Source organism: Crotalus tigris, unplaced genomic scaffold (assembly GCF_016545835.1).
Source record: "Crotalus tigris isolate CLP2741 ecotype Arizona unplaced genomic scaffold, ASM1654583v1 scf7180000024362.2655971311:6658466, whole genome shotgun sequence".
NCBI classification, from domain to species: domain Eukaryota; kingdom Metazoa; phylum Chordata; class Lepidosauria; order Squamata; family Viperidae; genus Crotalus; species Crotalus tigris.
In genome coordinates this window covers 5,413,727-5,557,905 of record NW_024100530.1, presented here as the reverse complement: position 1 = coordinate 5,557,905, position 144,179 = coordinate 5,413,727, and the positions used below count along the sequence as shown (strand labels likewise).

Sequence of the window (144,179 nt, the reverse complement as noted above, 5' to 3'; positions counted from 1 at the left end):
ATAGAGCAAAATGGACATCGCCATCAAATTCGTAGTGCTTGGGTATGGTTAGGAGGGCACTGATGTTTCTAGCCTGACCTATCTATGTTTCCTGGTAAAATACATGGGAAAATCCTTTTGGAGGGAAATTCCACTTAGGGTTAGGGTTAGGTCACCATGAACACATAGAGCAAAATGGACATCACCAGCAAATTCAGAGTGCTTGGGTAGGTTAGGAGGGCACTGACATTTCTAGCCTGACCTATCTGTGTTTCCTGGTAAAACACATGGGAAAATCCCTTTGGAGGGAAATTCCACTTAGGGTTAGGGTTAGGTCACCATGAACACATAGAGCAAAATGGACATCACCATCAAATTCATAGTGCTTGGGTATGGTTAGGAGGGCACTGACATTTCTAGCCTGCGCTATCTATGTTTCCTGGTAATATACTTTGGAAAATCCCATTGGAGGAAAATTCCACTTAGGGTTAGGGTTAGGTCACCATGAACTCATAGAGCAAAATGGACATCGCCATCAAATTAGTAGTGCTTGGGTACGGTTAGGAGGGCACTTAAGTTTCTAGCCTGAGCTATATATGTTTCCTCATAAAATACATGGGAAAATCCCATTGGAGGAAAATTCCACTTAGGGTTAGGTTACCATGAACTCGTAGAGCAAAATGAACATCGCCAACAAACTCGGAGTGCTTTGGTATGGTTATTAGGGCACTGAGCTTTCTAGCCTGCGCTATCTATGTTTCCTGGTAAAATACATGGGAAAATCCCATTGGAGGAAAATTCCACTTAGGGTTAGGGTAGGCTCACCATGAACTCATAGAGCCAAAATGGACATCACCAACGAACTCAGAGTGCTTGGGCATGGATAGGAGGGCACTGACTTTTCTAGGCTGCCCTATCTATGTTTCCTGGTAAAATACATGGGAAAATCCAATTGGAGTAAAATTCCACTTAGGGTTAGGGTTACGTCACCATGAACTAATATAGCAAAATGGAAATCACCAACGAACTCAGAGTGCTTGGGCATGGTTAGGAGGGCACTGATTTTTCTAGGCTTCCCTATCTATGTTTCCTGTGAAAATACATGGGAAAATCCCATAGTAGGAAAATTCAATTTAGGATTAGGGTTAGGTCACCATGAACTCATAGAGCAAAATGGACACGCCATCAAATTCATAGTGCTGGGTTATGGTTAGGAGGGCAATGACATTTCTAGCCTGCGCCATCTATGTTTCTTGGTAAAAGACATGGGAAACCCATTGGAGGAAAATTCACTTAGGGTTAGGGTTAGTCACCATGAACTCATAGAGCAAAATGGACATCGCCATCAAATTCGTAGTGCTTGGGTATGGTTAGGAGGGTACTGACATTTCTAGTGTGTGCGCCATCTATGTTTCTTGGTAAAATACATGGGAAATCCCACTAAGAGGAAAATTCCACTTAGGGTTAGGGTTAGGTCACCATGAACTCATAGAGCAAAATGGACATCGCCATCAAATTCGTAGTGCTTGGGTATGGTTAGGAGGGCACTGACATTTCTAGCCTGCGCTATCTATATTTCCTCGTAAAATACATGGGAAAATCCCATTGGAGGAAAATTCCACTTAGGGTTAGGGTTAGGTCACCATGAACTCATAGAGCAAAATGGACATCGCCATCAAATTCGTAGTGCTTGGATATGGTTAGGAGGGCACTGACATTTCTAGTCTGCGCCATCTATGTTTCTTGGTAAAATACATGGGAAAATCCCACTAAGAGGAAAATTCCACTTAGGGTTAGGGTTAGGTCACCATGAACTCATAGAGCAAAATGGACATCGCCATCAAATTCGTAGTGCTTGGGTATGGTTAGGAGGGCACTGACGTTTCTATCCTGTGCTATCTATGTTTCCTCGTAAAATACATGGGAAAATCCCACTGGAGGAAAATTCCACTTAGGGTTAGGGTTAGGTCACCATGAACTCATAGAACAAAATGGACATCACCAACAAATTTGTAATGCTTGGGTATGGTTAGGAGGGCACTGACATTTCTAGCCTGCGCCATCTATGTTTCTTGGTAAAATACATGGGAAAATCCCATTGGAGGAAAATTCCACTTAGGGTTAGGGTTAGGTCACCATGAACTCATAGAGCAAAATGGACATCGCCATCAAATTCGTAGTGCTTGGGTATGGTTAGGAGGGCACTGACATTTCTAGTCTGCGCCATCTATGTTTCTTGGTAAAATACATGGGAAAATCCCACTAAGAGGAAAATTCCACTTAGGGTTAGGGTTAGGTCACCATGAACTCATAGAACAAAATGGACATCGCCATCAAATTCGAAGTGCTTGGGTCTGGTTAGGAGGGCACTGATGTTTCTAGCCTGCGCTATCTATATTTCCTCGTAAAATACATGGGAAAATTGCATTGGAGGAAAATTCCACTTAGGGTTAGGGTTAGGTCACCATGAACTCATAGAGCAAAATGGACATCGCCATCAAATTAGTAGTGCTTGGGTATGGTTAGGAAGGCACTTAAGTTTCTACCCTGCGCTATCTATGTTTCCTCGTAAAATACATGGGAAAATCCCATTGGAGTAAAATTCCACTTAGGGTTAGGGTTAGGTCACCATGAACGCATAGCGCAAAATGCACATCACTATCAAATTCGTAGTGCTTGGGTATAGTTAGGAGGGCACTGACCTTTCCAGCCTGACCTATCTATGTTTCCTAGTAAAATACAAGGGAAAATCCCTTTGGAGTAAAATTCCACTTAGGGTTAGGGTTAGGTCACCATGAACTCATAGAGCAAAATGGACATCGCCATCAAATTCGTAGTGCTTGGGTATGGTTAGGAGGGCACTGACGTTTCTAGCCTGCGCTATCTATGTTTCCTGGTAAAATACATGGGAAAATCCCATTGGAGGAAAATTCCACTTAGGGTTAGGGTTAGGTCACTATGAACTCATAGAGCAAAATGGACATCGCCATCAAATTCGTAGTGCTTGGGTATGGTTAGGAGGACACTGAGGTTTTCTATCCTGCGCTATCTATGTTTCCTGGTAAAATACATGGGCAAATCCCATTGGAGGAAAATTCCACTTAGGGTTAGGTTAGGTCACCATGAACTCATAGAGCAAAATGGACATCGCCATCAAATTCATAGTGCTTGGGTATGGTTAGGAGGGCACTGACCTTTCTAGCCTGCGCCATCTATGTTTCTTGGTAAAATACATGGGAAAATCCCATTGGAGGAAAATTCCACTTAGGGTTAGGGTTAGGTCACCATGAACTCATAGAGCAAAATGGACATCGCCATCAAATTCGTAGTGCTTGGTTATGGTTAGGAGGGCACTGACATTTCTAGTGTGCGCCATCTATGTTTCTTGGTAAAATACATGGGAAAATCCCACTAAGAGGAAAATTCCACTTAGGGTTAGGGTTAGGTCACCATGAACTCATAGAGCAAAATGGACATCGCCATCAAATTCGTAGTGCTTGGGTATGGTTAGGAGGGCACTGACCTTTCTAGCCTGCGCTATCTATGTTTCCTGGTAAAATACATGGGAAAATCCCATTGGAGGAAAATTCTCTCAGGGTTAGGTCACCATGAATGCATAGAGCAAAATTGACATCGCCATCAAATTCGTAGTGCTTGGGTATGGTTAGGAGGGCACTGACCTTTCTAGCCTGCCCTATCTATGTTTCCTGGTAAAAAACATGGGAATATCCCATTGGAGGAAAATTCCACTTAGGGTTAGGGTTAGGTCACCATGAACTCATAGAACAAAATGGACATCACCAACAAATTTGTAATGCTTGGGCATGGTTAGGAGGGCACTGACATTTCTAGCCTGCGCCATCTATGTTTCTTGGTAAAATACATGGGAAAATCCCATTGGAGGAAAATTCCACTTAGGGTTAGGGTTAGGTCACCATGAACTCATAGAGCAAAATGCACATCGCCATCAAATTCGTAGTGCTTGGGTATGGTTAGGAGGGCACTGACCTTTCTAGCCTGCCCTATCTATGTTTCCTGGTAAAATACATGGGAATATCCCATTGGAGGAAAATTCCACTTAGGGTTAGGGCTAGGTCACCATGAACTCATAGAGCAAAATGGACATCGCCATGTAATTCGTAGTGCTTGGGTATGGTTAGGAGGACACTGAGGTTTCTATCCTGCGCTATCTATGTTTCCTGGTAAAATACATGGGCAAATCCCATTGGAGGAAAATTCCACTTAGGGTTAGGGTTAGGTCACCATGAACTCATAGAGCAAAATGGACATCGCCATCAAATTCATAGTGCTTGGGTATGGTTAGGAGGGCACTGACATTTCTAGCCTGCGCCATCTATGTTTCTTGGTAAAATACATGGGAAAATCCCATTGGAGGAAAATTCCACTTAGGGTTAGGGTTAGGTCACCATGAACTCATAGAGCAAAATGGACATCGCCATCAAATTCGTAGTGCTTGGGTATGGTTAGGAGGGCACTGACATTTCTAGTCTGCGCCATCTATGTTTCTTGGTAAAATACATGGGAAAATCCCACTAAGAGGAAAATTCCACTTAGGGTTAGGGTTAGGTCACCATGAACTCATAGAGCAAAATGGACATCGCCATCAAATTCGTAGTGCTTGGGTATGGTTAGGAGGGCACTGACATTTCTAGCCTGCGTTATCTATATTTCCTCGTAAAATACATGGGAAAATCCCATTGGAGGAAAATTCCACTTAGAGTTAGGGTTAGGTCATCATGAACTCATAGAGCAAAATGGACATCGCCATCAAATTAGTAGTGCTTGGGTATGGTTAGGAAGGCACTTAAGTTTCTAGCCTGCGCTATCTATGTTTCCTCGTAAAATACATGGGAAAATCCCATTGGAGGAAAATTCCACTTAGGGTTAGGGTTAGGTCACCATGAACTCACAGAGCAAAATGGACATCGCCATCAAATTCGTAGTGCTTGGGTCTGGTTAGTAGGGCACTGACCTTTCTAGCCTGCCCTATCTATGTTTCCTGGTAAAATACATGGGAAAATCCCATTGGAGGAAAATTCTCTCAGGGTTAGGTCACCATGAATGCATAGAGCAAAATTGACATCGCCATCAAATTCGTAGTGCTTAGGTATGGTTAGGATGGCACTGACGTTTCTATCCTGTGCTATCTATGTTTCCTCGTAAAATACATGGGAAAATCCCATTGGAGGAAAATTCCACTTAGGGTTAGGGTTAGGTCACCATGAACTCATAGAGCAAAATGGACATCGCCATCAAATTCGTAGTGCTTGGGTATGGTTAGGAGGGCACTGACCTTTCTAGCCTGCCCTATCTTTCTTTCCCTTCCCTATCTATGTTTCCTGGTAAAATACATGGGAATATCCCATTGGAGGAAAATTCCACTTAGGGTTAGGGTTAGGTCACCATGAACTCATAGAACAAAATGGACATCACCAACAAATTTGTAATGCTTGGGTATGGTTAGGAGGGCACTGACATTTCTAGCCTGCGCCATCTATGTTTCTTGGTAAAATACATGGGAAAATCCCATTGGAGGAAAATTCCACTTAGGGTTAGGGTTAGGTCACCATGAACTCATAGAGCAAAATGGACATCGCCATCAAATTCGTAGTGCTTGGGTATGGTTAGGAGGGCACTGACCTTTCTAGCCTGCGCTATCTATGTTTCCTGGTAAAATACATGGGAAAATCCCATTGGAGGAAAATTCTCTCAGGGTTAGGTCACCATGAATGCATAGAGCAAAATTGACATCGCCATCAAATTCGTAGTGCTTGGGTATGGTTAGGAGGGCACTGACGTTTCTATCCTGTGCTATCTATGTTTCCTTGTAAAATACATGGGAAAATCACATTGGAGGAAAATTCCACTTAGGGTTAGGGTTAGGTCACCATGAACTCATAGAGCAAAATGGACATCACCAACAAATTTGTAATGCTTGGGTATGGTTAGGAGGGCACTGACCTTTCTAGTCTGACCTATCTATGTTTCCTGGTAAAATGCTCTATGAGTTGATGGTGACCTAATCCTAACCCTAAGTGGAATTTTCCTCCAATGGGACTTTCCCATGTATTTTACCAGGAAACAATAATAGCGCAGGCTAGAAACTTAAGTGCCCTCTTAACCATACCCAAGCATTACGAATTTGTTGGTGATGTCCATTTTGCTCTATGAGTTCATGGTGACCTAACCCTAACCGTAAGTGGAATTTTCCTCCAATGGGATATTCCCATGTATTTTACCAGGAAACATAGATAGCGCAGGCTAGAAACGTCAGTGCCCTCCTAACCATACCCAAGCACTACTAATTTGATGGCGATGTCCATTTTGCTCTATGAGTTCATGGTGACCTAATCCTAACCCTAAGTGGAATTTTCCACAAATGGGATTTTCCCATGTGTTTTACAAGGAAACATAGATAGCGCACGCTAGAAACCTCAGTGCCCTCCTAACCATACCCAAGCACTACGAATTTGATGGCGATGTCCATTTTGCTCTATGAGTTCATGGTGACCTAACCCTAACCCTAAGTGGAATTTTCCTCCAATGGGATTTTCCCATGTATTTTACAAGGAAACATAGATAGGGCAGGCTAGAAAGGTCAGTGCCCTCCTAACCATACCCAAACACTACGAATTTTTGGTGATGTCCATTTTGCTCTGAGAGTTCATGGTGACCTAACCCTAACCCTAAGTGGAATTTTCCTCCAATGGGATTTGCCCATGTATTTTACCAGGAAACATAGATAGCGCAGGATAGAAACCTCAGTGTCCTCCTAACCATACCCAAGCACTACGAATTTGATGGCGATGTCCATTTTGCTCTATGAGTTCATGGTGACCTAACCCTAACCCTAAGTGGAATTTTCCTCCAATGGGATTTTCCCATGTATTTTACCAGGAAACATAGATAGCGCAGGCTAGAAACGTCAGTGGCCTCCTAACCATACCCAAGCACTACGAATTTGATGGTGATGTCCATTTTGCTCTATGAGTTCATGGTGACCTAACCCTAACCCTAAGTGGAATTTTCCTCCGATGGGATTTTCCCATGTATTTTACCAGGAAACATAGATAGCGCAGGCTAGAAACGTCAGTGCCCTCCTAACCATACCCAAGCACTACGAATTTGATGGCGATTTCCATTTTGCTCTATGAGTTGATGGTGACCTAATCCTAACCCTAAGTGGAATTTTCCTCCAATGGGATTTTTCCATGTATTTTACCAGGAAACATAGATAGCGCAGGATAGAAACCTCAGTGTCCTGCTAACCATACCCAAGCACTACGAATTTGATGGCGATGTCAATTTTGCTCTATGCTTTCATGGTGACTAACCATAACCCTAAGTGGAATTTTCCTCCAATGGGATTTTCCCATGTATTTTACAAGGAAACATAGATAGGGCAGGCTAGAAAGGTCAGTGCCCTCCTAACCATACCCAAACACTACAAATTTTTGGAGATGTCCATTTTGCTCTGAGAGTTCATGGTGACCTAACCCTAACCCTAAGTGGAATTTTCCTCCAATGGGATTTTCCCATGTATTTTACGAGGAAATATAGATAGCGCAGGCTAGAAACATCAGTGCCCTCCTAACCATACCCAAGCACTACGAATTTGATGGTGATGTCCATTTTGCTCTATGAGTTCATGGTGACCTAACCCTAACCCTAAGTGGAATTTTCCTCCAATGGGATTTTCCCATGTATTTTACCAGGAAGCATAGATAGCGCAGGCTAGAAACGTCAGTGCCCTCCTAACCATACCCAAGCACTACGAATTTGATGGCGATGTCCATTTTGCTCTATGAGTTCATGGTGACCTAACCCTAACCCTAAGTGGAATTTTACTCCAAAGGGATTTTCCCTTGTATTTTACCAGGAAACATAGATAGGGCAGGCTAGAATCATGAGTGCCCTCCTAACCATACCCAAGACTACGAATTTGATGGCGATGTCCATTTTGCTCTATGAGTTCATGGTGACCTAATCCTGACCCTAAGTGGAATTTTCCTCCAATGGGATTTTCCCATGTATTTTACCAGGAAACATAGATAGGGCAGGCTAGAAAGGTCAGTGCCCTCCTAACCATACCCAAGCACTACGAATTTGATGGCGATGTCCATTTTGCGCTATGCGTTCATGGTGACCTAACCCTAACCCTAAGTGGAATTTTCCTCCGATGGGATTTTCCCATGTATTTTACCAGGAAACATAGATAGCGCAGGCTAGAAACGTCAGTGCCCTCCTAACCATACCCAAGCACTACGAATTTGATGGCGATGTCCATTTTGCTCTATGAGTTGATGGTGACCTAATCCTAGCCCTAAGTGGAATTTTCCTCCAATGGGATTTTTCCATGTATTTTACCAGGAAACATAGATAGCGCAGGATAGAAACCTCAGTGTCCTGCTAACCATACCCAAGCACTACGAATTTGATGGCGATGTCAATTTTGCTCTATGCTTTCATGGTGACTAACCATAACCCTAAGTGGAATTTTCCTCCAATGGGATTTTCCCATGTATTTTACAAGGAAACATAGATAGGGCAGGCTAGAAAGGTCAGTGCCCTCCTAACCATACCCAAGCACTACGAATTTGATGGCGATGTCCATTTTGCTCTATGAGTTCATGGTGACTTAACCCTAACCCTAAGTGGAATTTTCCTCCAATGGGATTTTCCCATGTATTTTACGAGGAAATATAGATAGCGCAGGCTAGAAACATCAGTGCCCTCCTAACCATACCCAAGCACTACAAATTTGATGGCGATGTCCATTTTGCTCTATGAGTTCATGGTGACCTAACCCTAACCCCAAGTGGAATTTTCCTCCAATGGGATTTGCCCATGTATTTTACCAGGAAACATAGATAGCGCAGGATAGAAACCTCAGTGTCCTGCTAACCATACCCAAGCACTACGAATTTGATGGCGATGTCCATTTTGCTCTATGAGTTCATAGTGACCTAACCCTAACCCTAAGTGGAATTTTCCTCCAATGGGATTTTCCCATGTATTTTACCAGGAAACATAGATAGCGCAGGCTAGAAACGTCAGTGCCCTCCTAACCATACCCAAGCACTACGAATTTGATGGCGATGTCCATTTTGCTCTATGAGTTCATGGTGACCTAACCCTAACCCTAAGTGGAATTTTCCTCCAAAGGGATTTTCCCTTGTATTTTACTAGGAAACATAGATAGGTCAGGCTGGAAAGGTCAGTGCCCTCCTAACCATACCCAAGCACTACGAATTTGATGGCGATGTCCATTTTGCTCTATGAGTTCATGGTGACCTAACCCTAACCCTAAGTGGAATTTTCCTCCAATGGGATTTTCCCATGTATTTTACCAGGAAACATAGATAGCGCAGGCTAGAAACGTCAGTGCCCTCCTAACCATACCCAAGCACTACGAATTTGATGGCGATGTCCATTTTGCTCTATGAGTTCATGGTGACCTAACCCTAACCCTAAGTGGAATTTTACTCCAAAGGGATTTTCCCTTGTATTTTACTAGGAAACATAGATAGGTCAGGCTGGAAAGGTCAGTGCCCTCCTAACTATACCCAAGCACTACGAATTTGATAGTGATGTGCATTTTGCGCTATGCGTTCATGGTGACCTAACCCTAACCCTAAGTGGAATTTTCCTCCAATGGGATTTTCCCATGTATTTTACCAGGAAACATAGATAGCGCAGGCGAGAAATGTCAGTGCACTCCTAACCATACCCAAGCACTACGAATTTGATGGCGATGTCCATTTTGCTCTATGAGTTCATGGTGACCTAACCCTAACCCTAAGTGGAATTTTCCTCCAATGGGATTTTTCCATGTATTTTACCAGGAAACATAGATAGTGCAGGCTAGAATCATCAGTGCCCTCCTAACCATACCCAAGTACTACGAATTTGATGGCGATGTCCATTTTGCTCTATGAGTTCATGGTGACCTAATCCTGACCCTAAGTGGAATTTTCCTCCAATGGGATTTTCCCATGTATTTTACCAGGAAACATAGATAGGGCAGGCTAGAAAGGTCAGTGCCCTCCTAACCATACCCAAGCACTACGAATTTGATGGCGATGTCCATTTTGCGCTATGCGTTCATGGTGACCTAACCCTAACCCTAAGTGGAATTTTCCTCCAATGGGATATTCCCATGTATTTTACCAGGAAACATAGATAGGGCAGGGTAGAAAGGTCAGTGCCCTCCTAACCATACCCAAGCACTACGAATTTGATGGCAATGTCCATTTTGCTCTATGAGTTCATGGTGACCTAACCCTAACCCTAAGTGGAATTTTCCTCCAATGGGATTTTCCCATGTATTTTACGACGAAACATAGATAGCGCAGGCTAGAAACGTCAGTGCCCTCCTAACCATACCCATGCACTACGAATTTGATGGCGATGACCATTTTGCTCTATGAGTTCATTGTGATATAATCCTAACCCTAAGTGGAATTTTCCTCCAATGGGATTTTCCCATGTATCTTACCAGAAAACATAGATAGGGCCGGCTTCAAATCTTAATGCCCTCCTAACCATACCCAAGCAGTCCGAATTTGTTGGCCATGTCCATTTTGCTCTATGAATTCATGGTGATGTAACTCTAATCCTACGTGGAATATATTACCAGGAAGCATAGAGAGAGCAGGCTAACCCTAACCCTATACTATTTCAGACAAATGTCTCTCCAGTCTCTTCTTAAGGACTTCCAGTGTTGGAGCATTCACAGCTTCATTTCCAATCTTTATAGGATAAAAACCTTTATTACATGGCTGACCTTTATCCTGCTTTTTTGTTAAATTCCATCATTCTCATTACTTTGGATGATAGAATTTGTCACAGATGAAGGGAAATACACATGTCCCAGGATAATGTTGCATGATCTAATCTTGGTCGGTCCTGGAGACCAAAGGTTTAGTCTTCGAGCTTTTGGACATGTGTTGAAGCCCATCTTCTGGGAATTTCTCTCTCTCTCAGAACTGCCTCACCAGAGAACATTTTTCTCCCACATTCTGTTGAGAGACATTTTTCACAAGGATGGGCTGTAGTATGAGTCCAAAAGCTCAGAATACTAAGCTTTTGGTCCCAATGACCCACCCAGGTTGGATCTTTAAAGAATTTGTCTTTCAAGGAGAAGACGGGGTTCAGTGAAAGTCTCCATCACAGTGAAGTGGTATTAGTCCTTTTTGGGTTTTTTGTATCTAGCGCATAAACAGAGCTTCCCCTTGATTGAAGAGGACCCACAGAATTGTTTGGAAGACATCTATAAATTAGCAAGCCTTTCTTTTTATGCGCCTCAGCACATATCATGCTGGCTATTTTATAGTCATTTCTGGTGGTCTTCAATGTCCTTGGTTGGCTATGCTTCTATTAAATCTGATGGGGAGAAATTTTCCTTTACTTATAACTTATAAATATTTATGCCACCCACTTCAGTAGCTTTAGGTGGCTTGCAAAAACATATAAATGACATATAAAATCCTAAAACCAGATGAAGAACATTATAAACTGAATACCGAAACCTTTAAAATGCTAAAACTCCCAAGGTAGCTTTTCTTCTGGGCTTCCCAAAATAGCAACCAGGGGGCTTCAGAATGATGGAAAGAGGTCTAAGAGGGGAAAAGAAAATGCTAGCAGGACTCTCCTTTGCCAACTTCAGTCCTAAAGTCAGCTCAGGAGCATCAGAAAGGATCACAAAAGAAATTCTTAGGTAGATGTCACTTCCACTGAGGAGGAAAACCATTTGGAATTGTAAGCAGAGAAATTTCAATACTGGTTTTATTTTGTATACATTACTTTAGTGTTAGCTGATCGTGGATCTGTTCAGGATTTCCAAATATAGGTATAGTCTGGAGAGGAGGAGGAGGAGGAGGAGGAGGAGGAGGAGGAGGAGGAGGAGGAGGAGGAGGAGGAGGAGGAGGAGGAGGAGGAGGAGAAACTCAGAAGAACATTTCATTTTATTCTCACCATCATCCAGTTATGGAACACAACTCTCAGTGCTCTACTGGATAAGGTCCTGTCTGTACAATGTTACATTTTAAAATTTCCACATAAGAATGGTTCCCATCCTCAGATCTTTTTCTTAAGGTAGGATGGGAAGAAATGTGTTTACTTTGCATTTCACTACAAACTTATTTAATTCGTATTTTAACAACTGTGTGTACTTTACTCCACAAATTTTTCACATTGAAATTTGCAATGTAAATACACTGATAAAAGCACATGTATGTGAATATTAAGACAGGTTTGTACATGTATTCTTGAAAATGGGAAAAAATAATGTATTTTTCGGGAAAGGTTTTGTAAAATTTTCTATGCGGCCCTTCAAAATCAGGATTCCCATGGCATTTTACAGACAGACAGATGATTATACAATACTATAAACAATTAAAATAAACCATACGGTGCATTAATTAAGATACATGATGTTTTAATAATTACATATAAGCAGAACCCTGTGTACGTTAGACAAAATTTTAGGGAAGCATGTGCCAAAACTCAAACAAACTTTATTATGCACTATTTTTTTAAAAAACCCTCAGTTTTGCTGAATCAAATTTGATAGATTTGCAAAACTGAGGAACCGAGTAAAATAAAATTGGATAGGTTTACAAAGTTTAATTGAGGAATGGACAATTGGAACATTCCAAGTGGAACGGCATTTTGTAATAGTTTGGAATGTGTATGCATTGTTTGTGCATTGTTAATAGTGTAAATAAATTGTGTACATTTTAGCTCACATGCTGTATGACACTAACAAATTCACAATTCCTTGCCAGAAAAAAACATAGGATTGAAAGATGACTATTCTAAAATATATCCTGATTCTAATCTGTATTTCCAATGAAAGACACCCCTTTTTAGTGCTGATTCCTAGCCATGTGTATATAAATCTTATATATATTCCATTGGAGTATTTATTGTTCTTTGTGTTTCATTATTTGAAAACAGGGTGTCTGTTTACCATCATTCCTGAATGGAGTCAGACCATTTCTTCGTGTGCTAAATATACATTGAGTTTTGTCCTCTCTTTGCCTCTAGTAACAACCCTGAAGTTTAGGCTATCAAAGATAAGTTTAAACCATTTCTTCTTTCTTTGAGAAATGTGTCTTTGGGGTGTGTAAGCAAAAGATTTCCATTATCTGCCCCTTGGTGAGGCATGAAATATAATCTGACTCTTTTCATTCAATTAACAGGGTTTTTCTTTGGAACAATAAAGCCTCTTGTCTTGAGACGTATCACTGTGTGTATATCTGCATTCAGGGTAATATTTTCACTTAAACCCACCAACGAGTATGAGCAAGAGAAAAAAAAAAGTAGGTATATAGGCTTTGGACAAGGATATCCCACCCTCCTGCATATTATTTTTAGGTAAAGCTGCAATAACATCTTTAAAAGAGCAGGAAATGTAGTTTCTGTAGATTACAAGTTAGTAAGTGAAGAGTTGAAATAAGTATACCATAACTCAGAGATAGGCGAGCCTTTAAAAGCTTTGGACTTCCAGATAATCGTCAGAAATGTTCTGCCTGAATGTTTATATTTTCCTGTTGGATCCAGAAGAATTATTTTATTGTAGGTGTAAATATGATTGTCACAGGGGGGCAGAGGAAAAATGAGACATATCTATCTAGCAATTATAAAAAACTCTGATGTTCTCTATGATGTTTGCATTAGACAGTCAGACACACTGAGGCTTGCTACAACAGCTGCTGGTACAATTTAAGAATACAAGTTAATAAATCCCTTCTATCTATCCTTTTAGGTAAAGCTACAGTAAGTCTACCAACAATTCTGATAGCTACTCCTGAATATTAAAACCTCTTAATGAAATAATGAAGAGGTTATTGCGCTTGAAAATTCTCTTGAAAGGCTAACCTTTTTCTTCCTTCCTCTGATACATGGGGCATTATGAAAATAAAATGATAGAGAATCTTTGGAGTTTTAAAGAATAAATGTCTTCACCTAATGAAAATACCGCCTTGCTTTGTATACTGAGTTATGGATAGCTCTTGCGTAATATCATCCCTATCTATCTATCTATCTATCTATCTATCTATCTATCTATCATCTATCTATCATCTGATTTAAAACAGAATTGTTTGGAAGACATCTATAAATTAACAAGCCTTTCTTTCTATGCACCTCAGCATATAGTCATGCTGGCCACATGATCATGGAAGTGTCTTTGGACTATTGAGAAGAACCCCTAGAGTGAGACACAACTGGACAGGGGAAATATCTACCATACAGTACCTTTTTCCCTCCAATGCTTGGCACTTATTCTAACCACAATCACTGAAAAGCTGTGGCATAGTTCCTTGTATTTGAAGTGGAAACTGTGCCAAAATTATAATGGAAGCCTCCAGGTAATTTAGCATAGAAAAAGAATAACCCCCAAATATTTGTAAAAGTAAGGAAGAAAATTCTGATCTTGTTACTTTGCCATCTTATTCTGCAATTGAATAAATAAAGACTTAGATAAAGACTGCATTATATAGAAATTTCATAAAATTTGGACCATTACCCGATTGCATTATACATTTAAGAGTCTGCCTGACACCAATTTGGTACAGAAATATGGTGAAATCCAAAGAGATTAAAACTTCGAATTTGATAATTGAACATTCAAAGTCATCCATAATTAAAACTGTAATCAGTTTTACCTCCTTGTGCATTTTTATGTTTTAATTAATTTTATTTGTGATATTATTTCATCCTGACTATTCTTTTTATTTTTTTCAAGTGGACGATTCACTGACAGTGACACTGCATCCTAGAGCTTTCTTCTTCTTCTTTTTTGTCTCTTGTCATGTTGGGGTTCCATAAATATTTATATTATGATTACTATTGTAGAAGGAATATAAATTATTCGATATAACAAGATTGAAGTGTGGTAAGAATTTGGTGTGCCCACTCGCATCAAAGTACAAATTTATCAAAAGTACAGTGGACTTTGGAACAGCTCCCAGAAAAAGGAGGACTCAGATATGGAACTGAGAGAATAGCAATATTTTAACCCAAATTCTTGTAAGGCTAGAGATGTTGTATTTTGCTAAATTTCCAAAAAAATGTTGACACAGAAGTTACAAGGCATTTCAACAGAGTCCTACTCCAACATAAATCACACTGAGTAAAATGTGGCTTTTTTCAAGGATGGTCTTACAAAAGCCAACATTGCTAACCAAGAAACCTAATATTTTAGGTGGTATCTCTCCTAAAATAAGGTAAATAGAAACGCTCGGCTAGTAAGTGATTTGAAACGCAGGCTTACATTTTAAGCTGGAAGATACAGCGATTAAAGACTCCTGTAGAAGAGAAATAATTTCAGCTGGTTCGATGACTTGTTCAGTAATTGACCATGGAATTTGAAGACTTTGTGGTCTCAGAGCTGCGGATTTTCCATGTCATTGGTCCCATTGCTTTGATTCAGCATTAAGCTGGGATCAGAGGGGGAAAATATGTAATCATCTATAAGAACTAATTGCAGCTTTAGTGGATAAGCCAACTTTCAAAGATGCAGAAGAGCCAGCCTTTGCTGAATAATGCATGTGGCGGGGATGATTGACTTTTGGGGAGGAGGGAGGGCTGGGGTTCTTGACGGTGGGAAAGTATGGTAGACATTTCAGGAATGATAACCTAGTAAGTGGCAGAAAAGATGTGATTTTCATATTGATGGGAACTGTGACTTCAGAGGTTTCGTGGAGATGGTCTTGATGGATCAGCTGATATGCAATGGGTTAGAGTTGGTCTTGCAATTGATATACCTGGGCAGCATTTTGAAATTTTTGTTTTCAGCATTTTTCATATGAAAAGGGATTGGGGGGGAATGAGAGGACAGAGAGAGATCACAGAAAAAAGTAATTAGTTGCACATGAGTAAACAACCCAGAATTTAAATCTTATGTATGGAGGATAAATCTAAATAAACTTTTACAGTGATAAATAAAAAAAAATGCCTTCCAGTTGTAAAGAAGTTCCACCAGCCTTACGAAAAAAATTTCTTACATTTCCAGGTAAACTTTGAGCCAACCAACTACAAGGTAATCGGATACCATTAGGCAGTTACTGCTGTGATCTACTCAACTGCAGGATTCCTGATTTGACTGGGATTACTCTTGAATGATTAATAGTAGAAGAAGAAAGAAATAGCAGTTATGGGATAAAATGCAGCTGAACATAAGGAAAATATTTGCATAGTTAAGTGGTTAACAGGGGAAAGAAATCTGTTGTACAGACTTTTTACAGTTCTAAGTACTACACAAATCCTGAGATTAGATATACAGACTTTAGACCACAATGCTTTATATGAAATAAAATATGATAATATAATCTTCCGGGTACTTCTCATCCATACCACAATAGCTATGTTAGATGGATGCCATTGTTGCCATTATGCAACTTAAGGCAGAATCATTAAACTATACCATTTGGGTGTTTTGTGTTTATTATATCCTTTCTTTGTATTTGACATGTAGCCTACACTTATTTATTTATATAGTTGAAATAAATCCTGCAATAAGACCCTTTAAAATTCAGACAGCTTCAGAAGTCTAGGAAACAGAATGCCTTTTCAAGGTAGAGTTAGAGGTGGTAGCTGAATTTGGAAATAATTAGAAAATTCTGTTCTTCTGCACAGTCACAAAGTTTCAGAGGGATTTCAAGGCAGAATCACAAGGCCCATAAATTAAAGGCATCCATATGAGAGAACGAGGTCCAGGTAGAAGAAGAACATCATGGCTTCAAAATATTATTATTATTATTATTATTATTATTATTATTATTATTATTATTGTTGTTGTTGTTGTTATTGTTGTTGTTATTATTATTATTATTATTATCTAAGGGACTGGTTTGGACAAAACTCAGCAGCACTTTTTTGTGCGGCTGCTGATAAAAACAGGATCGCCAACATGATCGCCAATGTCCGATAACGGATATGGCACAAGAAGAAGAATATGAGAGAAAAATGAAATTGTAACACTTCAGATGGGGGAACACAAAGATATCTAGAGGTCTTACCATTCTGTTTTTTCCCCCTTTTACTCAAAACAAGGGGGCACATTTTTTAAAAAAATAATTTTTAAGGAGGCATTTCCAAAATGTCAGGGTGCAAGAGCACTTTTATTCTCTTAATTTGCGCACCAACACCCTGTAAATATATTTTTCTGCAGATCTGAAGTATTATTCAGAAAGTCCACTACAAATACAGTGTGGTTTTCGGCAGGCACATGTTGTTCAGTAAACACTTACCATACATTTCAAGTCCTTGTTAGAACAAGTTCAACAGTCTGAAAAGAAGAATGCTTTTAACATTGCAACACCCAAAGTTACTTTATAGTCCATGTGGGAGCAAAGCTTGTTTCTTGATGGGGTTATGCTTTTTATTTCTTTTGTGGGAGTATTTACAAGTTTGTGGTGTCAGCAATGCAGACTCTATTTAAAATAACCACATGGGGTGGGGGAGACAGGGGAGAAGCAACATTAAGCTTTTGAAACATGTCCTTGGCATGTGGGGAACAATGGTGGTGGTGGTGATGGAATTAAACACAAACCCAGTAAATTTTGTGTTGAAACTCATGAGCTAAATTTTATCAGGAAAATATTTATATTGAGGTAGTTAAAGCAAAGGAAAGACTGGCTGATGTTGTTCTTTGTTGTTCACCTGTTCTCTCCAAAAAACAAAGAGCAAGATGACGCCACCAGTAATAAAAGCAAAGAATCATTAGGCTAGGAGGGAAGGTAACCCTTGTGGAAGTGCCCTATCGTCAACAATTCAAAACATAGAATAGAATAATAGAGTTGAAAGGGACCTTGGAGGTCTTTTAGTCCAGCCCTTGCTCAAGAAGGAGATCTTATACCATTCCAGACAAGTGGCTGTCCAGTTTCTTCTTGAAAAGCTCCAGCGATGGAACACCCAGAACCTCTGAAGGCAACCCGTTCCATTGATAAATTGTTCTCACAGTCAGGAAATTTCTCCTTAATTCTAGATTGGATTTCTCTTTAATGATCATCTACCTGTTACTTGTTATCATGCCCTTAAGTGCTTTGGGGAACAGGTTGACCCCTTCTTCTCTGGGACAGCCTCTCAAATATGGGAAGATTGGTATCATGTCACACTTAATCGTCTTCGATAGGCTAGACATACCTAGTTCTGACAATCGTTCATCATACAGGTTAACCTCCAGACCCTTTATCAACTTTGTTGCTTGTCTCTAGGGGTCTCAACATCTTTTTTACATCATGGCGACCAGAAAGCAACCCTCTTCCAAGGAACTGGTACTGCTTCTTGAGTTTAAATTAATGAATTTAAATATTTTGTCCATTTAACACAGTGGTTCTCAACCTGTGGGTCGGGACCCCATTTGGGGTTGAACGACCATTTCACAGGGGTCACCAAACAACCCAGTCTGCCATTTTTTCCCTCTTTTCCTTAGCTGTGCTACTTCCTTTTATTCTATTGGCTTTTGAAAGCCAATAGAATAGACTCTCTTGAATAAAGTCTAATTCTATTGGCTTTCCAAAGCCAGTAGGAATTGTCCAGGCTGTCTCTGCCCTGCTGAGCCCGCCAAAAGTCCCATTCTGCAAACGGTGCTGCACCAGTTGAGTAGTCCTCGACTTACGACCGGTTGGGGGTCGCGGCATTAAAAAGGTTGAGAACCACTGATTTAACAGGAGGCAATTATCAAAGGAAATCCAACCTATTGCAAGTACAGTGGGGGAAAAAATGGGACCAGGATATAAAGGAGACCAAACTCACAAGAAGAACTGAGCAAGCGGTATTAGTATTGACAAATGAGGTTACTGAAGTGCAGAAGGATAGCTTCTGCCTTTTAGGGTCAGCTCTCAAAGTAAAGGAAGAAAAGCCAAGGAATACAAGGCAGGGGAACAATGGGTAGAACAGCCATGATGACTTTGGAGCAGATATTCAAATGCCAAGAGGTGTCTATGTCTACAAACATCAGAACCATCCAGGCAATGGTATTCTTTCTGACATTCTATGAACATGAATGTTAGTCTTTGAAAGAGTAGGATAGAAAGAATATTGATGTTTTAGAACATTGATGCTGGAGAAGACTTCTGGGGATAACAAACATGTGGATCAGTTTTCAGGGCAGGCTTGTTGGACAAACAAATAGACTAAAGAGTGCATCATTTTTCATAGTCCCTGATACTGCCATTGCAGACATTTAGCTATGAAGTGATAGGAAAGATCTTTGCCTGTAATTCTGGGAACTGTAGCTATTAGGAACAGAAAATACTAATTAGCTTTATCTGTAACTTCCTGTCCTCCTAGCCTTGACCCAGAACGTGCCTTTTAGCTATGAATATTCAGTGCTGTTTGACATATGTGTTCTCACAGCTTTGGTTCTCACCCTTTTCCCTAACTCTTTGATGCCTTGTGGTTGTGGTTGTGTGTGCGTGTGTGTGTGTGCGCGCGCGCGTGCGCGTGTGTGTGCGTGTGTGTGTGTGCAATACTGCTAAAAGAGAAATGAAAGCAATTCATTATGGGTTCCATCAGGAAAGTTTTGGATGCTTCGTCCTACCAAATTTTCCAGCAGCACAAATTCTAGCATCCAACACTCATTATTCCCAGATCAAAATACTCCCCCTCCCCAAAAAGATCTGAAAAGAAGCTATGCTATTGATATAAATAATTGCACTTAATTTTTTTTTAAAGTTTATATTTATGAATTTTGAATATAGGAAATTGTCAAAATATAAAAGCAAGATCTTTATGTTAGATAGAAACCTTCAGAACAAGGCAATTTTGGTGGCTTTGCTCCAGGATCAAATGATATAGGAAAAAAATAATGAAAGTTCATGTTGTGTTTTTTTCCCCCAGCAATGTTTTTACAAAATTCTACGTGGTATTTTTTCTTTCAAGTAAGAAGAGGATGAGTTTCAGCACATTCTCATAGAGTTCTTGAACTTTAGTCATCAGGTGGTCAAGGAACTTAAGGCACAATTTTTGAGGAACCTTAGAATATGATGGTTTGGAGCAGGAACACAGAGCACAAATCTCAGGCAGCCCTCTGTATGCACTTACCAAGAGGAGGAGGGGGGGAGGAGGAGGAGGAGGAGGAGGAGGAGGAGGAGGAGGAGGAGAAGAAGAAGAAGAAGAAGAAGAAGAAGAAGAAGAAGAAGAAGAAGAAGAAGAAGAAGAAGAAGAAGAAGAAGAAGAAGAAGAAGAAGAAGAAGAAGAAAGTAGTTTCATAACTGAAAAAGATGCAATAGGGAGCTTATTAAACTCTTTCTATGGATTTGATACTACTCTATTTTGCCTTCACATGTGACTTGTTCTCAGTACTGGATGGTTTAAAAATGGTTAGTATTTTTGGTGGGGGAGAGACAAGAGAATCTGTTATGCTAAAATGCATTCTTGTGTTTTCAACCTATTTTTCTTCAACTGGATAGAAATGATTTTTTTTTCCCTGAACATTTTGATGAACTTCTCCTGGATGGTTTGCCTGACTCATGTTTACTTTTGTTAAAAGATGGTTGAGAAATGTTTCTGGGTCCCTCCTCAGTGGTGAGCAGGCTCATTGGTTTCCCACAGTTTAATAAAATCCACAAGGAAAAACATTCCAAAATGATGCCTTTTCCACCAGAAGCTGAAAGCATTTTTCGATCCATCAAACTGAATGAAAATAATGTACATAAAACAGAAATTTTTTTTCTGAGCTGACACTAATTAGATATTGTTTCTAGGGCATGTTCAAAACCAGAAGGAGAGCATCTTCTCAGGCTAGTGGTGAATGTGATAGCCTGTGATGAACCCTTCCAAAATGGCTCCCACACTATCTCTGCAGATCTCTGCAGATCACCCAGGTAGCCCTGCAGCGCCATGATGGCCACGTCCTCCACCCGCACTCTGCAGCATCATCTGCTGCCCAGCTGCCATGTGCTTGGCTGTGCAGTTCCATGGGCCGCACCTGGGGGTGACTCTTCTCCGGGTGGGGCTGTGGTGAGGAGGGGGCTACGGGGAGAGGTGGGGCTGGAGTGACAGCATGCATGCCCACAAAGAGGGCTCCGAGTGCCACCTCTGCCACTAGTGCCATAGGTTAGCCACCACTGGTAGAGCCACTCCTGAGGTCACTGAAAACACAGCCAGTGAGTATAACATATATCAACAGTATGGGTGGTCTTCTCAACTGGATAATCCTCTCCTATGGTCTCTGTGTGTGTGTGTGTGTGTGTGGTGGGGGTAGTTGAGTGAATCTCCTTTCAGAGAAGGAAAGATTTAAAGGATTGTTGCTAGGGTTAAGGCTTTCCCCCACTTTATCTTTCAACAATATTCCCTTTGAAAGTTTCCACTTGCTTTTTTTTCTGGCATTTGTCCCTTGACTTTCAGATGCACTTAAAATCCCCCCCCCTTTTTTTTTAGCCTCTAAGAGGGAGCTACTAGTGGCAACATTCCAGACAAAGATCTCTCTTAACTTGACAATCATGTCAGCTTTCTTTGACAACATCTTTCCTTGGATGATACCCCAGATATTTTGATGCTCACCTCTTCTTCATAGGCTGTGGAAATTGAAGTATCTGAATTATTTTCTTTCTAGAGTCTATTGTTGTTGGACTCCACAGCTGTGAAGGAAGAGAAACCTTCATGCAAAGAGACATGCCAACACATACCACATACTCACTTCTGTGAATGGTCCAGAAATAACACTAGCATCACCCAATATTGGGATAGAACTTTCACACACACACATACACACAATTCTTAGAAGGAAGGATATAGCCATATTACACTGAACTCTTGTTGGGAGATCTATTTCTTCACATCCATGCCCTCAAATAGAATTAATGAGAGTGATCAACAAATGTAACTTTTTGGATGCCTACTCATCCGCCATGCAAAGATCAGGCTGGGAGATCGGCTATTGCCAACCTTGAGTTTCCAAATGAAAAAGAGAGTGTTAAAAGTTCCTTTTAGGTATGAACATTAGGGATGAAGATCTTTTGTGAGTTATCTGGGTTTCTTTGGTTTCAGCAGAACAATAGTGGGAGTGATGCTGTTCAGGATGAAGCTATTGCTAATCAGACGGTGAAGGCCTTCTGAACTGTAATATGGGCTGTTTGATGTTTGGCTGCATGCGTTAACTAAGCATAGCCAATTGTGACTTATTTAGGAAACAGTGTTTTTTAAAAAATTGTGGCTTACCATATTGGGTGAATCCTGCCTATATTTTTAAAAATAGTAAAGTCATAAAGAAAAGCCACAGTCATTTATAAATAGTATTTCTATGTTCATGTTCATAGACAACATACCGTAGTTATAAGAATCAGATTTCAGAGGCAAACAACTCGTAAGCTTCTTCTGATATCTTCTGCTCGGGGCCAAAAATTCAGCTGCATTGAATCTTATCTGAAAGAAGAGTAAAAAAAAAAAAATTATACAGCAAGATTTAGATTTATTGAATAAAGAATATTATTCTTTCAGTCTGAGTTGTAAAGATGTACCTTCTGACAGCAGATTTAACTGTTGCGTAGTGCTTTATATATTAAACCCAAACATATATTTCTGCCCCCAAACAATCAATTACTGATAACGAATCTGCTTCTGCCTGAAAGGGATAAAATTTTAATTCTTTCAAATGATCCTTTACAAAGATGTCCTTTGGAAAACATAGAATAGATAATATAGGTTGCAGTGAGGAAAACACACAGAGACTCACAGAGACCATTACTTTAGTTAATTAAAAGCAGTTGTTCAAGCAAAGATGAGCCCATGAGGGAAATGTGATATTCAGATTAACTAGAATAAATGTATTCCGCAACAGAATTACCTTCTAAAAGCAAAGATGTAATGTTTCTAACATATTCCTATCATTTCTTGTTTTCTAGAATGTAGAAGTGTATGTTTCACTGTGGTGCAGATGACATTTTCTTGACTCAATCATTCGGTTAAATGGACTCAAATGTGGAGGTTGCCCATTCCATCCCATCCCGTCCCTCCCCAATCTGCCATGACCACCACAGCCACGCCCACCAATGGGCCATGCTCACCTGGCACCCAGCAATAAATAAGTGGGTTCAACTGGCCTTGTAGTTTGGCCATACCTGATAGCCACAGATCAGCTGATTGCTATAACTGATTTATATGCTATTGTAGGTTGGGGACCAACACTATTGAGTTGCTTTCTTTTGAGCACTCATACATGATACATTTTCATTCAACTAAGAAATATACTGTGAAACAACATGTAACATAAGACTCAGGCCTCAACCACTGTCCTGGTTTTCTTATGGAGACAAAGTTTATTTGTGCATAAATAATTTCAATACTAGACTGCAGCTTACATTCATTAACTGATAAAGCATACTGCTCAACTTTGCAGATAAGCTTTATGTGCAGAACTTTAAAAAATAATAACAAAAAAGCTGTTTTATAACATTAGGAATGGGTGGGAGGGGAGAAACAACCTCATAATGGGAACTTTTGACACGATGCAAATCATTATATAATACCATTTCCTTTTTTTAACAAATGAATTGATGGCTTCCCCTTGTTAAAACACCAAATTAACTACCTCAAAGCAAGCAAAGTAATTGCTTAGACTTCAGTCAGACTTGTTAGTTATCTTTTCATATCAGCAGGGAGAGGTAAATATTTGATTAGATGTCTGAATGAAGAAACTCATGTAGTCACACCAGCTCTTATTTAGCAAGAAGAATGCCTGTTCCACAGTTGTGGTTACTGTTGTTTCCAGAGAGAAATCTTATAGGACCAAAGCTATAATTTAACTTTTTCTTGTCTCAGAAGCATAATGGTTGAACTGAGTAGGATGAAGTAGGACTTGATCAAAAGCTGGTAAGCTTTCACCATCCTAATGCTGAAGTTGATCAATCTTCTTTTGGAATTGTCTTCATGGTCAAGAAAGAAAACAGTGTTCAGGGTGAGATGGAAACACTTCAGAGAAGGAAAAAGACTTGGGAACCTCCATAAGGAATATATTCACATTATAGGTAGTCTTTGATTTTGTGACTGACCCAGATTTGAGGTTCTGATGGCCAGCCCTCCATCCCACGTGGAGTTAGGCAACTGGCCCACATTTATACCATCCACTGGCCACGTGACTGTGATTTACTCATGGAATTGCCACTGCTTCTTCTCTAGGGTTGAGAGAGACAGAATGACTGGTATAAGATCATCCAGCTGGCTTCCTGGACTCTATATTTCTAGCCCAGTGCCTTTAACCACTGCACCAAAGTGGCTCATATAAAACTGATGCAATAAATTTGTTGTATTCTTTGCACCATCTGATGACAGGTTTTATATAAGAGAAGTTCCGTAGCATGACTGCTATACTGTGGGTGCCATATTGCTTTGCCAAACAATTTGGGAAGGATGCCTCTACACTCAGTTTAGGTTTTATTGTATTTATTATTGTATTATTATTAATTATATTAATTGTCATCAGATTGCTTCCATCATAAACTTGATTGTTTTTAGAAAATAATGTTTTCTCACCACCAAAAATAAGCAAGATTTCTAACTGGAACAAGAACAGGCGGCAGCAGAAAGCAAACAAGGAATGCTATAAGCTTTCTGTGGTCAAAGCTTTGACTCAGTACACTACAAGTTAAACAGATTCCACTGTCCATTGATGTTGGAGGACGAGACCCCTTGGGCTTCTACTCCTCTATTTTCTTTAATAAAAATCTTTATTTGTATCACACTACAAAAACAAATGGTCTCCTGAAGCAGCTAACAGGCCACGCGAGGGTGCCCACAACAGGAGGCCTTTTTGAAGAGCCACCCCAAAATTCAGGAGACCTGCCCAGCTTTGAAACCAAAGATTCTTGAGAACACTATACATTTCCCCTCTGGAACTCTGTCCTGCTTCTCCTAAATCAACCAAAACAACACCATGTGGATCTGTGCGAGTTGAAAAATGGTTGGAAAACCTGGTCTACGTTAAGAAGCAAATTCCAGCCTTGCGTGTGTCAGGGAGATCCCCAGGGCTATTGTGAATGTGGAATAATCATATCACAAGGCAACCCACCTTTATTTTTGAAAGGACGTGTAAACAATGAGGCAGAGCTTCAGAGAAAGTTCCTGGTTCCTTCTCTTGGGCTCTCATTTCAGTAAGACCACATACAAGAAAACAATATGAATTCTTTCTTGTTCTTTATCTCTCCCTCTTTCTTTTCCTATCTACTGCTCACCCCTCCCATTTCCCTTTCTCACTATCTCCTGAATTCTCCATTTTTCTTTCCTGTCTCTTCTCTTTCCCCTTTCTCATTCTTTCCCTGGCTTTCTCTGCTATATATTTCTCTCCTTCCTCTTCTTTCATTTCTACCTATTTTCTCTGCTCCCTCCCTTCCTTCCTTCCTTCCTTCCTTCCTTCCTTCCTTCCTTCCTTCCTTCCTTCCTTCCTTCCTTCCTTCCTTCCCTCCAATTCGGACTGTATTTTTTTTTTAAAGAGCGAACCATCTTGGTTGTTTTTCTTTGATGTTTAACTTCAGGACTCAATTAATAACGAACACTGGGAATTATGTGAACTTGGACCTTGAAGGCACCATGTTGTTTTCTGCTCAGAACTGAAATACAAATAGGGTAGAGGTCTTTACTTAGATCATGGTTAGTTCTTGTTCCGGATTACTTGGGGCTTGATAGGTTAATGTCAGAGTTTTTACACAGGGAGGGCTACAAGTGCAACTGCATAATTGCTTCATGAAAATATTTAATGTTCTTTTTTGGCAAAATTAGAAAACCATCATGATGCGGATGTCAAGCTATAATTCGAATGAACAAGGAGCAGAATGACATATATAAATAGCGCTATCCTTTGCTTTTATATGTAAAATAGTGTACAAACAAATGAGTTCCCTCAGTATTATCCCAATGAATAATCCAATGATTCTAGTGTTGTTAACGAAGTTGGCTATTTAATTCCAACAGTGTGAGAATAAACCTTCTGAACTGAATTGTGCAGATTGTCAGTCTTTATCAAAGAGTTCTCAGACATTTCCAAAACTGATCAAGGACTGCTGCAATTTCTGTGTGAATATAGATGTCTCTACAGGGACGTGTGCACCCACTGAAACCAATGGGACTGAAACACAATTAGCTCAAAATGGGATGAGAACTGTTGTCAAAAGGATCTCACCAGTCTCTTAGATTGAAGCGTTGCTGATGAAGTACTCGATACATTTATATTTAGTCTCTGGAAGAAAATGATGGGTGGGAAAAAAATTGCAAAAAGCTCTGAATCAGCAAAAGCTCTCCCCTCCCTCTACCTTCCCCAAACAAACCTTGCTTTAAATGCATTGTTTATTTAACTGTCAACAGTAGACATCTCTTTTATGTATTTGGCAAAAGGTTACTGTTTTCTAAAATTCACTTTGACTTGATTAATTAGACCACAATGAAGACATTGGAAGGAGTAGAGCTGCACCGGTGGCTTGTCTCTCTTTTGTTTGAAAAATAAACATGCTCTTTGAGACCACCACATTCTTCTATGTGAGCACAAAAGATTACATTTTCATGGGCTTTGATTTTTTTTAAAAAATAAATGCTATAGGGAGGTAATATCCAATATGGTTCTGATTAACGTTCCTGGTTAGGATTTTCTTTTCATTAACCTATATTTTTAAATCATCACTTCTTTTTCAAAGGGATCCAGGATACGAGGGATGGTGCAGAGGTGAAGAAGATGGAGGAGGGGGTTCTCCTCGCTCTCTGTAGCTATAGGTGCCAATTGAGGAGGCAATTGAATTTGACTTCAACCGGCTCCTCCACCAGGCCAGAGGGGGAACCAGTGATTCAAAACCTTTTGGGATTAAAGACTGGGTTTGAACTTTTGAGTAATGGACCAGAGGCCACACTCCCCAAAGTGGGCAAAGCTAAGTCAAAGAAGGGGGGAGAAAAGATCAAAACTGCATTTCATTGAAGATAAATAAATTAAATCCAGTTGCAATAATAATACGGGTTGACAGATGCTATGCAAGCGCCCTTATCCTGTCTAGAACACATTTTCCCCTTCAAAACTTAAGTGCTGTACACAAGCACTTATATTTATTTTCCGTGTATTTAATTGTTTTATTTCTGAAAGAACAATTATTTTTAATAGCAAGTTTTAGAGGTTCACATCCCTGGCTTTAGTGGGCTACATGAGACCCTAGTCTTCATTTTATATAGGGGGAGCATAAAGTTAAGTCATTTTCTACCTCACCACTGTTATTCACCTCCATGATCTTCTTCACTTTTCTCACGGGCTGACTTTTTCTGAGCTCAGAAGCTAAGGAGGATCTGACTTTGTATAGGTGTGGAAGGCTGCCATGAAACAGTAGGATTGTGCAGGATTATGAAAAATAGCCTGGAAACCATGAAGAAGTGGGACAGAAACAGCCTGGGATAGCCATGATGCTATGAAGAACTGGGCTTTGCTTATAGAAAGCAAAGATCATCAGAAAACACTATGGATGTTGCTAGATTGGAAAAAAAAAACTTCTATAATATGCTTCTTGTGATGAAAGTCACAGACCCAACCTTGATTTACATGTCACATCTGACAAAATCATTTTTGCAATCTGCATTAACCTTAGCTTTATAGTACCATAGCTAACCACGTCACCCAAACCTCAAATTGTGTTCTTCCAACCACAATAATCTTCTATTTCTCAGCATTTCTCTTTCATCCAAACTAAACAACAAACTGCAAATTATAAACTTCAAATCAGATAAACGCAAGTATCCTTTTTGTCTGGCATCTTGTGACACCTTGTACATGTAACATATTTGACTTGTGATTTTCCCCGCCCCTCCACATAAATTTAGATAAGTCCTCCTCCCATCGTTTAATTGGTATTAAACTATCCAATATCAAAACTGATATTCTCAGAAGCAAAATGAACATTCGAGGCAAAATATTCAACTTAATCACAAACATTCTCCTCAACAATAACATCAGAAAACTTCTGAATAAAATGTTAACTGCTGTGAAAATTTGCAAGCATCTAGAGAAGGGGTCACCATCGCCAAAATGATGAATCCAAGCAGTGAGATTATGCTCCTTTTGTTGGCATGCAATGCATATAATGCATGTTATAAAGTGATGGAGTGCTTCCATAACTCATTTGCACTTGCCAATTTGAAACTGTTCAAACCCGTCCCCTCAGCCTTATGTAGAAGGAGCCTCCAAGTTCTGAAGGCCCATTACTGGGAGGTTTTCTCAAATTTTACCTTGTTGTTTGATTATATGGAACATAAGATTAAAAAAAAAGCTTTCTGTCTAAAGGTTAAAGCATACACAGTTCAGACATTTCTCAATACTGTAAACTACTGTAAATCCAGGTTAGTTGATTTTGAAAAAGATCAGCAGGGTTGAATTTGATCAGTAGCTGAATGGAGGGATCACTGGGAAAATCCACCAACTTGAGAAGGAAGGAAGGAAGGAAGGAAGGAAGGAAGGAAGGAAGGAAGGAAGGAAGGAAGGAAGGAAGGAAGGAAGGAAGGAAAGAAAGAAGGAAGGAAAAACCAACTCTAGAAGAAAGCAGTAACAAATCACTTCCATGAAATCATTAGCAGTCAAGCTCAGTTTGAGAATGTATTTACAATTTTAACTTTTAAATTTATTAGCACGTGATTTTTTTAAAACAAACAATTAAGAGCTCTTAAAGCATCTTTTTAGAAACAAAAACATATTAAGGTCCCTGATAATCCAGTAGTTAATTACATGAATTGTATGTTTGGGAAAATAAATCTGAGCAGGGAGGTTTTCCCAAAGAAGTGCTAAACTGTCTTTTTTCTTGTTGTTTTTCTTTCTTAATTCTTAATTTGTCATGCTGATGCTCAGAGTTTCTTCATTATTCTGGCAATGGAAGCCACAAACAATAATAAGAATCTTTCTTTGTCTTGGAGATTTGCCAGATTCCTAAAGTACATCTCTCATTTGCCCAGACAGTTTGAGACTCTCTTAATCTTAACTTGCAAGCTTAGCATCTCAAACTGTAGCAACTTATTGCAAATCACTATTGCAAAAGGGAAAACATTAAATAAATAAAAATAAAAAGAGAGTTTCTGAGATTTATGGTAAATTGCTGAACAAATATGATATGAAAGGATGTCATTGGTAATTCTTTTCAGATTGAAGACCTTTGGACAATTACGGATTGTCCAGCTTTGGAAAACTGCAGATTTTTCTCAACATTTACCTAGTTGTCATTGTTTTCTTATTTTATTTTCATCTTTCTCATAATTTTTCCTGTTCATTTGGTTGTTCTATATGAAATTAAGAAAAATTATTTCTGGAATATTGTGTCCCCCCCCCCCAGAGGGTTTCTCTTTTAATGTATAGAGTTGAACATTCATTGGTTGCTAGATAAGCTACATTAGAGATTATGATAAGACCAGACTGTCCATATAACTACAAATATCGTGTTTCCCCCAAAATAAGACCCAGTCTTATATATATATATTGGCTCCAAAAGGCACATTAGGGCTTAATTTTGGGGAAACACAGTATCTGGGTGATCAGATTGGCCAAGCGCCCCATCCCCTGGGCTTATTTTTTGGGTAGGGCTATATTAGGCGCACCCTAAAAAATCAGGCTAGGGCTTGTTTTCTGGGTGGGTCTTATATTCGAGGAAACACAGTACTGTCAAAAGATTATGTTATGGCAAAATGGCAGACTTCCTCAATTCTCTAGAAAATAAATTTCCAAATGATATCAGTTGTAGTATCTCCTTAAAAACTGAACATTTTCTATGTTCAAAGAGGCTTACTGTATAATTTAATAAGACCTAATAAGTACTTTCATGTTGTATCAGCCATCTGAAATCAGCTTTAACATTATATTGGTTTAGTCTTTTCATCTTTGACTCATGTGGCTCCAAGAGCTGCTAAAATAGGTTTGTACACAAGGATACAATTAAGTTAAGAATACTTAGGTGAGTATAATACAACTTTTGCAACTGTGCTGACATCTCTTAACTGAAATCTAAACAAACAAGCTTTTGCTGGATGCCATCTTCTTAAATGCTAGACTGTTTAGAAGCCCATTTTTCTGGAGGAGTCAAGTTTTCACACCAAAGTCTATACTGTACTATTGAGTGAAGTTCAGGATTTCATGGCCATCATAGCAATAACAATAACTTTATAGAAGTTGTAGAATAGAATGGAAATGCTGTCCTTAGATATTATAATTAGCTATCTGATCCCATGGGGATACAGAAGCACAGCGGATTTTTGTTGCGAGACAGTGAAAAAATGTATAATTAAGTTATTCTCTAATTCCTCTCAGAAAGCAAATGATAAATGCAAAATGTACCCGTGGGAGCTAAACATTGTTTTATAAAGGTTGAATTGGCCTTAGTTGTTCTCGTGGCAATCTCAGACATACATTTGATACGGTGCTCTATTCTTCTGAAAAAAGGAATCTGGGGATAACTTCCATGAAAGTTACACCTGCATCAATAGATTCTTGTGGAATGACTAGCAAGGAGTTAATTTTTTAAGTTGTCTTTATTTACTCATTTATCTTTCAAGCCCGTGCTGTGAAATCTTCAGGTAAATTATTTCCTGGATCTAACGTGGCCATGTCAGGGCAACGAATGCGGTAGGAAGCTGGATCAAGAGGATGGAGTCGTGTAGGTAGATAAGCCTTCAGATTCCAAACATCTTTCAGTGAAGCGTTCGCTTGAAAAAGATGTACAACAATAAGCCATGGAAGAGGTCTCCAGACACCATAACTCAAGTAATAGAATCTGATATAAAACTGGCAGGCATCCAAAGTCGAGGCAGGTGTTTCATTTGGCAACAGTTCAAGTGGCCTGCAGCCACCAACAAAGCTTTCAGGTAAAACCAGGAAGCTATTCACCTCAACATGCCCTCCTCCCGATCTATTTCAGGTACGTGCAAAGGGTTCCCAGATGGCTGGCTGCTGTCCAAACTAGGATGCTTTCACATCGCATCATCATTCTTCGAGAAGAATGTATCTAGGAAAAGAATACTTTTGCTACCACTCAATTACCTTTTCTGAGTCCACAGCAGGGCTTTTCAACCTTTTCACCCATTGTACCACTTTTAGGATATGGAAACATCCACGTACCACCAATCGCCTAGCAAGGTGTCAAAAACTTGATGACTCCCCCCCAAAAAAGGAAGAAAGTGATAAAGTACAGGTATCCACAACTTACAACAGTTTGCTTAGTGACTGTTCGAAATTACAATGGCACTGAAAAAAGTGCCCCCCAAGCCACAGCTGAGCAAGACACCTGCCTGTCCGCCCAGCGGCGCTCTTCCTCCTGTCCAAGGTTTTCATTGTTGTGAGCATTTCTGTTGAGGATTGGCAGTGGGGGTGGGGTGGGGGTGTGTTTGGTTTTTATTCCCCCATCTGCTGGGTGGCTGCAGAAGGTTTTGGTCACTTCACATGACCTTGGGACACTGTGACCGTCATAAATAGGAATCAGTTGCCAAGCATCTGAATGTAAATCACAAGACCCTGGAGATGCTGCAACATTCCAGCTGATTGGCGCTTCTTCAGGGCTCAGCAGAAGCACCAGGATCAGCGCCAGGCTCCAGCTGGAGCCTGGCGCTGATCCTGGCGCTTTCGCTGAGCCCTGACAGCCCTGCAGCTCCAGCCAAGCTCAGACTTGGCGGTGCTGCCACCGGTTCAGCTCATTCCCGTCCCCTGCTACTACTTTTCTAGGATGGTCGTATACCACCTGCCAGGTGCTAATGTACCACAGGTGGTACCCGTACCACTGGTTGAAAAGCCCTGGTCTACAGAATGGTAGAATTCACACAATTAGTATGCTGATGTCTCCTAGTGATGGATGCTGAGATCTGGGGGTAAGAAAGGAAAATACGGAATTATTGTGGGTTATAGATGACATATAACAGGAAGAGATAGGGTGGGTGGGTTTTTGATTTTGCTTCACATAATTCAGTCACAGTATCAACCCAGGCGAGGGGTCTAAAGTAAATATAACATCTCTTCCTCCCCATTTTAATTTGGTTAACACAGCAACCACAACAGATATTTTTTAAGTTCATAGGCAAATTCTGTTACATTTTCTCTTCTGCATTTTCCTAATATTTTTGTATGCCTCTGCAAGCAATGTGCATTGTTTTCGCAAACTGCCTCTCTTGATACAATTTATTTTTGTATGTACTTTTCACGTTGAAAAGACTTTAGTTAGTAGTATAAGAAACTGGATGCAAGTAATTAGTTGTCAGATTTCCATCTTGCTCATTACTCTGCATTATTTCTATTTTTTCACAATATTAACACTATTTGTTTATTTATTAAATTTGTTTGCTCCCCATCTCGCTGCTTGTTATGCCACTGTTTTGAATTTAGCTCCGCCCACATCACATTGATAGTGGCATGATGTTTTGTTTTAAACCAGCTGTTTAAAGGAAGTGAAGGAGCAGTTAATTCTATAACTTGCACAATACAACTAGCTGCATCTTCAGTAGTGTTATCCTTTAGTTATCCAAACCAAACTGCAGTGAAATGTACAGTACGATCTTCCTTTGTAATGCATAGTGTCTGTTTCTAATTTTCAGTTCTTGATTTCTCAATTAACCACATTGTTTTCCCTGTTTGGAAATAAAATTCTTTGTATGCCACAAAGCTGACAACTGACTCTTTTGTATGCAGTCCCAGAGTAAAACATTTTGCCATGCTGAAGAAGTTATTTTACAAACCATTGTTTTTAGAGGCTGCTGTAACAGCACTTACTTAATTTCTTATTGTGTCTGCATTCGGTGGTATGTGTTTGGATTTGCATACCTCAGCAATTGGGAGATCTGAAATTTCACAAGCGCCAAATTTCAATCAGGAAATGAAATTATGTTCCTGTTCTGAAAAACGACTGATTATTCCAATGCAGGGATCAAGCTCAGTTTTCCAGCTGCATTCAATGGTATTACAACCAAGATTTGCAAATAGGATTTAAAATGCATTTGTAAATAGTTATGTTCCTCTATGGAATAATATATGCACAGTATTGTAAAACAGAGGAAGGTTCCACCTGGTTCCTCCTCTCCCTCAACTGTCATTTACTGTCAGCATTTCCATCTTGTTGCAATCATGGGAGGAATGACCAGCAGAGTTCATTCTCTAATAAAAGAGAACATCTGTAGTTCAGGTTGAATGGTGGAATCTTTGGTGCTCTCTGAGTTTGATTGTTTGCTTGCAGGAGTAACAAACATCATCAGTACATTGTGATGCACTGACTCTCCGTTGACTCTCCACTCCCTTGATTCTCATCAGTGGAGAAAGTCTACAGTAATTATTTTGTGTGGAATGAAGGAGACTAAGGGGAGACACGATCCAGCTATTACATCATACATGGTACAGAGAGCACGTTGCAGAAAGATGTTCTCTCTATCTCACAAGTCCGGGTCTCAAAATTGAGAGTCAGTCATTGAATCTCAACGCAGAAAGATTCGGGACCAATTCAAGGAAGGAAATACTGGTTCCCTGTAGGAAGTGCACAATTTGATCCCAACAACTATAATAATGAAAGTCAGCTAGAATGGTTTTTAGAGGTTTTAAAATTACCTGGATTTAAATGCTTTTCAAGCTCTGCTGTCATAGCTGGGAGTTGTGCTTGAAATCATTCAGAAGGCATCAAGAGGATATAACTGCATGCATCAAATAGCACCGTACATGTGTGCTGTTCAGTCCCATTAGGATAAAAAAAAGCCTTTTGAATTTCAGAAATGGTTGCCTACAGTATATCTTAGCTACTCTGAATACCCTTTCAGCTGAAAAAGAGGATTTAAAAATAAAAAAGGATTCAACAATAACACCTTGTATTTATTTATTTGTTTGTTGATTCCAGAAGTCTTAATTGGAAAACCATGGACATTTCTATATAAAAATAAAGTTCTGGTCTCTGATCATAATTCAAGGTGTGTCATTCTAACATTCTTTTTAAAGAGAGAGTGAAATAGAGATGGGTTTTACAAATTCAAAGTTATCTCTTTTTTTAAAAAAAAAACCAAAATCCTGGCAAGCTTCCAGAAACACTTCTAAAATATAACCCTTTAAAAATATAAATTTGACCACCCACTGTCAAACTCCCTTCCTCACATTTATCTGCTAGATAATAAGAATTTTATCATGCTATTCATCGTTATTAATGTTTCTGTTGTGGACAAAAGGCAAAAATCTGTCACAGCTTCTTTCTTGCTCATTTTTCTGGTGCATGACAACAGAAGATCCTGACGTCTGGAAACTGTCCAGATGAATTGTATGTATTTGTGCATTTTAAAGGTATTCTGCTTTGGTTTCCATACTTGGAATTCCCCTTTCTAGTCATTTTTTTTTCTTCAATTTCTTTGATGCCTTATTGGTGATGCTAGGGGAGAAAAAAGTCTGTTAAGCTCTTTTCAAATTCATGCACTGCTTTTAGCAAAGACAGATTGAAAATGTTTCCAAGGAACAGAATACGGGTTCTAAAGCACTCAGCATGGAAATGCAGCATTTGTTTCTGTCTTGAAATCTAGAGGAGGCAGCCAAAGATAATAAAATAAAAGTACAATCAGATACAATGCAATACAATGCAGTGCAGTACAGTGCAATACAAGAAAAATAGTGATGTGTTGGAATATCCAGTTAGATTGCAGGAAGGAGTGAAAAGGGGGTTGAGCTTAGAGTATTGCAGAAAGCAGTCCAAGCCTGTCCACTTCCAGAATCCTTATCGGTCCATTCCCAAGTGAATGCAACAGTCTGGTGAGATTCTTGTAATATAGGTGACTAGCAATAAAACGTCTGTTTGAGGCTATTCCAAAGTGGTTCTGGCTGCTTGTGGCTGACAGGAACTTCATTTGTGGTACCCTAGAGAGAGAATATTAAACAATAGCTAGAGCAGGCATGTCAAACTTGCGATGTCATCTGACGTTGCGCAATGTATCGGGCCAGTTTTGCCATTGCCGGCAATGGGGTGGGCGCAGCTTCCACGTGACGCATCCAGCCCGTGGGCTGGCAGTTTGACACCCCTGATCTAGAGAGTAAACATTATCAAATTAGAATGGCATTGGAAAATCATGGAAGCAGAAAATTGCTATTTAAATATCACTAATCAAAGGCATCTCTTGCTCAGACAAGTTGGATTTTGCTGTAGGTTTTTTGTTTTGTTTTGTTTTTTTGCTCTGAAATGAATTTTCAGTTTGGGATCCTTTGTTCCATCATGATTAGAAAGTTTTGCAAACATTTTTCAATACTGTCATAAAACTATGGCAAACATGTGGGGAAAAAATAGTTGTACTGAGATACTTCTTTATTGCTTGGCACTTGCCAGCAATTTATGAGTCTTGGTAATGTGTAAATATTAATATTCTTCAGAGAAAACATCTCCGTTCCAATTACAAATGTTTTAATGCTTCTCAGAATGTAGAATTTAATCCAGAGACTGGGGAGAAGTTTGGGGTTTCATTTTAGCAGTTTTCCCGACTTAGAAAAAAAACAAAAAAGCAAGAACGAACATTCAGGTTTTTAATCCCTCTTTCTATCAGGTGGCATAGTGGTTAGAATGCAGTATTGCAGGCTTATTTGGCTGACTGCCAGGAGTTCGATCCTGACCGGCTCAAGGTTCACTCAACCTTCCATCCTTCCGAGATTGGTAAAATAAGGACCCAGATTGCTGGGGACGATATGTTGACTCTGTAAACTGCTTAGAGGGGGCTGTAAAGCTCTGTGAAGCAGTATATAAGTCTAAGTGCTATCGCTATTCACCTTCCTCATTCTCTGCACCAATTTACCATTTAGATCAGGGGGGTCAAACTCAATTTAATTGAGGGCCACATCAGCATTGTGGTTGCCCTCAGGGGGCTGGGTGTGTGTGGCCAGAGTGGGTGCAGCCTACTGGGTAGGCGTGGATGGAGTGGGTGTGGCCTACTGGGTGGCTGTGGCCAGTTCTACATCATTCGCATCAAGGGTGCCTATGGGCGCCTGGGCAGGAGTGGGACAGATCTGAGGGTCTCTGGCAGCAGGGGGTGGGACCGGGGCAAGTGCCAAGGCATGGTCCACTGGAGGAGCCTCACTGTTCCTCTCAGGTCATGTGGAGGAGGGGGGGCTTACGGAGTTAAGACTGAATGTGTTTCAGCATAGATGGCCACTACAAAATTGTACATTGGCTCCTGGCCGGCCTGGGCCAGGGCCAAGGCAGCGGGGGCCATTCCCTCACTGTTTCCAGGATGGCTTTGCAGGCCACATGAAACCACTTCACGGGCCGCATCCGGCCCCCAGTCCTTGTGTTTGACATGTCTGATTTAGATGTTCCATGATTAGGAAGAATCACCTAAGTATCTTATTATGATTATCATTACTCTGTTGCTTTCCATGTATGTTGCGAGTTTCTGCACCACAGACAAATTCCTTGTGTGTCTAGTCACACTTGACCAAATAAAGTATTCTTCTATATAGGTCTGAAGGCACGAATCCAGCCTTTGTGAACTTCTGCTCTAAGTGCCAGTCCATTTCTTTCAAAGAAGAGAAATTCTCACCAGTAGAGCATGGTCTTCTTACATTTCTGTAGTTCCTAAGTGGTCCAAGGAATTTTTTTTAAAGAATGTCCTTATCTTTCAAAACACAATATTCTTTCCAGGGGTCTGTAACACATTTCCATTAAATCTCAAAGTAAGATATGAAGAGGAAACTCCTCCCAAGGGCCTTTTTTCAGTACAGGCAACATGGGAGTCTTCAGAATTATTGGAAAGTATATAAAGGGAAAAATATAACCTGGATTATACAGCCGTCTGGATTCAAGGGGAAAAAGCTGATTTGGAACATGTGTGGGTGTGCACATTTTACCTGTCAGCAGCTCCTTAAATCAAAGTTGTCTTTTCCTGGGATTGTGCTGCTGTTGCTGTGCTCTGCATCACATTTTCCCCTTTTAATATAGCCCTAGAAATAGACCAGGAACTGACACCTCCACCATCTCCAATAAGGAAGTGAGAGAAAAACAGATCCATGAGTGATTTCCTAGCACTCTAATTTTAATAAGCACCCTCTCTTCTAAGCCAAATTTCTACTCATGCAGCTAAAATCCAGTGGTAAAATGGGAATATTTTGATGATCATTTTAACATCTTTCCTTTCCTTTCCTTTCCCCATTCCTCCCATTCTCCCTTCCTTGTCCTGAGTCCTAGCAACTGCCTAGACTAGTCCATGCAGTTTTCTTCATTGAGAGAAAAGCACTGGCCCAAGGTCACCCATCAGGTTTGTATGCAAGATGAAAGTAGAAATCAAAGTTTCCCAGTGCCTTAACCACTACAACAAACTGACTCCCCTAATTACTCTTAAATTAGATACTTCTCAATGAAACTTTGATGCATGGAACTCAATGAACAGGCAATATTGTTGTTAGTTGCGAAGTCGTGCCTGACCCATCGTGACCCCATGGACAACGTTCCTTCAGGCCTTCCTGTCCTCTACCTTCTTCTGGAGTCCATTTAAGCTCATGCCTACTGCTTTAGTGACTCTGTCCAGCCACCTCATTCTCTGTCGTCCCCTTCTTCTCTTGCCCTCCATCTTTCCCAGCATTAGGCCCTTCTCCAGGGAGTCCTTCCTTCTCATTAGGTGGCCAAAGTACTTGAGTTTCAACTTCAGGATCTGGCCTTCTAAAGAGCAGTCAGGGTTGATCTCCTCTAGGACTGACCGGTTTGATCACCTTGCAGTCCAGGGGACTCGCAGGAGTCTTCTCCAGCACAATAGTTCAAAGGCCTCCATTCTTTGGCGCTCAGCCTTTCTTATGGTTCAGATTTCACAGCCATACATTGCAACTGGGAAAACCATGGCCTTGACCATACGTACTTTTGTTGGCAGGGTGATATCTCTGCTTTTTAGTATGCTGACTAGATTTGCCATAGCTTTCTTCCCCAGGAGCAAACGTCTTTTAATTTCTTGGCTGCAATCCCCATCTGTGGTGATCTTGGAGCCCAGGAAGATAAAATCTGTCACTATCTTCATTTCTTCCCCATCTATTTGCCAGGAATTGAGAGGGCCGGATGCCATGATCTTGGTTTACTTAATAATTTTCTTAATAATCCATCCCACTCATTGCTGATGATATCACTACTGTATCATCCCCTTGTGGTGCTCCGTGGGTTAAAATTATAACAGAAGACAAGAAAAGGACCAAAATTACCCATCACTTTTCTCCTCCATCCTGGTTTGTTTTGGCAGTTGCTTTTGTATTTGATCTTAGCCTGCTATTTCTCAAGGACATGCTATCAGATGAAATTGTAGCACTTGAACAATAAACATACATGTGTAAACTCAGCCTTTATTCACTTTATATAGGCTAACAAAAACAGTATCTGTCAAAGTTGTATATTAGGCACAAACAGAGAATAGGTATAATTTTATGGCAGATCTCTCAGCAGCCTGTGATAGATAGGGAAGAATTTCTGTCTCCTGATTTTTTGTAATGACAGTAGTAACTTCCTAATACCATGAATTATATTGCTAAAATGAAGCAGGCTATGATCTCCATTCATTTAAAGTAGTCCATTAAATGAATGGAGATACCAAGTACTTTCCTGATTTGAGAATTCTCAGCTCTAAATATACATCTTTGGAACAAGGCCCTGATTGATGGATATTGGAATTGTCTTAAAAGGCAATTTCAATCCTACAAGGCTGGTATCTGCCCAGTTTGGTTTACACCCATTAATCTAAATAAAAGCTAATAATATAAGCAAATCTACTGTAGATGCTAGTTCCTTAACTTTAAGCATCTTACCATCTTACCAAATAACAAGTAAAGATTAATGAAGATGCCTAGTAGATATTGGCGTTAATTCTGGTTAACATATAAAGCAACAAGACTCACAAGTTTGACCCATAAAAATTTGGTTTCAGGAAATCTTTGTATGCGCTCATTGGAAAATCAAGTAATCATATGAGCAGATATTTAGACAGAAGATGTGCTTATTTTGATGTTTGTCAGTCCAGCCAATTTTCATATGAAAATGGCTTATGGAAAAAAAAAATCAGGAAGGCAGAAAAAATGATTATGTAGCACACTTCTAAAGCCTAACTTAAGAGTCTGGAAGGAAAATGAAGTGAATTTCTTCTTTGCCTAAATATCTTGTTTATTTGAGTTGCTAAATGATATCACAAATAGAACAAGAGAGACCAAACACGTTGGGAATTTGCAAGAACTATGTAAATTTGTATCCTGTTTTGCTGATATATTTGCTTCTCTCTCTCTCTCTCCATCTCCCTCCCTCCCTCAGTCTCTCTCTCTCTCACTCACACATAAGCACATATACACACAAACATCCCCTACCTGGCCATCTTATCTCAAACAGATCTCTGAAGGATCTACAAAGTGAAATGACCTTTCCCCAACAAGAATTTACTAAATGTTTATGGTCAGGAAACAGGGTGGACTGACTAAATTTGCTTGATTTGTGTCTGTAACTTCCCACTGTAAACCAATTTCAGATAAACTGCAAATGGGCATTGTTTCCCCCCCCCCCACATCTAGTTAGAGTTGCTGGCAATTTGCTTACCTCTGCCTTAACCTTCTAGTGAGTAGAAGAGTCTGTCTTCATGGCTGCCAAATTTCCCAAACTTTCTCTCTGCCAAAATAATTAGATAAAGGAGATTACCCTTGAAAATTCCAAATGCAAGCTATACACCACAAAGAATATCAGAACTTTCCTAAAGTCAGCCAAAAAAGAGACTTAACAAAGGTTTGAACTACTTTCAGTCAAATGTTATCAGATTCATTTCACAGATCGATCTGTCCATCTATCCGTCCGTCCATCCATCCATCCATCCATCTATCCATCCATCCATCCATCCAAGAAAGATTTTGGCAATATTCATTCATTTCTACAAGAAGCAGATGATGTGTGCTCTGCTAGGAGGAAGTAGGAACAATTTAGGATAGGAAGTAGGAACAATTTAAAAACAGGATCTGGGACGATGGAGGGACTCTTGGTGTTTCAGCAGAACAGGAGAGATACTGGTTTGGGACAGTCTTTCCCCATTATGGGAAGATGTTGCTGAGTACACACATCATCCTAAACCATCCTGTGATTTGTTATGCTGTGTGAATCTACTCATTGTGGTTTCTAATCCATATTTTATGGCTCAGCACAGTGGGCTACTGTAACTGTATAAACTCATTCATGTTCGGACTTCATTTTAAATCGAAGTAATCATTTATAGACTTGTACCTGCACAAATACCTGCAAATTTAAGGAAATATTATAGGATGACTTGTTTCCTTATTTCTGATGACTACTGATTGTCATGAAACAAAAGTTTTTGTAGCTGCCTGTGTGAGCCTGCTCATTTTTGGGGGTAGGAAAGATTTAAGTTTAAAAAAAATATTAATTGTTTACCTGTATCTGTTTTTTTTTTAAATGTTTACCATAAAAAAAATCAGGGTGGTTTTTTTTTTTTATGGCAAATAAACCTGGATTGAAAATGTTCTTTCTTTGTTGACTCTAGCAGTACAGCAAGTTCTCCAGGCGTGATGGCTGAGATGCATTGCTTAGCACCTTGGTGAGAATTAGGCTCACCTCAGTGGTAATGTTGACAAGGACTTCTCAGATTTATGAGAAGCACATAACACTTTTTGACAATGTGATCAAAGAGACATTTTCTAGCAAGGAGAACTAAGCTTAAAAGGTTATAGAAGGCATTGTTCCAAATCGACAACTCTGTTGGGAAGTAACAGGCATGCCGGTCAAGAATTGCATTTCAGACAAACTGGATCTGTGGTTCACGGGTGAATGCAAAGATGCCCACAGGGTAAAGCTAATTTGTACCTCCACTTCTTTGTGTGAGCATCACTCCATTTAGAAGCCTGCACGTTTTCTTTTTATTCTTTGAACAAGCACAGCACTATACGAAATTCAGCAGAGATACAAACTAGTGGGAAAGGACAGGGGACTGTTTGCATGGGGTGGGGGCGGATAAAATAATTGGAGAATATGCTTGGTTCACCTATGATTAAACCAGGAATTTTTTTTGAAGAATCATGACTTGTTAAAGAAGGACTGGTCTAGCTTCTACACCATACAAAATCCAGGGTGGTTAATGATTTTGTCTTAGATTTACAATTTTGGGTCTTCTGTGACCCCATCCATTGTGTTTTTACAATAAACCAATGACAGATTATGATTTACCCAAGAGGGACTTTTCTAATGCACAGAAAGATTGTAATCTGGGGATTCCAGCCATAAGTGTGAAAAAACAGTCCTTAAGTGGCTTTTTTTCAGTGCCATCTTAACTTCCATCAGTCACTGAAAGAATTGAGGATTACCTGGATCATTCTGCATTTCGTTTTAGTCTACAAAAATCTATCACCTGTCCGCCTCTCCATCTATTTTACATATAAGCCCAATGTGTAAGCAGGCTGTACAATTAGCGCTTGGATTTCTCACTGGTTTTTAGCAGCGGCCCCACCATCCTTCCAGTTACATGAAACGATAGAATAGAATAGAATAGAATAGAATAGAAAGGGACCTTGGAGGTCATCTAGTCCCACCCCCTGCTCAGGCAGGAAACCCTACACCATTTCAGACAAACGGTTGTCCAGTCTCTTCTTACAAACCTCCACACTGTTGGAGCATTCACAACTTCTGGAGGCAAGTGGATTAATTTTTTTAACTTTCTCTGCTGGTTATCACTTTATTCTCGGCCTGCCTTGAACGAACCTCGGGGGGGGGGAAACGGCGGGGAGGGGGCTCTCGGCGTTTCTGACCTCGCCTCCTTCCTGGAGACCCCCCACTTGGGAGCTGGCGCTCCTTTCCAGCCGCCACCTCCCGGTAGCCTCGCACCTGCCGCCCCCGTGATTGGCGGGCGGGGGGGGGCTTAATCTCGGCTTGCTGAGGGAGAACCAAGGAAAGGAGCTCCGCCGCCAGCCCCAGACGGGCTAGAGCGGGACAAAGCGGGCGGCTTCGCTGCCCGGCGAGGCTGGCCGAGCGGAAGCGCTCGAATTGCGCCTTCTCGCCCGACCTGAGGGGAAGGCGCCCTTCTCGTCCGCGCGCGGGCGCGCGCGCGCTTCCTAATTGGCGGCTCCCCCTCCCCTCTTCTCTCCGCCCTCCCCCACCCGTGTCGCCCCCCGTGTGTGCGTGTGTGTTTGTGTGTGTGTGTGCGGGGGGGGGGGGCGCGAAGGCTCGGCGCGCCTCATCGCCAGCCAGTCAGCCGGGCAGCCGCGCCGCGCGCCTCGCCTCGCCTGTTCCCCGCGCCTTTCCGCGGGAGGCGCGCGCTGGCCAGGGCGGAGGCGGGGAAGGGGGCTGCCCCGCGCCGCGTCTCTCTCTCTCCCTCTCTCTGTCGGGATGGGCTGCCCCGCGCCGGTGCCCGCCGCTGGGGGCGGTGCAGCGGGGGGATGCCAAGGCGGGCTGCCCCCGGCGCTGTAAGCATGTGGTGGGGAGTGGAGCTCCCGCCGCACGGCTCGGCTGCTCCTGCTGCTCCTGCTGCTGCCGGTGGTGGTGGCGGCGGCGGTGACGGAGGCGGCGGCGGCGGCGGCGGCGGCAGGTAGAGCCGTCCTCCCCCGCCCTCCGCACCCCACCCCGATGTCCCGCGGAGACCGCCAGGCGTTGCTTCCAGCTCTCCCCGTCGGCTTTGCCCGTGGCGGTTGGCAAGAGCCCCTCCATGCACGCGCTCACCCTCCTCTGGCTGGGCAGCGTTGCGAAGGTAAGCCGGGCATCTCCGCTGCCGGGGTGGAGGGTGGGGGGACCCGGCCGGATCTCCCCGTTGTCCCTGGGCCAGCAGAGCAAAGCCCTTCTCAAGAGTTTTCTCTCTCTCTCTTTTCTCTTTTGCCTGGACTCTCTCTCTCTCTCTCTCTGTGTGTGTTTTCCTCCTTCCTTTCTTTTTTCCCCTTTCTCTCTCCCTCTCTCTTTCTCTCTGTGTTTTCCTCCTTCCTTTCTTTTTCCCCTTTCTCTCTCCCTCTCTCTCTTTCTCTCTCTGTGTTTTCCTCCTTCCTTTCTTTTTCCCCCTTTCTCTCTCTCCCCCTCTCTCTTTCTCTCTGCAGATTCTCCCGTTGTGCTGCCTCTCTTGCAGCGTTGTGGTGGAGGCAGCGTTGCCCGGTGACAGCGGTGGTGGCCCCGGCGCCTTCAACCAGGGTTGGTATATTTTCCTTGAACTCCCCAATTTCAAAAACCAGGGCATCCCGAGGCATCTTCCCCTCTGACCTTGCTGGGGGTGGCAGAGGCGGAGGCAAATTCGGCTTGGAAGTTTTCCGTTTTTAGATGCCAGGTTAATTTGTGGGAATTCGATATGTAGGGGGCAGAATGCAGAATGGTAAGAGTTGGAAGGGAGCTGGGGGATCTCCTGGTCTGACAGGTGTGCCCTGGCCAGGTTTTCCCATTTCAACCTGGCACGATTGAGCCAGGTGGGTCCTGGACAGATGAGACCCTCAGTTATAGCTCATCTAAAAACATTTACCAAAATAAATAAATAAATAAAAAAAAATGGGGCTTTTCCAGTGAAGCTTTGTCTTGAAGTGCTGAAATGGAGAAGACCCACTTCTAAAAGTGCAGACCAGGCTAAACTTGGCAGACCAGGTGTGTTGCAAGTGTTGCAGTCCTGGGTAGATCTTTGGGGTCTTATTGGATTATGGACTGTTCCTATCTCAGGTTATCAGATGCAGAGATTTAGCCAGGGATGGGCGGCTGCTCTGGTTTGCGGGCACAACCCCTTAATCCCCCTATCTGTCCTTCCTGAAATAAAATCTAAAGACGTGTAAATGAAAGGAGGATATATTCAGGTCTTTACCCTTGCTTGTATTTCCTTTCTCTCCCTCTGTTGTAATCTCCCTGGGATGTAAACTCTCCTCTTTACTTTGTCAATGGGAAGAGCATTGATGCTGCACTTTGAGTAATGCCCCAGAGGTGCTTTTTGCTTTGGAAAATCCAGTTGCCTTTTGGGAAAAAAAAAAAAATAGCACCTGGATGACTGAGAATCTTCTTAGACGTTTTGAGTAATGAGCATTATTCTACTTGTGTGCTTCCTGGGAACAAGTGTCCTTAATTCTTGATTAAACTTTCTTCCTGGAGCTTAAGGGGATGTACATAACACTCCCCTTTCCGGTGTTTCCAACAAATCTGCACGGTGGATTGGCTACTTCTCTAAGACCAGATTTGAACCCATTTGAATCCAGGATTGCAACTGCTCTCATTACAAGGGTTATTCAGAAAAAAAAAAATACTTTCATAGGAACAAGAGGCAGGGGGAAATAATTATAGATCAATACGAAGACGAGATCTGTCTCAGTCCCGCCTCCTAATACGAACATGAAGAAAGGAAGACAGAGGAAGACCTTAAAAAAAAATGGGGGGAGAAAGGAAAAAAAAAGTTCATCTCACTTATAAAAAAACAAAGTTAAAGCATAGCACCAGAAAGAATGACTTGAAAATCCAGCATTTCTAACCCTTCGCGCAGGTCGAGAATGAGAACTGGGCGGGGGAGGGGAAGCCAGTAAGAAGTCGCACTCTAGGAAAAACGTGTGTGAACAGGCAAAGAAGGATTCCTAGATTTCAAAGAGAGCTGGAGACGGATTTGAAAGTTCATCTCCCTTTAAAAATAAATAAATAAAAATAGGAAAAAAACAGGCAGAGGCTTCCAAGCGCTTCCACAGAGCGCTTGCTGCATTCCAATGCGGGCTGCAACGAAGACTTTTTAAACCGGCAGCATTATGTGTTGCTTAAAGATATCCGTGCAGGGCTGCCGATACCCCAGTCAGCTCGGGAAGAAGTATTATCCTTTTCGCTAGGCATGCTAATGAGCCCCTTTTCGTGGAGAAAAGGCATGCTGGTGTGCTGAGTGTTTGCTCTGGAGCGTTGGAGCCTTTGCTCACCGGGGGGAATTCCCTTCTCATGCAGCTGCTTGTGTTTTTGGCTACCGGCCTTGCTTAGCATCCTGAAAATTTCTGATTAGCGCTGCTGGTGAAAAGTGAGATGCTCTCAGCAGAACATTTCCCCTCTCTCCGCGGGGAAAAACAAGCAACGATGCCTCCCTTTGCAAGCTTGTGGAGATGAGGAGATAATAAAAACTCCATTCAAAAATATCTTTGTTTCTCCATGCCGGGGGTGGGGGGGGGAGGGGAGGTGGAAGGAAAGCGTAGTTTTTCTTCCCAGGCTTATGAAATGAAGAAAAAGCAACACAACTTTCTTGGTTGCGTTGGTTTCTTGGATTTCTTTTCCAGAGTTCGCAAAAAAAAAAAAAAAAAAAAGTCCCACGCGAGGAGGAATTTAAAATCCATTATTAATAAATGCAAACGAAGGATGGATGAATAGTTTATTAGTCTTGTAACCCAATGAAAACTCAAAAGAATCTGATAAGGGCCCTCTAAAAATAGCTGACTTAAACCGGTAAGAAGCTTACAAACTTAAAATACAAGCTGTTATCAGAGATCAGAAAACTAGGAGTTCAGCTGAGTGCTTCCTAGAGGTGCTGTACCTTGAAGCTGGGATCTGGAATTTAAAAGATGTGATGCCATGCCGATCTCCTGCATGAGCAGGGGGCTAGACTAGAAGATTTTCAAGGTCCCTTCCAACTCTATTATTTTTTTTTTGCTTCGGATACTGCTTCTCAAATGCTAACTTGTTGATAACACACAACCAGTGTATCTATGGCACTATGAACAAACCAGAATGATGGGACTTTCTAAGTCTTCATGGCCAGAGTTTTATGAAATAGCAGAGGGATGTAGAAATGGAAGCGGGTGCAGTCAGAATAGAATAGAGCTGGAAGGGACCTTGGAGGTCTTCTAGTCCAGCCCCCCCCCCACTTAAGCAAGAGAACCTATACCATCTCAGACAAGTGACTGTTTAGCCTCTTCTTAAAACTCTCCAGCTATGGAATGCCCATGATTTCTGGAGGCAAGTTGGTCCACTGGTTAATTGTCCTCACTGTCAGGAATTTTCTCCTTAATTCTAGGTTGCTTCTCTCTTTGTTCAGTTTCCAACCATTGTTTTTTTGTCCTGCCCTCTGACGCTTTGGAGAATAACATGACCCCCTTATCTTTGTGGCAGCCCTTCAAATACTGGAATACTGCTATCATGTTGCTCCTGTTTTTTCTTTTCTTTAGACTAGCGAAACCCAAGTCCTGCAGCCTTTCTTCATATATTTTAGTCTCCAGGCCTTTGATCATCTTAGTTGCTCTTCTCTGAATTTTTCCCAAACTCTCAACATCATTTTTGTGATATGGTGACCAAAATTGGTTGTAGTATTCCAGGTGTGGTCTTACTAGGGTTTTATAAAGTGGTACTAATACTTTGCATGATCTTGATTCAATGCCTCTGTTTATACAACCCAGGATTGTATTAACTTTTTTGGTTGCTGCTGCACACTGCTGGCTCATGGTCAAGTGATCGTCCACTAGGATGGATGAAGTTTTATAGCTTGATGGCAGAATAGTAGAGTCAGTAAAAGACTCTGCAGCCAGAAATCTTGAAGCCCAAAGTGAGAGCGGTAATCTTATTATGACTTTCATTATTTATTATATTTCCTGCAGGAGCTCAACAGGGCATATAAAGTACTCAAGCATTTCCCACTAGAACCCATGGGGAGGGGGGGAACGAAGCTAAGAAGACCGTCTAGCAGAGTTATATAGTTGGTTTCCAATAAGGGTGATTCTTTGTCATCAAGTAAATGACAAATGGATGAGTTAAGAATGACCAGGAAAGTTTGCAGCTGCAGTATTCTGTCTTTCCTGGAAGGACTGTTCCAAGAGTAGGAAAGGAATAAACCAGATTTTATAATTTTTGCAATTGCCCTGGGAAGGGGTGGGGAAGGGGAGCTTGGACCCAAACTGTTTATTTTACTGGCTTTAATTTATAAGCTGCTCTAATTCAAACATGAACGTAAGTGACTTATAAGGTAATACACATGTAATACCACATTAAAACCAATAGCAACCTGCTCCTAGGAGCAGCCAGCAGCCCCCAAGCCTGTATTTTAAAAGAATCTGTGCATTTGTGGCTGAATTGATAAGTGAAAGACTCCCAACAACAGCCCAATGAATGGTAGCGACAGCCTTGTCCCTCTAAAAGTTTGCTTCCATCGATGTATCTCATTGGAAGTTAATTTTCAAAGGACGCAGGCTAAACCCACAGACCAAGAAAGACCCCCAAATGCCGGTGGGGAGATGAAGCCTTGTGGCTAACCCCCATTCTCAACCTTCTTCCAGATTACACCTTTGTTATCCCCGTTGAGGTGGACTCCAGCGGATCCTATCTCTCGCATGACATTTTGCACAGCGCGAGGAAGAAGCGGTCCGCCCTAAATGCGAAGGCTTCCTTGCACTATAGGTTCGCAGCATTTGGACAGGAACTGCACCTTGAGCTGAAGCCCTCAAACTTCTTGAGCCAGGATGTGACTGTCCAGGTGCTCGGGAAAGATGGCATTGAAGATTCTCAGGTTGGCGGTGTTGAACAGTGTTTCTATCAGGGATTTATAAGGAACCACAGTTCTTCCTCCATTGCCATATCCACGTGCGCAGGTTTGGTAAGTGTTATGCCTCGTTGCTTGGTTTTCAGACTCTTCTCCTTCTACTATATTTGTTCTCATCTGTTGGCTTAAGGCTGATTTAAAGCTGCCCCTTGGCCATTGCTACATACCTACTCTGCTAAATCCCAAAGGTGTTTTTCCAAAAGGCAACTGGGCTTTCTTGATTTTTTTTCCCTCTGAAAATGTTTCACTTCTCATCCAAGAAGCTTCTTCAGTTCTAATGCAAAGGAAAAAAAAAACCAAGAAAGTCCAATTGCCTTTTGGGAAAGCACCTTTGGGACAAACGTGATCTGGATAATTGAGATTCTCCAATAGGCTGCTAAGAGGTTGATGGATAAGTGGAGGTTGCAGATGGCTGAAGATGGGCCGAGGAAAATGCCTCCCAAATCCCAACTCTGCATTGTGTGGAGCGTGCCTCCTGCCTGCTGACTTCCTATTCTGTGCTTTGTGTTTAAGTGCCTCCTAGCCAGAACTTTAAAACGCAGAAAAGGAATTCTATGCAACTGTCCATGAATGACAGATGCATGTTGGAAGGGCCTTGTTTCAAAACATGACAAAAAATCAACAAAGGTTGACCAAATTAAATCTAAACACAATTCAATCTGATGAAGGCCTGTGTATTCAATACTTTGGGTTTTTTTTTTCTGTGCAATTAAATCTTGCAACTCCGTGGCATGTTTTGGAGAGTTTCTGTAACTGCTTTCAAAGCTTTGGGTTGGCATATGATGCACCAATCCACAATCCAGTCCATCTTAGCTGATCTCTAAAATTGGAATGGATTAGTTCTTAGATAGGGATGAACAGGCAATCTCAGGACTACAGGTTAGACTGGAAAATTGGGGGGAGGGGGAGGGAAATCAGTATAAGGCAGTGTTTCCCAAACTTGACAATTTTAAGGCATGTGGACTTCAACTCCCAGAATTCCACAGCCAGCATTGCTGGCTGTGGAATTCTGAGAGTTGAAGTCCACATGCCTTAAAATTGTCAAGTTTGGGAAACACTGGTATAAGGTAATGGAATAATACTGTGGTGAAATGTGGTCTGGAGTCACAGGAACGAGGGGCTCCTTCCCAGACAGCAAAGAGACAAGTGAATCTTGGAATATCAGGTGAGCAGGAAGAGGGCGAAGATGGACCCTCCCTAGCAATTCACAGAGTTTATCTATAATTATGCAGATCACTGTTTTAATCTGGCAAGATTCTGTATGTAGGTAAACAACAATAAAGAGACTACTCAGAAGTAACCCCACATGCCATTCTTGGTTCTTTGGGCCTGACATACTTTTGTATTGTTGCCAAGAAAATGGCACTATTTGTATTCATGAAATCATCAGCAACCAATCTTGGTTTAAGGGAGAATTTACCTTTCTCTAGCCTTCAGAGATCTCCTCTTTAAAGAAAAATCTACAGTTGATTGGGTTAAACAGTAAGTTCACCTTGAACTACTTGCAATGGAATAAGGGTATCTCCTCTGCTAGATGGAGATCCCTTTGAACTCCACCACCATCAGGCTGTAAAAAGCTCTTTGGGTAGAGAATCACTAGTTGTTCCAATACAATTCAATGGGGTGAAGACAGCAGAAAATATAAGTGGCAAGGTAAAGCAATGTAATAAAGTGTGAATGTTCTAAGGAGGCTTTCAATATGGGAGAAAAAATTCAGATGACCACTAGATGGCAGCAAAGGATTTCAATCCCACTTTGCTGCCCTCTATTGGTACTGGAAAGCAGATTGGTAGTGCAGTGGTTAAGGCACCAGGCTGGAAGCCAAAAATCTGTGAGTTCTAGTCCTTCTTTAGGTACGAAGGCAGCTGTGTGACTTTGAACCAGTCACTTTCTCTCAACCTGCCAAGAAAACCTCAGGGTCTTGTTGAGGCAGCCTCTGAGAATTTGACATGATTGAATGGAAAGAGAAAAAATGGTGGTTTAGGGTTTTTTTCGGTGCAGATCTGGTGATCATTGTTGCAAGACATTGTCAATGATTCTTGGACGAGGCCTGAATTTTGTGGTAGGTAACCTCTTTGCATTTAGGTCTTAGGTTCCATTCTTGAACATCTGTATGCTCAAGGCTTTTGACTTGTAGGTATCCAGACAATCATTGCTCAGTAACCAAATGAACTATATCTTGATGTGATGTGTGAAGCCAAGCTCTCATATCAATGTGGTCCTTGTAACTACCACCATCCATACCCCCTCCCTTTTCCACAATTAGGTTGCCCTTCTTTCCTATTCATTTTAGTCCTGGCAATTAAACGGACAGTTGCATTGCTCTACATGGATGGCAGCGCTAATCATTCCATTGTTCCTTTCATTAGCAGTAGCTTCCCCACAATGCAAGTGCAGTGGCCTATTCTTTCAAACCCAAAACATCACGTTGGGGTTTGGAAGCAATGGCGTTTTAATGGACTACAGGGATTCTTTGATCTTGCTCACTTTGGAGTGTATGTGTGAGCAATTCAGAAAACCCAGTCCCTCGGCTGCTGCTTTGCTATTCTTGCCTGTGTAGAAAATTTATCTGGAGAGACCAAAGATAGAACACAACTATGAAAAATCACTAGAAATGAAGGATTAGGGAACAGCAGCTTTCTTGAAATCCTACCTATGAGGTCAGTACTGAGACTAAGGATAGAACATCTGTTTAGGACGGAGTTGTATTTGACCAACAGACAAAAGTCTGGAGGTCAGCTCAAAAAGCCTTTAAGGGAACAGCTAGGCAATGAGCTTATATGCTTCTTAAGTCGACAATCTTTTATCTGAACTCAGCATCGGAGGAGGCTCTGCATCCTGTCACTAGTCTGTTGTGGGCCATAAATTGCCAAAATGTGGTTCTGTAGCTCCCCAGCGAGTGAAAGAATAATTCTTGTTAGAGAATTGTTTGTTTTCAAGGGCATTGGAAATGTATGACTTATGCCTACTTTTACTAGAGGCATTGCTTGACTGGTTACTAATCTCTGGAGCAAAATTAGTCATATTTGATCTTGAGTCTTTCCAGTGGCCAATCATGATGGTACAACATGGAGGCTAAAACATATAAGGAACGGTTGCTGGAATTGGGTATGTCTAGTTTAACGAAGAGAAGGATGAGGGGGGACATGATAGCAGTGTTCCAATATCTCAGGGGCTACCACAAAGAAGAGGGAGTCAAGTTATTCTCCAAGGCGCCTGAAGGCAGGACAAGAAGCAACAGATGGAAACTGATCAAGGAGAAAAGCAACTTAGAACTAAGGAGAAACTTCCTGACAGTTAGAACAATTAACCAATGGAACAACCTGCCTCCAAAAGCGGTGAATGCTCCAACACTGGAAGTTTTTAAGAAGAGACTGGACAGCCATTTGTCTGAAATGGTGTAGGGTTCCTGCCTGAGCAGGGGGTTGGACTCAATGACCTCCAAGGTCCCTTCCAACTTTACTATTATTATTATTATTATTATTATTATTATTATTATTATTATTATTATTATTATTATTATTATTATTGGCTGTGACTGATCTTTTTAACCTAAATCTTGGGGGTTGGGAGTATCTTAAGGAAAAACCAACCCCAGTTTTAAATTCTTCAAATATTTCCAAGGTTTATGATACCTATTTTACTCCTTAACCACTACCCCCAATTCTCCAAAATAATCATTAATCCCTCCCCTAATACTCCATTTAAGAGTTTTGATCCCACACATGAGATGAGTCTGGTAATGAGGAGTTTAGACTGAGAACCTGCATTTATTTAATTGGTCAGAAATATCTTAGCCTCCATTTTTGCAGACTCTTATTGCCTCATTAGTCCCCTACTACAGATCTAGTCAGTGCTGCTGTGTCAACATAATGAAAGTCCTTGGCTAACTAGCAGCCTGGTGTACGTGCAAATGAAGTAACAATTGTATAGATATGACCTAGTTAGAGAATCCTTGGATAAGAAATTTGCTGATTATATTACTGTCCGCGTTTCAGTGTGGAAAAGGGGTCTTGCTTCTTCCTTGCCAAATTCTTTTTTGGCAGGCCTACTGTAGGTTTGAAGTGCACAGCTGACGAACTGTGCAGATTATCCTGACCTTGGTTTGACTAGCTGTGCTCAGAACTGCTGGAAGCAAAATTAGTTTGGTTTTAAACAGTAGGGTATGTGTTTTAAGTCATATATATGCTGCATGTATATGGATGTATATGGAAGTCATGTGGATGTAAGAACAAGTCAAATGGGAATTGCCTTTGAGGTTTCAGCTAATAACAACAGATCTCAGACTTTCATTGATGACGTGGTAGAGATATATTTTCTGTCCTTATGTGATTTGTCTAGGTGATATCAAGTGCTAAATATCACTACCATTTGACAGTATTGACCTGCCTTATCTTTATAAGTGGTGCAGTGATTAGAATGAAGTTCTGCAGGCAACTTCTGTTGATTCCCAGCTGCCAGCAGTTTGGCAGTTCAAGTCTCATCTGCTCAAGGTTGTCTCAGCCTTCCATCCTTCTGAGGTCCATAAAATGAGGACCCAGATTGTTGGGAACAATATACTGACTCTGGTAAACTGCTTAGAGAGGGCTATAAAGCACTGTGAAGCTGTATATAAGTCTAAGTGCTATTACTATTGTCTTGAAAAGGATTTTGACAAGTGCAAGTTCCTTGAAATCCACCTGCATTCTTGTCCCAAAGGTGCTTTTCTAAAAGGCAACTGTATTTTCTCCTTCTTCTTTTCCTTGAAAACGTTTTGCTTCTCATCCAAGTAGCTTCTTCACAGTCACTGCACAATGCATGCACTGTTATGGTGCGAGATGTGTAATTTATTATATAATGGTGTATGGAATGGTGAAAAGTTTGTTGTGCATCTTTGAACACATGTTTAGAACCGTGGAGCTTTCCTCCTTAATCCCCCAAATAATAATTTGCAAGTGATAGATTTCAACCTCACCAGAGGATTTGCCAACTGGTAAAGAAAACATATTTAATCTTTTGGGCTTTGGAGGAGTGAGAAAATAATTTATGATTATCTATCTATCTATCTATCTATCTATCTATCTATCTATCTATCTATCTATCTACCTATCATCTCCAAACTGGTGAGATGATGTAATTTCAGATACCCTTAAAGGCCATAGTTTATACTGCCAAAATAAATCCTAATTAAGAAAGTGTGAATATGAAAACTGTCTAAACTACCACAAGATCCAACTGATGGGAGCAATCTTGGAAGGTCAAAGAGCTGGATTAGTTCTGTTTGAAATGATTCTTTTTGATATATCATTACAGCAGCTTGCATGTCTTGGAGAAGTGCTGGTCCTTTTCACCAATGGTTTTAAGAAAATAATCCTTAGCCTGTGAATGGAGCCTTACTAGAATCCTTCCTGTACCAATGTTGCCATTAACTCTTTATCTGGCCTGATGTACAAGTGTAGTACAGGCCACAGTAAAATGTAGTACAAATGTGCCATGTTATTACTAGAAAGAGAGGACAACGTGAATTATTCAGGTGGAATAAATCCTGCTGAAGAATAAGTGTCATCAGATCTGAGCAAATAGAAGAATGAATTTCAAACTTGCCACTCGATTTTATTGAAGAAATACTCTAGAACTATTCCCTTGATTAGCTATTGTGGGGGACATGACCTTGGGTCAAATGATAGGTTTTCCGTAAGAGTAGGACCTTTGTTTTCACTCATTTACATTTTAGCATTGCTATGAGACTTTGGGGGGAGGTCAAGAACATGGTTGCTATTAAAAAGATGCTACAGGTTGATCCTTGAATTAATTATCTGCTGTGGAGGAACAGAAGGCTGGGGAATATCAGCAGCTAGCTTAATCCAGGGAAGTCATTCTTATGTAATAATAATATGAACCTTATTGAACATAGATTTCTAATGCGCCTTTATGCATCAGTTGAGGTCTGTCATGGATTCAATTACAAATAGGAAGCAGCTTGAAGAATAGACAGAATAATTTCATGGCATTAACATCATTTTCACCAAATATAGAATGTAGGTGGAAGGTCAGACCAACATACTCAAACAACCAGCTGTTGCACCTATGGCACACCCATCTGGTGTTGTCCGTTGTCAATTATTTTCTTGCAAGAATCGACTAGTTTTGCTATAAGTTTATAATAATATAAAATAAATAGCTAGGGCCATTATTATTGTTGAATTATTAGATAAGAAACCAGTGTGGCCTTTGACCAAATGATGCACGAGGCAGTGAAACTCTTTGGTACCTTCTCTAGGTGTTTTGACATCTTATTTTTTTTAAATCTTGGTAGACTTTCAAATACAATTTATCCTTTCAATATAATATGACATAATTCCAACACAGAAAAGCAAAGTTGGTCTAATAAGCAATGAGACTACTGTTGTTCTTCAGATGACTACCTAAATGTGTGGAGAGCAGGCAGAGAAAAAAGAGTGGGCTACCTCAACTTCTTCTGCAGGCTGTTTCTTTGGATCGGGAAAAGACATGCAACCCTGAGATCAGTGTGTAGCTCATTCCCCAAAAGTCTTTCATAGTAGACTGATAAATACTTATTTATCAGAAGGCCAAATAGATTCCAAGCTGCAAGTGGAGCAATGAAACTGGTACTCACCAATGGACAATTCCGGGAGTATATTTATACTTCTGGATCTCTGCTTTTCAAGTACTTGAATTGAATTTCAGACTCTTGTTGCCTTCTATAATTATGCATTAAATCCAGATAAAACATTGAAAGGATGAATCCTGTAAAAATAAAAATACATTTTTTTAGCTAGAAACAGTGGAATTCATATTAATATAGTTACGTGGTTTCTTGTACTGCAAAATCTGAAGGATTTATTTAACTAATGCTGTGCAGCTTATAACTGAGTAAGACTTTGTTTCATTGCCCAGATATGAAGATAGGATGTTTTTTTGATAACAATGCTCAGACGGACAAATTTCCTTTCCCTACAGTGCCACTTGTTTAACTTCCACACTGTGTTGCTTATTGCATAAAATTCCATGCTGTGACATACTCGCTCAACCAGATGTCACGTTCAAATCCGCCAAATCATGGCTCTAAGTGAAATCTGTGGCTCTTCAGATGTCGCAGAACTTGAATTCCCAACGGTCATAGTCAACATGATAAAGAGTGAAGTCTACTTAGTTGTACATTGACAGTATCTAGAAGACCACAGGTTAAGCTCTTTTTTCTAGCTTTTACAATCAGACACACAAGGGGGTACATGTTTTAGTTCAGAGTGCCCTGTCTCCTTTTGTCATTCTCATTTTTGCCTGATCAAGTCTGATTTAAAACCAAATAACTCTAAGGAGTGAGAATAGCATTTGACGTTCTTATGAAAAATGAGCAGTTCGGCTTATTTAATTCCTTCCTCACTAGGAAGATAGTTTAGTTATTCTAATTAACAAATTCTTTCCAAATCTGCATCTAATGCATATAAATAAGCAAATGTGCGTTACATACAGATCTTTTTGTTCATTTTATTGGTGGTGCACAAATATTTCCTCCAGATTAGCTTCAGTTCCCTACATTTTCCTATCACTTTTGAGATGGATTCCCTTTTCTCTATTTCTAATTTATAGTAGTTGTGTTTTACTGTATGTCTGAATTGCACAAAATAACGGAAGCGTGGGTCTTAGATACAGCTGGCTGGCCGCTCCTTGTCCCATAACACACCTCTCGGTTAACCTTTGACTTCATGCTTCATTATTCATGTAAATTCTATTCCCATGTAGTACATCCCATATTCTTAGGTATCTTTGCACATCCTCATCATAGTTGAAGGTATGGTTAAGGTAGGATTCTGCTTCGCCAGGGACCAAAACTATGAAGCAGTTTGCGACTGGAGCCAAGGTGGTCCCATTCTGTAGAGTTCAGAGCTGTAATTTATAGTTTAAATCTGTCATGAATTTAAATTGATAAATTACATTGATAAATTGAAAAAATACTCAGAACATCCTTAAGTGACTCTTCTTGTTGCCATGATCTTTTCTAGGCTAATCAAAGGACATGCCAGTTTATTGGTGGTCCTTGAGACCATCTTTGGGAACATGCTGTTCTAGGCAGCAAACTTTGGAGATCTTCCATTCAGCAAAGGTTTTCATCAAGAAATGATAATTCATAAGCTTGAAACCAAACAAGCAAAATCTAATACATGCCTGCCATATGGCACGGAAATGTGAACGATATTAGTTCTCTTCGCCTTTTCTTTGACTTTCCAGCCCAGAACTGTTTATAAACATCTGAAAAAAAAAGTATTTGGGGGTAGAGATGGGAGGGCTTCCTCGTTCCCATGTAGCTCTTTTAATTTCCTCTATGGCGGCAGCCTTTAAGCTTCTGCCAGACAGCCAATGTTGGATCTGTTTCGCAGATGACAAATGATCTCCATACAGTGAGCAGTTTGCAAGACAGCTTTCCTCAACCAGATGCACGTGCCTGTAGTCACAGCATGTAGCTGATTTTATAGGAGAGGCTGGAACTGGAAGCACATCACGTGTGGTGCTGAAGGGAGCATTTTTCTTTTGGAAAAAAAAGAGGTGGCAAAGCTTAAAGAAGCTGCACTTAAACGATGGAAAACCTCATTCAGAGCAACCTCATTTATTGTCAGTACCAGATAAAAGTTCCCAGGAATAGGAAGAGACTGGATTTTCTTCAACACTGAGTGCTCACAAGAGCTTTTACCCCATATGGAATGGAGAGAAAGTATTTGCAAGTGGTAGGGCCACAGATGCTATGTCAGGCCTGGAGAATCACGACCATACTTTAAGTTGCGCTTAAGAAGATTTATCGCTCAAGCCTATACTCAAGAATCTAGTCAACTAATAGTCAGCGCTAAATTGGGCAGCATAAAATTGGTGCTAAATAAGAGTCAACAGAATTCAAGGGAGGCTGGACTTGGAGCATTTGTGAACAGTAATGATTCTAGACTGAGTCCTCTCTTGACTCCACCCTCAGGTTCCACTTCTTCTCCTAAATCCCTCACAGATCGTTTTTATAACTTGAGATAATTCACGATGTCAGAGGAAGTAATTTTATAATCTTTCAAATTTATTTGTCTAGAATAGCCTAGTATTTCTGCTGACCAGCGACTTTCGATTCTCCTTGATTTGTTGATACAGGGGTTGTCAGGTTCTTTTAGTAATGCCATAGACTTCTCAATATAGTGGGGGAAAAAACAACAACTTGTGGATAAAAGAGAAATATTGATGTTTACAGCTCTTCTGCAATTCAGAGTTTACAAAACTTGTAGCCAAGGAGGAATTAAACTGAACACTTTATCACCCTTTATATCAAAATGGGATTCAGATGGGTCCAAGAATTTCTTAAATGGGTAGTTGATGCTAAAGGATGACATTTCCTATCTCTTCCTGTGCTGACTCCCACAAACATGCCAAAAAGATTTATCTTGGTCAAAGAATTGGGTGAAGGTGAAGAAGAGATGCTATAAATGTCCCCTATTTTTTTTTTAAAAAAAACATACAATAAGTATTTTTGGAAGGATTACAATGTTATAAGGAACAACAGAGATCACCAGTGCTTTTTTTCTACCAAAGAAAAAAAAAAAGATGCCAGAACTCACACACGTCATACAACCCGCCTTGCCTACCCTACAAGATTCCATCCCAAAAAGGTGCCGAAACTCCGTTCTGAGCATTCTATGAGAAAAAAAGCCCTGGAGATCACCATTTGTCTATGGCAACCATGGGGGAGCAGATTTCAGACTATCAATGCCTTTTGCTTCTGATCTGTTACTGTTGATCTAAAGATTTGAGTAGAGATCAAAAGTGGATTAAAAAGTGGTGACCATGGATTTGCAAAGCATGATGAAAGAGAGAAGAGAGAAGAGAATTGCTCCTTATGGTAAAATTGAGACAGGATAGAATTGTGTCATTCTTCTTCTTGTTGTGTAAGACCTTAATGCCTGATTTCATAGTCCCCCTTGATAGGTTCTCCAATCTTGGTAGCTCATGATTAATGCCATTCTTCACATGTGGGAAATTCAGTTCCTCGAACTTTCTGAATTAGTAGCAAAACAGAAAGAGTAATAACCCTATGGAAGTGAACTGGAGTTTGTTTCTTCTGCTGCTGAGATTAATTTTCTTGGGCACTATCCCTTCTGTTTTCTGTTTACTTTTGTCCCCCCCCCCTCTCTCTCTCTCTGTGTGTGTGTGAGAGAGAGAGAGAGAGAGAGAGAGAGAGAGAGAGGAAGAGGAGGATAATTTTCTGCAAACTGTAATTTTCCCAAGCAATTCCTCTTATTACAGATCTATGAGTAGATCTATGTCTATCAGCCTTATCATCTGTCTTCATTCTTTGAGGAAATAATATTACTGATTAAAGAGATTTCCTGCTTTTTGCACTAACTTCACATTTATTTTGCAAATGACTTGATTAGCCATTTGATTTTCCTTTGTGTGACTACCCCTCTCCCACTCCTGACAAAATTTTCCTATCACTCACCTGTATTTTAACCTTTCATCAGCTACTTGTTGGTGCATGAGTTGCAGTTCAAACATAGGAAAAGTACAGTGCTGCCCTTCTTTCACAGTAAAACAAGCAAAGCATTAGGGAATTCCTCTCCTAATCCCGTGGCTTCCCGTTTGCTTTGCAATGTAGGGTGAAACTGTCACTGCGAATAAAGTATTTAGGCTGTTATCCTGAATTTGCAGAAATCTTGCTTGACTTGGACTGTAGATTTGATGACCTGATGCAGAAAGATGCATGTTTTTTGGGGAAAAAAATCATATTGTTATTCCAGTGGTCATCAAAATAGCTAAAAACACCATTTCTGATGAGAAGTCAGTGAAGCAGCATTTCTTCTGAACTAAAATTGGACTGGACTTCTTCAGACTTTGGAAATATTCCAGTATTTTTCTTTGGAACGGTATAGAAGCGGGATTGCTATTGCTTTTTTTCTGGATTGTTTTTGACTTCTTAATCTAATTTACAGCTCTGCCATTTTTTGTCAAGTGCTCACCAGACCCAACTACACTTAGCTTTATTAGAACAGCCTACTTTGAGAGGATGGTTATAGTTAACATCTGGTCTTCTGTTGTGCTGGTGGTAAATCTGTAATGTGGAGAAGATGGGCAAGAGATTATAAAAAAACATTTTAAAAGGAGGGAAAATATTATATGGGGAGAAACTTGAATTCTTTACTTCTGCATTATAATGAGATCTCATGAAATGGTGCATGTCAATGATTTAGTTAAATGTTTACAAACCAATGGGAACAATGTATGCTTTAACCAATTTTTTTTTTTAAAATCTAGGTAATGAATGATACAACTACATCATCATAGAATGATGTTCTGGAGGTGTTTTCCAAAGATTCACTAAATTGTCAAAACACAAAAAATTCTATGTAGTGTCCCTTGGACTTTCTATTGTTATCTGTGCAACTTCTAGAGGAACAAGCTGTCTTACATATTGAAATTCTATAGGAGAGGTTTTTCAAAATATGGGATATGTAAACCTGAAGAATGATTTTCATTTTCCTGACCAAGACCTTTGACACCAATCCAGTCATTGTTCATTGGCTATGGGTGGTAGAGAGAGGAACAGCAAGTCTCATACCTGGCTGCCAAAATCCAGAGCGTTAAATGGCAGCAAATCCAGATATTTGACACCTCCCCCTCAACCTAAAAGCCATGGAAGGTCAGGGCTTGCTTTTCAGTTCCGAACTATTGACATACCTTGTCCAAGTGGGTGAGCAATTGTTGGATTTTGCTCTGCTCAAGACAATTGAATGAGATGACAATGAGGCTTTCAAATGTTGCTCCTGTATCTGACAGCATAATATATAGGAAGTAGGAAAATAATCAGCCAGAGATTGAATACTTCCTTCCCTTTGATGATGTTCATACTTTCATCCCGGCAGTTTAAATGGGAACACTTTTTTTTTCAATGAATGCAGGCATTTTAATGGATACTAAATGTTGCTTTGCAGTTAGCTAAACATTCCTCTTCACCACAAAATTAATGTATAAGTTGAACCTTTTGCAATCATGTATAAATACTATTAGGTTCAATAACCCCTATTCTAGCTACCTGTAAGTTTTCAGTCCTGCCCTATAAACTTATTTGTGATATCTTATCAATGGATAATTTGCCCTTAATGACTTTCTTTCCTAATGCAATTTTTAAAGCCAGTATTAACTCTTTGGAGTATAAAATATCTTTTGAGCCTACATAATACAGTAGAAATGTATTCCCTGGGCACATGAGTTTTGACCTTCAACAGTTATGCACTGAGAAAAAAAAAACCCAATAGCAGCATGTAGAAGAAGCAGTTTGAATGGGACAGTGATGTAACTCTGGATTCATCCATGCAACATCCTTCATCCAGCCTATCCTTTTGGAGCTGCTTTGAAAAATAAAGGCAACACCAGGGTAAATCTGATTATACAACTCCCACATTTTCTGGTTATTGGCTTCCCTTAGGTTGGCATTTAATGCAGTTTTGGATAGATTCATTGCTAAAGCTCAAAGCTAATTATCTTGATTTGTTTAGTCTAGAGCCCACACCATTGGTCTGACTGTCTTCTTCTGTCCTGAATATGGAATTTCATCTTGCTCCAAATTGTAATTCAGGATTTGCATCCGGATTGACCATTTCTGTTCAGTCCTACATGCATTTTGATGAGCCGTTCCTCACAATTTTATTCCTGTGCCATGAAACTAAGGCTCAAAGGAATGAAATCCATGCACGCATGGCGTAATAGGGAGAGGAGATTTTTTTTTAATGCAGCGTGGGCAAATTATTTGTTAATAAGTTATAATTGGTTATAAGTTAATTGAGATGTGAATTCTTCAGCTGCTTTCGAATATTAGATACTCTAATAATAGACACACCCCTATTATATGCTCATGTAATGTTGTAGAAAAAAAAATTATCTACATTTGGCCAAGTTGCTCAATCTGATGGAAAGAAAATTTACTATCTTTCCAAAAGACAAGGCAATTTCAGTGAAACTCTCTTGGGTACACTAGGCTTATAATTAGCATGTGACCAGATGGTTAAGAGGTGAATGCATGTGGCTGTGTGCATATGAATTTTTTTTCTTCCATAGTACAGTCCTCTTTCCAGCAATTTGCAGCTTCCCAGATGTACTCAAGTGCAAAGTCTGTTCCAAGCTGAGTTCAACTTCTGATGACTTTATGTACATGTCCATGAAGTTCTCTTGACAACCCTACCAAAGTGGATGGATGCTGCCTTCAAAAGTCTTCTTCTTAATTAGGCTTTTCAAACTAAGTGGGAGAAATATAAGGAGTTGGGGAAGGGCAATTCCTTCTCTATGTGTCCAGTTGTGTCACTGCTTGCATGCTCAGTATTACCAACAACATGTCTGCAAATGATTAATTGTTGATGAATCAACAGAGATCAATTTCACTCAGCAAGGACAAACTGTAGAACCAAGTTTCCAGCTTTCTCAGGACTATAATTTTGTCAAGTTAATGCAATGGTGCTAAGATTCATGTGAGACATTCATTTATTTATATTAAATGTATATCTTCCCTACCCCCAACCTAAAGACTCTGGTCATTTGTGCAGTAAAACTAATCTTAATATGCAATTAAAACTCCAAACACCTGCAGGAAGAACAATCATTTGAAAACAATGAAACACACAGAACCCGTCATTCACTTTATTCTCACCTTGGGGAAAAGCCAAATACTGGAAAATTGCAACCAGCTTCTCTGTATGTTAAGAAGGTTCTTCTTTTTCACATCTCAAATATGTACTTAAACTGAGCTGTTGGTAATATGTAGGTTATTAATAACAGGTAAATATAAATCAGCTAAGCTTTTTTTAAAATTGCTGATCAGCCCTAACCAGGACAACTTTCCTAATACATTTCTGAAAATCTTTGCCTACCAATATGACTTGCAATAGCAAAATTACAGTTAAGGGTCCTCCGCGGATTGATTTTTTTAAAAAGGAGACATAGGACATTCTTTTCCATATGGTTCAAATCAGTTACGAAATGAATCCTGTAGGAATAATTTCAGATGTTGGAAATCCTTTAAATGGCAAAATCTAAAACAGATTTATTGCTTTCTTTTTTTATGGTTTTTTAAAATTAATCTCATTAAGACATACACAAATCAGTAAATGAACTGTTATTGCAAAATACTGGATACCAAGGTGAGATCCCCATTACTGCATACGATGATGTCATCGTTTCCTGATGACTTAAATAACAAATACTAATACACACACACATATACATATACACACATACATAACTCGAGTGAAGTAGTGGTAGATTAGGATAATAAAGGCAGAATTCCTTATGAAAAAATATGTATTTTTTCATGCATACAGTCTTTCTAGTAAGCAAGAACTTTTTAAAAATATTTTAGATGGATGAAATTTCCAGATTGGGATCTGAGAGGGAGGAGGAGGAAGAGGAGGAGCTACTTTTTCCATGCCAAGGAGAATAAATATACACTTCCTATTGCTTGATTTCTCTTCCAACTTACTTGCTTCTTTTGGCATTCCTTTGGAGATTTCTTCTGGAAAATGTTGGAGCCTTTCCAAATCTTCCTCCAAGAAGTCTTTAATGATACTCACTTATTTTGACTTTGAAGAGGCATGTGCCATTTCCTAATAGGTCCATTTCTGGAAAAGTATTCACATCCTAGAGTAAGCTTGAGTAGCTATTGGAGAAACGTAGCACTGCAAAGTTGCAGACCACACACTGACTCCAGTAGGGGTTTGTGGAGTGTTCAGAGGTGTTAGAGGATGATTGTTTCAGCCCCATGGATAGATGCCTCAAAGAAGGACCAAAACTGATGATTTGTGACTGCATTTGAGAAACCTGTGTTTAGTGAAACTGTTTATAACCAATACCTTCCTTTATATTTTTGTCTTTAGTCAGGTTTGATAAGGACACAGGAGAATGACTTCCTTATATCACCATTACCTCAACACCTAGCACAGGAACTTCACTATAAGCCACCTGCTGGACACCACCCTCATGTATTGTATAAACGGACAGCTGAAGAGAAAGTGCTGCACCGGTACAAAGTAGATTCAAATCCTTACCACTTTCCCCTTGACCGTCACAGCAATCTCACTGCCCACAAGTATCACATTCCAGCTAACGATTATCACCATGGAAGGTTTCAAAAGCAGCATTTTTGTGGACGGCGCAAGAAATGTATGTAAGGAAACTTTCTCTTTCTCTCTGTCTCTGTCTCTCTCTTTGACCTAGTAGTCCTAAGAATGTAAGGTTCTTATTGTTGTGCTCAAGGTTTGCAGGCTTGATTTGGATGCCAAAGTGTCCAAAAAGCCCACCACAGAATTTACCATCTTGGAATGGACCATTCCAAGCACTTCAGAAGTGATCTAAAGTGCTTCACACCCTACATGGGCCATTTGAAATAGTCCATGTTGGTAGTCAGTCATTTCTGGAACATTCAGTATTCAGTCATCTTAAGAACAGGATGTTCAGAATGTCTTTACGTGGGACATAATATATTGGGGTCAGTGGATACATGTAAGCATCTAATGGGTACATGGAGAACTAAATATTTTGGGTTCCTTTTTCGAGGATGCTAATGGGTTCATACATTCATAATTGGTATTATGCCAGACTTCCCAATCTGATGTTCTTTGCACATGTCGGACTCCAGTTCCCATCATTTTCCAGCCAAAATGTCAGAGGCGAAAGTTATCATCTGTCTCCTAAAGTTTCAAATTAAAGAAGCTTATTCTAGACATATGGAGATATGTGTGCTGAAGAACACTCCAAAAGTTGATGGTGTTATCACATCCAGTATCATACTTAGCTTGTTGGGTCCTAGTAAATATTTTTGAAGTAGTAACTTTTCTATTTCATTTTCGCAAGATTATGCTAAACTCGGTACAACACAAAAATGTTTACTATCCCTCCCCCCATGAATTTCAGCAGTAAGTTGCAACTTGTGTAATTTTAGTTGTTCTAAAGCATGATCTGACTGCAAATAATCAGATGTTTTCATACAGGCAATCTACAACTACAGAAGGCTGACATTTTCCCTGTAGAGATGCTTTCATACATCAGCAGGTTATTTGCTTATCATGTGTTCCATATTTTATGAAATTTTTTCTTGATGAGATTTACAGTGACATGGAGAAAAGTATATGCTTAATGTAGACTACAACCTCAGAATTCCTCCTTATATTCCTATAATCCCTGACTTATTCATGCATTCCTGTATAGAAATGAAATCATGATTCAGGGTCATATCAGTTTGTTCTACTTCAGCTTCTGTTGGATAAAACTATATGGATAATCTTTTATATGTACAGTCTAGAGTTCTGGACAAATGGCAGGTATGGATCAAACATATCAGATCACATGGGTTTGGGGCACGTACGCGGAGGCCAGGATATGAGGCAGGACACCTAACATTTCCCTCAGTTGAATCCATAAATGGAATTTCAGTGCTTGCTTTAGGATAGAGACTGTTTTTATTTCTGCTATGAGTTCCACAGATGGATGCTTCTAAAATGTGATTATGAAAACTAGATTGTCAGATGTGAAATGAATTTTGCCAACAATATAGCGAAGGTAGCTTTTCCTAGATGTAAAGTTCTGAGTCTTTTCCAAATCTCGGCTCTGTTTCATTTCAGATAGTCCTAAGCCACCCACTGAAGACACATTCGTCTTATCTGACGAATATGGGAGCCAAGCAAGGTTGAAAAGGTCCCCCGTTAAAAATCAGAAGGGTGGAAGTTTGAATGTTGAAACGCTAGTTGTGGCAGATAGGAAAATGCTGGAGAAACACAGCAAGGAGAACGTTACCACCTATATCTTAACAGTGATGAACATGGTAAGGCAAGACTTTGACAAACCGTGGCTCCTGAAGTGGGTTCAAGGTTACAAGGGATAGCAGTTGTGAAGTTCAGCCGCATCTGGATTGCAGGGAAATGCAGTGTACATTTTGAAATGCCATGTATTTGAATTATGTCGATGCTAGTTTAAAAATGCACACTAGGATTGTTCAGTGTTTCAAGAGAATTCTTTGCTTTGGGGAAATTTCATAGGGAACATCGGTTCTCGTCTGCTTCTAGAAACAGAGCAGAGTGTCTTTTACGTTGCTTTAGGTTGCTCAAGCTTAAATAATTCATCCAGCATTTCTTTCTTATTTTATAACCAGTCCTAGACTACCATGCATATCAAAGTACAGTCCAATACAATATAGTAAAGTGATATAAGAACAATATGAAAACTTGGTACCCCCCTTCATGGAAGTAGTAATCAGTCCCACGCTAATTTATGGTTAACAAAGCCAGAGTTTTGTAAGATACAAATGCAAATGCAGCCTTAGCTAGTGTTGTTTTAGACTCTTTGTCTTCCAAGAGAAACTTCATGTAAAATTAATCTGGTCTTTGACAGAATGGCCTAATGAGGGGTGTTAGCAGCTTACTATGAGTATCTCTATGTGGGTCAATGATTCACTATTGCCAGACTGACAAGGGCAATTTCTTCCTCCATAAATTTTCTGGAATCGGTCCTTCAGCACAACTGAATATAGAAAGGGAATAGTATAAAAGTAAGCTTTTTCGGGATATAATCAATAGATAATTGATTATAATAATCAACCAATGCTGGCAGGAACTGGAAGAGATTTCTGTTGTTGAATATTACATGCCTAAAATCTCTTCCGGCTAATGAAAGTCCTATTGCTTTGAAGCCAAGCACTTAAATGAAGCAAATTGGGTTCCCTGTGCCTCAGTCAGGAGAATGATTTCATTCTGTGGCACAGAATGAGCATCCTGCTGAGAGGAGCCTCAGCTGCCTTGCACATCCCAATGTACTTGCAGTTTGAGATGTGCCGCCAGAAAATGGTTTGCAACTTGCAAATTATTGATCAAGAGAATCAGTACCTCTCTGCCCATTCAAACAGGATAGAGCCAATCTGGCTGGGCCTAAAGACTTATCTAGTCCAGGATTCCATTCTTATGGTGATCAGGCATTCCCTAATGGAAGCTCACAAGGAGATATATATATATTTATGCATATGCAAATTGCAGATGAGGATGAAACTTCTCAAGAAACTTATGCACAAATAACATCAGAGCACTGAACCAAGGGATGCTGAGAATAATTATAGTTTTATAATGTTGATTTCTTTCTTTCTTTCTTTCTTTCTTTCTTTCTTTCTTTCTTTCTTTCTTTCTTTCTTTCTTTCTTTCTTTCTTTCTTTCTTTCTTTCGTCTCTCCTTACCAACCTACCTACCTACCCATCTGACATAGTGACTATGGGTGGCAGATATAAAACAAAATATATAAAACAGAGTAAAAAGACAAGGATGTAGCCATCCAACATGCTCCACTCTATCGCGGTATCCCTGAGCTCATCACTGGAAGGCTAACCAGGTGGGGCCAGCTTCACCTCTGGGAGAATGTTGTTCATCAGGGCAGAGGTTATAGCAAGAAGATTTTCTTGCTAGAATTCTCCCAATGAAAGTTCCAGGCTGACCGGACCCGTAACATGCCTCTTCTGCTGGACCTGATGGGATGGGTCGATGTCACTGGGGAGAGGTGCTCCCTCAAAAACTCTCCCATGCCACCTAGGTCTTTAAAAGTCATAACCAGCACCTTGAGTTGGATCTGGAAGCAGTTTGGTAACCAATGCAGCTTGGGAAGCAGAGGTGTAATGCATGCAGCTCTTGAAGCATGCGTAACTGCCCATGCCACTACATTTTGCATCAGATGCACCAGATCAAAAGCAGCTAATTTAGAGTATGTTACAGCAGTCCATCTAGGAGGTGACCAGGGCATAGTGCCTATGAGCATTATTACTCATTGTAATAATAGTTATTTGTCTGTTTCAAACATACAACTTTTCAAGAAGGGGTGGGGGGCTCTTTGAAAGAGGCTCACTTAATATTTACCTGATGATCTTGCACAACAAAGGTGGATAAAAGATAATGCTTAGAGCTTTCATTGGCCATTTCTTTCTGCAAGAGGACTCGACTGGGTCCATGCCCAGCATTGATACAAACAAGCCACATTGTCATGTTAGATTAAACCGCACAATGCCATCAATGCTGTGGCCTTGCTCAAGTATTTACGCTTTGCTTCAAAGTGAGGAAGGAAATGAGGTTGTGAACTTGCTCCCTTTTCGCCCTCCTGACCTTTCTCCTCGCTTGTGTTAGCAGGAGCAGGAGTGCATCTTTGCTTCTTTGGCAGTAGACACAGCTACTGGTACCCTTCATTAATCACTAGGGTGCATAAAGCCTGAAGTTGCGTACAGAAGAGATCCCAGGGTATATTATTTCCTGGCTCCTAGACTGTTTGCAGAAGGAATTTAAAGATCCGATCTTGGGCTATAACACTCTTGCTGACTTCTAAAGGATCTCTGTCTTGTCTTATGAACTTACCTATTCAAGATCATTTTCCGCAGTTGATTCCTTCTTTTGCAGTGGCTTTCTAAGATTCAGAAATGGCATTGAGCCATGTTGCTCTATGAAGCCATGATTTGTTTAATTGTCAACCACAATTGGTTAGATAATTTATATGATAACCAAAACCCTAAAGCTGGATAGTCAAATGCAATAGTTGGGGCATCCATAACATGTTAAATCAAAATCAAATGTGCAGTAAAAACCAGGCTAAGACAGTTATTTTAATTAACCACTCTAATTTGCAAAACCAAGAGGAAAGTTTTTTGTGATTCCAGGCCCTTTTTCCTCCCATAATAGTTGTCCTCCCTTGTCCATATTTACATGGTCTGTTCGAGTTTCCATCAAGAATTAGAAATGCCAATGGGTCAATCTTGCTTCTATTTGATTAGATTTATTAGATTATATTGTTGAGATACTTTCACATTTTCTCACTAATGCCCCCCGCCCCCTTCCTCATGTTTACCAAAGTATCTTTGAACTATAGTGGCTTACCACACAATTTTTCCTGCACAATTTTTGATGGGACCCAAACAAAGAGAGGATGTGTTCCTTGTGACCCTCAAGCCTTCCGTTGTCCATTTCTATTTTAATCTCATAGTTGTGTCAGGAGTGAATTTAATCTTCCTTTTAGTTTTGCTTGCCAACCACTTTTTTCCCCTCCTTATCTTCTTTTGTTATGTTAATCTTTTCACAGGTCTCAAGTCTTTTCAAGGATGGTACAATTGGAAGTGACATCAATATCGTTGTTGTGAGCCTTCTTCTTTTGGAACAAGAACCTGTAAGTCAGTTTTGGTCAGAATGTGTTTTACATAAAGCTAAGGGTTAGGGCATTGAGGCTCACACACAAGCCCGTTATATAAGAAATTGCTCTGAAGAATTTATTTTCACGGTGATTCTCTTGAGTTTATGAACCATATGCAATAAACGCAGTGATTGTCAAATTCATAACAGTAACCCAGAAAACTAGTTTCTAACAAAAATTTGTTTAGCCAGAATTATTACAAGGAAAAAAAATGCAAGGGATAAAGTTATAGAATGGATCTGTACATATTTTAGTTCTTCCTTTATCAGGAGTACACTAAAATGGGCCCTTCTGAATTCTCTTTCTAACACTACCTTGCTTTAAGAGGAAACTTGCCTCCCTATGTAGAAATGGAAGGGAATATCTATGTGTATTTCCTCTATGATATTTGCAAGTGTCCTTTCTTTTTCTGTGGCTTTTTAATGGGAGTCCATTGATTCTCGAGAGTATGTTCCCATGTGCTGTTGTCCCTCCTTTTCCTCATCTTCTTTTCCTCTTGGTTTTATTCCTCAAACTGAATCTGAAAAATGTGAGTGGGGTTGTATTATGCTAAGTATGTTAGGCTAATGGTCTTCAAAGTCAAATCAATAAAAGGCTCCAGAAAGGTGAAAGCACTGAAGCTGGGCCTCAGTTTAACACCCATGATGTCTGAGAGAGAGAGAGAAAGAGAGAAAAGAGAGAGAGAGAGAGAGAGAGAGAGAGAGAGAGAGAGAGAGAGAGAGAGAGAGAGAGAGAGTGTTAGAGAGATAGATAGATAGAAAGAGAGAGAAAGAGAGAGAGAAGAGAGTTAGAGAGATAGATAAAGAGAGAGAGAGAGAGAGAGAGAGAGAACTTGTTTGTGTGATGTTGTTCCTTATTTAAGTAAGATATCAATTTTTTTTCTCTGCAGCGGTTGAAGACCATGTTTCATTTAGCTTTACTCAACAATTTGCCTTTAAAGGTTACATGGCTTTAAAAAAAAGTTGCCCATGCTCTATTATCTAAGGGCTGCTACTGGTTTCTGCTATATTTCCATAAGGTTTTTAAACTAATACTAAAAATACTAGACAGAAAAGATTTCTCATCAGAATGCTAAAGAAGCAAGCCCTTTTTCTACCTAATTTAATAATAGAGAGATGCGTGTATGTTCTGGCTGCATGCCTTGGTATTATATACCTATAATTGAATTTGACTATCATAATAGGTGACCGAGGTAGCAGTTGACAATTAATTTGGCAGCCTTTCAAGTAGGGTTTTTGATAGATTAAAAAAATATGACAAGGTATAAGCTAAATATAAACAAATGAAAAGAGAAAATGTGATTGAATTACTGTACTCTCCAAAGCACCAGAGGATAGTCCAAGAAATAATGGGTAGAAGCTTGTTAAAGAGAAATCCAGCCTAGAAGAAAGGAGAAATTTCCTGACCTTGAGATCAATTAAGCAATGGAACAGCTTGCCTCCTGGATTTGTGGGTACTCCATCGCTGGAGGTTTTCAAGAAGAGATTGGACAACAATTTGTCCTGCATGGTATAAAGTCTTCTGCCTTCAGCAAGGGGTTGGAGTAGAAGACCTCAGAGATACCATCCAGCCTTATGATTCTATGTTCGAAAAAAGTGGCCTTCAGAATGCTGAATCCTAAATGGCATTGTTCTTAACAGTGAAAAGCAAGTGCAAATGCGTGCTGCTCTCTGTCTACTTTATTGCCTCCCTAGAATTTCTCCTTTCGCTTGTTAATGGGGTTTAAGTTTTGTGATCGTCTGTAATTTTTCTATAGGGGGGACTAGTGATCAACCACCATGCAGACCAGTCACTGAACAGTTTTTGCCAATGGCAGTCAGCTTTGGTTGGAAAGAATGGGAAAAGGCACGATCATGCTATCTTGCTTACTGGATTTGATATTTGCTCCTGGAAGAATGAGCCTTGTGACACTTTAGGTAAGACAGAGAAAATATCTCACGGGAACATGGATGGCAAATGATCTGTTGATGGAAGGGCATATTTGTAGCTCACGGTTCAACTGTGGGGTCCTTAGTGCTTCCTGAACTTGGTGGTTTTTCTGCAGACATTTCACTACCAAAGTAATACATTGATGATATTAGCTAGTTTGGTAATGAAACGTTTGCAGGAAAGCCACCAAGCTCAAAAAGCACCAAAACCCCCAAAATGATGTGTAGTTCTCCTGCTTGAGTTGGGGCTGGACTAGAAGACCTCCAGGGTCCTATCCTATCCTATCCTATCCTATCCTATCCTATCCTATCCTATCCTATCCTATCCTATCCTATCATTCTATTCTATTCTATTCTATTCTATTCTATTCTATTCTATTCTATTCTATTCTATTCTATTCTATTCTATTCTATTCTATTCTATTCTATTCTATATACTCCATTGCACTCCATTCCATTCCATTCCATTCTATTCTATTCCCCATTGGCTTCAGAATTCATCAGCCAAAATCGTGTTTTACTGAACACTGAAATACATGATATTAATGTCAAAATTTTTATTAATTTTAATATTATTTTATTAATAATAATTAATCTTAATATTAAAGTTCATCTATTGTTTCAATATTTTAAATATTCTGAATATAGAGAGGAGAAGGAGTATTAGGCTCAAGACTACATGAGATGGGATTATATATATATATATATATATTATACCTATAATAGCATGAGGTAACATTAAACCTCTCTATGCATGTCTAATCAAAACCCCAAGGCAAACCAATAGGAAAATACAGATGATAAAAAAAGTCAAACTGATCTCCAACTTTTATTTTTTCCTTCGATATTAACAGTAGGATTTGGGGCAACATAAATGAGATCCCCAAAGAAGAATTATCTGGGCAAGAGAATCATCCCATTTTAATGGCCAGTGTGCTTAGGAAGCTTCCCAGTGCTGTTGTTTTAGATTTTGGGAATATCGCTAGCCAATCATTCTTAATTCCTCCTGGCTGACTTTCAGAAAAGAATTGGCATCTCTTTTTGAAACCATTTTCCCAGCTGACCTAGACTGATGTTGAGTCAGCAGAGAAAATGAGCTTGTGTTAGTTTTGCAGGCCAGCTGTTGCAGACAAGATAAATTTATGTTGGATTGGCCCCATTATTTCCATGTCTGTCTGTTCCTTTTACGGGAGGAAACAAAATATGCCGTGAATGTTCAGCCTCTAAAACGTGGCCTTAATTTCCATAAAGTTATGCAGTAGAATGCAGTACTTTTAAAAATCTCATGCTTTTCCTCCACTGTGCTTCCTATTTCTTATAATTTCCGGCAGGCTTTGCTCCTATCAGTGGAATGTGCAGCAAATACCGCAGTTGCACCATCAATGAAGACACTGGCCTTGGCTTGGCATTTACTATTGCCCATGAATCTGGACACAAGTAAGCAATTTCTCACGCGTTTTTATCCCTACCAAATGTATCAAAAATAAATGCTTTTCATTCATTGTAATTGTGGTATCTTGACATGGTGCTCTAGGCTATTAATGCTCAGTTTGATGTAAATTTTGGTATTGAAGATCTGGTCATAGGGTTTTATTGCCTCTTTTAGTGGCATTATACGAGAAGGAGAAAGCAATATCTTTAATCACCAAAGAATACAGAGAAATGTAGTAACATCACCAAGGCTACAATTTTCTGCCCTTGATTGGGAGAGGATAGTTAAAACTCAAAATTGGTATCTGAAAGCCTAGCATAATATTTAGGTAGGGGCTGCCCGAAAGAGGCACTTTGTTTGCCTCCAAATATTGATAGGACTTTGGGGGAGGCATCAACATCTGGAAAAATATGGACATGGACATGTCTCCCCAATTTTAAAGAAAAGTCAGTTGGGACTTCTTTCTGACAAATGCAATGGTCTTTGCACTATGAATTTGATTCTCTAGCATAATAGAGAATGCATTTGATATGCATTCTCTCTTGGTTTGCCAAACATTTGATAAGAATAAAATTGTGAATTATAGACTTGATTATTAGATCTGAATTTGGTTTACAGCATAAACCAATGTTTATTGAGAGATTTGTTATATTATTCAGAATATTGGAATATTAGTTTGACTGTTTTTCTAAAAGGCTTTTCTGAACAGATCCCAGCTATTATTTTAAAACAAAATATCTATTATCTTTGACAGCTGGAGTTGATGGAAATTTATCATTTATTATCAATGATTACCAGTCTTATCTGAAGATGCTGGATTAAATCTTCCTACATTGGAAGAGTTGCGTTGTAGTCCTTGCAGTCAGGTGGCTATTTTGAATGCATTTTATTGCACATTTTTAGATTTTAATATCTATTGTTTTCCACTTAGTGTTTATGATAAGGACTAGCAAGGACACATTCAAGCAAATGAAGGTTCTTCCTATCTTTGTATTCCCATGGGTTCTGTAGCATCTAACCATGCTTTGAGCATGTATCAAGATTAAACCCAAATGTCCTTTTGTGAGGAGGCTCTATGGAAAAGAAACTCGCCTTTGATGGTTGACAGCTCCATTCAGCTCATTCTTTTTTATCAACAGCCAAGCTGCAGTCTTCACATGCAGCTAGGTGAATCCCCAATTCTGCATGAGCTGTTCCGAGCTATTCAGTCCTGACTGTGTAAATACAGAGTGGAAGACTGGCTCTGACCTCATGTTTGCATGAGTGGCCCTTTGACTGATTTCTCTTCATCTGAAAGGAAATGAGGAATTAAAAGACTAATCCTAACCCAGTGCTAATTTTTGCCAGGCGTTGTTTCGGTAGGTGGGTGGGAGGCAAACCATAAAAAACGAGTGTCAGAATTCAGTCCTTGGACCTTTTGAATTGAGATGTGCACTGTTTTGTGAAGGGGGGAGGTAGGGAGAGGGGCAGAATTATGGAGGACACACACTGGTTACGACTGGAGCATGTCCACAATTTTCTTCTCAGAATCATTCCCCCCCCCCGTTTCAAAACTGCTTAATCAGCACTGATTGGTTAATCCTGTTGTGATATAATTCTACCCTTCTTTGCTCAGAGTAAGATTATAATAATAGCGATTGGTTGGTCCCTTCATGGGTCTGTGGATCAGATCACCAAGTAGATAAGTGACAAAACAAACGGACAGGCCAAAACCATGAGACACAATCACAAAAAAAGGTACTGGGTGAGAGAAAGTGAAGAGAGATGTTAATCCAGAAGCAAGGTCAGAAAAAACAGGGATTATCCAGAGTTTCAGCCATGTATTTCTCTATCTATCCAATCTGTACACCGTTAAAGGAATGACCTACTTAGCAATCAGGCCGGGACATTTTTATATGTAGTTTTTCTTTAACTCACATTCCTTTTTTATAGTTTGATTGAGCTCCAGTTTTTACACACTTGTAGTACATAAAAAGAAAAGCTAGCAATTGAATGCCTAAGGACATAACTTGCCCTAACTAACAGAATTGGTGGAAATGTGGTTATCTCCTTAGTGATTCCTTGATTAGTCTGTTGTTTACTCCTTCATTGTTTGTCTGGTGTTAATTCCTGCTTATATGGGTGTGAACTGCTGGAGAGGAAGTGTTCTGGTCTTTTTGTTTCCTTTTTAGATTTTTTTGTTATCTATTTTGAATGTTATGTAAATGTTGTTTATTTCTATGTGCCTATACATGGCTGATTTGTCTGTACCAAGTTCTCAGGACTTCCCTAGCTTTCTTTCTTTGATTTAGTAGGATGCTCTCAGTTTCTCAGTTGATACTATTCTTAAATCTGTCCATATGTTGTGAAATTAAGAATTTGTCTTCTGACTGTTAGCTGGTGTTCATGGATGTGCTCTGCTAGTCTTCTGCTTGTTATAGTCTTTTTGCTATATGTTTTAGATGACTCCTGTTTTTTCTTCTGGGGCTACTGGCTCTTTTGATTTGCTTAAGGTGTTAGTTGGTTTGTAGGCTTTGGTGATGTGATTGTAATAGACTGTCAGTTGTTTCTGAAATGGTTTTGCTGTCTGGCAGTGTTAACATTTTCATAGCTTGTGTTAGTTGAGCTATAATGGATTGAATATTCAATGAGGTTGTATGGATATCCACCTTGTTAGAAGATATCTATGGAGATTCTCATGTCATCCAGGTCATGGTTGTCTCAAAGGTGTTTTTTCAAAAGTCAACTGGACCTAAGAAGACGTTTTGCTTTAAAAGATTTAAAAGCTTTCTCTAGCTTTTTTCCAGAAGATCAAGTCACTCTCCATCATATTCCCTTCTCCTTTTTTCCCTGGACTGAGGGAGAATCACTGGTCCAAAGCCATCCAGGAGGTGCCATTCTGATCTGAGCATATAATGTTATTATCCTTCAATACCCTTATTAAAATTAATGAGAGTTACAGTAGACAGAGCTCCTCCCTGTATCTAATGGACCGAGTTCAGTGAGAATGAAAAAGAATTATGCAATATTTTTTTCGTGCTTTTGCATTATAATCTTCTGTTTTGATGAGTGCATAGTAAATAACATTCTTTCTGGGATTTTTGTTCTCCTTTTCCTCCTTTTCCTCACTTTCTCTTTCATATAATTGTTGATATCCGGACAGGAAGCATTTATGAAATGCCTTCCAAAAAAAAAAGTATCTTGGAAAGACTGAAGTTCATTCATTTGCCAATAACTGCTAGGAAATTCCCCCGTTTGTTGTTTGTCCAAGCGTGCGCCTTTTCAGCTGAATAATATGGGAAATTGGCAGCCATGGACTTCAGTTGCCTAGAGGCAGACAGTCCTTTAGAAGTCTGCCTAATGATCCTATTAGCAGTCAGACAGTAATTATGGAGGGGAGAGAACATTTGAAACAATTAGAGGTAGGGTTTTTTTCTTTAAATAAATCATGTAAGTTTTATCAGAGCATCCTTCTTTGGAAATTCAACCGATGAGGTTGAATTCAATTATGGAAGCCGGAGGCTTAAAAATGGAAAAACTGGAGGGAGGCATCGGTAATATCCCCAAATTCTCTGTCCAACTTGTGGGGTGGAAAACAGTGATAGAGATTCCATAATTAAAATGATTCATTCTCTTAGAAAATGGCAGAAACCGTGGATATGTTTGTATGAACGAGGCCACCATCCCTTCTCTTAGATCGGTATTTCTCAACCTCAACAATTTTAAGACGGCTGGACTTCTCCAACCCCGCATGAAAATTTGGAGAGTTAAAGTCCACCTATCTTAAAATTGATGTAGTTGAGAAACACTAACTTTGGTAACACTACTCCATATGCAAACCATGCATGATCGGAGATGGGTGAGGCTATCATTTTTTTTTTCAGTCATACAAGCTGTTGGCAGGGACACAATTTTATCACCACTTCCTCGCTTTTATTTTCATTTCTGGTGGGTCAGTGTCACTGTGGACAGTCCTGGGAAAGATTCATTCTATCTCTTCCTGCTTCTTTTTCATGGGACCAAGGAAAAAAGCAATTCCTCCTTAGGGAGTTCCCATTTAATCAACAATAGAGAAAATATTTAGCTCAGGACTGTACTGTGGGGTTGGTGGTATTTTCTGAGTTTGGTGGTTTTCTTGCAGATGCTTCATTACCAAACTAGGTAACATCAGCATGGATGATGTTACCTAGTCTGGTAATGAAATGTCTGCAAGAAAACCACTGAGAGCACCAAGGGCCCCACAGATCCCTCTTTTAAGTCACTGAACTAAGTCTGGGAAGCAATGACCTATAGATGTAGCAACATTCAGAAGAAGGCAGATGATTAAAAAAAAATCGAAATCATTCATTTATTTCCCTCTTTCCGACTTTTCCATCTCTAAGACATTGAAAAGGCTTTTTTGGGGGAAAGGAGAAGATATAGAATAGCACTAAAAGAATGTGAGTATTGCATTAACAACAGTAGGACTCTAATACTGTATGAGCATAAGCCAATTGATCTCCGTCTCAAATACCTTTTGCGCCAGTAAAGCCCTGTTAATGGCTTCAGATGGCAAAAGATTAATGGGGCAAGCAAATCGTCTTTGAAAAGAAATGCTAAAGTCCAGATTCCATCACCGAGATGGCTGTTTTGTGTCAATAGTCACCACTGGCTCTGCAAAATAATATGGAGTATTTAAAGATAAATAAATGCTTAGTCATCTGCAAAGCATTTATTTAACTTCACACATCACTCCTCTTTCAACAAATTTGACTGTGGCTGGCACTACCCCAATATTTTTGAAACATCAAGGATGTTTCAAACCCCTAACTAATAGATCATTCTGGTGTTGTTGGTCTTAAATTATTGTGATCTTAGATCACCCAGAGAAGCTTCTATAAATGGTCTTTCTACCTCGTTTTTCTAGCCATTGATAAAAGGTGTCCCACGTTCTAAAATAAACTGAATCTTCTTTCTCTTTCCTTTTCAATGTCAATCTATCCATTTCTGCACAATCTAATTTTTTTTAATTAACTCTTCCTCCGTTGGTAAATCTTCATTTTTTCCAATGTTGAGCGAACACAATTCTGCAGTTAATACATGTAAAATTAGATATATATATACTCTTTCTCATAATTTCCTACAATTATGCCTAACAAAAATAGTTCTGGCTTAAAATCTACATGTTTTTTAGTCATTTTGCTCTAACCACGTATGCATAGTAAGTTTTTATTACAGATTGCTGTATCTAGTGAGTGCAATCTTCTTCCAAGTTGCCCAGTTTTGCGCTGGCATCCCTACAGTACACTGCGCCATTAAGTTTGAAACTTTGTATGGTTGCATTTTTCTTCTGTTTTATTTTATGATATCTGTTCTTAATTATTTCTTAGATCTGACTATAGTTATCTTTTTATTAAACATATATACAAGTAGGTAGTAGTTCTACTATTAAATATTCCACTGTGTCTGGCCTTGGTGCTATAATAAATTGATTTCTTTTTTTTTCCTGGCATGCCCAGTTTTGGCATGATTCACGACGGAGAAGGAAACCCATGTCGAAAAGCTGAAGGTAACATCATGTCTCCCACTCTCATAGGCAACAATGGAGTGTTTTCATGGTCAGTGTGTAGCCGGCAATACCTTAACAAGTTTCTCAAGTAAGTCCAAGCCTAGAGAATTGCATTTTTTAAATCTGAAATCTGGGATCAGGTGTTTTTTTTTTTTTTGGGACGAGCAAAGATTTAGGTACTTGCTGCTCTGTTTCACAGCACTGCTCAGGCAGCGTGTCTGATAGATGAGCCCAAACAAGCTGGACAATACAAATATCCTGATAAACTCCCAGGACAGATCTACGATGCCGACACACAATGCAAATGGCAATTTGGAGCAAAAGCAAAACTCTGCAACTTGAGTTTCGTGAAGGTACCTATCCACGTGGGGATATTTTTTTTTTTAAAAAAAATTGCAGTTTCCTGACACTGTTAGAACTTGCACTGTAGAAGAACAATGAGATCTTAGCAAGAGGTTTATGAATGAATGGAGGGGTTCCAAGCAGCTCCAGGGTCTTCACGGTTTCTAAATCTTAAATTGTTGGGCAAAGCCATGGCTTACTTTGAAGGCATAGCTTTGGTTGGAAGTCAAGATGGTCGATTGTAGCTGCAGGAAAAGGAGCGGGCTTACAGGAAGCAAATTGTAATTGTAGAGAATATACAATGTCTGGGTGTCCTTGTGTTGTGGAGGAAGACGAGGACTGGGGAATAGGAATGCCTCAGTTTCCCAATTCATTCATGGTACCTGTCAATCGTGGGAATAGAGCTCAGTTTTGAGGTTATGTAGACAACTGGTAGGTCAAGATGAAGATCCATTCAGTCCAACGTGACTCCTAGTCAGGGCATTTGGGCAGCTTTCTTAACAAAATTACAGATGTTTGGATCAACTCTTAGTCTAGCCAACAACAGATTCTTAGGAAGCCTCTCACCCAAGGGCTAATGAGTTTTGATCCTGTTTAGCTTCTGAGATCAGCCAAGATCAGCTAGGTGCGGCCACCTGCTGAGCCATTTTGAAAAGTTATAACCTTATAACCTATTAAAAACAGAAGAACAAAACAGCAGAAATAGTAAAACACTTTACAATATATTGATGTGGTTCCGGCTAATGAAACATTCCAAAGAACTTCCAGGCATTTATTTTCCTAAAAGTCTTTTATTGTTACAAAATATCAGCACAGGCACAACGGAGGGATGGTAGGATCTAAGTTCTGAGCAGTTAAATTATCAGCATGTTCCCTCCCTAAATTAGCTGTCATATCTCACATTATCCAATTAGTGTGAAGGTCAAATGTTTTCTTCCTCTTTCTTTCCCGGGCTTTACTCCCAACGCCCCTTCTGCTCTTTATTAACCCCGTAGTTACCAGACAATTCTGCATATTGTCAAAAGCAAGAATATACAATATTTGCAGCGTTGACATATATATTGCATGCATCCTACTGTTTCTAAAAGAATGGAACTCTTGGAATGAAAAAGCTGCTTTACTTTGAATATGGAAACTAAAAGTAATAAGAGCTCTCTCTTTCTTTCTTTCTCTCTCTCTCTCTCTCTCTCTTTTTTACAAAAATATTCTCAGGATATATGCAAATCACTCTGGTGCCATAAAGTAGGTCATCGATGTGAGACAAAGTTTATGCCGGCTGCAGAAGGAACACTGTGTGGAATAAACATGGTCAGTTACAGAAACTGCAATCAAATGCACACCTCTTTTGGGCTGAAATGCATGTTTTTGGGGTAGTAGGCAGTTACTTTTTTTGAATGTGGGATCTAACCGATAGATCTGGTATACTTGTAAAGAATGCATTTGCATCTCAGGATCAAAATCCAGGCTCCAGATCCTTCTTAGTAGATGTGGGAGACATATCCAGTGGAGCAGAAGCAAGCAGCCCCAGCATCATTATTGCAGCTAGTATATTCGTAGTTATGATTACAGACAGATGCCTCCATTCACTTAAGGAAGTCGGGAACTCCTTTCTGATTTTATGATGCACACATACAATATCTGTCATGTGAAAGTGCTCATGCTTAAGTATTTATGTTTAAAATCAGAGCTGATAAGCAGACCCTCCCCCTCCTCCTCCTCTCCCTCCTTCTCCTCCTAGTATGGGGAATGAGTAAGATAATGAAAGTCTGCAATTTATTACTGTGCCACTTTTCTCCTCATCCTTAATTGTCATTGCCTATTTGCATCAGACTGGAGAAGGGCCTAATGCTGGGAAAGATGGAGGGCAATAGAAGAAGGGGACGACAGAGAATGAGATGGCTGGATGGAGTCACTGAAGCAGTAGGCGTGAGCTTCAATGGACTCCAGAAGATGGTAGAGGACAGGAAGACCTGGAGGAACGTTGTCCATGGGGTCGCGATGGGTCGGACACGACTTCGCAATTAACAACAACAACAACATTTGCGTCAGACACCACTTACTTGTCTTTTCCACCTATGCAGCCCTCACCTTCCCTTCCCCTGAAACATGCATGCACGTCTGCTTCTAACTCATGTTTGGATTCCTTGCTAGCCATAGTCAGCCATCCTAACAAAACATGTTTTCCCTATTCTTCTTTTCTTCAGTGGTGCCGAAGGGGCCAGTGTGTACCATTTGGAGACCACGGTCCCAAACCTGTGAATGGCCAGTGGTCAGCATGGTCTATGTGGTCAGACTGTTCTCGGACTTGTGGGGGAGGAGTCACCTATCAAGAGAGACATTGCAACAATCCCAAGTAAGGCCTTGCTAGGAAGAGATCTCAGGTTGATGTCATTATTTGCAATCTGTAGGTGACAATGGAATTCTTTGCATTCGGTATGTATGTATATGTATGTATGTGTTTGTGTATATGTGTATGTATATGTATATACACAGTATACAGTATATATATGTACAATATATATGTATATATATATATATATATATATATATATACACACATGCATACATACAGAATTTTTAATAAAATTATTTGCATTTTATATACACACACACACATAAACTGAATACAAAGAACTTTATTAAACATTAAATCATCCCTTTTAATAACTACGTTCTTCTAAGCATTTTTGAAAACTCGTTTTTTTTAATAAACTCATTAGTGGAAGCGTGTTAAAAATAACATTAATGTTCTATTGTATAAATTTATATTTGTACTTTTTATACAGTTGGCTTTGGTTTAAATTTATTGCTTACAGTACGTTTAGATTTTGCCTGAGCTCAGTTTAGTTCAACCACCTGTTTCATGTAGCAGTTCAACAAACGCTCTTGGGAAGTCCGTAATCAATGCAGGAAAACTGTGGCCTTCACTTACATTACTTGCAGAACTTCGTGTTCAGTAGCATCCTGTAACCTGGATAATCACTGAGCAAATCTTCCCTCCATAAATTATTATGAAAAATAACTGTGTTAGCTGCAAAAGCTAGTATGCCTTCTGGCATCTTAAAATATATATTAATCACAAAAGGGCTCTAGGGCTGCATCAGGTCATGTTTATCATTTCCTTCCACTGTGGTCAGCCAGGTGCACTTGCAAAGCTCACAGCAGTTTTACTTCTCTTCTGCTATTCTCCAACAGTTGATATTTAAATTAGGCTGGCCATGATTCAGGAAGTGATATACAACCCTCAAAAACTAATTAATATTTGTAGCTAAATCTGATTCTCCTTTTCCTTCTTATTCTCTCTTCTCCTTCTTCTCCAACTAGTAGCTGACCCCACATTTAAAGGCAGTGAATTCACAGACTAATTTTATGTTATTTACAGAGGTATTTCCTTTCACCGGTCCTGAATTTTCTGCATTCAGTGCATTAGAAATCAGAGAATTTCTAATATTGTGTCCGTGTATAAAATAATTCTACCATATCTTCACTTAACTTCACTGTAACTTAAGCAGCCTTAAATGTTGCTTTTATTCTAGCTACAGCTTCCTGATCAATTTGGTTGTCCTTTCAGGTATATTTTTTCAGCTATACAGTGTCTTTTTGGACATACAGTAGATTTATTACAGAAGGATATTTTCTGGAATAGTAGAGTCACCTTCTTTGAATACTAGCTATAATTAGCTTGTCCAAGAAGTTTAAGACTGGACTATTTAGTTGAAGATTACCCTGCTCCCAAAGAGATCACAATTTCTACCCAAAAAACTAAATTCATTGTTTCAAATCACTTGTCTAGGGGAGAGCATACTTTCCCAAATTGTTCAGCAAAAGGAAGAAAATTTCTTTTCTCTTAAGCAAATCAGTGTTATAGCATTAAACTCCTGGAAACCAGGGCAACAAGTTCCATCTTGTTTTGCAAATAGATGAGTCTTGGATTGTGCAAATGGCACCTGGGTTCCTCTCTTTTATATGTTAGCAAGTTCTTTCCATGATGGATTTAACTGAATAGCATATTGTGAGATGATGGAAAGTGGTTTGTAATAGGCTTAGCTTCTGGTGATGACTAACAATATAAGGATTTAGGCATCATTTCTCAGATAAATATTATGTGTCGATCTGAACATTTCTTTATAATGTATCCGTGCAATTTTATACAAGGAAAGAAATCCTGGATCAACTCAACCAAACCTAGCCCAGGGGGGAAATTTCATGGCATGTATATTGAGGAGTTGTGTGCAGGTGAAAAATGACGTAGCTGTAAAATCTGGAACATTCTTATTTACTGAATAAAGTATCAATGATATGGGGCCATTAACCATAACTCAGTTTTGTTCACTCTAGAACCACTTATGGGACAAGTAGAAATCCAATACAGGTAGCCCTTGCCTTATTATCATTTGTTTAATGATTTTTTGAAATTAAAAAGGGGCTTATGACTGATCCTCACACTTATGATCATCATAGCATCCTCACGTGATCAAAATTTGGATGTAACAAAATAGGTCATAAACTCACTCAATTGCCTTGCTTAACAATCAAAATTCTGGTCCCAATTGCTTGTAAACATTGGATTTTACAATGCCTTATCCTTAACGAAAACTCATATAAAATGCTTTTACAGCGTCCCTCCCTAAAAGAGCTGCTGGGCTTTCAAAATATATGCAGTAGGATGATGTATATATAAAAGCTAAATTTATCTTCAGGTGATTTTTTTTTTTTTTTGGTTTAAATTAGGAGTACGACCCTGGAGATTCTCCAGGTTAGTGTATTTCATCAATCAATCAATCAATCAATAAAAATTTCTCCTCTGTTATATAAGTTTATTGTGCTGGGAAGAGAATTCACTTTTGAAATTTCTTTCAAAGTGGAAAAGAAATTCACTGAAATGCTTATGGGTGGAGTTTGCTGTTTTGTTTTGTTTTTTACACATTTTCACCAGTAGTTTGCCAAGGGGCATGGGGGATCCTCCTGTGCATTATTATATTAATCATATCACTATAAGTCTTCATTCTCCTTGGTTCAACAACATCTCAAGAGATGATATCAGAAAGGAGATTTCTGATTTGGAAATCGAAGCACCCAAGAAAGTTTCAGCATGATGGCAAGACTATACCTATAGTAGTACCTTCCATCATCTCATTAATAAAAATAGCACCAAGATAAATTCGGAAGCAGTCTTTGAGTACCCTGACAATAAGTAGAAAATATCCTAAGGGGGTAAAAATATCTTAAAAAAAAAAAGAATCTAAAGCAGTTCTAGAATAGACATTTTCCAAATATTGTTACAGGATGACTCCGGAATTGTGAGAGATGCTAAAAACAATATCTCCTGCTGAGCTAAATTATATCCCAGTTTAAAAAACATTATTTTCCACAACAGGTCAAATACATGTATGTTCTGCCTAGCAAGGCAGCTATGGGAACATGTTGATGGGAGACATGACAGGCCAGGACCTCAATTTAAACCCCGGTCAAATGAACACCTGCCACCCAGCGATGCTTTTAAGTTAAAAGGAAAGGGAAGGGAAGGAGAGAGAGATCGAGAGATCTGAGACTGGTTTAGCAAATTTTGATTTGATTCATATGCTTGCATGCATTCAATGGCCCCTTTCTATCGTAGACACAGAAGATAAGATAAATTACCCCAATGCAAATATGCCTGATAAATGAGAATTTTTCTGGTTGATCAGCAATTTTATTCCGCAAGCAATCAGGTATTGAATAGCAGATTGTTCTTATTTTTTGCTAACTTAAAATATACTAAATTCATTCTGTAGGCAAATGAAACAAACCCCCAATTTCATGCAAGTCACCATCGGTTTTTTTTTACTTTTTAAATTTATATTTATATTAAACCATAGAAACTGCATCCAGCAGTTAATTATCTATTCTATATTTGTTATTGCAAATGGATTTTCTTTTTCTTTGCAGACCTCAGCATGGCGGAAAGTTTTGCCAAGGCTCAAGTCGCATTTATCAGCTTTGCAACACTCAGCTCTGTGCATCAAACAGCCCAGACTTCCGAGCCCAGCAATGTGCTGAGTATAATAGCAAACCTTTCCGCGGATGGTACTACAAATGGAAACCCTACACCAAAGTAGAAGGTGAACCAGATCAAATGAGGATCAATTTTGGTACATGTTGATTTAAAGCCATTATAACAGACCTTAATTAACAATGGATCAATAAAATCTGCAGTAATATTCCACAGTTAACGTAATCAAAATTTTATGATGGTTGCATGTGATCACTTTTTGTGACCTTCTCATGAGCAAAATCAATGGAGGAGCAGGATTCTCTTAACAATCAGGTTACCAACTTAACTGCTGTGATCTGCAGTTTGACCTTTCCTTTGCATTGCTTTGTGAAGCAGCTTTTTAGGTGGGTCTTCAAATCAAAGCACCACCTTGAAAACATGCACTACTTCAAAAAGATGTTAAAAATCAGGCTGACATCAGCTCATTGGTGATTTTGTATAGCGAATATCTAGACCAGGGGTCTTCAAACTTGGCCCTTTTATGACTTGTGGATTTCAACTCCCAGAATTCCTCAGCCAGGCACGTTCTGGGAGTTGAAGTCCACAAGTCATAAAAGGGCCAAGTTTGAAGACCCCTGGTCTAGACAGAAGATGCTCTGTCCTTGATAATTGCATGCTTACCGCCCAACTTTGTGAGACAGATGCCTCGGCCAAGTGATCTTCATCTAAGCACTTATCTTGAAAAAGATGGTCCCAGATACTCGCTTTCAATCTGGGGAGGGATTAATAAAACAAATTTGCAGTTTGGGTGGAAGTAAAAGTCAGAAAAGCTGTTTCAACCCATATTAAAAGATATTGCAGTCTACCAAGTAATTCAAAGGAGTATGAATCCAGCATGGGGCTTTTGCTTCTTCCAATGCATTGCTGTCTGGTCAGCAAGTCAAGTAAGTTTGGAATATTTTATCGGACATTTTTCGTATCTTTTCAGAGGAAGATCGCTGCAAACTCTACTGTACAGCAGAAGATTTTGACTTTTTCTTTGCCATGTCGAACCGCGTAAAGGATGGGACCCTCTGCTCACTGTATAAAGAAGATGTGTGCATTGATGGGGTTTGTGAAGTAAGATTGACAGAATGACAAACAACAGTTTTCTTCTACCTGTTGCTCTTTCACTCATTCTCGTCTCTGTTGTTGTTGCAGCAAGTGGGGTGTGATTATCGCCTTGGATCCAAAGCTGCTTTGGATGCTTGTGGAGTTTGCAAAGGAGACAATTCTTCATGTACATTCTACTCAGGCCATTATTTAACCCAGCATAAAACTAACAGTAAGAACATAATTTCCTTCTGTAATTAAGTCAATGTTTTTTCATAACTTTTCCCCTTGCATTACTGTGACAGTCTTTGTGTGCTTACAACCAAATATTTAATTGGAAAACCCAAGCTTGGAGGGAGACTGGTATAGTAGCTACCATCCCAGACATCCTGCAGATCAAGTAAATGTTGCTCCAATAAGTATTGTAGATGCTTGCTGGCAAAAAAAATCTTCCATTTGCATGTACAGTTGGAGATCTTAGAATGATAGAATCATAAAATTGAAAGTTTAACCATGCAGTCCCTTATACACTGAAGGCATCAATTTAACATTTTTCTGAATTTGGCTATGCTTCTTCTAAAAGATATCCAGCAAAGGGTAATTCACTATTTCTTTGGGAAATGGGTTCCACTATTGAACTAGCAATCGCACTTAGACTTATATACCACTTCACTGTGCTTTACAGCCCTCTCTAAGTGGTTTAGAGTCAGCATATTGCCCCCAACAATCTGGGTCCTCATTTTACTGACCTCAGAAGGATGGAAGGCTGAGTCAGTCTTGAGGATTGAACTGCTGGCAATCAGCAGAGTTAGCCTGCAATACTGCATTCTGACCACTGTGTCACCACAGCTCTTATCAGAGTTGTGCCAAAATCTATTCATTCATTTCTCTGTTCTTTCTCTTCAAATAGGTTTTCTGATGTGTTACTAACTTATGCTCAGACCATTTGAAGATGTCTTTTGAGTTTCCCATGATAGTATTTGTGAATCTTTTCCCCTGCTGGAGAAAGAAGGAAGTTAGGATACAACTCAAATTATTAACCACTATAAATATTAACATTACAGGGGTAAAATGATGATAGAAACTTGCTTTTAATTAAAAAGGAAAAGTTTCTGACACAGCTGTAACCAACTGATCTTTTTCTGTTTCTAGATTATTATCCCATTGTTACAATTCCCGCAGGAGCTCGCAGTATTGAAATTCAAGAATTGCTAATCTCTAGCAGCTACCTTGCAGTCCGCAATTTGAATAAGAAATATTACCTAACCAAGGACTGGACAGTTGACTGGCCTGGAAAATTTTACTTTGCTGGAACAATGTTTGATTATCAACGGCCTTTTAGCCATCCAGAGAAGCTGTTAGCATCTGGCCCAACTAATGAGACACTCATCTTTGAAGTAAGTGTACTACTCTTTATTTTCTTCTTGAAGTTTGTTTTAGAAATATGCCTGACAAATCTAGTTTGGTGTAGTCATTGTCCACCAAAGTACATTGTCATAAATGAAAGCAAAGATACATGTCCCAGGATAATGTTCCAGGATTCAATCTGGGTCAGGACCAGAATTTTAGTTTTCTGAGCTTTTGGACGTGCTGGAGCCCTAGCTGGAACTTCTCCCTAGCAGAGTGTCAGACACACACTCTGCACTCTCAACCCAGATTGTATCCTGCAAAGTAAATTGTCTGCAGAAAAAATCCTAACCCTCTTTTGGATGTAACAGAAAAACATGCAGCTTTTTTAAAAAAATTGACAATGGGCAAGCTCTATTTACTTATCTCTGATCTTGCAGGGATTTCAGATATATCAATTAAGATGGTTGACATTTTCTGGTTACCAGATGGAAAAAAAAAGATAGTACCTTGTATGTCTTACAATTTGGGTCAAGCAACTTTCTGAACCTGTACTCACCCTGTTTCTTGGTCCTTCTCATGAAATAACAAACATGACTTGCTTTTTGTTGTTGCTATCTATTCATTTCTTTCTATCTGTCTGAGGATTTTCATACATTGCAGGTTACCGAGAGTCATTTGGATAATTAGAGCAGCTTGTAGGTTGAGCAAATAAAATGTAATGAAACCAATCAAGCCAATTATCATGTGAAACACCGAAGAGCGCTGGTATAATTTTCTGTAGTTTTCATCCCAAGACCTCCCTGACTTCTGCAGTTTTCTAACCAGAAAAAGCCCAATGGGAGGGATTCTCTTCTGATATTTTGCTTTGAGACTAATCGAAGCATAGGAGACCTGGGAAGCATCCAACACTGGAAAAATAACTCACCTCCCGGGCTTGTTGTGTGTGGGGGAAAAAATTAGGAAAGACTTCCGTGCAAGCCACCTTAATCTCACAGAGGAAAAGTTGGATGTAAATAGCAACAGCACATAGATTTATATACTGCTTTATAGCACTTTACAGCCCTCTCTAAGCAGTTTACAGAGTCAGCATATTGCCCCCAACAATCTAGGTCCTCATTTTGCCCGCTTCAGAAGGATGGAAGGTTGAGTCAACCTTGAGCCTCAGAATCAAACTCCTGGAGTGAGCAGTGAGTTAGCCTGCAATTCTGCATTCTAACTTGCACCACCAAATAGAATAAATAAACCCAGGAAACAATTTTCTTGCCCATCATTCCTAAAGAGGCAAACATGCAGACAATGTGAGTTGACTAAAGAGATGGGAAACTGATATATAGCTTCTTTCTAAAACTCGAAAATCCCTGATTATGACTGGAGGAGAAAATAGAAGTAGTGTTATGGATATGTGCTAAATTATAGCAGCTATAATCTGGCCCCATAAGCAATATCAGTCTTTGGCATATGGTTTTGGTAATATAGTTGTGTCTTCCTAAGTGAAGACATGTGAAATACTTTTATTATTATTGCAATCCAGCTAAGTGCTTTTTGGGGGGGGGAGATTCTGGTGGAGGTAATTTAAGGTCGTTTGGTTTTAATTTTTAGTTCTTGTTCTAAAAATTGTGGGCTAGAGGCTGGCTGGATAGGAAGTTATTATTGTTTGTACTACAATCCAGCGTTCAAAAGTAACGTCTTAGGAAGAAGAAAAGAGATTAACTCAACTTATTGAGCAGACTCTCTCATCCTGTTTTAGATGAGAACACAATCAGAGAAAGAATTATGGAAATGAAATTTATGTCAGAGCCTCTTTTGAACCACATGGTATTACCTATATCATATTTCTTTATACTGAATATTCAGTTTCTGCAGGCACTGCAGAGGTAAGACTAAGGCTGATTTACTCAAACCATCTGTTTCTATCTTTCTGGATGTTGCTACCATATGCAGAAGCAGCTGGGTTTTTTTTTTTTTTAAGATGATGACATCTCACAGAATTAATATACGCATCACAGCTTCAAAAAACCTGTCCAATACTGAAGAAGGAAATTACAAATCCCACCATAAAATAAGTATGTTCTCTACTGTAACCTGGAAGAGATGGATGGAACACTTAAAGTGACAATCATTCAACAGAAAAAGAATTTACTTTCTAACTGGGAAAAGTTGGCTAATTAAAATCAATAAATCATTCCCATTGCTTCTCCCCTTGTCAAGGGAAGAAGGGAACCTGGTAGAAGGACGTTTTTGCTAGTATACCAATTACTGAGTAATATGCAATGTGGGCTTTCAAAGCTCTACTTTTATTATTAGCTACTGGTTGACAAATTAGTTTTGATATTCCCTAAAGAGAATGGTGAGAGCAAAAGCTATTTATGAGATACAGATGTAAATTCATTGTAAGGGATAAAAAATGTTCTGATTCAGTGAAAGAGGTTAGATATGCTCCATGCCTTAAACAAATATATTTACCACATACTTATAAAGGAAGACGGGGTGACAAATGCATTTTATGAGAAAGAAAAAGGAAATCCTAGAGGGAAACTTTTAAAAAGTTACTTTTTCTTCAGTACAGGCGTGTGTGAATTCTCAGTTGTTCATATTATTTTTAAAGTTTGCACTTAAAAATCTTCCCAACAAATCAAGGTGCATAACCCCCTTCTTACTTTGAGATTTCAAGTAAGTTTTCTGGATGAAAACCCTTTTAAAGCGTCTGCTTTCATAAAAAAATATTCGATAAAGATTGGAGGGAATCTTTAAAATCTTCCTTTTTTGCTTCTGATTAGCTGATCTCCCACTCTGCTCTGGAAACGATTTGGCTTTCCTGGCAAGTATTATCTGTGATTCAAATTCAGTGGATAAAAGCAAGATAACATGGGCTGATCCTGACATCCTATTTGCTACCTAACATACAGGTTCAGAAAGATTCTTGTCAAATTTCACTGTAGTGCTGTCTGACTTCTGGAAACCATCACCATCCAAAATGTTTTCTTTTCTCTGTCACAGTGGGATGGGGTGAAGGGCCTGTCATTTTGACTTTTTGACCTTGATCTGTTACAGCATTACCTGGGTCACTAGAAGGTATTTAAAATGCAGCAGTTCACAGCCATCCCAGCTGTGAAATATAAACAGCACTAGGTCACTCAGGATGGGAAACAGGTGACCCCCATCCAAATCACTAAGTACCACTCAGGGCCCTACAGTACCTGCTATATGATGCCATAGCATGCTCCAGATGAGATACAAAATCCTCTCTCCCATCTGCCATCAGCAAGGAAGTGTGCATATGTATAATTTCAACTTTGTATACCCATAAACTTTTTTATGTGACTTCCTTACCCTCTAGCAACCTAGGTATGCATTAGAGAATAACAGGTTTTTTTTTTTTTTTTTGGGAAATAAACATTTAGGAGTTCAACCCTGTAATACAACTCGAAAAAAATATGTTTCACTCTTTTTGAGTAGGCCTGAGTTCCTTATGGATGCATACTATACCTTTCTCTGCTCACTTTGCAAACAGATTCTCCTACTTTGAAGTCAGCTTGCAATTGTCCAAAATCTGCACCAAAATCAGTTTGGGCAAAACCTATAACATGTTCAGTGTTTCTTCCCTTCCTCAGCTTCCTTCCTTCCTTCCTTCCTTCCTTCCTTCCTTCCTTCCTTCCTTCCTTCCTTCCCTCCCCCCTCCCTCCCTCCCTCCCTCCCTCCCTCCCTCCCTCCCTCCCTTCCTTCCTTCCTTCCTTCCTTCCTTCCTTCCTTCCTTCCTTCCATATGCTTCAACCTGTCTATAGTTCTGCTATTCTCCCATCCAGTGGCTTTGTTCGTGGGGTGTGAAAAAATATTCTTCATGCCCATAATTGCTCTGTAGTTTAATTCTGTATTTGCTGATGCAGCAAATCTCAAAACACGCATTCATAACATGTATGCAATGTAATATATGATCTGGCAGGTCAGATCCAGTTGCATAATTCTAACTAAAATCTCTATAAGAAGTTGACATACTAAAGAAAGTGTTGACATACGTGTTAAAAGAATTGCTCAATGGCTTGCCAATGTACATATCTGTTTATACATTGGTAAATACCTGAGGAAGAGAAAAGAAATAGATACCTATTTGGTCAAGGATATTTATGGCCTGAAGTCTCAAAACAAATCAAAATTGGCAGGAAAAGAAAAGAAAAAAGTATTTAATTAAGAGATTTCGGAGAGCTTAGAGAACATCAAGGACCTCACAGTTCAAATCTGAGCTACAAATATTCTATTGGTAAGAGATTTCAGTTTGTCCATTGTCTAAGCTTCCTGAAGCCCTGAGCAAAAGATGTATTCTTATGAACAGGTTTGGCAAATTCTTACCTGTCAAGTCTGTGGTTTTGAATGTATAAAGCCCTGTGGTCAGAGCTGTTGAGCATTGTGCCTGAAGTCAGGTGGTGGTGTATTAAAGGTAGACATTAAACAGTTGTGTAGAAAACCTGGAAATGTTTAAAGAGATTGTTTGCCAGCTGTAAATATAAAGAACTAATGCCAGTTGGCTGGGATGTTTCTATCTGGAATCTCTCCAGGTAAGTAGATGGAAGGGCTTGGAAGCCTTTTCAAAATTGTCATTTTTCGTCACACGGCAGTGTTTGCTAACCTCTCGTATTGTATTACCAAAAAGGGGATTGTTTTGGAACTTGAACACTTCACACTATTGTAGTCAAGAGTTATTTTATCTAATGCTGTGATGAAATCCACCTTGAAATCAACAGAAGTGTTTTCTTTTTCTCCTGAGAAAGAGGCTTCCGTTTCTAAAGCTCCTTCTAATTTGGAACAATTCTTTTGCATTTCTCTTGATCATTTTTTTTTTTTTTTTGGTAAGCTGCTTTGCTGTGTTGGAATTTTGGTTTTTCTGGGATGCATCTTCCCTCTGAAATATTTCAGATCACCCACAATTCAGAATCTGAAAAAAAAAGGCCTTTGGGAATAGATTTCATAGATGACTTCCCTTGGGATTTAATGGAGAGATGCTTGTATAATGAAAGACAGGATTTTTTCCTTTCTCGCCTTTGGGCACTTGGTCAGTAAATAAGTACAAGAACACTATGTTCCAGCCCTGAAAATTTCAACTGAAATTCTCTTCTCCTTCAATAAATATTTCAAAAGCAAATGTGCTTGTGTCACAGTCAATGGCAACATGCAAGATGTATGCCAAGCATTAGTTTGATGTCTTCTGTAGTAATTCGTTTCTGTATAGAAGGCAGCTTGACGGTAGTTCTGTCTTAATAAAGGAACATGAATATGATGTGCTTTGTAGTTTCATGGCCATTCAGGATAAAACCAGGACAAAAAGCAATGGATGGAAACCAACAAGAAGAAACCTAGAACTAAGGAGAAATTTCCTAAGAATTGAGGACAATTAACCAGTGGAACAGAAGCTATGAATGCTCCAACACTGGGTGTTTTAAAGAAGAGATTGGACAACCACTTGTCTGAAATGGTATAGGGTTTCCTGCCTGAGCAGGGGGTTGGACTAGATGACCTCCGAGGTCCCTTCCAAGGCTGTTATTCTGTTATTTGTTTCATAGCCATGCAAACCTTGCCTAACTACAACTGGGCTTTTCTGTCTTCTTGCTGAAGCTGGAAGACTAAAAAAAAAATTGGGTTTTTAGAAGGGCTTGATAAAGTGTTTCTGTGGCAAACTTCAAGTTAATTTTCTATTTTTTAACTGCTGTGACCTAATATTGCTCAGTGATATCCACCATGCTCTGAACATGAAGGGCAGCTCCTTAAACAATAGGACCAGCAAATAACATCAGAACCATATGAAAATAACAGATGTCCTGATGTTATTACCAGCCAAATTAAATGTCAGCTACTCCTACCAGGAGACTCCCAACCGAGCTTTTCCTGCCACATTTTGAACCCACTGCAAATTAAAGATACCTCAATGAGGAGTCTCCTACAAATCTAAATAGTGAGTAAACAATATAAGGAAAAGACTTAGCCTTTAGAGACAGGGTGTAGTTGGAAATCATCTACTAATGTTCATAACTGTTCTTGGCCACCACCCCTAATCTGACTGTTCAGGAACAGCACAGACTCTCAGATCCTTCTCATCCAGAACTCCCTTCACCAAGTACTTAGATGTCTGGATTCAATTTTAATCGTTTGGATTTCATTTAGATTGCAATCTAGTATCAGACAGTGCCAATCAGGAAAATGGCATGGGATGAAGATAAAAAGAGAAATCTAGTTGAACGTCATCCATATAAAGTTTTGACTCAGCCCTGTACAATTCCTGTTCCTCTCAACAATCACACCAAGACATTAAATAACAGAATAACAGAATTGAAAGGGATGTTGGAGGTCTTCTAGTCCAACTCAAGCTTTGATACTGACATAGTCCCCCAAGATTATTGCCCTTTGGTATGCTACTATTTGAGTAATAGGAATAAGACCATGACAAGAGTCACAACCCCAACTCTTGACTTTAAAAATGGATTATATTAAAAGCCACGGAGATATCCAAACTGCTTCTTCATATTTATATTTAATCTACATCTACATCTATCTTTGTATCATCTAAACCTATATTCCATAGTCTTGAAATGTAACTAAAAATCAACCATTTTTGAATGTTTTAGAGTTAGTATTGTTACAAGAGTGAATGTGGAAGCTGACTACATCTCTCTTTTTTTTTAATTAAAAAAAACCCTCATATGTTACATTACATCTGCCTGATTTCTCAATACTAAAACTTGCAATAAATCAGAAAGCCAAGCTATTAGTTTTTCTGAATGGATATACAGTATACTGCTGGACTAGGTCATGAATTTCCATGTTGGAGCACTCCCAGAATTCATGGACTGAAATAGAACTGGAAAACATATCATTCTTCCAATTTTTCTTTTTCCTTTTCCCATCCCAAACCACACAATTTGCTGTACAAGTAGTCAATAGCAAACCACTCAGATGTTATAGATTCAGTGTCTCTGGACTTGGACACCCCTCATTTTTGGAGTAACATTTGACATTGTTTTACATCATTTTGTCTCCATGTGATCTCTATCTCCACTGACATGCAGATTTTTCGAGTCTGAATGTCTTGACTTTAAAAATGTTAATTAATCTTGATTTTTATTTTTATCCCATGAAACTTTTCCTTATTAGTTCTCTTTTACATTCTACATCCCTCCATAGATTTAGTTCAGTTGATATTGGCAGTTTACCATATTTCTGTCCATTGAAACCATCTTTAAAACAAAGACATAATTGGAATTCACCTTGCACAGATTAATCAAATGGGGAGGTTTACTATTAAATACATTGATATTACAGCTTTTATTATCACCAAAATCTTGTTTTCTTCAGTTCTTCTATATCATCCAAGATGGATAAGAGTGAATAAAAAGAGATCTCACTCTAAAGCAGGGATGTGTCCATATACTTAATGAAATTATAGTAACACGTCAAGGTTGAGACCACAATTTTCATTGACAGGAAAATAGTCTGCTGCAGCTGCCTATAGAGTTTATTGCAGTAATTTAATCAGAAGACAATAAGGGCAGTTTTACTGATGCCAGAGCCACAACTGAAAATGGATAGACCCCTGCCCCCTATTAGTTGTCCAATATGTTCATTATTGACACCTCTGTCTAATGACATGGCCATTATGAAAAAAGACAGATGTGTGTATTCCACAAAATCAGCAGTTTGTATTGCATTTATGAGCAGAGAGTAAGTGAGCAAAGGCAGGCAAAAGGCTGGTGTTCCCTTTTTTGTTTGTACCAAATTCCTAGGATGAAAGTTCAATAGGAACCCAACCACAGGAGATGGGAAGCAATGGGTGGAAGCTCATTAAAGAGAGATTCAACTAGAATTAAGAAGTAATTTCCTATCAGTGAGAACAACTAATCAGTAGAATGACTTGCCTTCAGAAGTTATGGGTGCGCCATCATTTTCTTCCTCTTATGATAATTAGGTGCTGTTACAAGGGAAAAATCCTGGCATTTCCTGGCGATATACCTTATCTAAGGTGAATAATGAGAACAAGATATTCACAAAAAGGCATAGCTACTCATGGGTGATGGTGCAGTCAGATTGCTCAGCAACCTGTGGTGGGGGTGAGTATGTCAAATTTACCCCAAATATGTCTTCCTTTTTCTATTTATTTAGGGCTGTCTAAGTTACAGAATCTAACAGTGAAATCCACTGTGTATTAACTTGAACTTAACTGAATTATTGGCACTCAATTCATTTCTTTCCAGTTAAATTCCATGTTTTCTAATGACTGATTACTTTGATAATTTTTCTTCCCGTGGAAAACCATTTCAATCTCCTCTGTTGTTAAGGGCAATGTCGCATCACCATTTGCTACCTCCTGCAGGTTTCCTCTTTGATTTGGCTTATTGGAAGCCAGCAGTGAAGTTTGCAAATCGTAATTCTATGATTGTTGAGATGGTGCAACTATTGCATTTGTAACCTGGACACTGAGCAGTCAGACTGTGATCACACAACCATGGGGGACACTGCAATGTCTGCAAAATGAGGACTTGTTCAGCACCATTATAACAGTCACTGAATGAGGGGACATTAAGGGCCACTTGTATTTCAGCCACACAATCTTTCCTGTATGTAGTTCAGCTCTTTATATCGAGAGACAAAATTCTAACAAGTCTTTCACCAAGATTGAGCAATTTTCAAAGACTGAGGCAGAAGATCTCTTACATGTTTTTCCAGAAAATATGATTTGCCAAAAATAGATGAACGGAAGTATATGAAGCATTGGTTACTCTTATTGTTAGGAGCAGATGTGTTGGCTGCTTCAAAAACCCCTACAGGTTTGAATGTGTTAGAGAAAGTATTTTTAGAGACCAAGCTTACATTTTATTGACAATTTAAACAGCTACGCTGAAATACATATGAAGACTATCCCAAGAAATTAGGAGTAGAAAAACCTTCAGGTTTAAGTACCTCTAAATGCATTTATTACTATTATAAAACCAGCATTAAATGTTTGTATTACTGTCTTAAAACAAGATTTACTTACATATTTATTGGAGTCTACTGGAATTCTCATTGGATGTTTTTAAAAGGCTGGTTGTTGTTGTCAGTCTTTGTTTGAGATGCAGCCACCACATGGGAGGGGTCTACTAGATTGTTAGCAAAACTCACATTCCCCCTCAGCATTTCCTGTTTCTTTACTCTCATCTTTCTTTATTTTCATGGTTTGTTTATTTCATTGTTTCATTATTTTGCTACTGTTATGTTTACATTTCTTTTCATCTCTCCATTTCTACTGTTGTAAGCCACTTAGAATAGCCCCACAATGAGAGAAGTGGGAAATAAATTTAACAAATTTTAAATAATAATAAATTCTGAAGGTATATCACTACATATGCTTTGGTCAACCCCCTCGGATTCTGATTATGGGAAACAGCGGCCTTGGGAAGAAGTGAGATTTAAAAGTGCCAAAGAGTTGCTAAATAATATGCCAACGTTTTTGAATTTTTCTACATGAGAATTTTGGATTTGCCCTTCCAAAAAGAGTTCTCCCAAAAAACTTCAAACGTTCCTGTTTTATTTTCTATATAATATATACCAAATCTGATTAGTTCGTATCACCTCTCAGTCTTTGAATAGTCTCTTTATCAGCATAAAGGAAATATTAGGTAATATCTTTTGTTGTGATCAAGGTTCCCTTTGTGATTTACAAACTGTGCTGCAACACGTCTTTTGTGAATGTACGTTTTCTTGTAATTTTCATGTACGTTTTTATTTATTTTTATATAAAATTTATAGGCTGCTCAAGGTAATCCTGGGCAACTTACAAGTTCTATGTACTTTTTTCCAGATCATTCTGTTTGATTTAGCTTTTGCTGGTTTTATCTAGTTATATATATATATGTATGTGTGTGTGTGTGTGTATGTATATATATATATATATCTATATATATATATATATCTATATATATATATCTATCTATCTATCTTTGGTTATTTGGGTTTTCTCCCACATAAAATGGAAGTGTCTTGGCGACGTTTCGATGAAGTCCCATTCGTCATCTTCAGGCTGGTGTTTTCAGCTTCATGCTCCTCGAAGCACGAAGCCGAAAATACCAGCCTGAAGATGATGAATGGGACTTCGTCGAAACGTCGCCAAGACACTTCCAATTTTACGCAGGAGAAAACCCGAATAACCAAAGACCTACATACAAACACCCGCGAAAACCTCAGAAAACACACACACACACACACACACACACACACACACACTGTATATATTACAAATCAAAGCAGAGGAATAATAATATTTCTAGTTCTGGAATTTGCAGACTGCTTCTTCTTTTTCCTTCCTGCCTCTTTGTCTTCTGTTTTTGAATTCCTTCTGACAAATCTGATTTCCTCAGTCAGTTAACTCCCCTCCTGTTAGCTCATAAAATCAGGCGTTTCAAGAATGTCTATTGTTAGTAATATTAAAAAGAGTTCCCTGTGAGAAAGCCCATAACTGTTGGCATTGGGTTTACAGCCAAAGACCACATTAAAGAAACTTTCTGGGATGGCTAGTATTGTCTTTATCTTGGAGATAGGTATTTTGTATTTTTGGCTCTGTCACTCTTTGTTCGCCATGTACCTTTTCTGTTGCTTTCTTTCTTTTATTAAAATATTATTTTAATGAAAAGGCAGGCATGCATCAACACTTCCTCCTACTTGATGGGGAGAGACACTTTTACGACTAGATATTGGATACAATTATGAGGTCAAGTTGTGTTTCTCACAAAATGGTTATCATGTGGGAGCTTACCTCTTCATAAAATTGATCCATGATAGATATGACCAATTACAACATATCCATTTACGAGAAGACAAGTTAATAAGATTGTTCCTCAGGGTTCTCTCTAGCCCTGTAGAATATTTGTGGCCACTCTAGCATATCTTTATAACTTTCCCGAACAGGTAATCAGAAACCCACCATTTATATTTTTTAAGAATGCTTCTGAGGCCTCTTAGAAGCATTGTTGGAAGTGCCGGTCTGGCTTGCACCGTGGTACCTTTTGATATTAGAAGAACAAAAATAAAGAGTTGAGAAGGGACAAGAACGTTGCAAGCTTAAGAATGGGATCCATGAGGACAATGTTATCCAACCCATCTAAATAATGAGAGAGGGGGGAAATGGAAGAACTATGAAGGTGAGGAACTAGACCAATGGCATCGGAACATTACATGTCTTTTGTGAGAATTATTGAGTATCTTCTGTATTTTTTTAATTGTCTTTTTTTTTTTTTTACAAAATTCCTTGCAGGGCATTTGATAGCCAAAGCTGTGTGTTTACAGGATCATCAAACTCGTGTAAATTCTTCATTCTGTGGCCCAAGGTCAAAACTCTTAACAGAAACAATGATGTGCAATGCAAATCCTTGCCCAGCCTAGTAAGTATAGACTTTTGCTTTAGCTGATATCTCCCAAATGGTGACTATGGATTAAGGTTGACTATGAAGGAATTCTGAAGATTTAACTGTGCTACTTGCACAGATAAGCAGGGGAGCAAAAAGCTTGAATTCTGACTCAGATTATAAATGCTGAATCTCAGCAGGTGTAGCCTGAGCAATCTTACCTTCCTAGATTCTCAGTGTCTCTGCATTGAAGAAACTGAAGGTACAATACAATACAATACAATAATACAATACAATACAGTACAGTACAATACAATACAATAACACAACACAAGTAAGATGTTGAGACTCTAGAAAGAGTGAAGAGAAGAACAACAAAGATGATAAGGGTTCTGAAGGCTAAAACCTACAATGAATAGACTAGAATATCTTTATTGTCATTGTGTATCTCACAACAAAATTAAGTGCTGTCCACAATGCACACGACACACAAGTAAAAACTACAAGTAAAAACATAATTATATACATACAGCCTTCACATTGCAGGAACTGGGTTTGTCTAGTCTAATGAAGAGAATGACTGTGGGAGACATGATAGTAGTCTTCCAATATCTGAGATAGTGTCACAGAGAAGAGAGGGTTGACCTATATTCTGAGGGCAGAACAACATGTAACAGATGGAAACTTATCAAGGAGAGATCCCATCTAGAACTAAAGAGAATTTTTTGGACAGTGAGAAGAATTAGCCAGTGGAGTTGCTTGCCTTCAGAAGTTGTAGGTGCTCCATCTCTGGAGGTATTCAAGGAGAGACTGGACAGCCATTGGTCTGGAATGGTATAGAGTAGGAGGTTGGACTAGAACACTTCCATGGTTCCTTTCAACTCTGTTATTCTCCATTCTTATTTTCTGTTCCTCTCTAATAAGGAGTCTGGAGCTGACACATACACATACGTACACACACACATACACTCTGCAGGAGATCCAGAGGAAACTGTAAGAGAATCACAAAAAGGCAGAGATAAGGTTTAATTAGGGTAATGTATCATGTGATAGTTTTAGCAATTGTATTGCCTTGCTTTGAGCCGTGCCATTGTCTGACAACTAATTTGAGATAATCTCCCTAGCCAAGGATTCTGTTTGGGTGTGACTAATCTTCTGCCAAAGGCTTATTTCTGTACCCTGGGCTCTGCTTTCTCTCAGAGAGAAAAACCTTCCATTAAGTTTTCTTCAGCCTTCCCTGTAAATGTTTGTGTTTGCTTTTTAATTGTGGCTGGAAGCTTCTAAAACATAGCATTTATTTTAATTGGCGAAAGAACCACACAAGTAGCTATTGTGGCATGCCTTGGATGTGGTGCAAGTACAAGCTGCTGCACTTTGCAGCTGGTGTGTGAATCTTAAAATGGTCCATTAGAAGATACTGTTTTCCAACTGTAATTCTTTTGGTGACAAGGCTGGCTGTCCAGTGCTGTTGGCCACAGAAAGGGGAGCAGGTCAAGGAAAAGCTTGAGTTAAAACTAAATCATTTTACAACCTTTGAAATCCATGAACTATATCTACTGCATCTCTGCCATTTGCATTTCATAAGTTAGAATAGAGTAGAATAGAATAGACTAGACTAGAATAGAATAGAATAGAATAGAATAGAATAGAAATGGAAGGGACCTTGAAGATCTTCTAGTCCAGCCCCCTGCTCAAGCAGGAGGACTTATACCATCTCAGACAGGTGATTGTCCAGTCTCTTTTTAAAAAGGGTGTCATATGTCATATATAAGTGGTGGCGAACCTATGGCACGGGTGCCAGAGGGGGCACTCAGAGCCCTCTCTGTGGGCACGCGCGTGGTAGCCCCAGTCCTAGGCCTTCAACTGGGTTTTATAAAACCTTTTCACTTTAGGCCTCCGCTGCCATGTGCAAAAAAAAAAAAAGGTTCAATCAGTCAATTTCAACTTCTCGCGGGAAAAAAAAGTTCTTGCAAAGTTGGAATTGATTGATTGAACTTTTTAGTCCCACCCAGTCTGCCGTTACCACTGCAGCCATGCCCACCCAATTGGCCACGCCCAGCCAGCACTCAACGATGCATAAGTGGATTTTGGGTTGCAGTTTGGGCACTCAGTCTCTAAAAGGTTCGTCATCACTGTCATATATCATATATGTCTATATATTTTTCAGTTGGTCAGTAAGTGAATGGAGCATTTGCAGCCAGTCCTGTGGTGGGGGACAGCAAAGCCGTCATATCCAGTGTGTCCAGAAAAAGGCTTTTCATAAGGAAGAGGTTGTGGCACATGCCCTGTGCCCAGTAACCACTCCAGCACAAATACAGGCATGTAATAACCAGGACTGTCCACCAGAATGGAATCCTGAGCCTTGGTCACAGGTAATTTTTTTTTTAAACTTGCCATAATCTTCTGTTGCAGAGGTCCCCAATCTTTTGGAAACCAGGGACCGGTTCCGTGGAGAAAGGGTTTTCCACGGGATGGAGAGTGCGTGATTTGTGTGCTGCCTGCATCCCATGGATAGGACTTTGCTTGTTTGTGTGGCCCAGTTGCTGGCATGCCACGGCCCGGTACCAGTCCATAAACTGGGGCTTGGGGACCCCTGTTCTGTTGAGATGGGAGCCTGAAGAAAAATTGTGGGGAGCCAGTCAGTGGTTCATCTAACCTAGGAAGAATGGACTGTCTGTTTTTGATTATGAACATCATCCTGTATGTGTCTTCCATTACTTTTGCTTGGTTTGGACAGAAACGTTTATTTAAATTATAAACATACTATCAGGCTATTTACATCTACATATATTCACATTTCCGAAATTCCTTAGATCTTAATATATTTTTTTATTAGAGAAATGTGCCTGTGTGTGTGTATAGCTACAGAATAGCTATATAGTACCTGTCCACTGGAGTTGAGCAGTTGGAATAAACTGGAAGACAGGAGGTCTTTGACAACATGGACAGAAATGTGGGAAGTTCATCTCCAATGGTTAACTGGAGTTTGGAATTTGGGAAGTGGAAGTTCAGGTACTTGGAGAGCAGCCAGATTAGTAAACCTTACCATGAATGGTTGCAGGAACTACAGTAGGTTTGTCTAGTGCAGGGTAGTCAACCTTGGCTCTTTTATGACTCGTGGACTTCAACTCCCAGAATTCCTGAGCCAAGAATTCTGGGAATTGAAGTCCACGAGTCATAAAAGAGTCAAGGTTGACTACCCCTGGTCTAGTGTAATGAAGAGAAGAAATAGGGTTGACATGATAATAATCTTGTGATATTTTAGAGACTATCACAGAGAATTTAAAACAATTAAATAATTATTTTAATTTTTGTCATTCACATTTCATTTTGTCCATGGCAAGTTGGCCATGCTGAGTTGTCCTAGAACAGGAGTCTGCAACCTTGACAACTTTAAGACTTGTGGACTTCGGCTCCCAGAATTCCTCAGCCAGCAAGTCTTAAAATTGTCAAGGTTGCAGACCCCTGCACTAGACCCCCAAGTAGGGCGACAAATGACACACCAGCTGGAGCTAGGAAAAATTAAACATTCCGCAGCAGAGTACTAAGAAGGAATACAAAAAAACCCGGATAAGGTAGAGACAGCTATTATTAATTACTTCACTAAGTACATGTAAATTCATTTTTCCAACTAGGCATTAAATGTTCAGTGATGATCAGCAGCACCCAGCAAAATGAACGATGTTTTCCCCCCCTTTAGATAATGTCTCATTTCAAGCAACCTAATATCATAATATAGTAAAAACCTGCTCTTAAAAGCATAGTTGGTAGCATAGGGCCTCAGGCAAATTCCAATATATATACACACACCCCTTTTCTGAAAGATATGAAATGTCTAGCAGCTTTTTCACTGGAGTGAAACAAAGTCTTGCTGTTTTGTACACTTGCCAAGACAGACGTATCACAGATTTCATTTAAGCGAATATGCTGTTGCAAAAATCTTTCTGAAGGAAAGGAGGGGTGGGGGGACGCTCCAGCTATGAAAGTACCCCCTGTCAAATTCTTTCTCTTAATGAGCATTCTTTAAGACAGAGTATTATCTTACTTTTCTGAAACATATTGTTTCATCTATCATTAGCTGGAGTTAAAAAAATAGGTTAGAAGTGACTAGCAAAAAGAAATGATGACTAGGAATATATAATTTGATCTGGCCCCATAGATAACTAAATATATAATTTAAACATAGCCTGTAAGGCCCATGATTAAGTTAAGGGAGCCTGGTTTAGGTCATTGTAAACTACTACAGCTGTTAAAGAAACTGAAAAGCAGGATGGAAATAAAATAGATAGATAGATAGATAGATAGATAGATAGATAGATAGATAGATAGATAGATAGATAGGTAGGTAGATAGGTAGATAGGTAGATAGATGGATAGATAGATGGATAGATAGATGGATAGGTAGGTAGGTAGGTAGGTAGGTAGGTAGGTAGGTAGGTAGGTAGGTAGATAGATAGTAGGTAGGTAGATAAATGGATAGATAGATAGGTAGGTAGGTAGATGGATGGATAGATGGATAGATAGATAGATAGATAGATAGCTGCACTTGAAATCTTTCTGGGAACCTTATATGTTGGATTTTCTCCTGGAGGGAGGGAAGATGGGATATATGTATGCAGTCTATAACCCAGAATGGGATGGAATTTATTTGGTTTATTGTCCTATGACGTAGAATGGGCTCAGTTTTAAGATCACTAACATCAGACTTTTCCCCAATCCCATAAAGTGTTCCAAAACCTGCGGACGAGGCATAATGAAACGTGAAGTTTTCTGCAAAAGTGTACGAGCCTCCATCCTAACAATTGTGCCAGAGAGCTTGTGCAACAGCGAAACAAAGCCAGAAATGCAACAGACTTGCGTGTTGGGACGGTGCCCTAAAAACGAGCGTCTTCAATGGGTGATCTCTGCTTGGAGTGAGGTAAAGCAACGATGCTTCTTTGAGTCACGGAATGAGGCCTGCCTACAAAACACAACATGAAAAATATACAATAATAGACAATCTGTTGTTAAAAATGTCCCATCCACCCTTTTATGGATTTAAGAATCTTGGAACTTTGCTGCCCTAACTTAAAATTAAGAGTTATCAAGAAGACCCTTGGGGTCGATTTTCCTATTTCTCATTATTCTTTCAATATTAAACTGAAAGATGCAAAAGATGCAAAATGCAACTTGCTATTATCAGTAAAGACATCAAGTAGGATGTTTTAGAGCAGGGGTCTTCAAACTTGGCCCTTTTAGGACTTGTGGACTTCAACTCCCAGAATTCCTCAGCCAGGCATACTGGCTGAGAAATTCTGGGAATTGAAGTCCACAAGTCCTAAAAGGGCCAAGTCTGAAGACCCCTGTTTTAGAGAGCCATTTGAAATAGTGATTAAAAGCACTGGGCTAATGAGTTCTAATCCTGCCATGGGATAGTGTCTGGTCACCTGGATAGCTTTGGATCAATAATACTGTCTCAATCCTGGAAAGAAGGCAATGACAAACCACTTCTGAAAATGTCACCAAAATGCCCGGCAGGGACTTGTCTGGATAAGACTGACCAGAAGGCACACATGAGCATCTTGTCCAAACTTTTAAGGCTAATCTACAGAAGTATCCAAACATAGAATTGTTTTTAGAAAAAGAGAGGGGAAAAGCCAAGTATTGGTCAAAGAAGCCATGATTATTGTATCTGCAAAACTGTTAGAGGTGTGATAGTGATTTATTTAACAAATTGGAGCTTGCCGTGTGAATGAAGTTTATGTAGATAAAATGGATACGATTGGATAAATAGTATGACCTGATGTGAGGTATTTGAAAATATCCAGTGGTCTTAATCACCAGAGATGGACATACCTTTGGAATCAGACACATGCCCCATTGGGCAGTTGAAGAGCCATTGTGGGTTTTATTTAACCTGTCAAGAGCCACCTTCCAAAAACTGATGAGGCCAGAACCCAAAGTGAGCCTTTTTAATAGGGATAAAATAGGTCGTCCAAGCTTCTGATAGGCTCAAAGTATTCATATTCCCATTTATCTCCAAAAGCACAAAAAGTCCAATTTTGGGAAGATCTGGAGCCTGCAGTGTGTCTGGTAGTGGGCTATATATTTTGCAAACCAGCTTTAAATAAACCTCTTATTGTCCCCAGTGTTCTGCTACTTGTGGGCCAGGTATCAGGAGGCGAGAAATGCAGTGCATTGAGAAAAGCATTGGTGGCAAATTGATCACTTTCCCATTGCGCCGCTGTCGAAATCTTAAGAAGCCAAGCATTGATTTGGAAGAAGTGTGCCAGCAAGGACCATGTCCGATGCATCCTCTGTACAATAGGATATCAGGGTGGTATTCTTCACCTTGGCAGCAGGTAAGGAAGTTCAGGGGCAGACTAAGTGGCTCTGAATATGCAAGTCCTTGTTTCATAGCACCTTGAACTTATTGGGGAATAAAGAGCTAAATGGGTCATCATTGTGCAAGGGCCAACAGGTAGGTGCCTAGAATTATGCCAGCTTCTTCATTGTGAATTCTGGGTTGCGTGTAGATATTTGGAAAAAGGACCCAGAGGTACTTCCCTATCCAGAAAGGGAGTAATACATTAAAAACAATAAACATATAAGACCATATTTTAGGCAATTGGTTCACATTTACAGCTGTTTACCGCATCCCACAGTAACATGACCATGTCTTTACATTTTTGTGGAAAACCGACATTTACTTCTTTTTTTTTTTGGGCAAAAACACCTCATAGAAGAAAGAGGTAATAAAATCAGTTGTAATTTATGGATTACCTGTAATTATACTAGTGGAGCTAAGTCAGTTGTTGCAGCTGAAGATTGTCTCTTAGTTCATCAAATCCCTGCAGTTGTAATCCTGTGCATTTTGTCCTTTTTTCCAACTCATTCTTCAAAGACTTGCACTGTAGTTGAACCATTCAAGGTTTTGGGGCATAATGCATATATCCAAGGACCAACAAAGGCTGTCTGGATTTCTCTTACTACTGTGATGTCTGGATTAGAGTGTTGCCTTGCAAACACATTTCTGTGTTTTGGAACTTACTATATTGCATGGGTCACCTGTCTCTCAGATTCATTTGACAGCTCATAGAGGATGCTCAGGTTTAATAACCTGATGGAGATGATTGTTTTTGTCTTGTGGACACGGCGTTAGTAGACAAATTCACATACATCACCAGTGCTTCAGGGTAGACTTGTAATAACTCATTATTTGTTCCTGCATAGAATAGCAGACAGGTTCCTCAAATTTCCTAACTGCCCATGGCAATATAAATTCCAACAAAGAAGCAAAGAAGAAATAATTTAAAGTGTGCTTATCTCTCAGCACTTCTGTACAAGTTCAGCCTAGTTGATGGGTTTTCAGATTTGGCAGTGAGCAAAAGCAGATGAGAAGTTTTGGGACGGCAGACAATTTGCCCACAAACGGCTATTCTCTGCTATCAAGTGACTCTAGATGAAAGAAGTGAAAAATGTTAAAAGGCCACTTACTGTATTTCTGTATATTTAGAGTTCTGAGGTCAAGAGAGAAGATAATATGGAATCAGATTGAACAAAACTCTGGTGCTTAAGCAGCTGCCACACAGAAGATTAGGTCAACCTATTCTACAAAGCACTTGAGGTGCAGGCAAAAAGTAATAGGGTGGAAGTTCATTAAAGAGAAATCTAAGCTAGAACTATGGAGCAATCAATGAGAACAATTAATCATTGGAATCACTTAGCTCCAGAAGTTGTGGTCCTCCATATCTGGAAGTTTTCAAGAAGAGATTGGACAGCCATTTGTCTGGAATGATATAGGGTCTCCTGCTTGAACAGTTGGTTGGAACAGAAGACTTCAAAGGTCCCTTCCAACCCTACTACTACTACTACTACTGCTACTACTGCTACTACTACTATTATTATTATTACTTAATGGACCTTTGACTATAACTTCTTATTCCTGTATTCCACATATAGTGCACAGTGACATGTGGTGGGGGAGTACAAACACGGAGTGTGCAGTGTCTCTTTCAAGGCCAGCCAGCAACCGGGTGTCTGTTTTATCAGAAACCGGCAATGTCACAAGCCTGCAATACTAATTTCTGCCTTGCTCCAGAGAAGAAAGGTAAAAATGATCTTAGAAAACACTGACTGGATCAATTACAGATCTAACACTGTGTTCTCGTTAAGCTTACTTAATGTTAACCTTGGTTAAGTTTTTTGGATTGAACATATTATGTGAATCTAACCTATTTGGTTTGTTACAATGCAGTAATATGTGGGACAACAACAACAACAACAAAACAATTTAACATAATAGATGAACTAAGTGTATTGTGCAAACCCAGCCAATTGCTGTCCAAAAGAGATGGCTGAGACCAGGTCAAAAACTAGAATAGAATAGAATAGAATAGAATAGAGGCTGGAAGGGACCTTGGAGGTCTTCTAGTCCAGCCCCTGCTCAAGCCGGAGAACCTATACCATCTCAGATAGACTGAGACAGACTAAATTGGGCTTTATTTCTATTATAATTAATTGTAGTTCATATGAATGCTTTCCAGTCATGTTTTCCATTCTGTCCTGTACAAATTACAATATGGTGGTCTTTAGGGGACAGAGATAGCTGCAGGCCTGCAGGTGGCACATGTTTTAAATGAAGATGAATATCCCTGACTTTGGATTGTCTGCATGCAAAACATCTTAGCTAACAAGAAGAAAATATTTTCTATCTAAAATCATGGCTTTCCAATTCCTTCCAGAGCTTCTTTCTTTCTAGAGCTCCTGCCTGATTCCTTCCAGAACACATAGCCTTTGTGGAATATGCATGTAAACCTGGATCTCTGAAAAAGTATTATTCCAGTACATCAATGTGGTTCCTTTTACCCATTTTTAGTTTTGCCCTATACACACAGACCCAATTTCTATCTAATGCGAGGAAGCAAAGTAGAATGAAACTCCTCTGGCTGGCTCCTATTGCTCATTTTTTTTCATTTAGCCTTCTCCTTTAGAGATAGAAACCTCTTTTTTGCTTTCTCACAGCTAGATCTGTGGGCTCTAGAGATCAATTATTTCCTCACTGGTTTTAATCTGTCTCCACCAGCGAACACGGCCAGCTGTGCTTGAACTGCACTGAAGCCAAACACTTTCATTGACTCACCACATTGCTCAGTGAAGCATTGGAGAAAGATGATGGGGGCAAAAAGAGAGGGAAAAAAGAGCTTTTTAAGGAGAATGAACATGCTTCCCTAGACAGCCTGATCTGCACCACTGGTCATTCTGAGTATCCTGTTAAGTCCTGTAAACTACAAACTATAAGTCAATTTAGTTTTCTTGGAGGAAAACCATGCATGCTGTAGCTGGCTGAGCTATTTATAACCTCCCCCCAAGCTTCACATTCTGCTCTTCCAGAATTGAAAAAATAGCAAACAGTTTTGGGTGCAGAATGGTTCGGTTTTCTAGTTCTCAACCTTTTTAATGCCGTGACCCCCCCCAACCGGTCGTAAGTCGAGGACTAAACCGGTCATAAGCCGAGGACTAAACCGGTCGTAAGTCGAGGACTTTCCCTGCCCGGGAGCGCCGCGCATGCGTGGTGCCACCCCCTGCGCTGGCCGAGGCATAGCTGGCAAGCGGCAGAGACACAGCAGGCTGACCACCGGCTGGGCCACCAGCTGGCCCAACCCAAGGGAGGTAAGGCACACGCCGGAAAAGGGGAAAAAAATGGTGGACAGCCTTGCTTGGCGACTCCCGTGAAATGGTCGAGTGACCCCAAATGGGGTCGCGACCCATAGGTTGAGAACCGCTGGTCTAGTGTCACAGAGTGCTCCGATGTGGAAGATGAGTTGCGATGAATTCAGGCTTTTCCCCCTGGAGACAAAAGATAGAAAGTTATATAGCTATATTACCTCTACTTTGTCCACAAAGGTTCCCAGGGTCAATGACAGCCTTGATAAGGCTGATTTATTTTTAAATCTGCAACTCTGGAAAGCTGCAACTGGTTACTGGAAAGCAGAAATTGACATCATGTGGCCCTAGGAAAGCACACCACCACATGTTTGGAGCCAGGCCACATTTCACAGACTGTTAGCTGATAGCTTCTTTCTAGCAAATAAGTCCACAGAAAGCAGCCTGGTTGCATATTCAATACCTAAGTCCCTGAAACATTCTTAAACAGTTCTCATCAAATGTTTAATCTGATAGGACGTGAAAGGCTATACGATACACAGAATAAAATGTTAATTGTGTTTAATTTGAATTGTAAACTAAACATACTGTCTATAATTTCATCAAAACAGACGATCCTTCTTGTGTGGACTTCTTTGCTTGGTGCCACCTGGTTCCTCAACATGGTGTCTGCAATCATAAATTTTATGGCAAGCAGTGCTGTAAATCATGCACATGGAAGAATTGATCTGATCATTTCAGGCTGCCGCTCCAACAGGTTGATTCCCCTTTGTCAAAGTTCCTTGTGAACCAAATATTAACCTAAATGGCCAAGGAAAATGGTGACATTCTAACATGGAGCAGAAATTGCAGTGGTAAACCTTATGTTGAATCTTCCAGGACTGGATTTTGAACGTAGAATGGAATGAGATTGAGTAATCTTCACTCTTCGTGGCCAAAAGTGATCCCAACTACACTGGATTGGCATAGTGGTCCAATTTTTTTCACTACAGAGTCAATACAGAGAACCTAAAATAGGGAAATAGAGCATACTATGAAGACATGTTAGCTAATACGGTGTTTGTCAGCCGAGCCGTTCGAAAGAAGGAGAATGTCTTTTAGGTTCATTACAATGGTGGCTGCTGAGACTGTGAATTGCTATACACAACAAAGGTGTGATATCTAGACAAAGACAGTGCTGCACTATCAAGACTAAAGGTGCTTTTCTGTTTTCTAAAAGTGCTGCTGGGAAACTAAGGGCTATATCAAAATGGAATTCCTTGCTTTATTGTGTTCCTTTCCCCATGATTAGCAATAAATCAGTCATAGTTTACTAGCCACTTGAATGAGCTGGCATGCCTTGGGATAATCCTCCAAGAAAATCCCATTGAGTTTTTTTAAAATAGCATTTCTGTGTTCTCTGAGCAAAGTAGAATTTCATTCAACGTGAACCTCTCACATATGGGGCTATGCCTCGTTATCATTCAAAAATTCCACCACCTTCTTGTTTACATTAAACATTGAAATTGTTTCGCTGACTGTTTGAGAATTTGAGTGTTACTTGTGAAAACTAGACCTTTTTTCTATTCAAACATTAAACGAAATGAGAAGGAAATTGCAACTATTGCCCAAATAGTAGGAATTGCATGAAATTCATTAATCCGTTTCAGGCAGTGGCAGAGATTGATCTTGCTGAATTCAAACATAAATGCAAAATGCTATGAATATGACTTGAAAGTTTATGCAAACAAATAGCTATATATCTTTTCTCCATTCCATCTGCAAACCACTTGAAAGACATCTCTTTCCTTATGGAATCATTTATATAAACTGGGCCAGGAAATGAACCTGCATTTCCAGGTATGATCACTCATGCTAAATACAAGCACGGATTTATAGGCTCATGGATTAAATGCACTGGCTAGTTTTGTATAATATTTTGAACAGGTTATTTAAAGATCTACCAACTCCATTCAGATAGCATGCTACATCTGGTTAATTTTACCCTTCTCTTGTGTTCTTTTTATTATTTGCCATATAATACAAACCCAACCTCTTTATGGAACACATTAAACCATAAACTAACCATACCATACAGTCATCTGGTTAAGTGTTGTGCAAATACAGCTATTAAGTGTGCCATGGTGAGTCAAAAACCTGTTCTTAAAAGATGTTGATGAACATGACAATTGAGCCAAGGATAGCTGACTAGTTTTTTTTTTAAGTTCTCTGTGTTTTCTTTATCAGAAAAAGAAACATATTATATATAGTTCTGAATTAGTCAAACTGATGGTCCTGTACACTTGCGTTTCTCTGCTGGAAAATATTTGATCTAGACAGTTGGCACATACATACAGCCCATTTTTGCATGACAACTGATATTAGTGGATTCACCATTCATGGAATAAGTAGAAAAACAACATGTATCCAATATAGAAAGAATAGATTTTGAATGCTCAGACGGTGAACTAGAATACAAGGCGATCTCTTTGCTAAAACCAATATGGCTAAAGAAGCTTATATTTTGATGTAATTTTCTGGGGCATGGCTATACTGGACATTTTTGTCCTCTTTCCAGCCAATCCCACATCATCCTTGGATGAGTATATGGCTCTCTGAACTATCATTTCTGATCTAAAATTAGACACATCAACATTAATGTCAGAAAGTGGTCAGTCAAAATTAGCAGTTTCTTTTTTGCAAGGAACAGCATGAAATGTGATGCATTAGGAAATGATTATTCCAACAGTCTTGAGTTTGAAGTAGACTGTCCTTGAACATTTTAAAATGAGAGATCTTTCTCTCCAACAAGGTGTTCTACAATTGTCATATTTTATTATTTGATGTAAAAATATTAATTTATTAATGCATAGCTCTCCCTTCTTTTTAATTTTATCACTGGCTTCCCAAACAAGTGATGGCAATGCAAATAAATGTTGCATAGAAATATAGATTGTGATGTAAAAGGAAAAAAAAGAGAACAAACTTAAAGCATAAATTGTACTATTTAATTGTTTCATAAGTTGTAATAAAAATACTCTATTTCATTATGTTTTGGTACCTGTACAAGTCTTGAATAAACTATGGAAGCTGTACTCAATGTTATTTGCGTATCTATGATCTTGTGCTTTTTCAGACTTACTGGTTATTTCACAGAGTATCAAATCATGGCACTTTTTTCATGCTGCAATCCCCTGTCACACCGGATGCAAATTAATGAGCCATATTTTAAACCAGTTGGAAAAGAGATACTTTACCTACTATATCAGACTGGAAAAATTGATAGTATATATCCACAACAGATTTTTTAACCAAATTGAAGCAGGATTAGTTCTCTTGTGTAACACATATCACAGAGCAAGGAAGATTTAGACACCTGAAATATGGTTTCTAAGACTTAAATAGAAACTAGCAATCATTACTAATGTTTAATTTAAAGCTTAAATATTTAAACAATGGCTAGAGGTTGGTGATATAAAAGGGAGTGACAAGCAAAGTGAATGGGGGGGAGCCAGATTCACTTAACAACTGTGTTTGTTTATTTATTTATTTATTTATGAGACTTATATACCGCTTTAAGTGCAAGCACTCTCTAAGCGGTGTATACCAGTAAGCAATGTACCGTATATGCCGCCGTATTAGGCGACCCGGCGTATAAGACGACCCCCGTCTTTATAACCGGGCCACATTCCTAGAACGTTGTCTTATACGCCGGAAACTACCAGTATTTCCGGCATATAAGACGACTCGGCGTATAAGATGACCCCTGTCTTTGGCGCCGATTTCAGCGCTCGCGGAAGTCGTCTTATACGCCGGCATTTACGGTATATATATATATTTACATTGCCCCCAACAATCTGGGTCCTCATTTTACCCACCTCGGAAGGATGGAAGGCTGAGTCAACCTTGAGCCGGTTGACTCAGTGGTTGTAAAACTGCAGTGGTTGTAAAACAGGGCAAAACTCACAACAAATGTTTCACCTACCAACCTAAATTTTGGGCTCAGTTGTGGTTGCAAGTTGAGGGCTATTTATATTAAAACCTGCTCATTTGTGAGCACATTTTAAAATTTTAATGAGACTTTTAATAGTGTCCCCCTTTGACATCTAGGCAAAGAATAGTTCATTTCCAGACATTGATGTTTTTTGAGTTCTCTGCTGATATAGTCGTTCCAATATCATGATGAGTTGCATTTTTATTTTATTTTTTTTGCCTCAGAACATGGTCAGGAAACCACAGCCCTCCTTCTTTATTTAGCTTCCAACCATATTGGTTTATAGACAAAGCTATTTATTACTTGCCACCAAAAAGGTTATAATTTAGCTTCAGAAAAATGTCCGCTAAACAAACTTAACCAATTTCACTAATCAAGGTTCCTTAGTGCTCCTTTCAGCTTTCAAGCCTACTGTGTGCAGTTAATCAATTATCACTACACAGAGCAAATAAACTCTTTCGATTTCTTAGATGCTATCTCAAGTTAAAGGGGTAATGGTGAAATTCCACTTTGGGTTGACAGGACAGTTTTGAAGCCAAACACAGTGGGAGGTTAACTGCTACATTGTGAGTAGAACCTCAGCAGACCTTTGGGAGGAAAAGTTCATCATTTTTTTCTCATTCACCCTCCTGATTAAAATTTTCATTCGAAACCACCATTTGCATTTCATAGAAAACTCCCAGTGGCTTCAGGGAAGCTTTGTTTAACAGCAATTTCAGAAACATGTTTTTTTTTATTAAAAAGGAGACATTAAATTCCCCTTAACTCATTTATTTGATCCAGAAACTACTACACAGTATGCAGATCTCATGCTTCATGCACAAAAGAGGTATATTGTAATTGCATAAACTCAATTCATGTTCAGTTTAATCTTTAGCCAATGTGCATTCCAAGTAAACAGCTCTGTAAGCGCAGTTTAAAAAGGCATTATTGGGCATAAATGAGTTGGTTCCCCAAATAATTATCTTTAAATTGGGAGTGGGAGACGGTTATTTTACATCTTAGAAATAACTTGTTAAAAATAAAGGAATTGGCAGGAAGTGCCACGGATTGCACTGCCACTGAAAAACCTGATTTTCTTTGAAGGTGAGTCTCAAGATTAGCATTTTCTTAGAATAAGATGCATTTTATGAATATAACACTTTGCTTTTCTTCGTCTTATTTCTATCCATTTTTTAATCCCCAGAGTTTCTTCTCTAGGAAGGTATCCTTTACCAACCTCTTTTATTCCTTGCTTTTCCTCCCTTATTTTTAACTGTGTTGACTGGAAGGAAGCTAAGAGTAAATGTATTTGTTAGTATCTATATACTTTTATATTTTTGAACCTGAGAGAAAATTGGCATATACAGATGGGATGAAATTTTTTTATATATAAATTGGGTATCTGGTTTTAAGGCAATTTTAAGCCATAATTATTTTGCTTTTGTTCTGCTCCTTGCTTGAAGTCTGCTTCTGAAAGAGAGAGAAAAAGACAGAAATACTTACCTAGGCATCATATATGTGTGTGCACACATACTTAGACCCAAATGTAATATAAGGCCACATTTATTGGAAAGAAGGAAAAATATGAGGGAACTAACGATAGAGTATTAGTTTTTGCTTATCATGTTTTCTTTTGGATGCAAATAGTTTTATTTTTTCAAGGCAAATATACATGGGGTTCACCTTAAACTCCCCCCCCAAAAAGAGAAAAAAGCAATGCAACATTTTTGGGGGAAGAACCACATCCTATGAAGAGACAACGTGGACACAAAGTCACAGACTAAGGCAGACAAACAAGTAGTTTGGCCATAAGATCACACAGAGTGAAAAGAACATGGCTATAAAAGGGCTACACATGGACTCTAAGGGACAACAAGTGGTCCTGCCTTATAATTTGTTGCATTCCTTTACAAAGCCAAAAACCAAATAAACCATAATAGCTGTGAAGTATATGAACCTTCTCTGCAGCTGCCTGATTTTTCTGGTACATAGCTGAAAACCCACCGAATCTTCTATGTAGACAGGGTGAAATCACAAAAGTGCTCTTACCTTTTATACTTTGGTAGAAGAATCCTCTTGGAACAAAGGAACTTGAAAACCCCTGAAGGAAGCTTGAATGAAACTCATTTGAAATCAAAGACAGACAATGAGTGTCTCTTCCAGTACAAATGTTAATTGTTTGGTAATTGATAAAATGATTTTGTGTGGCTGTGAAAAGTTACACACAAGAATCTAGTCAACTAACACCCTGTACCAAATTGGTGCTGTATAAGAGTCAATGGAATTCAAGAGGGGGCTGGACTTGGATTGTTTGTGGCAACATAATGACTCCAGACTGATGACTCTCTTAACTCCACTCTCTTTTGCTCCTACACATAGATTATTATTCAGTTTTTTTTTATAAAAAGAACTGTACTGAGAGAGAGCCCACCCCATTCTGAAATTATGTGTTTCATTATCCAATGCATTGCCCCCCTGCCAATTGTCTTCTTAATGCTGTCTAAATCTCTCTCTCTCTCTCTCTCTCTCTTTTTTTTTTTTTTACAGAAATTGAGATGTATTCATTTGCGTCTCTGGCTTCTTGAACAACCAAACCCCAAATCCCCTCTATCATCTCTGCCACACCCCTCCAATTTGGCATTCATTAATTGGCATTTAACTTTCAAGGCAACCATTCAAAGAACACCACTGTAATTATATATCCCACAAAAAGGGATCATGCCCAGCCTTAAATTGTGAAACCTTACTTTGCGGGCTTGTTTTCTGCAGCTGATGCTGTGTACACACGGAAGGGAGTGTCAGTAGTACTTTAAAGAACAAATAACCATGCAAGTTTGTTCTTAAAAATAAAGCACAGCCATCATTATCAAAACCAACAATGTTTAGTGGAAGTGTAACTGGTATACACGAAACCACACCTAGGGGCTCAGATTTCTTAAATATAGCCGTACATAAAGTGTTCTTCTTCCCACTTTATTATAACTGGCTTTTTTCTGTCAATTCCTAAAATACTATGTTTTTTTTTCCTGAAAAAAAATCTAAAATTACTCATCTATCAATGTGGTAAGTTATATTTAACATTTCCAGAGATCTATGTCTTTGACTAGATCACTTTTTCTTTAGCTGATTCAACTTTAATTCAAATTTGTTGTAGGGTTTGATTTATCTTCATTTCTTCTTTGACTCATCACACAGAGTTCTTTAAGGTTTTAACAAGCCTCTTTTGTAAATGCAATAGGATAAAATTGCCCAAGTCACTCTCTTAATTTGTCATCTGTATTTTCTCTGTTAAAACTTCAGCCAGTGTTATCTAGATGAAGAATAGCAGAGTTGGAAGGAACCTTGGAGGTCTTCAAGTCCAACCCCCTGCTCAAGCAGGAGACCCTATACCTTTTCAGACAAATGACTGTCCAGTCTCTTCTTAAAGACTTCCAGTAATGGAGCATTCACAGCTTTTGAAGGTAGTTTGTTCCACTGATCAATTGTTCTCACTGTCAGGAAATTTCTCCTTAGATCTAGGAAGGTTCTCTCCTTCATTATCTAAAGTCCTCCACTCCAGAATCTTGATAGGAATTTGAAGAACTTTTAAAATTTTAATATTGCTCTTCATGAAGGAGAAAGAATATAATTCTAGAAACCAGAGTTATGAGTACCTCCACAGATGTAATTCAGTTTGAAGATTCAAATCAATATGATTTGACTGCTCAGACTGATTCATACAGTTAATTGAATCCAGAAGTCTGAATTGATTTGGACAAATCTCCACCTCTACTCCAGTTCCATCCATTCCAATAATTAAATGTATGCACAGATATATAGGAAGCGATTGAACAGATTCACTTCAGTGAATCCAATCAGTCCATTCAACGACTTCTTTGAATAAATTCTAAAAACCAGTCGGAGATGATCCAGAGGGTGAAATATTAATGTAAGCCTAATACACTTTACATTTCTGAGGGCAGAAATTTGTAAGACGAACCTTAAGTCCCCAGATAAGTAGCAACAGCTTTGTTTGTGTATGTGAGAAAACAAACAAGATGGTGGTCACAGCATTGTAATGTAAACTCTTGTCTAGCATTGGCAGTCAAATAGAAGGGGTGAGACTTCAATCATCAGAACATAAGTGGATCGGACTCCTGATTCATCTAATCTAGCCAACCACCTTTACAAGAAGCCTACACATCTCTGAACAGATGACCATTGCAGAGACCATCACAGTGCCATCAAGGCTAATACTACACTTTCCCATGGTTTTCATGAATTGGTCCAATCCTTTTTCCAAAACCAGCTAGGCTGGTAGCCAGCTCCATATGTTGTGGTAATGAATTCCAAGGTTTAATTATGTGTTGTGTAAAAATACACCCTTTTCTCTGCTCTGATTAGTTTAGAATTCAGTTCATATAGTGATGCCTTGGCCCCCTTCTTTCCTCTTTTTCTCCTGGGCAGGCCCTACAGCTTGCAAGCCCAGCAGACAGTCTGCAATTGATGGAGACAATCTGCCCTTAAAAGCCTCTTTGTTTCAGCCTCCAATGGAGGACTTGGACTACCAGAATCCAGTGGAGCTTGGGTGAATGTTAGAGAGAAAGACAAGGCATTCCCAGGAATTAAAGTTGTTCTTGAAATCCCTCAAGGAAAGGAAAGGAAAGGAAAGACAGAAGGGAAGGAAAAGAAAGGAAAGGAAGGAGAAGGGAAGGGAAGGGAAGGGAAGGAAAGAAGACAGAAGGGAAGGAAAGGAAAGGAAAGACAGAAGGGAAGGAAAGGAAAGGAAAGGAAGGAGAAGAGAAGGGAAGGGAAGGGAAGGAAAGGAAAGAAGACAGAAGGGAAGGAAAGGAAAGGAAAGACAGAAGGGAAGGGAAGGAAAGGAAGAAAGAAAAGAAGACAGAAGGGAAGGAAAGGAAAGACAGAAGGGAAGGAAAGGAAAGGAAAGGAAGGAGAAGAGAAGGGAAGGGAAGGGAAGGAAAGGAAAGAAGACAGAAGGGAAGGAAAGGAAAGGAAAGACAGAAGGGAAGGAAAGGAAAGGAAAGGAAAGGAAGGAGAAGGGAAGGAAAGGAAAGGAAAGGAAAGAAGACAGAAGGGAAGGAAAGGAAAGGAAAGACAGAAGGGAAGGGAAGGAAAGGAAGAAAGAAAAGAAGACAGAAGGGAAGGAAAGGAAAGGAAAGGAAGGAGAAGGGAAGGAAAGGAAAGAAAAGAAAAGAAGACAGAAGGGAAGGAAAGGAAAGGAAAGACAGAAGGGAAGGAAAGGAAAGGAAAGACAGAAAGGAAGGAAAGGAAAAGAAAGGAAGGAGAAGGGAAGGGAAGGAAAGGAAAGGAAAGAAAAGAAGACAGAAGGGAAGGGAAGGAAAGGAAAGGAAAGACAGAAGGGAAGGAAAGGAAAGGAAAGGAAGGAGAAGAGAAGGGAAGGGAAGGGAAGGAAAGGAAAGGAGGATTGTGAACGCTCAACATCCAACTCTCCCTAGGAATGTGGTGTACAAAACTCTTGGCTCATTAAAATGAGTCTATTTTAAAAAAAAGATGAAGTTAAGATGCCATGATCTTATCTCTTTGATAACATCTCATATTTCCCTTCTTCTGAAATTATCTAATTACTCTGCTTTCCCTGATTTTGAGATGGTAACTGTTTCTCATTCCTTGAGTTGGTTAGAGAGTAGCTGAAGAAGTTTGTTATTCTTGAGGCCGGTTTTCCTACATGTCTCTTCTTGATTTTTTTTTTTTTTTTTTGCCAAATGTTGATTGGAATCATGCCAGGTTTTTCGAAAACTCTATTTTACCCACAAGATACACTTGCAAAGGCATAGACTTCCCTTTGGTAGAGTATTTTTTATGATAACACACACTTGAGCCTAATAAACAGATTTTTCCCATTGGCAAATATTTTAAATAGATAATGAAGCTCTCTTTTGGTTCCTCTCTTTCTTTCTTTTGCCTGTGTTCCTCCCGGACACTTTCTTTCTTTCTTTCTTTCTTTCTTTCTTTCTTTCTTTCTTTCTTTCTTTCTTTCTTTCTTTCTTTCTTTTCTTTCTTTCTTTCTTGGGAAAGATTTTACTCCCAAGCCTGCATTAATCCCCTTTGACAGGCAAACTCTCCTGCTTCCAAATATATAGCTTTAGAAACAACAATTTAGCCGCTACCTTCTGAACTTCAAGCTCCGTCTTAAGTCATGCTTCGCTTGCTGCTCTTCAGTCATCTTTAATGAAGGCGGAGGAAGATTAAGAACACATTTTAGGACCCCTCTGAGAAAACATCCCCCTCAAGTGATGTCTCAGAAGGGTTTAATCAACTGCAGTATCATGGCTTAATTTTTCATATTAATCCACAGCTTTAGGGCCAAGAACAGCAGTTTTTTTGTGAGTGGTGCAACTTTTTTTGTAAAGCCAATGTCCAATATCAATGCTATGCAGAAAAATGATCCGACATATTTTTCCTATAGGTTTTCATTTGATTTAACAAAAGAGAATTCGCTTTTGAAAATGCTTTTATATGATAAGAGAGTTTCCTTCCTTCCTTCCTTTCTTTCTTTCTTTCTTTCTTTCTTTCTTTCTTTCTTTCTTTCTTTCTTTCTTTCTTTCTTTCTCTCTCTCTCTCTCTTTCTTTCTTTCTTTCTTTCTTCTTTCTTTTTCTTTCTCTCTCTCTCTTCCTTCCTTCCTTCCTTCCTTTCTCTTTCTTTCTTTCTTCTTTTATTCATTCTTTCTTTCACTCTGTATTCCTTTCATTCTTTCATCTTCCTTTCTTTCTTTTATTCTTTCTTTTATTCTTTCTTTCTTCTTTCTTTTTTCCTTCCTTTCTTCCTTCCTTCATTCTTTCTTCTTTCATTCATTCTTTGTTTCTTCTTTCTTTCTTTTTCTCTCTCTCCCTTTCTTTCTTTCTCCCTTTCTTTCTTTCTTTCTTTCTTTCTTTCTTTCTTTCTTTCTTTCTTTCTTTCTTTCTTTCTTTCTTTCATGTGGTGACCTTCAATTCAAACAATAGCAGGATTATGCAGAAGTATATTTCACTGTATTCCTGTTTTCCAGCTGACTGCACCCTCCTTGGTTTTCCATGTTTAAAATCCCACAGAAAGACTTAAGGAAGGAGTTCCTCATTTTGGCATTTTTTAGTGAGGACAGCTAGACTGTTGCAGCATCCCCATGGTCACGTGATCAAAATTCAGAAACTTGCCAACTGGCATGTTTTTATGATGGTTGCATAAATGTCACGTGATCAATTTTTGCAACCTTCTGACAAGCAAAGTCAATGGTAAGGCCAGATTCACTTTACAACCATGTTACTAACTCAACAAATGTGATTCACTTAACAACTGTGGCAAAAAAGATCGTAAAATGGAGCAATACTTACTTAACAAATGTCTCATTTAGCAACAGAAATTTTGACTACCTGTATGAGTCCATAATATTTCCAGTCCATTCATTTGCTGCCCTCTGCCGTACAACTGGGAAAAAAAAAGTTAAAACATTCACTTTCCTTCCAGCTTAGGATAAAAGTCATTGGTTTTCCTAGGCTGCTATCATGTGGTCACGCTAAGGAATAACAGCAAGGAATTTTCACCTGCAACTGTATTTGGAATGAAAAGTATACTGAGAATTCGATAGGGCCGAAGAATCAGCCTTGATTAGAACTTTTGTCCTAATTAAAGAAAAAGTAATTTAGAATCATAGGGAACATCTACTTCTCCCTGATACAATTATCGTCAGTAACAAATTAGAATTTCAAATTGTTTCTCACATTTGCGGGCAGAGAAATTGATAGTTTTCTTTGATTTTTGTCAGGAAAACAAAAAGTTTTCTGATGATTTCTTAATGAAAGAATTCCCCGGAAAACCATTCAGTTATACCTCACTTCTTATTTATTTGCAAGTGGGCTTACTTGTTCTGGAAGCAAAAAATAACATTTTATGCAAGTTCCTGATTGCCTGGGGTATAAATGCATAATGTAATATAATGCAATGTAATAATATAATATAATATAATATAATATAATATAATATAGTATAGTATAGTATAGTATAGTATAGTACAGTACAGTACAGTACAGTACAGTACAGTACAATACAATAATATAATATAATGCAAGGTTGAGTACCAGACTTAAAAAGGCAACTCCTTATTGCCTTAGATATACCGTATTTTCCGGCTTATAAGACGACTTTCTAAAGCGCAGAAATTGGCGCTGAAGTCGGGAGTCCTCTTATACGCCAGAAATTACAGTAGTTTCCAGTGGATAAGACGACTTTCTAGGCATGGAAATCAGCTCCGAAGTCGGGGGTCGTCTTATACGTCGGGTCGCCTTATACGCCAGAAAATACGGTAGTCATTAATATATTCACAAAAAAATCAGATAAAGTAAGATCTCGTAGACCAATTGCATGCAGAATGGCACTAATCCAACTATCATTTGAAGATGATTCAGCATTACATTCATATAGAGACACACGCTGTCTTTGTCACACACTCATTAGAATGTTTTGAGACATAACCTTATATTTGTATTTTTTAGAATGCCTGCCATCCCTTTGAGATTATCAAGAATGTATACAGCTTTCATGGTATTTATAGAACCGAAGATGCTGCTTCTGCAACTTTTAGGGCCAATAAATAAGTCCTGGGGGAATAAGACTATAACAGGTTGCACAATTTTAAGAAGGGTAAAGAATTATGTGTGATGCTCAACTCAAGTGGGTAGGTCAAATGTCATTGGGAATCAAAGATTATGTTTTGAATATATCTTAAGAGCATCATTTAGCTCAAAGATCATGGGTTTCTGGTAGTCAACATGGCTAATGTCTTTTAGACAAAGCAAGAGGAATCATAATCCTGGATCTTACATGTAGAGGGAGATTTCCAAGCAAGATTCCACATTTCAAATTGATGAGATACCTGGATTTTTTTTCATAGACGGTAGTAACATTAAACGCTTCATATGTAATCCCAGGAGTTATTTCAATATTTTGTCTTCTTCATTCATTCCTTTATCATTCTTAAATCTATAGCAGAAGTAGTCAACCTTGGCTCTTTTATGACTCGTGGATTTCAATTGCCAGAATTCCTGAGCCAGCTTAGCTGGCTCTGGAATTCTGGGAGTTGAAGTCCACGAGTCATAAAAGAGCCAAGGTTGACTACCCCTGATCTAAAGTATCACACACTCTCAATGACTGCAGAAACAAGGAAGGACAACAACAACAACAAAAGGATATAGGATGTAGAAAACAGCTAGTTTTTTTCTAATGTGTGGGCTTTAGCAGCTGTTAATCCTGGACAATAACCTTCTATTACAGATAATCCTTGCTCAATAACTGCTTTGTTTGGTGACTGTTCTAAGCTACCACAGTGCTGAAAAGTTACCACAGCACTGAAAAGATTACTCCCTGTATTTATCCTGTCCATAACCATGAATAAGCAAAGGCCAATTTCGACATTACTTTAATATCGATTGTGTAGATATATTATCAAATGTTATCAGACAGTTGGAAGAATTCAAGGCATTAATAATCAGCCTTGGCAAAGGAAAAACAACGAAACGAACGTCTTGCCCAGCAGTAAAAAGATTAGTGCTACCTTCACCTTCATTTTTTAGTATTTTTGTCTCTTTTCCCAAAGCTGCGAAATACCGCTTGATGTCCCCAGGTCCCGTTCTACACACAATCCATCAAGCTGCAACTGCTAATCTTGTTAGGAATGTCAATTCTCACTATTCATTCCTTTCTTGCGCCTTGGCCTGTCTTTATGTTACAGCAGATGCTGTTTTATTTTTTGTTTTCCTGATACCAGTGAAAGCAAATCAGAGTTAGATAGCAGGTGACATTTCTTTTTCAAGCCCACAACAGCCAGACAGATGTGCTGGCATTTTCATAGGGGACAATGCAACCTTCATGCATGCTCCAGATTCACTCCTCTATGCAGCCCCAAAATACTTGTGTCCATCTGTTCGGTGCTTTTGTGCCAAACTATAATTTAATCAGGCTTTTTTTCTCAAGGTTCACTTAGAGGCGTACAAGGCAAGGTGAACAACTGTTACATGGCAATCACAAACCATCGGCTCGATCCATACATTCACTTGATGGAAGAGTAGTGGCATTCCCCCACTCCTTTCATTTTCTTACAAGGAAATAAGATTGTGGTATGAGACAAAGCAGGATAGAGACAAAGTACTTCAGTAGTTCAAGAGGAAATGGCTCTCTTTCGATCCATATATAGAAGTTGGATGAATAACTGAATTCAGCGCAGACAATAGGATAACATCTTTGATTCATTTCCATGAAGTCACATTTATATTTATACTCATTTAATAGATGGCTTAGCCCACATCTTTCCAGAGACTCGTACAGTCCTAAATAAATTTTATTGTTTGTAATGGCAGGCTAAGGAGATTGATTCACTGTTGGCCAAGACAATAGGAAACAAACTGAACAACAGCCTAGAACTATTTGTGAATTAGCCATAGACTAGCAGCAGATCTCCAGCATTTACAGCAAGAGCTTTACCAACACTACCACAAAATGTAAAAACTTAAACCAGATGGTTTGTACGTGACAATTGAGGCCATATGTCCTTAATGTGGGCATCTTCTAGAATTTCAAAAACCCAGAATACTCAGTAATACTTATGGAGGCTAGGAATTGAGATATTGAAATCCAAATATCTGAAGGGTGCTCAGGTGTGGAAAAAATTGAGACAGTTCAGATACTTTTTCTAAATCTGATATGTGTTGCTACATGCAAAGGGTCTTCTCAAAAGCATCTCCTGAAGATTGATCCAATATAAACCTGAAATCTGACCAATTGAGCAATTTTTCAAGATGCCCTGTCTTATAAGATTTCAGCTCTGCTTCAAGAGAAAGGGATCAATTCAGAGAAGGTATTCTTATTTATGTCATGTTTGCACTCCTGGTTAACTTAATTATGATTTATTTAATCCAGTTTTTTGGGTTTGCACAGCATCCTGAGCTGCAATCACTGAATTGATTCACACAATACTTTAGAAAGGCATGAATAATAAATATGTCATGCAGGGCAATCTATACATGTTTACACCATAGGCTTCCTAGGTTCCCCAGAACTGGTTTGTTCATATATTTAGAGCTGTGCCATTGAAATTCACCAGCTCCTTTAACAAGTCAGTGCAAAACAATGTAAGGCAAGCACAGTCCTATGCAGAACGATCCTTTGGCATTTAGCAGCAGCACTTAAAGTGACATCTGATACAATCAGGAAGCCACTAAAAGACAGATGGACTGGAGCAATAAAATGAATGGATGGGTAGACAAAGAGAAACTCTACTCTGATCTTTTATCTTCAGCCTATACCCTTTTCTACACCCTGCTCAAGATCATGGTTGGGAGACACAGAACAAAGGTGTAATTGTTATTTTTTTTTTCCAGCTTAAATGTCATAACACTGTGGAGCTTTCTTCTTCTTTTTAAAAAATTGCACCTGGAAGAAGACTCTGAACAACAGCTCGAGAAGATAAATGAACAAGGGCAGTGCAAATCAATGCTCCTTTTCCTGGAGATTATTTTTGGTTCTGTCTTGTAACACTTTCAGTTAAATGGCAAAACAGTTCTACATCAGAGCCACTAAGTTCACTGGGTCCTTTCTGCCTCCATATGTCATTGCCCTCAGGCTGAAAGAGGTCTGCCTGCAGGAGGCAGAAACACACAGAGAGAAACTTAGCTGAAAGAATGACAACTTTGGGCTTTGCCAAAACTAAGTGGAAAAGAAAAGAAGGGAGGGAGAGAAAAGTAAAAAAAGAGAAAAAGAAAAAATAAAGCACGGGTCAGAAATAAAACCCTAAAAACAAAAGAAAGCATAATGAAATGGATTCCTTTTTCTGTACTAAGAGTGATATGAAAACTTAGTTTCCACCCATGCCATAAATGGTTTCCCAACATCTTAATCCAAAATCAAAGAAGTTGCAAAAGTGACAAAGAGGGGCTGTTTGAGATAGCACTCAGAGTAGGAATACTAGGGATACATTTTGGCAGAAGCTGTAGAACTGAGATGGTTCAGGGTTTTGGCTCACCCAGGATATATCAGATTGGTTGAATTGGTGTCTCAAAGGTGCTTGTTCAAAAGGCAATGGCTGTTTTTTTTTTTTTTTTTCCTTGAGGAAGAAGATGCCGCTTGGAATGGAAGGATAGGTACTGACAGTTGAGACTGGATGATGGGGGGATGCAAGGATAAGTTCTAATAGGGATGGTGGAGAGGGAGATGGAAGGATTGTATTTCTTTGCAGAATGTTAGCACTCTCTGAGAGCTGTTGAGGCCACTTGGGGGCTTATCTGTACTCTCAGAGTCACCTGAATCAGGGTGCAGTTGGTTGTGGAAACTTCTTGGAACTGCTGCAACTGGCGACAATGGCATCAGATTTTGGCAATTCCTACCCCTTGAAGGCGCTGATGATCCCTTACCTTTACAGCTCTGCACACAATTGTACATTACTGCATGGAAGATAATGAACTGTTATTCCACAATCTCCTCATTCACAGAGTCAAAGAACAGGCTGAGTAGATCAAGTGAAAGACAGAACAAAGGTTCTCTCAAACAACTCCTGATTAGCCCATGGCATCCTCTGCCCATTCTCAGCTTCAGGAACGAAGGCAATTATAACAACCCAATTTGTAATGGTCTGGAGGAATTAGAAATAGGAACTGTGATGTGTTGAAGTACCTTTCTCCTTCAGCAAATTAGAAAGGTGCCATTGTTCTGTCTTCTCTCTTTACAAGAATGCACATCTTGTAAAGAAAAAAAAAAACATCTTGCCCTTGTTTTGTTTGGGACATTCAAATGCAAGGGCAATGAGTTCTAAAATCAAAGCTATATTTTTGAGAAGGCATTCTATGCCTGTTTTTCTATTCTCTGTTCTCCCAGTCTCAAGGGGGGAAACACAAGAAAAATGAAAAACGAATAATGCATTTCATTCTTCTGTACACTCCTCCTGTTTGCATCTTTATAAAAGGGATTGTCAACGAGGAGACCAAATGCTTTATCTTTTCTTTATTGCCCAAAGTCAGTATATAAATTTCAAGTGCTGGATCATTAAATGTGAAGATTTTCTTGTTGCTCTTTTGGTACTTTTTCATCAAAGACTAATTTATTGCCCTTTCACAGAGCCATTCTGGGCTATATGTTATGGTGAACAACTTTGTTTGTTTAGATTACTATTAATAAATGATCTTATCTGAAGACTGAAAACTCTTTAGTACCAAAAAATAAAGCGAGTAAAAGAGAGGGGGAGAGAAAGGATAACACTAGCTGTTTTTGCTTTTTAAGAAATTCAGGATATCAAATAGCTGTTTACCTAGATTTATAACTGGAGTGATTAGCATCGTCAGATAATACCTAGATATTTGTAGAAGAAAAATAATTCAAGCATGAATCACAGATCTCTGGATAGAGAATTGGGTTTTTTTTCTTCACAAAATGCAAAATCATTTGAGGAATAGTGTTTTTGTTCTTATTCAAACAGTATTCTGCTGCAATCATAAGACTCTATGGAAATATGGAAACATGAGAATAAAACAAATGAAACCCTATCACAGTGGTTCTCAACCTTTTTAATGCCGTGACCTCCAACCGGTCATAAGTCGAGGACTACTCAACGGGTCATAAGTCGAGGACTACTGAACTGGTGCAACACCGTTTGCAGAATGGAACTTTTGGCGGGCTCAGCAGGGCAGAGACAGCCTGGACAATTCCTATTGGCTTTTGAAAGCCAATAGAATTAGATTCTATTCAAGAGAGTCTATTCTATTGGCTTTCAAAAGCCAATAGAATAAAAGGGAGTAGCACAGCTAAGGAAAAGGGGAAAAAAATGACGGACTGCGTTGTTTGGAGACCGCCGTGAAATGGTCGTTCGACCCCAAAAGGGGTCCCAACCCACAGGTTGAGAACCACTGCCCTATCAGGTCCCAGAAGCATTCACAAAAACTATCTTCAGATTTTTTAAATTTGGACAAAACTGAATATACTATAGTCTCTTTTGGAATGGGATTTTGAATCCTTGTAGTCAGCAAGCATCAGTATTTCCCCTTTCCTCCCCCACCTCAGTCTCTAGTGATCCTTTATTTAATACAGAAAAGAGAGCAAGAACAATATTTCTGCTTTTGCTTTTTTTTTTTTTTTTGCATTTTGGATCAATGAAATGATAATCGCAAAGCTTGCTTTCTTTGTAGACGGACATGTTTTCTCCCCACTCCCAATTAGCTGCTTGAGGCCATGGAATAAAAACTAACATTTGCAAAGAAAGATGATTATTAAATGCCTTGACTTGGTGTTAGTTCATGTCCCAGGATATGCACAAGTTTTTATTCCCTTATAGTTCCTTTGTTGAGCTGGGATTCTTCTCTATTGCTTAGCTTTAATTTCTGTCAAAAAATACTGCAACAGTTCTGTTGATTGCCTGGTAAAGCTTCTTGCCATCCACTCAGATTTCTGTCTTGCTTTTCAAAAAAAAAAAAGGTTATTTGCTCTATTAAACCTTTGACTTTTTGTCTTTTGAAGAGGACATTTTACATTTGGTGATGTCTAGACTGTAATTAGATTGGTTAATTAAGCAAAGTCTGAACTTTTTAGAAACTCCACTGTACTCTACATTGATGATAAGTTTGCTTAGGCTGCTTCTGACCTCACTGTGCATTTGGCCTCTGCTCATTAATTGCTAAATTTTAATTAGGCAAGTTGATGAATGGGCTAGCCTTTGCAATAAATTAAAAAGGATTCCTGTTGCTAGCATTTACATACAAAATTACATAAATGTTATCTGCAGGTTTGTCTACAGTATTACTATTCAGCAGGCTTTTTAAACTCTCGCCATGAATTTGCATTACCTATTTTATCTGTGAGAGCTGCAACTGGAATTTGAATATAAACACAAAGAATGTAACTTATCATGACTGATGCATGATGGGTGAATGCAGTCTATAAAGTGAACCGCAACAGCCCTAATGAGAGAGAAAGAAGTCGTCTTAGCTCCTGCCCCCTTTGTTTGTCTATAAAACAATATATGTTACACAAGTCATCCTTCTATCCTCTCACATTTCTATTACCCTGGGGATACAGGAAATGAAAGGAAGAAGAGTGTCATCTATTCCATTGCTAGAATTAATGAAGAATTCTGATCTGGCCTGGGTTTAGGTATTGTGAATCCTATTGGGCTTATCCTTCAACTTCAGAAATTCAGGCTATTATGTTCCTGTCATCTACCATCTCCTAAGAAGTTCATCTGCTCCTGACCTTGAGTCTTTTGGTTTGGCTATCGTTATAAATCCAACAACAACAACAACAACAACAATAATAATGTAAATATAGCAGGCCAGAATTTATCTTGTATGTCAGATCATGAAGCCCAGACAATCCCATGATAATTGTTGACTATCATTAATAGGCTGCATTAACCGAGGGATAGAATTAAGATCACCTGAAGTGTTAATACCACTTTACAAGGCCTTGATAAGGCCACACTTGGAATACTGCATCCAGTTTTGGTTACCAAGATGTAAAAAAGATGCTGAGACTCTAGAAAGAGTGCAGAGAAGAGCAACAAAGATGATTCAGTGACTGGAGGCTAAAACATACAAGGAACGGTTGCTGGAATTGGGTATGTCTAGTTTAACGAAGAGAAGGACGAGGGGGGACACGATAGCAGTGTTCCAGTATCTCAGGGGCTGCCACAAAGAAGAGGGAGTCAAGCTATTTTCCAAAGCACCTGAAGGCAGGACAAGAAGCAACGGATGGAAATTAACCAAAGAGAGAAGCAACCTAGAACTAAGGAGAAACTTCCTGACAGTTAGAACAATTAACCAGTGGAACAACCTGCCTCCAGAAGGGGTGAATGCTCCAATACTGGAAGTTTTTAAGAAGAGACTGGACAGCCATTTGTCTGAAATGGGTTTCCTGCCTGAGCAGGAGGTCCCTTCCAACTTATTATTATTATTATTATTATTATTATTATTATTATTATTATTATTATTAAAACATCGTAGTCCTTCAAGTGCTTGATCACTCTCTCCTGGTCTCTCTGCTTCTCCCCTAACTAATTATAATCTGGCAGCAGTTATCAAGTGATAAACACACCACTGGGTGATGTTGACCCCTCTACAAACCGACTGTTTTGAAAATGAATGAATGAGAAATGTAGAAAGACAGAAGGAAATGGGGACAGCTGCTTCTCAAACCTTACTCCTTTTTTAAAAAAATGCCTGCTACTCAAGAGAACAAGTCAGGTAACAATGATGGAAAAGGAAGTGAGGGTAATGATTATCTAGGGTGCCTCTCACAGCATCTCATGCTAGTGAATTCTACAAATGCATTCTGAACCATTTCAGCCAAGAGTCAATTCCGTATGCTTTAAAGTGCACCATGCTGGCAAGCACCCATCTCTTGTCAAGGATGTATCAGAATCCATTCAACGTTTCATTCTCATTTAATGGCTGGGTTTGCACAAAATACCAGGCTAGGCTAAAATGGGATGAGGCAGTCTGTAGCTCATCATGTTGTGAGAAATCCAGTTATTGTCTTAGCATGATATATGAGCTAGGCCATCACAAAAGTCAAAGCTTTGTTGCTTTGTTCAGGTGTAGCCCGTTCATCAAAGATCACAAGAGGTGTTTCGCTAATCCAGTTTAGCAGGTTAATTAATTTATTCATCAAATATATATGGCTGCCCATCTCACTGTTTGTTTGGTACTTGACATGGAGGCTAGAACTTCTCAGTGACAAGTGACTCACTACTCTTTCCAGCCAAAACAAAGGGTTATGCCTTAGTCACATCATTTGTTTGTTACTTGTCATTTTCACTCCTTGTTGCGCCTCCTGGAACCAATTATCAATGAGCACCAAGGTACCACTGTAACCTTGCCCTGTAGGGCTTCAAAGGTCAAAACCAACACCTTGATAGGACCTGGAAGCATGTTTGCAACCGATGCAACTCACAAAGCAGATTTATAATTTGTGCTGTTCTACAAGCAAACGTAACTGCTCATACTGCTGCATTTTGCACCAGCTGAAGCTTCTGGATAGGACAGCACCATCTAAAGCAGTTAGAGTAATCCAATCTAGAGATGACTATGGCATGAGTGAGCTTCTTCCGATATCGGAACCAATTTTAATCTCAGCTCGCACGATCCAATGATCTGAGAATTAGTTTATCCTCCTTTTATTTTTCTGAGGCAGAAAAATAGAGACTGTACATATATCTTCTTAATAAAGGTCTCCTCGGATCTATACGAGTGAATCGGGAGCCCCAAATTACAGACAAGGAGAATCTTTTCTCCTTGAACTCAGAATAGCAACTTGCTGGAGCTGTAATAGAATGTTATTTTACGAGAAGTAAATAATGTAATAGAGTCACCATGAATGTCGGCAGGAGAGTTAGAACTGTCATCTTGTAATCCTGATTTGAGCAACAATGTGTGAAAAGTGTCGCCTGCAGCAGTTTTTTCCTCCAGTACTTGAATAATTTCCACTTACTCTCTTTGCTTTTTATATATTCTCTCTGTGTTATCAAAGGCATGTTTTAACCTGCTGTTAAAATAATAATAATATTTAAAAAAAAAAATCAAAAGAAGTGACATCCAGAAAACCTGAATGTCTAGTTTTTGGTAAATGATGGCTGCCAATAAAGAGAAGTGAACATTCCTCACAAATTAAAATACAAGAAGTAGTAAACCGATGCACAAAAATGCACTGATAATTCTTTTCACCCACCCCTCTCACCTGTAGATCCTTTCTGTTTCTCAACCACACACAGATTTTTATGTATTCCTTTTAATGAATAATTCAATAAATGGATGGAGTTATGTTTCATGTTTCTTTTGAGTAAGCGGTAACTGTTCCAAATGACTCTTTCAACAAAACTCAGGAGGGTCACCAAGCCATAAAGCTCTTGTTACTAGAGCACAGAGACATATTTCATGACATTGAAAATGCTCCTTTATGAAGAGTTGAGCCCAAGAATGATGTTCAGCTTGCCTTCTTTCTTTCTTTCTTTATTGAGAATTTCAATCAAGCGCTCTTCTATGCTCAGAAGTCACTTTGTGGGTATTATCACTAAACATCTGTTTGTTTTTTTTTTGTCCAGGTCTGACTGTGGGTTTCAAAGGAAGACAAATAATTTTTTAACATGGGCCCTTCATGATATTAGGTAGACCCTCAATCCTCTCGAATGTTTGTAAGCAGTGGCCTGCTAACTATGAAAATATTCCCTCAAATAGGGATATGTTGAAGGTAAAAACATCCTTGATTAAACATTGATGATGATTTGCAGGCTGGGAACTCTGCTTGCTACCCTGGGATATTTCTACCAATACATTATCTTGTAAAGGTTCTAAAAATTGCAGTGAATTTTTCCAGAGGATGAAAACTTGGTCGTTTCATCCTCTATGGGCTCTTCACGACCTAGATGTACCCTCAACCCTCTTGAGTGTTTGTAAGCAGTGTTTTTTTAAATTATGAATTTGGGGGTTTTGTGTGAATCCTGATGCTTTAATAATTGCAGTTAAAACAAGGATTGCTTATGGCCTTGTTACTTAGACTCAGCAAATTTTTCCCCTCCTCAGCAAGGCTGGGGAATTATGGGAGTTGAAATCTACACCTGGTAGAGTTGTTGAAGCTGAGAAACACAGGGTTATGGTGATCATGAGCTAAAAAGGAGACGGAGAAGACTATCTTCAGTTCGAGATTTGAAAGAATGTAGAAAGGAATACAGGAATATATTTCTCTAATGTTCGATATGAAACACTAAACAGTGCTCCCGGGGAGATGCAGATCAGGTCTGTTTTCCTATTGGAATACAAACAAACAAACAAACAAAAAGTGTTTTTTCCCCTAGCCTAGATATTGCAGTTTTTCTCATCCCAGTTAAAGCTATTTCACTGTAAACCAGTAGGTGGCAGTCTAACCTCACTAGTGTGATTCACTGTAGAAAATGTGATGCAGAGGGGAACCGTTTCTTAAAATACTTGTTAAAATATACATCCATAACAAACTGATTCTTTCTCTAGGAACTATTAGTAATAATTCTAAAAATTAGAAAGCTTATATGAGAGAGGAAGACCTAGAGAACTGGCTGAATATCTTTTGAGCTCAATTTGATAATATTTTAGCTGAACCACTTTGACAAGATCCTGAGGTAGTTAACTACAGTGTGCTATTCAATCTTTCTACTAGGTTTACTGGCCATGAGGTTGTACAGTACTAGTAGAATTATCTCTCAATTACACATAGCTTACTGAAGGAGATGGCAAGGAGAATTTGCAATACGTTGTCAACGATTTCCTATTTAATACACGGGGTTCTATTTTTCCTGGTTGCAAAATCCCATCGAAACACTAGAGGGCAGGAGAGACAGCTTTTTCTATATCCTTTGGATATTTACGAGTGGTATTCCCAAATGTTTCAGCCCATATAATGGTTCATTTGGTTGTGTGAAACCAGAAAATTGGATTGAGCAAACCACATTCCTATTACCATATACAGTATAGTTGACCAGGATGGTGGGAGAAGAACAACAAAATGAATGCCACCTACTGCAATGTAAACTCCATTTCTTAAGTGCTTATATGTCATATGTTGTGAGTTTGAGGGCAGAGCTTGTGGATGACATCATAAAACAGGAGCACGAAGACTGTTTGCTGCCTTGTGTTATTTATAAAAATAATAAAGGCAGGTTATAAATAAACAAACAGAATTTCCAATGCAAATAAGACATAGGTGATTCATACCCTTCTTTATTAAATCACGTCTGTTCAACATAAAAACTGCCTTCCCAGAACATTGCAAACCATAACCTGTGGCTTATGCATTGCCACAGGATAGGACAATAAATGCACTAAACTCTGCCATCAGCACTGCTTCTATCTCAGTACAACCAGAATGCTCTTTGGAATAAAAGAAACAGGGATGAAAGATAAAGTCCAGCCATCAACTTCATATTCTCTTGGCATATTTCCCAGCAGCTGAGGATAGCCCTTGAGATAAGATTTAAGAATTAGATAATCCTTTGCTTGATTCAGCAAAGCAATTCTTAATACTCTAAGCAGGCTTGCCCAGTTTTCTATTATTATTTTTAAAACTGCTCTATTCCCAGCCCTTTAACAGCAGCTTCATCTAGAGATGTCTGTAGGTGATAACACTTTGCTCTCAGCTGTGAACAGTTTCACCTTCTGATTACCAAATAGCTATTAGCAGCACAAGGCTAGGTCAGGATAAAGTTTTCTGAAACATGGTCTCCGAATACAAAAAATTAAAGACTGTGACTTTGGGGACTTAATTCTCCCGCTCATGTGGGCCTCTTCAGAGATGAAAAAGTGGATTTCCAAGGTAAGGTTAAATTATTTACCTCAGAGTTTGATATTACTTTTATTTCCTCAAGAGGTCCAATGTTAAAACAAAATGGCAGATGAGGCACGAATGGCAGAGTTAATGGAAATTGGTTGAAGGAGGCGTAATGTGTGTAATTTGGAACTTTATATTTCTATAGTATTTGTGGTTTTTGGAACAATTTCATTATTTTAATTTTAATTAATTTTAATTTAGTTGAGGTAAAAAAAAGCTAGGGCAAGGCTGCATGATATTTGCAATACAACTGGTCTTTGTTTTTATATTGTAAATATTTCAAGGATGGTCTGAATGAAGTATTGGAGATGTGTTATTAATGATGTTTTTGTCTAGTGACAGAAAAAAATGTGGTGTAGTCTTAAGGTTGTATGAAGTTCCTTATTTAGAATTTGTCATTTCTTACACCCAATAATGGGGAGATGGGTGATTAAGAAATAGGATAGATAGATAGATAGATAGATAGATAGATAGATAGATAGATAGATAGATAAATAGATGATAAAACATATTAACTAAAGTAGAAAGGAATCCTGAATCTAATTCACCCAGGATCAAGATGCCAAACAATATATATATATATATTTTCTTAACATTTGTTGGTAGCTGTATTATAACTCAAGGCCTTTGAGAAGAGATATTCTGGGATGTAACAACACTAGAGAAAAGAATAGATAGGTTTATTGGCTATGTTAACAAATCATATCAGTTTCTGAATTACAGACATTGTGGTTTATTCAACAAACTAGGATTAATTGATAAACCTTGCTATGGGTCTATTTTCCTTTTTCCCTTTAGTTTTCATTAATGTAGCCTCTCAGAAGGGGAAAAATATAACAAAAAAGGAAAGAGCTTCAACATGAGAGTTTTTCCATTTGTCTTCAGAGAGATAATTTTAGTTACCTGTAATAATATGAAAACCAGATTTGCATAACAATGAGCCATCCTTGAATTTCATATTTAAAGGACACTAGAGGTCTCTACACATCTGTCAATAACCTATTTTTGTTTCCATATCGTTTGCTTTAATTTTGATTTTGGATTCTCATTTACACTTAACTATTTGACAGTTTACCTAGGATAACCCATGTTATTGACTCCTACGCCCACTACATTAATCCATTAATGGGCTAATTAACTCTAAACATGGCTTCCATTAAAAATATCTAGGAGTTTCTTTTCCATTTCTGAAAATGATTGTAACATTTAATGAATGAAGTCTGAAGTCTGCAATACAATCTTTCTGATTTAAGCGACATTTTTCTTTTAATGAAAAGATTTTGACATTACTAAAACAGTAGCTTGTCATCCCTGAACTGGATAATTCAGTTTTCAACATTTCAAATTGTTTTCCCATTCTGTTACATTAGCAAGCAAAATATACAAATCTTCTCACTCTCCTTGAAAACAGGTTTTTTTTTGTTTCATTTGTTTCATTTACATGAAGCTAACATTCATATCCAATGCATTCTTGGATGGTTTTTGAACACAATATTACCTGATACTTTATTTATAGCTGACTAGACCAGTGGATTTTTGTCAAAAGCTATTTTTCATTCACACATCAAGTCAACCAGCCTTGGGTTTTGGCAGAAATGTTACTTTCTTCATCTATTAATAAATGTGAAGGATTTAATGCATGCACTGCCTTGAGATTCAATTGCCTTGGCTGTTACTCCTTTCCCCCAAAGTCTGGATATTAACGAAACAAATTAATAAAATAAAAATAATAGCATAAATGGCTATTGTATGTCCTCTTCTTGAAACCTTTATGGATACCAAAATCTCAGAGCTATAGCATCCCAAGTGACCACTCAACCTTTTAAAATACTTAGAGACCACATTTATTTCATCCTCATACTGTGCTTAATATATTTTCCTAGTATTTCTGCTGAAAGTTACCATCTCATAAAATACAGACACATCACGCTGGAAGTAGAAGTATATATTGAGGCTGAAGGTTCATTCTCCAAGCTTGTGGGTTGGTTTCTGAATGTTTTGTTACCAGGCCAAATAACATCTTCAGCAGAATTTAGGGAATATCAATGTTCTTCTGTTTATAAGGGTTTCAGGTGTGGGTGTGTTGAGTGAGGGTCTGGGATGGGTCTGCAGAGGATGTTACCTAGCTGGGTAACAAAACGGTCAGAAACCAACCCACAAGCTCGGAAAACAAACCTTCACCCTCATCCTACACCCGAACTAAAGATATTCGCCACTATTGCTGAAGTATATATTGCCTAAGTAGTATTACCAGATGTTAATACATTGCGGTGGAAATTGGAACATTGAAAAAGCTGAATGATGCCTTGGAATTGTGCGGGAGAAAATGGTTGAGAATACCTTGGATTGCAAGGAAAGTCATGTGATATGAGATGAAGTCAAACCAGACAGGTCAATTGGAAGCACTAATAATGGAAACGCAGCTTAATCATTTTGGGTGCATAATATGAAGATGAGAGTCCTTGGGGAAGACCTGATGCTTGGAAAAATTATAGGCAATTGAAAAGACAGAGGACAAGGCTTGATGGGATCACGATGAGGGAAGCATGAACTTCCAAGAACTCAGAGAATCAGTGATTTAGAGAGAATCATGGAGAAACTATGCCCATCTAGTACCAAGCAACGATGAGCAACTGAATAACAAAACCAAACATTAAATTTAGATGCTGGGCAAGCTAAAGTTTGCTCTTCTCCTCTGTGTGACAGCTCTTCAAATATTTGAAGAGTGTTATCAGGTAATATAGCTCTGTATACTTGAAGGACAATTAGGCAGATGTGCTTCAGACTTCCTGCAAATACATCTTCCCTCTGCTACTCATTAAAGTATGAATTTTTTTTTTTAGGCATCTGCCCAAACCTAAAAAGCAAAAGAGTCATCTTGAATGAGTCAAATAATGAAAGCAGATATCTTTAATGTAACCCTTAATGCAGCTGCACTTTTTGACCTACATGTGTGGAAGCCTGGAAAAAGTTATGCATGTATCAGCAATTGCTAGATTCTCTGCCAGTGGGAAGTTCAAAATGACTTCTTCCAATCCTTTTGGAAGTACAGCCAGACCTAATTTGTATCCCATCATGCCTTTTATTTAGTAGCCTAAATGCATCCCATCGCAGTAGGTATTCTGCTTTAACATATCAGCTGCAGTAGCTTTGTTTTGCCATTCTGCAGGAAGAGAACATAATCTGGAAGAAGCCTTTTTATGTGTTCATTTCATTTATAGCATGTATCTCCTGCTGACTTCCAGTGATTTACAAAATATGGAAACTTCAAAACTATACAATCACCCTCAGGTGCTAGACATTTTGCAAGCAGCCTGACCTCTTACAGAGACATTTCATTACCCAACTGTGTAACATCATCCATGCTGGAGAGGATGGGAGTTAACATCAGACAAACAAGCAAGGAACAATACCCTAATTAAGGAATGACCATCGGCAATTCCTGTTTATTTGCAAGTGGCTTTGCTCTGTCAGTGTTGGTGGGGCACTCCATTTTAAAGTGTCCTTAAACCTTAGCTCAGTGGTTCTCAACCTTTCTAATGCTGCGACTCCATAATACAGTTCCCCATGTTGTGGTGACCCCCAACCACTTATACATCACTGGGTGCCAGGGGCGTGGCCAAAGAAAAGGGGGAAAAAATGGCGGACAGCCTTGTTTGGCGACATCCGTGAAATGGTTGTTCGACCTCAAATGGGGTCCCGACCCACAGGTTGAGAACCACTGCCTTAGCTGAACCTGATTAATACTTGGATGGAGGACTAGCAGGAAAGAGTAGAAGTGTAGGCTAGATTAGGAAGTTGAAAAAACATTCTAGGAGTGGCAAACCATGAAAATAGTTATCAAGAAAATTACGTGGATGCACCTTGAGATCAGCAAGTTAAGCTATAATCAGGCTCTGCAATGAATCGTGGCATTACAAAATATCTAGGGTAGATATTCGGTTTATTATGATTAGTACATGGCTGAAAGAAAAAAAAGCACAGGTTTTTCTCCCATTGCTTCTGTTGAACTACAGCAATATCATCTTGCTGCAATCATCCTGCCCCAAACCAATTAATGTCATCTCCCTCCATTTGTATGTAAAAAAGGTAGAAGATGATTCAGATAGTCATTTCTGCTTTTGTGCTGTCCCCAGCATGGAATCTGAAATCATAGCTGAAGAAGATAAACTGCCGTAAATCTCCAAACATTACAAAGAAAAGCAAACTTGACAAATCTCTTTCCCTGGACTAAAGCTGGATTTTTTTTTTTTTTTAAAAAATGCAGTATCTGGATATACTGCTTTGCATTCATAATCTTAAATTTGTAGCCCATTTTAAATCGCTTCCTAAAAGTAAGCAGAGTCGGAATAAATGGCCACGATCTCTTGCAAGAATAACGATGGCATTTAAAATTAAGCCAAACACTTCTGTTCATCCCTGACCTTTAAAATCTGCTAGCCAGGTTAGGAATTAGGGGTTATCCCTAGCAGGATGATTGATGGTCTTATTTATTTATTTGAGAGGGCCGGGCAAAGTTTCCCTGTATGTATTAAGACACTAAAAAGTAAAAGCGTATAGTGTGTGAACTCCTAGTTTCTGTAATCCTCTTCAGCAGCACTTGCAATCCATTGCTTTATGAAAAGAGGCAAGCTCTTTAATAGTGTGTTGGGATTTTCAAGAAAACAAAGCCGAAGCCTGAAGCTTGGTTGCCTGAGAATTACTGAAGGACTCCATCAATAAGCGCAAATGCATTTACAGGAAGTTTTGTTAATGGTGAGGCTTGCTAACATCTCGCCAAGAGAAATGTCAATAAGAAAGACTCTCCTTCCCCCTCCTTTCTAAATTTTACAAGGAAATGCCAGAACGACAGCTGAGTGGAATAGAACAAAGTTTGCAAGGCTAGCAGTCCTTTCCTGGGCTGCCTCGTTTAGGCATTCAGTGTTTTGTCTTTCAGCAGAAAAAGGAGCATTAGCATAACTAGTAGAATTGAGATCCCTTGAAGAGGCTCAGCAGCTTTGAGGTACAAGCAAAGTTTTAGGCATCAGCATTTTGTCTTGCACCGCTCTCTAGTGCTCTTTAGAATTACAGAGTTACCAAATAACAGAATTGGGAGGGACTTTGGAGATCTTCGAGCCCAAACTCCTGCTTAACTATACCATTTCAGACAAATAGCTATCCAATCTCTTCTTAAAACCTTCCAGTGATGGAGCACCCACAATTTCTGAAGGCAAGCTGTTCCACTGATTAATTGTTCTAACTGTCAGGAATTTTCTAGATTGGATTTCTCCTTGAATAATTTCCATTGCTTCTGTCCTTTCTTCAGATGCTTTGGAGAATATATTGGCCCCCTCTTCTTTGTGAGCCAGCCCTTAGATTTGGAAAACTGCTATCTTTTCATCCCTAGTCTTCTTCTTCTTCTTCTTCTTCTTCTTCTTCTTCTTCTTCTTCTTCTTCTTCTTCTTCTTCTTCTTCTTCTTCTTCTTCTTCTTCTTCTTCTTCTTCTTCTCTTCTTCTTCTTCTTCTTCTTCTTCTTCTTCTTCTTCTTCTTCTTCTTCTTCTTCTTCTTCTTCTTCTTCTTCTTCTTCTTCTTCTTCTTCTTCTTCTTCTTCTTCTTCTTCTTCTTCTTCTTCTTCTTCTTCTTCTTCTTCTTCTTCTTCTTCTGTCTTAAATCAATGCTGTGGCAAAAGGTTTTGTGGTTCTTGAGAAATTTTTCCCCATGCTACCAAGGTTTCTATTTTTCTAATTCTCAGGTTGATTTTAAATTGGTGGCTTTTCCAGATGCCTAGATTTCTTGTGTCATGGTTGGTGGGTTTTTTCTTCCTTGTGTCTTAGAGAGACAAAGATTTTGCTTCTCTTACGTCTTCTTGATTGTCTGCACCTAAAACAGTTCCATAGGGAATGTCTCCTTGATGCCAGGGGAACCAGACCAGGGAAACATAATCAGATAAATTAATTCTATCACACTGACAGATTCTTGCAAGTTTGAGTACAGATTTCCCACTGTCACCTTTACAGCTTGAGAATTTAGGGAGGGTCCTTTCTAAGTCTGCTGCTCTACCCACTATGCAGCTGAAGGCTCTGCTGTATCTTATCTGTTTCCTAGGGAGCATCTCTTTGCTCCATCTCTCAAGATCTTTTCCATATTAGTCATGGAATGTCATTCTGTGAGATTTAATGGGAGCAAAGGAAACCAAGGAAGGTATAAATCACTGAAGAGGTAATTATAGAATGAAATAGAGAGTTTTTACATGCACTCTCTGGTCAATAAACAAGTCTACAAATGCCATATTTCATTTCTGAAAATTTCATCAAAATCATTTTGCCTGGCAAAGGGGAGAACTGATTGTCTTCCTTGCAACTGAATGAGAACTTGTGGGAGAAAAAAAACATTTCAATTTTTTTTTACAAGTTAACTTTAGAGAACAGAAGAATGGGAATATGTTTGTTGGTAATAATAATAATAATAATAATAATAATAATAATAATAATAATAATAATAATAAAGTTGGAAGGGACCTTGGAGGCCATCTAGTCCAACCCCGTGCTCAGGTAGGAAACCGTATACCATTTTGGATAAATGGCTGTCCAGTCTCTTCTTAAAAACTTCCAGTGTTGGAGCATTCACCACTTCTGGAGGCAGGTTGTTCCACTGGTTAATTGTTCTAACTGTCAGGAAGTTTCTCCTTAGTTCTAGGTTGCTTCTCTCCTTGGTTAGTTTCCATCTGTTGATTCTTGTCCTGCCTTCAGGTGCCTTGGAAAATAGCTTGACTTCCTCTTCTTTGTGGCAGCCAATTCCTTGGCTGATGGGATCCACAGTATGTCCTATCTGCCAGCATGGGTGGGATGGGCCAGTCCCAACTGGGTGAGACATTTCCTTAAATAGACGGGACCCATCCCATAGTCCATTTAGGCATAATTTCTTGTTACAAATTGCTGGAGGGTTCTTTTTCTTTTTCTGATTTATTTCTCCCTTTTTCTGTTTCCCTGGCTGCTCTTACATTTGGAGATCAAAAAATGTGTGTGTGTGTGCGCGCATGTGTGTATCTCATCTACTATCTACCCTTGAGATTTAATTGAATCCTGAAATACCAGGTTGATGCAGAGCACTGGATAAATGATTGTCCAGGACACACACACACACAAAATACTATATCTACATAGATATTAAGGCTGGAGACTAAGCTATAATCCAGCTTCATCCAATATAACTGGAATATGATTAGTTTTTGTTGCATTAAAGAGTTTCCCACTGAGCTGAAAGGGGGCTGAAATGATTTAATTTGAGCATGAATCATGCAGGGATATGGCTCATTTTAAGTGATAATAACAGCATTCAGTATGGCGCTTCTTAGTTTCAAGAGTGCATACTGTTTGAATGTTTATACTTTTGATGGCAGATGAAAGAAGAAATAGGTCTTTGGCGGCTGAGATAAATTGAATAGAGCTGCATGCACAGGTCCTGGAAGAATGCAAAGTCAAGGTTTTATAAGTTCTGTGGCATTTCTAAAAAGGAATACTTTCAATTTTCTTGGTTTGGGGGACAGTTTAAGTTCTAAATGCAGCAGATGGAACTTTGTGGCTTTGAAAAGAGCAGGAGATAAAAACCAGGGAACAATAAGATGTTCTTTTTTAAAAATTTGCCTTGTGATACCAATGAAAAGCTCTTCAAAAAATTGGAGCCAGGAAATATCTCTTAGTATCCTATTTAATTCTCATGGCCAATGCAGGGTCACATATCCTTATCGTTGTTTTTTTTTTCCTTTCTGTTTTAAATTACTCTCAAGTAGCTGGAAAGAAAGCAGGGCATGTTGTTCATAATTCTTGATACACAGTTTATAGCTCTTTTAATGAAATGAAGAGTAGCCATGCTCTGATTTGAGGGTATGGGAAAATAAATTGCCTTTTGAACGCTCCTGCCAAATTATGGAGAAAGAGCTGGTGATTTTATCTGCATAAGGAAAGCAACATTCCTTCAATTGTTTCTCAAAGGCAGGGTCCTCTTCAAAATAACTACTGGAAAAGCTCCGTGGGAGAAGTTGGTATCTGGGCTCTTCTCCTTTCTACATTTTGATGGATTTGAACTTGAAAGTTATTGCAAAAAAAAAAAATGTACACACTAAAGAAAAAGCTGTACCTGAGTAAATGTGGCTGATTTCAATTGGGTTGAATGCCTCTGTTGTTAATCCTGAACTTTCATTAACCTTTCTTTGCTAATGCATCAATTCAGGTAGAATATTCAGCTGCCTCCCATTCAGTTTTCAGTGTGAATGCTTAAAAATGCAAAGGTCTGTGTCTGACACAATTTCCTGATGAATGTGCTTTATTTTTCCAAGTGATGCCAGTTCTGATAGCCAGCAGGGTTAGTTTGTAGAACTCAATTGAAGCACAGTTCTGGGAGTTAGAAAACACATTTTCCTGATTCTACATTGTATTTCTATCAAGTCAGATAAATTTTCCATCCAGATCAGTGCTTTTTTCCCCCTAGCCTTTTCCAATCTTGGATTCTAGATATTGCTGACTTGATTTCCCATCATTCCCAGACATTGTGGAGAATGATTAAGAATGATCTTGCAACATCCAAGGAGCTAACTCATGTTAAGCTATAGTTTCTTTGTTGAGTAAAAGGATTGACTGAATAAAACCATAGATACAGTGGTTGAGTTGCACAGTTTGCTATGCTTTACAGATAATAATGCCTAGATTTAGAGAACATATGGAGCAAAAAAGCCCAACAACATATTGCTCAACATGATGGCATGTGAATGAAGCCTATTGCAAGGCAATAACCATGATTTGTCATGGCTTCTGAAGATCTTAAGTACATCTGTTGAATCTTCCAGGTGGAAATGCGAAGGCTCAAACCTCATGAATGCAAAGTATATACACTGCAATCATTCTATCTATACAGCATCAGGTTTTTAAAGCTGTGTTTGTTTCATTAAAACAGTGTAATATTATTGTGATTCTGCAAGTTAAGAATACTCTTATTCTCACAAGCTATTTCTGTTACTTTTATAATGATTGAAGTATCCCAGAATCACAACCTATTGATACACATATTCATCCATGCTAGATGAGGAACAGAAAATGATGCATAATGATGCAGGCTCTTCTGTTTCCATGCTGAATGGAGAAGAAGTAAAACACACAGTTCTTTGTGTCCACTTAGGAACTGCTGAGTTTGAAGACTAAAATGATCTATTCTCCCATTAGCACCTGACTTTGTTTATGTAGCTGTAGAAAGAACATTTTCCTCATTCAGTACTGAAATAAAATGAGCTTTGTTCCCCAAAATAAGATGTTTTGGGCAGATCTTTCAAGCTTTACCTTAAGGAATAGACAGCTTGGCCCAAGGATGAGAAGACATGCCAGGTAGGATCTGCCATGGTCTGTAGCAGCCAGGTCGTTGATTCTCCATCCTGTGTTTAACTAATATGTAATCCTACTAGGAAGCACACACAAAAAAATATTTACAGTTATTTTAGCTGGCATGTCTTTCTACAAGGTTGAGCTATCAAGTTGTGATGTGCCCACTGCTAATTCCACCTTGAAACCTTGAAAAGCAGCTTTTTAGCTCCAGAGAAGCATGTAGAGTTTCTATTTACATGCAAATTGGTGCCATTCATGTGTGAATTACAGCAAGGACTGACTTTGTCAAATGGAATAATTAAGTAATGGTCACATCCATTTCTGCTCAGGATATCTGTCCTGCAGATTAGAATAGCTACAACCTATTATAATGAAAAAAATCAAATTAAATGTTAATTGAATCCCTCCCTTCCTAACATACTTAACAGGAATAACACGGAGTCAACATGGTTGTTCACAAATACACCAAAAGACTAGGATGCAGTCCTCAGAGCTAATGTGTGAAGAACGTCCTGCTTTTGCCATATATGAGTAACTTAGCTGCTTTTGGAAGCATGCTCTGTTCATAAGTAAAGGACTATAAAATTGAGTTGAATTAACATCAAGATACACCAAATGCTTTTGTATAATCAGGACAGGGCAAAGAAGTAATGGAAAGGAGGGAGGGGCAGTGGGTTATTGTATACTGGTTATAAATAGTACCCAAAATGGTTTAATTGCAAGCTTCATGCTGGTGTCTGCTTTATAATCACTGCTTTCTCTTGCATTTAATCTCACACTGATTTGCTAATCCACAGCATAAGCCATATAGAACTGAATGCATGCAGAAATGAATTCTGCTGTTGAATAATATTTAGTCAGTTCTTGAGGCTTATTACCCAGTAGAAGCTGGTGAAATCTTTTGCTTATTGAAATTGTATGATGCCACAACAGGGAAATTAAAGTGCAAAAGAAATTCATTCCCTTTCTTGGATTAATTGAGAGCCAGTGGGGCAGGTAGGCAGCATCAAGAGAACCATCTGAGCATATGTTTGATAATTGGCTAACTGCCCTTATAAGCAGGAGCAGCCCACATATAAACCAGGGGCAATGAGACACTTTGAAACTACTGTTTCCACGGTGCTGACTATAATATCACCTCTCTGTGTTGACATTTATTGGTAGTGCAGGGTATTTCTTTTTCCCCTTAATTGTGCCACTGTGGTGCCTGGTAGTTTCAACAAGCTTCACAAGCTGCCACTTGCATGAAATAACAATAAACTTAAATAACAAGTGATGCTTCAAATACCTTGACTGCACCCACTGCAGCAAGCGAATGAAAATATATAATGCGTGTCAGAGCGTCACTCTGGGCATGACAATGAATCTCTCTTTAGGGACTCGAGAATGAGTCTCAGATGGATAAGTTGATTTTATTGCAGAGGCTAAAGAAACTCTTTAAAAGGTCTACAGCCTAAGCTGTAGGGATATGACTTTATTTATATGTCGCATCCAGGAGTTGGAATTATGCCTCTCTTGTTCATCAGTTTCCATGGCAATAAACCTTCTGCCAATCTTTCCTTAGATTGGATGTCAAGGAGAACAAGAGGACCCAACCAATTTGGTCCAATGGTAGACTAGGAAATGATGAGTTCAAGTTTTGTCTTAGCCTTGAAAGCCAGCTGGGTGACTTTGGGCCAGTCCCTCTCTCACAGGGTGATAGTTGTGGGGAAAATAGGAAGAGAAAGGTGTGTGAGATACAGTATGTTCATCACCTTGAGTTACTTGGAAAAAAAATAAAGGTGGGTTATAAATAAATATCTTTTGGACCTGCATGCAGTGTGACTCAGGTAGGAGTCGGATGTCCATCCCTAGTTGTGCCCATCACTTGACACTCCTGTTGCAAGCACAACTTCTGGGTTGTTGAGACACCTGCCCACTCTTCTGGCAGTTCTAACCTTCAGAATTGGTGTAAACAAATAGAAACAATTTTTTATTGTAATGAAGCAGGTTATTTTTTCGGCTGTTTGTTTTCTACCTTTCTGTTGCTGAGAAAACTACTTGTGAATGATAGGGATTGTATTTGCATTCCCATGCTACTCTAAATCCATCTTTATTAACTTATTAAGCTTACTGTAGGAATACGATATTAACTATAGTTTGTAATAAAATTATAATTCTTATAATACATGCACAAACCTAATTAAAAATCAACAAAAACATCACAGTTAAATGAGTGTCAATTAAACCTGATAGATTTGTTATGTGCCAGTAAGTTGGTGTCGGCTCAGAGACTACATACTGGTAGATTTTCTGCATGATGATCTGTCTGTAACTGGATCCTTCAGATCTTGCAACAGTGGATTCATTGCAACTATAACTGAGTCCATCCACCTTTCTCTAGTCATGCTCTTTTTTTCCTTCCTTCCATCTTTCCCAAATTTAGTACCTTTTCCAAAGAATTAGGCCTTTGCATAATGTGTCCTAAGTGATAATTTGAGCCTAATCATTTGTGCCTCAAATGAAAATTCTAGATTGATTTATTTGATTATTTCTTTGTTTTCCTGGGAATGCATAGTATTCTCAGTAGGCTTCTCCAGCACCATAATTTAAAAGCATTAATATTCTTTCTCTCCTGCTTTGCAAAAATTTAACTTTTGCTTCTATAGAGTGTTACATAAATTATCATTGTTTGTACAATTCTGATCTTTGCAGATGTAGGCATACCCAGTATCTGAATATCTTTCCAAGGTCCTCATTGCTACTTTACTGAGTTCTATACCACTTCAGTATATTCATTGTCAGATCTAAGGCTGCTGCCTGTACCTGTTGGGTCTTCTTTATATTTAATCTTGATCTCATTTTTTTTTCACAGCACTTAATTGACTTTCATTAGCAGAGCTCCAAAATCATTTTCATTTTTAACTATTAGAGTAGTGTCGTCAGCATAATACAGGTTATTGATGTTTCTTCTCCCAGTTTTAAAACCATGGTCATCTTCCAATCCAGTTTTTCTTAAAATATATTCTGCAAATATATCTGTTAAAGTAGCCAAGTAAATGGGTAAAACTTAGCGATTAAAATATAGACCTCTTTGTTTACATGAAGAACAAGTTGCAATATTTTGCAGTTTAGGTATGTCTTGATTCCAATCTCCTAAATCATTGTGGTATAGCCTCCAGTCCCAAGGCCATTTTATTTCCCCATTTTGGAGTGGGTTGTATACACCTGTTGGAATACCACACTGATCAAAGCATTTGTAAACCCTCCAAATGATTGCACATCTTTGCCCTAAATTGCCTTCTAAATTTAACCTGTATACATGATGGTTAAAAGTGTGGTTGAGGAGAGATGCATGCACTCAAGCTTATTTTCTTCCTTCTCGTTGTTATTTCCATGAAGCATGGATTTTTTTGGGAGGCAGTTGATCAATGTTTCTTTTTGAGAAAAAGAATTTCTTTAAGCTATGTGCTTAGATAAAGGTATAGCCAACCATCTATTCCTGAACACATCTTCCATTGGAAGCACATCTGGGGCCCTACAGATAGTTTGAATGCACTTTTTAGTTTTCTAAACTGTGCACAAATGGAAGAGCTGCACATGGAAGGGAGTAATAGAGGAGTTAACAGGAATTAACAGGGCTGGTCCAAAATACTTCAGTGCCTGAAGCAGAATAAGACAGAAAATCTTTCTACAAGGTCAGGTGTCAAAATAGGCTGTTCAAATTATTTTCATCTCTTGGGCAAAATAAAATATAGGTGCCTGTCCTCTTCTGCTAGGGAAATCAATTGTTATAAATTTCTTAAGAAACCATTTATTGGCCTTTCATAGCTTCCAAAATATGTTTTTTTGGGAGAGGCTACCTCACACCTACTGGTAGGTTCATTTTAGGATTGAAAAACAGGTTTCTCTCATGATTTTTGGAAAGAAGCCTCTGTCTTCAATAACTGCATTAAGGTAATAGTAATAATAATAATAATAATAATAATAATAATAATAATAATAATAATAATAATAATAGACTTCAGAATTCAAACAGACAAGCACCTGCAACATAACACCCCAGACTTAACAATTGTCGATAAGAAAGACAAAAAAAGTCTGGATAGTGGACGTGGCAGTGCCTGGAGACAGCAGAATAGAAGAGAAAGAACTGGAGAAGATAACAAAATACAAAGACCTACAAATAGAAATAGAAAGACTGTGGCAAAAGCAAGCAAGGGTAGTACCAATAGTCATAGGCTCCTTGGGTGCAATCCCAAAACAACTGGAGCACCACTTGAACACCATTGGCATTGACAAATTCGCTATTCGTCAAT

The 144,179-nt window shown here is 39.1% G+C and overlaps 1 protein-coding gene across 3 annotated transcripts; it reads left to right on the top strand.

Moving 5' to 3' along the window:
• The first annotated feature begins 42,195 nt into the window (after positions 1-42,195).
• ADAMTS18 (ADAM metallopeptidase with thrombospondin type 1 motif 18) lies at positions 42,196-109,321 on the top strand. 3 transcript variants are annotated; one of them, XM_039327556.1, is made up of 23 exons: positions 42,196-42,633; positions 42,971-43,061; positions 47,129-47,445; positions 62,280-62,565; positions 64,023-64,222; positions 67,498-67,581; positions 69,362-69,521; positions 70,865-70,970; positions 76,443-76,580; positions 76,692-76,845; positions 78,047-78,142; positions 79,039-79,187; positions 82,763-82,935; positions 83,797-83,927; positions 84,009-84,132; positions 85,053-85,297; positions 93,199-93,340; positions 96,520-96,646; positions 98,778-98,982; positions 101,337-101,528; positions 102,739-102,951; positions 104,552-104,699; positions 106,867-109,321. In XM_039327556.1, exons 1-23 carry the CDS (start codon positions 42,592-42,594, stop codon positions 106,980-106,982), a joined length of 3,639 nt encoding a protein of 1,212 aa, XP_039183490.1. In that variant the 5' UTR covers positions 42,196-42,591; the 3' UTR covers positions 106,983-109,321. The 3 variants fall into 3 exon arrangements, with proteins under 3 accessions (XP_039183490.1, XP_039183491.1, XP_039183492.1); XM_039327557.1 differs by having other exon boundaries at positions 62,280-62,569; positions 64,027-64,222; XM_039327558.1 differs by lacking the exons at positions 42,196-42,633; positions 42,971-43,061; positions 47,129-47,445 and having other exon boundaries at positions 62,385-62,569.
• Positions 109,322-144,179: the final 34,858 nt, after the last annotated feature.

Excerpts from the sequence above, each read along its gene's own strand:
- ADAMTS18 (XM_039327556.1), top strand. The coding sequence starts at position 42,592 with ATGCACGCGCTCACCCTCCTCTGGCTGGGCAGCGTTGCGAAG. Across the intron at positions 78,143-79,038 it reads CACTGTGTGGAATAAACATG|TGGTGCCGAAGGGGCCAGTG; the intron begins GTCAGTTACAGA and ends TCTTTTCTTCAG. Across the intron at positions 102,952-104,551 it reads ATTCTTCACCTTGGCAGCAG|TGCACAGTGACATGTGGTGG; the intron begins GTAAGGAAGTTC and ends TTCCACATATAG.